This window comes from Trachurus trachurus, assembly GCF_905171665.1.
Source record: "Trachurus trachurus genome assembly, chromosome: 10".
In the NCBI taxonomy this organism is placed as follows: Eukaryota; Metazoa; Chordata; class Actinopteri; order Carangiformes; family Carangidae; genus Trachurus; species Trachurus trachurus.
In genome coordinates this window covers 38,343,600-38,487,778 of record NC_139894.1, presented here as the reverse complement: position 1 = coordinate 38,487,778, position 144,179 = coordinate 38,343,600, and the positions used below count along the sequence as shown (strand labels likewise).

General features: G+C 42.4%; 3 protein-coding genes across 3 annotated transcripts; all 3 read right to left on the bottom strand.

Annotated features, from left to right (window-relative positions):
• Window positions 1-42,554: 42,554 nt before the first annotated feature.
• LOC310992311 (E3 SUMO-protein ligase ZBED1-like) lies at window positions 42,555-44,933 on the bottom strand (the record flags this gene model as incomplete). Its single annotated transcript, XM_083980325.1, has 3 exons — window positions 42,555-42,859; window positions 43,070-43,268; window positions 43,500-44,933. The coding sequence occupies 3 exons, from the start codon at window positions 44,931-44,933 to the stop codon at window positions 42,555-42,557; spliced, it is 1,938 nt and encodes a 645-aa protein (XP_083836451.1).
• Window positions 44,934-48,124: 3,191 nt separating this feature from the next.
• LOC310992310 (NACHT, LRR and PYD domains-containing protein 3-like) lies at window positions 48,125-79,967 on the bottom strand (the record flags this gene model as incomplete). Its single annotated transcript, XM_083980324.1, has 11 exons — window positions 48,125-48,176; window positions 49,263-49,439; window positions 50,103-50,276; window positions 63,597-63,773; window positions 64,285-64,467; window positions 66,097-66,270; window positions 67,250-67,423; window positions 75,261-75,434; window positions 75,773-77,672; window positions 79,609-79,802; window positions 79,918-79,967. The coding sequence occupies 11 exons, from the start codon at window positions 79,965-79,967 to the stop codon at window positions 48,125-48,127; spliced, it is 3,429 nt and encodes a 1,142-aa protein (XP_083836450.1).
• An 11,581-nt stretch (window positions 79,968-91,548) lies between these two features.
• On the bottom strand, window positions 91,549-132,889 carry slc7a11 (solute carrier family 7 member 11). Its single transcript, XM_083980133.1, has 12 exons — window positions 132,202-132,889; window positions 127,927-128,053; window positions 115,535-115,650; window positions 112,303-112,428; window positions 108,460-108,559; window positions 108,280-108,324; window positions 105,770-105,893; window positions 97,273-97,376; window positions 96,220-96,316; window positions 95,690-95,839; window positions 93,900-94,077; window positions 91,549-92,272 (listed from the first exon to the last, which is right to left on the bottom strand). The coding sequence occupies exons 1-12, from the start codon at window positions 132,482-132,484 to the stop codon at window positions 92,217-92,219; spliced, it is 1,506 nt and encodes a 501-aa protein (XP_083836259.1). The 5' UTR covers window positions 132,485-132,889; the 3' UTR covers window positions 91,549-92,216.
• Window positions 132,890-144,179: the final 11,290 nt, after the last annotated feature.

Here is a 144,179-nt window from a genome sequence, read left to right as displayed (position 1 = left end):
TAGGATTTGGGATGATGTGGCGATGTGTTTGCGGAGTTGTGTGGACCTCAAATTTTTAGGGTTCTTCGCACCACACATTCCTGCATATACCCTTATGCAGTCCTGTCCTCTGTAGTAGCTTGTGGGGGGGCACTGTGGCCGTCCAAACAGGAAAGGGTTGTCCTTGTGAACAATACATGTGAATCTCTTCTCTGCAATAAGCATTGCTGCATTGACAACCTCAGGGTTTAATAATATGGCCACCTTCCTCCCTCTTTTCCCCATAATTTCAACCCTGCTGAAATGTCGAGCTAACTTTTACTCAAAGGGCGACAGACTGGCAGCTAGGTCACCGTTTGATCTCTCATCTGGAACGACTCGAGTGTCATTTTGGACACTTCTCCAGCACGGCGTCTATTAAACAGGATGATCTGAGTGAGTGTCACCCGAGCCAGTTCTGTTCTTTTAGGTCTTCGATAGCAGCAACAGATTTCCCCTCCAAGTACTTGTGTAAAAGTTGAACGTCCTCGGTGAATGGTATTGTAGCCGGTTTGTTGAACTTTGACTGGCTCAGAGTAACAAGAGCCGTGTGTGAGACTTGTCTGCTCCACTCTTTTGTGCAGAGATTTATGAAACGCTCCGCTGCCTTGATCGTATTTTCATCTTCTGCTGAGATGGCCCTGCAGAGAATAATGTCTCCAATCTTCTTTAGTGAATGTCCTAATTTCAGTGCAAGACTGGGGGTCGAATACGAGTGCTGGTCCTCGTCATATCCAGCAACTGCTTTTACAGCTTCGACGATTTTGTAAAAATTGTTTGGTTTTATAGCATCTTCGAAGCTATATAAAGAATACTTATCTCTCAAGGTCAAGATAAGTCTGCCCATTTCCCGAGCCTTCGTTCTGATGTACTCGAATTTTGTCAAATCACTCCCATGCTTGTTGTACAGTGACTGGACCAGTTGCAGAATGAGAAAGTCACTCCGTACGACAGAGGCTATGTTATCTTGTCTCATTTTTCCAAGGACTTTCCACACACCTGTGGAAATTACTTGAGAGTTGGTTGACTGAGCAACATCAGCCAAAGCCAAGACTTTACTCTTGATGCTAGCTTCAGATTCTGTGACCATCTCCCTCTTTGCTGGGCATCTTTTTGAGTGTCGCCATAGCTCTTTGCGAAAAAAAAAGTCCTTTGCAATAGGCACAATGCACATACATTTTGGTATTCACAGACCTTTTTGATTTTTTCGGTCTTCTCTTTACTAGTAGGGGGGCCAATGTATTTCTGTAATTTTGGAATGTTAATTTTTGGAGAGTGGTTGGAATGTCTTCTTGGGTGGATAAACTTTGAGAAAAAATATGTCTCCATTTTTTCTAACTATTTTTTTTATATTTTTCTTTCAAATGTGATATTTTGACGCTTATTTGCACCATTAAACATGATTACAATGGTTAAAATTACAATTTTCTTGAACTAAAATTAACACAAAGTCCTCCTTTTAGTTGTGATTATATTTACTATTTGGCACATGTCATTACAAACAAACATTTTAATAAAGAACACAATAGCTATTGATCTTGCTGGAAAAAAAGAAAAAAATTTCAAGTCAATAATTTTTGACCTTTGCAAAATTTCAAAGTTGTTTAAACATACCTATTATCAATCCAGACCTGAAGACCAATTGTCAATATAGAAATATACAAACAAACAAAAAAACATGACACAATACAGTCTTCATGCTGCCAACAAAATCATCCATGACATAACAGATTTCAGTAACTTTGTTTAAATGGAAGGATCACCATTGGCAGACATTTGCACAAACCTCCTCATCTGCTCCTCACAGGCACATCTCGGTGCAGTTGAGATTTTGAGACCTGCAAGAACAATGTGACATGCCAAAGGTTTTCTTGCAGCCACATTTGATGAGATGTATGATGGTGGCTGGGGCTGGGGGATCCTGTGTTGTGACTGGCACCAGTTTACCTCCCTCTGCCTCCCATCCATATTTGTTGCCGATGGTAACTGTGGGTAAGGTGTGAGGTCCTGATTCCATACCATTGTCTGGCAATGGCTTGATGTAAGGCTCCTTGTGTTGGTGGCAGTCTCTCAGCTTCTAATTGTTTCTTCGAGAATAGTCTCCACCTGAGATCACAGACATTTACCAGTGCGGTACCATGCTCATACAGCTGACAGACAAATGCTTCAATACTTCTTTCTATGTCAGGACTCAACTTTTCTGCAGTCTCCATGGCAGCAAATGCCCTCCTCAGGTAGTACCCATGTACTGTTACAAATCGGTGGTACGGGCGAGGGCAGGAGTTGAAGGTCCCATCCATAAAGATCTGAAAGGGAATGTATATATTTATTCATAGGCTTGTTATGCTATCCCATGAAAATACATTTTTCAATTCCAACAGGCTGTCCTCTGTAAGTTTGTACATTTCTTAAGAAATCTAGAACCAATAGACTCTTTTACTATATCTTTTCATGGGACAACACTGAAGATATGACACTTTGATACAATGTAAAGTAGTCAGTGTACAGTTTGTATAACAGTGTACATTTGCTGTCCCCTCAAAATAACTCAACATACAGCCATTAATGTCTGAACCGCTGGCAACAAAAGTGAGTACATCCCTAAGTGAAATGTCCAAATTGTGCCCAAAGTGTCAATTTTTTGTATGGCTACCATTTTTTTCCAGCACTGCCTTAACTGTCTTGGACATGGAGTTCACTAGAGCTTCACAGGTTGCCACTGGAAACCTCTTCCTTTGATGAGACCAAGACAAACTTTTTTGGTTCAGATTATGTCAAGCGTGTGTGGCGGCAACCTGGTGAGGAGAACAGGGACAAGTGTGTCTTGCTTACAGTCAAACATGGTGGTTGGAGGGTCATGGTATGGGGCTGTATGAGTGTACTCACTTTTGACAGATACTGTAAATAAATTCCTATTTATATATTAGTTAAACACATCATTTGATTGATTGAAAGGTATAGGGTTCATGGGGTAGGCCTATGGGTCCTAACCTGTCGGCACTGGCCAAGCCGCCTGAAGTTCTGGGCAGTGGCAAAGACTAGGAAGCCGTGCCGGTCATTCTTTTTGCTGATGAATGCATCCCCATCCCAGCTGACAGCCCACTGCCCCTCCACCTCCACGTCCTGCAGCGTGTGGGGGATCGGGGGCATGTGCCTTCTCCGTGCCCTTTTCAAGCGTGAACATACGGCCTCAAAGGGCGGCACATGCGCAACGTCAGGGGCCTGTAATAATAAGAATACTTACAGTAACATAACATTTTTGTAAGACTTTAATCTAAAACAGATCTAAATGCTGCAGTAAAGTAAGCACAATTAAGGCAGATGACAATTAAAACATAAAAATTGGAAAATACAAAATATAATATAATATATTACTAGTGTATTGCTAAATAACAATTACCATGCCGTAACCATACCATACAGTATACAAATCTAGAGTACAACTATATATCCTAGTAGACTCCTATAGGCCTACTATATTCCGATGAGGTCACAGACCAGTCATGTTGGACAGTGTTGTTTCTAAATATTGATTTAGAAAATAAATTACTATATCTCTCATATTGTTATATTCTTATTCATAGGCCTATTGGAGAGATGGACAAATAAAGCGAGCTTGACTCTCACATAACAAGATATAAATTAATGCAGTTTCATACCATCTCCATCAACATGGGAATCAAACCCACAACCTTAAAGGTACGATATGTAAGAATGTGGCCAAAATTGTTGCTGCAGTCAAATTCAAAACACAGCAGCGCGTTGTCCCCCCTCCCCTACCCACCAGACTCCAGGTTGCCAGACAGCGACGGGCTAACCTCCGCTCTGCTCACTCAGTCAGTCTCAAAGCAGAGTAAAAAGCTAAATATTCATCAACAACCTCACTGTTTTATTGCTCTGACTCACAGTAACTACGAGCGGAGTTCACGTCACTCAGGTGATCTGCAAGTTATTGTTACATTCACCGCTCCGACGCTGTGTCTGCAGCGCTGACACACACACACACACACACACACACACACACACACACACACACACACACACACACACACACACACTGTAACCCCGCATCTACCGGAGCCGTAGTGCGTGTTAATCACGCCGTAGATGAGCCAACATATGAGACGTCTTACCACAGAATAAACGACGCGAGCCGCTCCGGTTCTCCTCCACTTTCTGACGTCGGATCATAAAACATGAGGACTGGAGACAGGCGACCTGACCGGGACAGACTCCTCTCATGAACCGCTCCACACGTTCACAATCACTTCATTTACCATCGGCTCCATTTCGCCACATTTCCTCCCTCTTTTCTAACTTTCACTTTGTAATTCTTCCCTTTAGCTTTAGCGTTAGCAGCAGCTCAAACGACAGAGCGACAAGCCGCTTCTACCGTGTGATATCAAGCAAATATGACCAATAACCGATAATAGAACACAATCTTTTTTGTCATGATCTCGTTTTATCTCCCAGCCGTATTTGCAGCTCAGTGGAAGCTAACTGGCAACCCGGAGGCTGAAATGCCACAGACGCTGTGACAGGGAGAGAGCGCTGGGTGGCGACACAAGCCAACCATAGAAATTCAAAACATAAACATGATTTGCGGTCCGCAAATTTTTTTTTTTAATGCGAATATCTTGGCTGTAGGATTGTTGTTGGTGAGTTCAGTATGTTATATGAACATTATTCCTGAGTCTCTGTTACATATTAGGACGATTTTACAGCCAGTTGCTTTAGATTTCTTACATACTGTACCTTTAACTCTGCCAGCCATTCTCACAGCAGCTTCCTCCAGCTTGCCAGGCATTTTCCAGCTTTTTGACTGATTTCCGTAGACCCACCATATATTATGTACTGTTACTACATACACATTCAACCCATCACAGGAAAGATTAGGATCTCTACTTTCCAGCAAAAAAAACTGTTTGTTTCTATCTTGTTCCAGGCTTGTGAAATTGGTGGTTGAATATAGTTTAGGTTTAGTTTTTTTGGCTTTTAGGTTGCCTTTAACATCTGGCCAGGGACAACGGACGAAAACTAGCCTTGTTGGCTAACTCTGGCCCACTTACAGTTTTCTTTTAACTCTGTTGATTAGTGGTGCACTGTCCCTATGAAATAAACTAAAAAAAAAAAAAAAAAAAGCCCAAAATGCCATTTTGGCACTAAAATATTGAGAAAAAGAGGTTTTTGTGTCGGGTGTCATTTTCAGGTGAACCAGTACAATTGGCTCCTTTATATTTTGCCTTAGTGATGCCTCAACATCTGTACAGTTGTTCTCTTGTAAACAACAACAAAATCAACACTGACAAATGATTTTTGATGACAAAAGACAAAACATTTAGCTACTGACACACACTACTAAAGCCTTTTTTCTTTCTTTTCTTTGAGTTACAACTTTTTCTTTCCTTTTTTTTAGTGTGTGTGCGTACGTGACGTGTGCGTGTGCATGTACAGTGGGTACTAGTTTCATTTGGACGGTTTCACGCGAGATTCACGCGTGAGTCACGGGAGGCTCACGCGGATTTTTTGTGGAGGAGTAATTGTGTTTTCACCAGAAGCTGCAATGTGCCCAAACAACCGCCAGGTGGCATCTGTGAGCAGCAGATCGCCTCTATAAGACAGCAGCACGGAGCAGTGAACAGGAATGGGGAATGCAATATAATAATAATACAGTAGGCTATAGTTTTTCAATGAGAAAAATGTAACGACGGCAGCTATATGTCTCACTCTCTTTTATCGATCCTCTTGTCAGCTCCAAACACACCCATCTGCACCGCGATTATGGACCACAGCGTGGTTTTCTACACAGCAGTTAATTAACTCAGTGGGCGATGCTGCCGGTGTGTTTTTAAAATGAGCCAACTACTGTACAGTAGTGTTCATTCCCCACCTTGTTTGACTGAGAGTGTAGCTGGATGATTTCTCATGAATGAACGGGCAATAGCCTATGTCACTTTCGGGCTGGGCGATAAAACAGGATATCCTGAAATAACTTTCCCTCGATAGAAATAGGCTACAAGATGTGTGGATATAGGTTTCATTCATCCATGTTTTGACAGACAACACAAACAACCAGTGACAGGGACGGACTGGCAAATATGGGCAAATGCCACAGCAGCCGCGACCGAAGATGCAGCCGTGCTGATGTGACCGCAAAAAAAGGTCAGTCGGGGTCAGCTGGTTTACAGCCGGCCGACTCTGAAACACTCGAGACACAATTACAATAGTAACGCAAGAAAGGTATAGTTCACTTAGTAGAGCAGCTCTCACTGTAAGCAAAGATTTTATTTCAGTCTGGGATCGAATCCCAACGTGCAGTTTTAGTGAACAATGCATTTTCTCTTATCATCATTATTATGATCACTGATATAGCCTATATGTGCGGCTATATATACCGTATGTGTGTGTTTGTGTAATGCAGGGGTGCTTTAAAAAAAAACACAGTTGTCTGGACAGTAGGCATTTTTCTCACAACCGACCTCAAAAGCGAGGGCAGGTCCGCCGAAGCATCATTCCGGGTGTTGTCTTTGTTGTCACTTTGTTGGCGCTCCACAGAGCACATGGCTACTTAATTATGCACGTGCTGACCATATATGGTTATTAAAAAAAAAACCATCTCTGATCTCTGCCCGCACATAGACAGACACAGGTTCACATACAGACAGGGGCGCACGGTAAATGCAGCTGCAGCGCTATTAAACTAGAGCAACAGCAACTCTCATATTTAAATTGTGTTTTATATTGATTTCATATATTTCACTGATTGCAATTAGGCTATAGAATGCTAGTGTGTGTTTTATTGAAAGCGAGGCTGGGTGAAAATCGCTACAGTGGGGTTTATATGCAGCGGTCTGTAGGACCGCAGCTTAATAGACACATCAGCGACACATTAGCACCTTCATTTATCTCTGATCAATAGGTGTGTTTGTGGATACTTCACTCAAGTAGGCTACAGCCCTGCCCCCCACAGAACTTCACACAGCTGTTCAGTCAGCTTAGAAAAACCGGTTCTTACAGTAGCTACCTCTCCTCACACTTTTCATAAGCCGGAGGTCAAAACTGTAGGCTTCATTGTTTCGTTTCATTTCGTTAAGTGAAAATCATCTCTGAATTATGGAACTAAAAATAAAATATCTATCTACCTATCTTTAAAAAAAAAGATCCTATGATATTAAGCCTAATTGCATTATTTTTATTCAAATGTGACTGAGACCTTTATCTACCTAAACAGAGGGTAACATGAATAAATATCCTGTTTTGTATTTTTCTGGAAACTGTTACATTATGTAGCCTAACGTGACCGCGGCACTCCCCCCCCCCCTCCCGAATTGGGCATATTATGATAAATATAACTGTAGATGAAAACAATAATTGAAGAAAAAATAAGCTATTGTCGGCCCGAGGTATAAATGCCCAGAAATCGAATGTTTCATTTGTGTGTGTGGACTGACTGTAGTTTTAATGTAAACAAAGTCATTCACGTAAGAAAAACACAAACGTCTGTGTGAGACCATCTGGGTGGTTCTAGTGTTAACATTAGCCTAATGAAGAATGAAGAAAACACGTTAGGCTACAAATGAACTATAACCGAATTGACAGCAGAAACAGTGTGCACTTATCTCAAGGACATTTAAATCGAATGCAACTGTAACTTGTAACCCAAGAGGCTTCAGCCTCTTGGATGAGAGGTGAAACGTCTTCCTAGACAAATAACCAAGTCCAGTTGCATTCGATTTAAATTTCCTTGAGATAACTATGACCGGGAGTCCGGGACAAATGAGAATATTCACAGGCTTAGTGCATGTGCACACGCCGGCCGGAGTCACTCGCAACAATGTAGCTTTCCCTCGATTAAAGTAGTTCTGTCATCTCCCACTTTGTACCGGATAAGAGACAGCACCCGACAGATATGCTAAATGTTTGGATGCAACAAAGTCACTGTTAACAAAATCAGCATCTAATCTGTCCCTTCAAGAGCAGCTGCTGACAGATGTGCATTATTGCTCCGCTCGTGAGTCCAGCAGCATCGGGTCCAGGCTGCTGGCACGGACGTAGCGATCGTGGGCTATGAGTGGATTGTTACATTCACCAGAACTTGCAGAACTCAAACTAGGGGAGCGCCGGGTCGATTGATACACGGGACGATTGATACACAGCGATTTCCTCGAAAACCACACAAGCTTGAGCCGTCAGATTTTGTCACTATGTTCAGCACTCAACACCGACCAATCCTGGGAAAGCTTGTGAAATTACGTCACACAATTCAAAAGTTATTAGCGCGAACTGGTTTTTGACTACGGAAAGTAAAATGTTACGTGCGGTAGTTTTTTTGTGATCAAAAGTTGTATTGTGTGTTTCATGCAATAATAATATGACCTAACAACAGATGAATTCATACATTAACAGGTCCTAAACTATGCAATGTCATAGTTTTGAAGTTTAGAGGCAAAACAGGTTTAAGTGTCAGTAGTCGCTGCAGGGACGATTGATACAGCTGTTTCAAATGTCCCTCACGCCACCGTGCGTAGTGACTGTGGTCACATTGCGCGATCAATATCTGTATATAAATCACCGAATTAATACCCTATTGTTCTGCAATGAACAACAACCGATTTGAATGAACAACATATTTTTAATAAACACCAGATATTTTTAATGAACAAAACGTGTTTATGACATGAATCAACAGATATTCAGCAAAGTGAGGGGAAAATGCCGAGGGTAAAATGACAATATGTTCAACTGTGTCTCCATAAACATGACTTAGGACAGGGAAATAAGTAAATGAAATGAAAATGCAGTCGTCCAACAACTCGTACAAAAGAAGAAAGGCGAGTTTATCAAGGATCCTGACAATTACGCACGGGACAATAATATTTATTTGACCTATTTATATTGTGAGAAATTATGTGACATTTTGGCAATGACGAGTACACTAGTATGTTGTCTGATATGCTGCATAAAAACGAGAGTAATGACAGTAGTTTCTGTTTAAAACATGCTGTTTCAACCGTCCCTCCTCTGTGTCTCAAACGACCCGCACTTGTAACTAAGAGAATACACATGTGAGTTGTTGATCACATGATACAAATGTTTGTGTACATAACGTCATCTTTGAAAAAGACATTTAATGAAAAGTGTATCAATCGACCCGGCGCTCCTCAAACTTGGAGCCACCCAGCCAGGCTACAGGAGAGATCAAAAATATGCAGGGGACCCCCAAAAGGCTGAGAACCACTGATCCTGTTGAATGTAGGCTGCTGTAACCACTGTGAAACAATAAAAAAACAACATTGATCTGATTGACCGGCGTAGCGGTCCCTCTCTCCATCCACTCTCTAGCTCTCTCGACCACAGCTGCAAATGAAGTACCTATGGCATATGAACAGCGCCACTCTCCATTGCAGCTACGTTGTGGTCAAACGTGGAATTACCCCAAAATCTTTTGAGCTGCATCTCAGTACGATGCTTCCACCTAGTGGCTACAGTGTGACCTACAATTTCACGCAACGCGTGAATCACGTGTTACGTGAGGGAAACGTCCAAATGAAACTAGTACCCACTGTATGTGTGTGTGCGTGTGTTCGGATCAGTTCGACAGGTTTTTGTAGCCGAAACACGACACTTTAGATCAGATCAGCTTCCTCTGGTCAGCAGGCAGCGGTCTCACTCACACACACACACATCTACACACACAGCCTACAGCTCTGGCTGACATGCCCCCTGAACTCTCAGCCACAGACAGTCTCTGTACGCTCACAACAGACAGACACCATCTTTAGCTCTCGTCACGTTCGCCGGCGCCGTCCGTTCCTCATCCACACTAGATCGGGGGATTTTCAAGCTGCTATCCGAGTGATTTCTCGCAAAATCTGGCGACTTTCCAAACGCTCTTGATGACTAACGACGAGCGATCAGCGGGGTTGTTGTTACTAACGTTTGTGCTTTGTATCACGGAGCTGCACGGAGCTTCGACGAGCTGCCGAGCCGCCATGAGCCCCGCCGCCGCCCCCTAAGATCTCACCGGCGGCCAGAGTGTCACGGAGCGGCGCCGCTGCAGTAAGACACCCGCACCGCTCCGTGAGGGGGGAAAAACACGCTATATTTTTATATCTCTCAATCCAAATGTGTTTTTCTGCACTTTATTTTGATGATACAAGTCTGATCTTCACAGAGGAGTAGGGCAAGACATTCAACATGGCGTTGCCATTAAAAAAACGCTAAGACGAGTTATCTCGTCTTTGGCAAACTACGCTTGGATTCGCTAAGACGAGATAACTCGTCTTTGGCAGTGAAAGAGTTAAGGTCAAGACAAAGCTGATCAGACAGATCTTTCACTGAGCTCTGATATGGAGGAGCTGTAATCACAGTCAGTCACCTGTGTGTGTGTGTGTGTGTGTGTGTGTGTGTGTGTGTGTGTGTGTGTGTGTGTGTGTGTGTGTGACTATGAGCTGCATCCTGAGTCAGTCTGATTTAGCTGTGTCTGTGTTTATAAACATTTAAACGAGCGCCAGGTGGATTGTTTATGAAGTTAACGAGCTCTGGCCTGAGGATCAAAGAGGTTACCACGGCGATAGGGGCCCCAGCAGGCTGAGACAGACAGAAACGTGGAGAAAAAGAGCCATTTTCTGCCTCTGCACCGGTCTCACATTCAGGCTTAGCATGACAAAACGGTAACTCCTATCAGAACAAAACACAGATCAACGTTGCTCTAAGGACTTACTGAAAATGTTTGTACGATTTGGTGTTTCTACAGTAAATATTTTGGAGACGCTGGCAGTTTTAAAACATCAGGCCGTTCTGCTTCTCTCAGAAAATCTTTGTATTGATAGCTTTCATGTGACGTCACGGCCCGTATGGAACGCCCCCCTGGCGGTCAAAACAATCCACTTCCCCGCTGTCCGCTGGTTTAGGACAAGGCAGAAAAACACACACTGCTCCCTGCTGCTTCAAAAATACCAGTGTTATGGCCCAACTGGTGTCTGATTTAACTGGTTACCGTACCGAACAACAGCTGTGCTGCACTTCCGTCCGCAGATTTGTCACAAATTCACAAATCAAGCCGCAGTTCACATGTTACTGCAGCGTTGTTACTATGCTTCTGTGAGTGAACCTGTTCAGGCAATCTACAGTCAGTCAGCGCCACACTTCTCTCACTCTGCACAATACTGCACACTATGACAAAGCCTGTCATGTTAAAGTTACGAACTAATGGAAAACACTCTGAAAATACAATAACAACATCGTCCTCGTCGCGGTCGGTCCCGACCCCCGTTACCGTGTCGCGGGCGGTGCTGTTGCCGTGTCCGGTGGGTCCCGCTGCTATCGGACCGCCGTCATCGTTACCGTCGGTAGCGGTGCGTAGCAAAGCTCCGGGGGGAGGGGGGGGGCAGCTGGTCACCGTACAGCCCAGCTAAGGGCTCTGGTTTGTGGGTGAGAGGAGCAGGGAGCCTGGGCTCAGTGGGCTGGAGCTCAGACTGTGGAGCTCAGCGGAGCTGCGGTACCAGGACGGTGTTCCCACACAGGAAAGTTACAGGTACATTTCTACCACTTCAATGAGTTCAGAAATATTATTTTAAGATCAAAAAACTACAAAATGGGGCTTTTAATCAGAAACCAGTTGAGCCATAACACCGGAAATATTGGTTGCAAGCGGTGGAGGATGATGGATTCTCCACCAGGTAAATGTAAACATCGCCCAACTCGAGCTTCGGCAGGGAACTGGTCATTTTAAACAGCTCGTATACAGCAGCTGGTGTTGAATATGGGTCACAAGTGCCCAAAACTTCAAAGCTGTTTTTATATCTTTCTTTCTCGGCCGCTGGCAGATGATTTAAGTCATTACTCGGTTGTTTGTCCATAGAAAGTCCATTGCGGGGCCACTTTGGAATGTTGCTTTTGACCGCCAGGGCCCTGGGAAGTGACGTCACTGAAAGCTATCAATTGGAGTCAATGAGGAGCAGAGACAGACGTGGCCGCACTCAGAGGCTTATTCTGTAAATTCTGTAAGTCTCTCTGATATTTTGAGCACATGATGAGACAGAACAAGTTTGTCTTACAAATTCTGAAAAAATTATGTGTGTAGAGTGTAAATTGTGGCCGGGCCGAGTGTGGAAAGAGAAAAAATCTGGAGTTTTTCTGGGATTTCTCGTGCGCAACTCCAGTTTGATTTATCAAAGATAAATTGTGGAGAGTTGTGCACGCACAGTTTGATAGATCTGAAAAAGGTGTAAATATTTTTGGGTGTCTTTTCGCCGTAGGCCTAAGCAAAAAAATTAGTAGCAGCAGTTTTACACTGCTTACTTACAGTTTTGATAAATGAGGCCTCTTTAATACTTTAAGTATTAAGTTCAGTTTTGATCATGGTCACAAAACAAATCCTTAATTTGTTCTTCACACATGGTGCTTTTTTTTTTTTTTTAGATTTCAGGAACTACTTCCATTCCATGGGCCGCAGGAACAGGATAAAGTGAGTGAAGAGTTCCTGGACTACCAACTCATGGACATCCCCATGCCCCAAGATCCCACCACCTTTAATGTTGAGGAGTTTTGGGGGAGTATGTCCTCAACAAAGAGCAAGGTAAGAAATAGTTTGCACCACATGACATATATAATAAATATGAAATAATAAAAGCTAAGCATTAGAGTAATAGACACTCTCGGTTTCTTTTTTCAAAGGTGACCGGTTTGAGGCAGTTTGGGAGGCTGTCAAAGATAGCTGCATTAGTGCTTGTGCTCCCACATTCAAACGCTGACGCTGAGAGGGTGTTTTCTGTATTGTTATTGTGTTCAATAAGAGTCTCACAAGTGACTATCAAGTTTGTGTTGTTTACTGCTAGAATGCGCTCTGTTACACTCACTTACAGCAGCCGTAAATCAACATTGGCTCCGCCTCTCTTTACGACAGTTACCGGTACTGTTATCAGTACATTTTCCCCCTTCATAAACATAAACATATACACAGAGCTTTTCATAAAAAGAACAACAACAATAATAATAGGCATATAGAAACAAGCAGTATAATCTTCACCTTTAAAACATCTGCATGTGACTTATGAACGCTGCTTTTAAAACAACAGCAAGGAAAGGCATATAGAAACAAGCAGCATAAACTGCACCTTTAAAACATCTACATGTGACTTATGAACACTCCTTTTGAAATATAGCAGGTAAATTATGAACACTACCCACGCCCAAGAGTCAATGACTGTTATAGTCTCTGTAGTCACAACTACAGGTCCAGTTTAACCACAGGCTTTCTGGTCCGCTCTGACCTGCGTAGCTGCATATACTGTTGCATCATTTTGGATGTGTCCCTTACCATCTCATCTGCATGGCACGGGACTTCTGTTACATTGTCACTATTGTGTCCTTCATCTATTCCCTGCTCGTTTAGCCTGTTCTCCAGCCTTAGGTCATCCTCTCTGACCACCTGTTGTTGCCATGGCTCTGTGGTTTTCAACAGATGCCTCCTGTTTCTGCGAAAGACATCACCATTCTCTGTCACGACATTGTATGACCTGGGAGCAACCTGTTGCAAAACGACAGCTCGTCTGTCCCATGATCCAGGTCCTTCCATGCGAACCACATCCTTTTCCTGTAGTGGCACTAGAGCAGTGGCCGTGCGATCATGACATGCCTTTTGTTTCTGTTGTAGTCTTCTGGCTTTCTCCGACCACACCTCATCTCTGTGTTCAGGTATGTGTGTGATGTGACTTGGCAGTCTAGTACGGATCTTGCGCCCCAGCAACAGCAGTCAGAAAAAACCTGCCCCCCTTGAGGAGTATCTTCATGATTTTTTATCAGAGTACCAACACCTGAAAGAGAGTGGTATATAGTGCAATGGGAAGTTGCATTCAGTAAACATTGAAGCACTAGTGTGCGATGCTCCCGCAAGAGCATACTTAAAGTCAATAAAAACTCATAACTCATATGAGAGGAGGTGCACAGTAAGAGGCGAGTTCAGGGAGAGAAGAGTTGTTTTCCACACCTCAAACAACGATTGTACACCGCGAACAGACCAGGGTTTCAAAAGGCTGGAGTACACCCACCACCAGACAGGCATTAGTCCATTCATTGACGTCGGATTTCCTTGTGTAACTGGTTTCGCATTACATGCACATGGTGTGCTTGGGAGTCGTCAGGCGTCTTATGACCTATTTGATGTGTGGGCCCAAAGCATGCCGTCACCGCACTGCAAGGAAGCATGCCAAGCGAGTTTGCCCGGCAACCACGAGGTGTTGATGTCCTGGAGCGGTGGAAGGCAACAGAGTTCAGGCAGTTCTTGCTGTACACAGGTCCAGTGGTTCTGAGAAACATACTGACCCCTGAACACTACAAGCATTTCCTCACACTTACAGTAGCCATGTCCATTCTCCTTGAGTCCAGTGACACAATTCGAACCACATACCTACAGTTTGCACATGAGCTTTTGAAGCACTTTGTTACTTCTTGCAAAATTCACTATGGCCCCACTTTTTCAGTGTACAATGTACATTAGAGGCTGGAATCGGGCCGGGTACCCGCCCGGGTCGGGCAGCCCGCCAGGGGCCGAGTTTTTAATGAATTAATTTGGGCTCGGGTCGGGTCGGGCTGCACGGTGCGGACTGTGATGAGAAGCTACTGGAAAATATTGACGTTGTGTTAGGCCGGGAGAGGAGACTCCTCGTCATGAGTGCTCATTAGGCACACTTCATGAAACGGTACCGAATCTGATCACAGCGGTTATAATATTCTCTCTCTCTCTCTCTCTCTCTCTCTCTCTCTCTCACGCTGTCATTCATTCATATTTCAGCACTAGCGGACAGCGCGCTTGGTCATATTCAGCACTACTAAGACAGCAGTTCACTCTTCACCGATAAATCCATGGCACTGTAGTTATGAGGCAGAAAGAGATATAATAATAATACGTGTGCCCCCAGACTCCCAGTGGTTCAGTTTGCAAGTATGGTGTGTGTTTTAGACCCACACCTCTGCCAGACACAGAAGCATGCGTAAAACACAAATTTTGACCACATGCTGTTTACTGTATTTAATTTATTTTTTGTTAATTTTCGTTTCTTCGGAGTGTGTGATTGAAAACCACCACGGTCTGCTTCCCGTTCACGTATCGCCTCCTTTGGATGCTGAGACATTGTGTTTATTAGTTGTCGTTATGTTTTTGCTCCTCATGTTCCTACACTAGACACAATTTGCTGTTGGCTATATATATCATCAGTTAGTCAGGTAGTTCTGTCTCCAGTCTGATGTCGAGCGGACGAGCGCACAGCTGATGTGCTTCCATTCCAACAGACGCGCGGATTCAGTGTGGACAGAGGGCGTCAGATGTGACTGTCGGACGCTCGCTCGCGTCGCATCAGGAGAAGCTGCGCTGCCGCTGTTTGTCGTCATTGAAAATAACGTGAATTTTGCATAGCCTAATAATATTTTGGGTATCAGGCTGGGTCGGGCCTGGTTTTTAATTAATTAATTCGGGCTCGGGTCGGGTCTGAAAGTCTCAGGCTGGGCACGGGCTTAATTTCCAGGCCCGATCCACCCTCTAATGTACATGGATTCCTCCATCTCCATGAGGATGTTGAAAATTTCAACAGATCCCTAAATGACCTGTCATGCTTCCCATTTGAAAATTATCTTCAACAATTGAAGAAACATGTGAGGAGTGGGAGAAGTCCTCTCGAGCAGGTCACCAGGCGCTTGTCTGAGAAAGAGCACGCTGAAGAAATTCCTACTCAGTCAACCATCCACCAAATCATCTCTTCAACGCCAAGATACCGCAGCTTCCTGTTAAAGGATGAAAGATATGCATTTGTGTGTGAGAGGAATGCTGATGGCTCTCTGCTTTGTGACATCTTAGATAGATGCCACACGGTGCCCTACTTCGAACAGCCATGCAGCTCAGCTCTTATAAACATTGTGTACACCACCAACAAACACACAATGAAAAGAAAGGCCCTACAGGAGAATGAGTTGCTGAGGAAAGCGGTGGTCCTCCCACAGGAAACGGGTTTTGTTTTAATGCCTCTTCGACATGGCATCGAGCACCACAGATATTGAAAAGGTCAAATATAGCTTTGCTGCCACTGCTGATTATTGTCAAGTTTTAAGTTGATTTGGTTAAATTAGTGTTTAACTTTAAGTAAAGTGTTATGTTCTTTATTTGTTCTCTTTTTCAGATGTTTGCCAGGGCCGTGTGGGTGGAGCAGGGAAAAGAAATGGAGGGCACGGTCCCACTGAACTGGATAGTAAATGAGACTCTCAGATGGCCATGCCATAAACAAAAGAACGCATTTAAAAGGAAAAGGGAACCAGAGAAAGACTGGTGGTCATTCCAACTCCTCAAAATTAAAATGACTTCAGGTATGTTTTTATTTTATTTAAAACAAAAATGTATTTTGTTAAGTTTTGTCTCCTTAAAAGTACATTGTGTAACTTCTCCTGTTATCCATTCATGAAATCGATTAATTAGTTCAAAATACAATACAATACAATACAATTTTTTCTATACGTGTAAATGGGGCTTCCAACTGACGTGTACCTGGTTACACGCACAATGGGGAGGGGGGGGATGGTGTACACAATGTTTAGAGAGAGATGACCTGCATGGCTGTTCGAAGTAGGGCACCGTGTGGCATCTATCTAAGATGTCAGAAAGCAGAGAGCCATCAGCATATTCCGGCGTAAGTCTAAACCATGATGCAACACACCGTGACCGTGCGTTAGACCCCCCACCGAGAGGTGACGTCTCCAAGTCGTTGATTTCTCTCGTTGTAGCAATTTTAAAAAAGGCCGCACAACAGCAAACACTGCAGACAATGTCTCCACGCAGACCGTCACAAATACTGCTCAGAACAGCACCAAACTTCTTCAACAATATAAACAGAGTCCCAGAACGTAGCCTGAGGCATCAAACATCTACTAGATTTGCCTGTGTTTTTTTTTCATCCTTGAGCTTCAGACACTGCTGCACTCGGTAATCGACTCGTCAGGGCTTCAGCCACAACAGGCGAGTGGCAAGCGTGTTGTGGCTGAAGAGTGAAGAGTCGTGTAGGTCTGTTAAACAAAAAAAACAAAACAGGTAACGCTAGCAGATGTTTAATGCCTCAGGCTACGTTCTGGGACTCTGTTTATATTGTTGAAGAAGTTTGGTGCTGTTCTGAGCAGTATTTGTGGCGGTCTGCGTGGAGACATTAGAGACTTTAAGCAACGGCGGATTTTGCCACGGCTACGGCAGCCGGAAATAAATCTCTCCTGACGCTGGTGCCGTAGCCGTCAAATCCATAGTAGTCATTAAGCAAGATGCTGCGGTAGCTGTCAGATCAAACAGCTGATCGCTCACGTGACAGGGTGAGGGTAAATAAACACAGCTGATGTGAGCGCAGACCTGTCAAAATGCCCTGTCCTGCGTCGGTGTAACTTCATATGAACGCAGCTCAAAGCGCCTCTCACGGTGACCAAGCTCAGATAAATACATTGGATCAGCTGTAGTCTATCGCTTGTCCTCCCGCATAAAGCCGCAATATACCGGAGCTCCTAAAAAATAAAAAAACCGCTACGTGCGGCGGAGCTGAAAACAGCTGAGTTCTCCTCTACTACAGCTGACATGTGGTCAAGACGTACAGTGACCTGTCACACCTAAACTTCAACCTCAGACTGTCTGCTTCCTAGATGATCACACAGGGAGAGCATGAATGTGTGATGAGTTGTGTTACAGAGCAGTGTTACAGAGTCCTGTATCAATGTTTAGGTTTATTCGTCAGTGCTTTATGTTGTCATGATAATTAATAGGCCTATATGCTGAGAAACAATCTTGTCAATCAAACAAATCCTACAGGAAAGACCAATTTATGTTTAACGAATCAAATATTGTTTTGGTCATAGTAACTGATAATATATAGGCTATGTTTAATTTCTCTCATTTTTTTTTGGGGGGGGGGGGGGGCGCACAGCTGTTTATTTTTCATTAAGGGAGGCTCACTCTCTCACACTTTGAAAACCCCTGGGTTAGTGTGAGTGTCACTATCAACCGTAGAACACGTTTCATTTCAGAAATACAACGAAAACTTTTTAATTCACTCGCCTGAGACAGCGTTGTAGCGACAACGTGAGAACGCTTGATTTGCCGTGGTAGATCAGCCAGCGACGGCTGCCGTAGCCGTGGCAAAATCCACCGTTGCTTAAAGTCTGCAGTGTTTGCTGTTTTTTTATTTTTTATTGCTACAACGAGAGAAAGCAACGACTTGGAGACTTCACCTCTCGGTGGGGGGTCTAACGCACGGTCACGGTGTGTTAAATCATGGTTTAGACTTACGCCGGAATATCCCTTTATATTACCAATTTTGCAGCGGCTGGCGGCCAAAGGGGCGAGACTTTCAAGCAGCACGGAAGATGTGTCCACTCAGGCGCTCTCAATTTCTCCTGCTGTGAGACTCCTCGTCTGCAACTGGCTGCCGCCGCCACGGCGACGCTCCTCATTTGCATAAAGTTGAACTTCTCTCAACTTCTAATTTGACGCTCCGACACACGTCGACGCTCCCAACGCTGGTCGACGCCAGTCCCCAAAAGCGCTCCCGTCGCATTTGGTGTGAACACACAGTTAAAGTGCATTTCCTGGGGCGGTGCGTGGAGCAGTGGTTAAAGCGGCCGCCCCATGTAGAGGCTACAGTCCTCAACGCAGGCGTCCCAGGCTCGAATCCCGCGTCGGGCAGACCTTTCCTGCATGTCATTCCCCCTCTCTCTGCCTCCCCCTTTCCTGTCTATCTCACTATGTGCTATCAAATAAAGGCAAAAATGCCAAAAATATACTTTAAAGACCGGGTAAACCAAATTCAGTATTTTTCTTCTTATCATATTAATTAGGCCTTAAATGTGTCCCTCAAAACATGTAAAAAATATTTTTGCCATTCATCATTTCCTTGAGGAGCTAGGCCACAGAGACTGTTCTGTGTGCAGGTTTAGAATGGGCGGGCTTAAATCATGACCGCTTTACGTAAAGCGGTCATACTTACATAAACCCGCCCCCTGCTCTGCTCTACGTATAAATACATTCAGCCAACTGACTTCAGAGGTTTTCCGTCCCACTTGCTCTTCAGTCTAGCTGAAACACGTGCAACAGCCAGCTAACTAAACACAGCTCATGTTCACACACAGGGGAGACCACTACTGTCTTGTTCCTTCATACAACGAGTTTCCAGTGCTAACGTTAACGTATTCACACCGTGATGAACAGCCGTCACCGCGGGGAGAGAGGCTGACTCCCCCGTCACACACCCCTCACAACGTTACACACACAGCAGCAGCAGCAGCAACACCACCGTCTTTTGACCAGAGTCTCCCTCATTAACACACTGTCCGACCAAACAGCCTCCACTCACGCACACAACCAGACACACCGGAGACCAGCCATAGGCTACTGTACAATCACGGACAGAAAACACCGTAAAAAAAAACAAAAAACTCCTCCGTGGTCTCAGTCCACCACACGTCCGAGCGGACACACAGCTGATCAAACCATTCCTTACCTTCACTCTGGTGTCTAAAACAGGCAGCAGCAGCAGCATCCAGCACCAACAGTTTATTAATCCACCGATATTATTCCCGTTTCAATCGTTACTCGCGGTCTGCCCGTTTCCTCCGTTTGCATTGTGTGAAAGAGAAAAAAAAGTTTTTAGCCGCGGTAGCAGCCGTAGCCTCCCGGCTCCACCGTGTTGTTTCCCCCGGTCTCCTCGTGTACATGTGTAGGTTGTGTATCAGAGACGGTCAGTGTAGTCCAGCTCTGCTGCCATGGGGCGTGGTCTCTTTGCCTGCAGCACGACCATTTCGCGACACGCCCCCACCGTCCGGAAGCAGGGAAAACTGCTCATTTATTGACAACTTTGATGCAGAATTTTATATACTTAACAACTTTTTTAGTCCTCCAAATTTGACAGAGTGGTTAATAATATATTTTCCTGTGGTATTATAAACTTAAAACACATATTTATTCTTGGTTTACCCGGTCTTTAAAAAAAAGAGCATTTCCTGGGTTTTCTTGTTGCAGAGGAGTCAACTGGAGATCATCTGTCAACTCTCATCCTAAAACGGTTAGAGGAGCTTAACATTCCTTTTGGAGACTGAGAGGACAGTCCTATGACAATGGGGCCAACATGAAGGGAAAAAATAAAGGTGTTCAGGCAAGTTCGTTTTAGCTGAACTCAAGAGATTGTCCCATGTGGTGCCCACACTTTAAATCTGGTAGTAGCTGATGCTGCAAAAAGCTCATCAGATGCCCTTGGCTACTTTGGGTATTTAACAAAGTTATGTCCTCCTGAAATATGTTAAAACCACTTTGAAATCATGGGCTGAGACCAGATGGGAAAGCAGGATAAAAAGCATTGAGGAAACAACTACAGACCCTATGGTTTTTGCATTTGTTCAGCCATGACATTCTCAGCAAGAAATAGTATGTGAGTAAACTCATGCAGTCGCCCTCCATGCAGCTAGATGTGGCTGTCGACTTGCTGAAGAAAACCAAAGATTCCCTCACCAGCTACAGAAACACTGGATTTCTGATGCCTTGGGACCCCCATCCAACAAACTGCAGCATCTGGTCTTCCAGGTGCCATAGGTCAAGCCAGTGCAGGACTCAGTGAGGTTTATGTGATGCACCAAATGCTCAATCATGTGTTCAATTCAATTTTATTTATTTGAGGTAGGACAGTGCATGTTCATGAACGAAACATAAAATCGTAAACAAGCCGGATTGTAGCCACAGGCTAATTTCCATCCGTTGTCCCATACATATGTTCCCTGGTACAAATACAATAAATAAAAACAAAAGCATGTTATAAAATAGCATAGGTGTAATGTGGATTCCATCTTAAAGAAGTATCCAGCTGCAGCATTTCCTGAAGCTACTTCTTTAGTATACCAGGAAGGTGGCAAAGTGCAGCAGGCAGTGACATCAGAAGGGCAGAGATGTTGAAAATGTCACAAACCGGCAAGAATTACTAGGAGCATTGTTGACTGTTAATGCAGTCACACAACAGTGAAATGAGAATAAAACATGTATTGAATGTAAAAATTTCATCACAGATACAAGTCACAGGCAACACCAACCACCGATGTTCCAGCCAGTATTGTTTTCCCAGTGAGTCATGACAGTGAGCAAATTTAAAATATAAGTCAAGTATTTGTATGTCAGTAAATATAAAGTAAACGTAATCCTCTAAACCTGAAAGGTCCTCCAATTGGGAGACCATGACACATTCAGAGGCAACAAAGTGGCACAGTTGCAGTAATTATGAGAGTATAGTCATGGGTAACCCTTTAATTTCCAGGCCATTAATTACGTCATAATATCAAGAAATTACCAAGAAATAATGATTAATTGCGTAGTAATGTCAAGAAATAGCCTAGAAATAACAGTCAATTTCATAGTAATGTTGAGAAATATAGCCAGGAAATAACTTTTAATTGTGTAGAAATAGCCCAGTAATAATGGTCAATTGTGTAGTAATGTTGAATGAATGAATGAATGAATGAATGAATGAATGAATGAATGAATACTTTATTTCAAACATGTGAATAACATATTACACTTGAAGCACTAGTCGATAAAAAAAAATTGTGTAGTAATGTTGAGAAATATAGCCCAGAAATAACAATTAATTGCATGGTAATGTCACGAAATATAGCAAAGAAATGACAGTCTAGTTGCAGTGAATTACTGCTAAGTATTGGGTAATTACAGAGTAAATAGCCTGTCGTTTCCATGATATAGTCAAGTACTTTCAGTGTGATTAACCTGATGTAATTGTAATTTCCACAGTCTTACCTTATGGTTAGCTGCAATATCTGTTTCCCAAAAGCAAATGGTAGCTGTGGCAACAGCTGGAAATGTCACCGTAGTTAACCCATAATTACCTTTCTGCTGCCTGCAAAGTAGGGATGTCCGATATTGGAAATTTGCCGATATCCAATAACCGATTTTTTCCAAAATTAGAATTTCCGATTCCGATAATAACCGATACCGATATGCAGGCTTTTCCCCCCAAAAAACGAATTAATCCTGTCAGAAATGAACACATTACTGTATGACTACATCTATTGTGATGCCCCACTGGATGCATTCCACAAATTAACATTGTTTATTTGTTTACAGACACTTATTTATTTAAGCAGGCTTTTAGTTCATGTGTTAAATTGTTTTATTCATTATATTTTTATGTTTTTACTGTTGTATTTTATTTTATTGTGAAGCCCTTTGTGATTTTTTTCCGTGAAAAGTGCTAGATAAACCTTACTTATTTACACAGACAGACACGGACGGACGGACGGAGGGACAGGCAGGCAGGCAGGCACGGACGGACGGACGCGCGCACACACACACTCATCACACATCGCTCATTATTAATAATAGCTACTGCACAAACTGAAAATATTGTAGCAACCCCGCAGTAATGTTGTTGTAACGATGTTTAAGTTGTGTGATTTCTGACTGACTGTGAATGTGTACGGGCAGGTAGCGTATGGTTGGATGAGAAACTGCGGGGCCGGGTGAGTGTGAGGAGGACAGAGTCCTGTGTGTGTGTGTGTGTGTGTGTGTGTAGGTGAGTGAGTGAGGAGGAGCAGAGGAAGAAGTGAGAGCTGTAAGTTTGTGTTATGTTGTTGTAGTTACGTCGGGTCGGACGCTACAATATCAATAACAACATGTGCTTAACATAGACGTCGGACGCGAAATAGTCGCGGAGCGAAGCCAGTTTCCTTTCGGTGCCATTAACCGATTGTGCCAGATGCGCCAGAGCGCGCACCTCTGTGCCAGGCTCGCGCTCAGCGATTTGTGTTTATTCATCTTAACAGAGCGCGAGAGAGATTAACACAAACATTCACACAGGCTACACACACATACGGGCTACACATGATACACATACCCACAGACACACAGCTGAGGGGCCGAGGCACGGCACGGAGTGCGCGTCTGGTGGCGTGCCCTCCAGGGTGCTCAACCTGGTCAGTGGAGCACCCACGGAATCGGCGCTGCACGGAAGACCAACAGACACACACACAGACACAAAGCCTCTGACTGCTGGTTCAAACCGCCACTGCATACGTTGTGCGTTGTACCGCAGCGCGCGCTGATTGACTTGAATGGGGCTGCTGCATTGCTACAACATGCATGCATGTTTGTTTACAACAGAACAGCTGTAGTAAGAACACGTGGACTATTATTGTGAGTCTGAATCAGTGACAGCAATTGTTAAGTAGCGAATTAAGTAGCAATGGTCCACCGCTACTTAATTCACTATGAAGGCACGTTATCGGGTTTTCATTATAGGCAGAAAAACCGATAACGGTATGGACAGATATTACATTTTTATGCTAATATCGGCCGATATTATCGGACATCCCTACTGCAAAGTGTAGTGAGCTTTGTTCCTTAGAAACATATGGATAGTTTCAACATAACTAACACGGTAATAAGATCTTACACTGTAATAGTCTTTCCCAGTAACCCATTTGGATCCAATGTGTAAATATTTTCCAACAAAGACAAGCTACGTACCATGAAATGTCACAACATGAACTCTTTTTAGGAATATAGAAGCCATTTCCAAATGATGGAGGAGATAATTACCTTCACATTTTATATCAAGTGTACAATATTCCTGCTATAACCTATCCACCTTTTTCTGAACTTCATAGAAGAAAGGCAAAGTAGATTAGAGTACATGAATGGAATGTTGTCCTGTTAAATCTCAAAACTCATATTCACATGTTCCCATGAAGAAAATACAATAAAGCTGTTTCCAGTTGTTTTTAATAATTTCCCTGCTTATGTCAGCGTATTGGAACATTCCCAGTAGAGTTATTCCGTTTCCAATACCAGTATTGGAAATGCCTCAGATACCACCGAAAATTTTGGCATCGGTATCAGCAGTAGGCTACTGGAGTCCAGGTGTAGCCGGGACGGTCTGCAGGCCTCGACTACTGCGTTGTGTTCTGTGCACAATAACACGGGACGCAGGGCTGGGTTCACACTCAGGTTTATTCCTGTATGATGGCAACATAAAACAAAAAAGATGTGAATGAAATGGTCATCTTCTCCATAAAAGTCCTCTCTCAGTCAGGAACAGTGCAGACTGACAAATGCAGCACTATTTCTCCCAAAAAACTATCACATCTCTTCACATGGTAAAACACACAAGTAAACATCTCTAACATAACAATGGAGGCTGAGCAACCACACACATACCTGTATGATGGCGACATAAAACAAAATGGATGTGAATGAAATGGTCATCTTCTCCAAGTCCTACCACACACAAAAAAAAATACATTTAGCATGTAGGCTAGTACATGGAGGACGCATTGACACATGCACACCACGCACGCACACACACACACACACACACACACACACACACACACACACACACACACACAGGGAGAAATCGCGGCAAAATAACTATATCATTCTTGCTCAAAACAGCTCTTAACTCATTGAGTGCCAACCACGTAATTTCTCATTTTTCGTTCCCATGCGTTGAGTGCCAAAAACGAAATTTTACGTTTTTTGCTTCTTTTTTTAATTATGAAAATAGACACTTTAATACACATGTGTAAATTTGGGGACTCTACGACGAGGAGAAGTGAAATAGATGACGATCAAAGTCACATGACAGCTCATGATCTGGAAGTTTTAATCATCACTCGGCTTTTTCAAACGGAGTTCTGCATGCAGATGCAGCGCAGCTGCTCTGCTCTCACCCGCGAGGCTGCAGCAGCAGCTCCAGCAGCTCGGAGCTGAACCAGGAAGCTCTCAGCCGACTGTCCCACCCGGTCTTCATCTGGAGCAACACCGTGTCCTCCCCAAAGTCCTCCCGCGGTAAAATCTGATGGTCTCTGGGCCAAAGCAGACCGGCATCACCGACCCGTACCACAGAAGGACCGCGACCACCGGCGGGACCGGTCTTCCCGGAGCCGCTGTGGCCGACAGACCATCACGTTCCGCGGCGAGAGGCTGTGACACGGCACGGTGCGTCTGTGTTATTGTTGTTTAGTGGCGCCCCCCCCCCCCGCCCCCAATGGTGGTTTTGTGAATAGAACAACAATTGTTGTATATATTTATCTTATACGAGCCCTTTGATCCAGAAATGAGAGTGTCAGAAGAGCGACAGACACAAACAGAGCACCTTTCATAAAAGACGCTCTATCTCCTTTTCTAGAAAAAAAGGAGGGATTTTGGTGAAACCCAGCCATGTTTAGCTTGACTTTTCTCAGGAACGGAGGCACGTAGAAACAAACAGTTTGTGGTCATTTGAAGCATAAAGTTAAACCTTTCAATTGAGCCACAGTATGTGTTGGTGGCAATAATATAGAATACACTGTGGCTCTACATAAAAAGTCAAAAATGGTCTAAATTGCCGGTACACTTGACTAAAACTTTGGAAAGGAGCGCGGCACTCAATGAGTTAATATCGATACTTTTAGAAATCAGTCATGTATCCAGATGCGCCGTTTTGCATCGATACTTTTGACAACTAAACAAAGCTGTGCTACAGGTTGTTGTCTTCTGGGGGGAACTAGTTGTGGCGCACGTACCATTTCAGTAATGGGCTTATGAAGTGACTCAGAATATCTAATTATCATCTTGGTAATAAATAAATAAATGTTTCTACATACCCCCTGCAATGTGCTCACGTACCCCTAGAGGTACGCGTACCACACTTTGGGAACCACTGAACTAGAGGATTGAAGGTTCGAGTGTTTCCCCGCTGGTTCACCGGACCGGAGCAATCTGCTTCTCCTCCTTGTCTGTGTGACACTGCATGTAGAGGCTTCAGTGTTGATTGACGTGTGCCATGTAGCCAATCAGTGAGGGCTGTGGGCGGGACATTGTCTCACAGCCCAGAGTGGTGACTTCAGGCAGAGAGACGCTGCATTAGTGCCGAAGGAGCGCATCTTAAAATAAATTAATTTTATCGGTTATCGGTGAAAAAAAATGGCTGTAAAAATGCCGATAATTGGTCGATCCCTGGTTACAACTGACCAAGACTTGTTGTTACAACTAACCCAGACCCTTGTAGCCATGAACCAAAATAAATGAAGGGGAGAAAATACTTTCATGCCTCAAAATTATTTTTTTCCTTCTAAAATTGTCTGTGTTGCCACAGGATGCTGATTCTTATATGGAAGAACTGAGCAGAGAGAATCAGATTATTCATAACTTAATTGGAGAAATTGGAAGTGTTACAACTGATGCATGTTACAGCCATCCCCAGTCTCCCCTACATTTGTATTGTCTGCTTGTGGGGAGTGGTACATGTGTTACTGCCTGGCTCAAGGTGAAATGTGTAGGAGGAGAATCAGTAGTGTCTGCAGAGTATGGATGTGTGGAAGTGTGTGTGGTGGATGTTGGATGGGGAGCAGCAAACCAAAAAAAGTTGATGCAGGCTGGGCTGAGAGAGAGAGTGAACAGCCAGACAGGCTGGAGGCCGCACCCTGTTGGCACGGTAACCCTCCTGACTCCACCCTCCAACTCTCCCAGAGACCTAAACAGAGCAGCAGCCGGGAGGGGGCGTCACACATGACATCAGCCTAGCTGTGCTTTCTCATGTGTCTCAGTGTGTTCCTGTGTCGTCCCTCTGTTCCTCCGTCCGTCCACCTCAGCCTCTCTTCCTTCCAGCCTCCAATCAGACTCAGCTGTTTGGACTGTTCTCCCTTCCCTGCTCTTTCTCACCTTTACTACCTTCACAATAAAAACACAAATAATCGATTAACTCTTTGACTGCCAGCCATTCTCACAGCAGCTTCCTCCAGCTTGCCAGGCATTTTCCAGCTTTTTGACTGATTTCCGTAGACCCACCATATGTTATGTACTGTTACTACATACACATTCAACCCATCACAGGAAAGATGAGGGTCTCTACTTTCCAGCAAAAAAACCTGTTTGTTTCTATCTTGTTCCAGTCTTGTGAAATTGGTGGTTGAATATAGGTTAGTTTAGCCCAAAATGCCATTTTGGCACCAAAATCTTGAGAAAAAGAGGTTTTTGTGTCGGCTGTCATTTTCAGGTTAACCAGTACAATTGGCTCCTTTATATTTTGCTTTAGTGACGCCTCAACATCTGTACAGTTGTTCTCTTGTAAACAACAACAAAATCAACACTGACAAATGACTTTTGATGACAAAAAACAAAACATTTAGCTACAGACACACACTACTGCAGCCTCTTTTCTTTCTTTTCTTTGAGTTACAACTTTTTCTTTCCTTTTTTTTAGTGTGTGTGCGTACGTGACGTGTGCGTATGCATGTACGTGTGCGTGTGTGTGTGCGTGCGTGTGTGTCTGTGTGTGTGTGTGTGTGCGCGTGCACGGATCAGTTCGACAGGTTTTTGTAGCTGAAACACGGCACTTTAGATCAGATCCAGCTTCCTCTGGTCAGCAGGCAGCGGTCTCACTCACTCTCTCTGTCTCTCACACACACATCTACACACACACACACACACACACACATCTACACACAGCCTACAGCTCTGGCTGACGCCCCCTGAACTCTCAGCCACAGACAGTCCATGCACGCTCACAACAGACACTCCCACCATCTTTAGCTTTCGTCACGTTCGCCGGCGCCGTCCGCTCCTCATCCACACTAGATCGCGGGATTTTCAAGCTGCTATCTGAGTGATTTCTTGCAAAATCTGGCGACTTTCCAAACGCTCTTGACTACTAACGACGAGCGATCAGCGGGGTTGTTGTTACTAACGTTTGTGCTTTGTATCACGGAGCTTCGACGAGCTGCCGAGCCGCCATGAGCCCCGCCGCCGCCCCCTAAGATCTCACCGGCGGCCAGAGTGTCACGGAGCGGCGCCGCTGCAGTAAGACACCCGCACCGCTCCGTGAGGGGGGAAAAACACGCTATATTTTTATATCTCTCAATCCAAATGTGTTTTTCTGCACTTTATTTTGATGATACAAGTCTGATCTTCACAGAGGACTAGGGCAAGACATTCAACATGGCGTTGCCATTAAAAAAACGCTAAGACGAGTTATCTCGTCTTTGGCAAACTACGCTTGGATTCGCTAAGACGAGATAACTCGTCTTTGGCAGTGAAAGAGTTAAGGACTGACATTGAGCTACAATGTTCAAATAGAGGATCTACTCTTACATGAAGAAAGCTTATTGTAGTCTCATCCATGTTGAGAGTGGTTACATGCTGCTATTCCGACATGCCGCTATTTCGACATTGACTTCTAATTGTTGGAATAGCGGCATTAACATTATTTTTCAAACGTCCCACTATTCCGACATTTTTTTTTTTATTGTCGGAGTAGCGGCACTTTACTATTTTTCAAACATTCCGCTTTTCCGACATTGATTGATTACCTTATAGTCAGACGTGTCCTTCTGATTTTATTTTATTTTTTCATCTGAGACACTGTTTCTCATACACAAATACATAGGCCTATTAGAGAAGAAAAAACAAACCCTCCAAGTTTAAAAACACACAGGCAGCTGAGATTTGGGAGGTTTTTGTTTTTATTGTAGCTTATTAAAATGCAAGATCATTTTTCTGACTGATTTATTGCCCGATGCCGTGTATCTCGTTTTCTTTCCCCCACCCTCCGCCCGTTGTCACTTTGTTGTCACTTTGTAGCCGCTCCAGAGCGCACATGGCTAATTAATATGCACGTGCTGACCATACCGAGGGGTGAGAACCAAAAGGGCGTAAGTGACATTTCACCAACTTTACAGGAGGACCCAAACAAAAAATTACCATATTTTGATCTGACTTAATGTACTGATTTCAATATTTTATAAAATAAATTCATACACCCATGAATGACAGTATACTTAGTGACAATATTTTATCATTTATTTATTCTTTTTTTTTTTTGCTGCATTTTTTATTTTGAAAAAAGTCACATGCGCCTTTTTGGCACTGAGAATTCAGCCAATTTCAAATATGAATCAGGGGCGCATCTGTTGACAACATGAACAAACATTAATAACTATTTATTAAAAAACATTTGATTAAAGATGATTTACTTATTGATAACATGTAACAAATATTACAAACAGAAAGAATGCTTAAAATTCATCTTGGCGTAGTGTGTGTGCGTGTGCGTGTGTGTGTGCGTGTGTCTTTGTTCAGTTAATTCATCAAATCACATCAGGAAAAACTTTGATTTGACCTTTAACAGGAGGAAGCTGCTCCTCTACTGAAAACTAATACACACCTTTAACTACACACACTCTGAACTACACATACACCTTAAACCACACACACCCTAAACTATACACACACCTTTAACCACACACACCCTTTACTTCTCATATTTGTTTCATGTTTTTTTTTTAATCACAGAAACACAGAAACAACAAAACATAGGCTATCTGAACTATGATGAATCAAGTGTCTGAGGTTCGTGTGTGTGTGTGTGTGTGTGCGCGCGTGTGTCTTTGTTCAGTTAATTCATCAAATCACGTCAGGAGAAACTCAGGAAGATTTGACCTTTGACCTTTAACAGGAGGAAGCTGCTCCTCTACTGAAAACTACACACACACCATAAACTATAAACACACCTTTAACCACACACACCCTTTACTTCTCATGGACCACATGGATCCATGGGTGAGATGTAAGCCTTCATCACAGTGTGTGTGTATGGCAATAACAATGTATTTCATAGAAAGCATGAAAGCTTCAGATGAATTTTCATATAGCCTACTCTGACAGTCTGACTTGTAAAGCCTGGTAAAAGTCCATGTAGGACTGAGGGATGCTGCCATTCATGCACAGTGTAAGTAAGTCTTTCTTTTTCACAGCAGTGATCCCAGGTGGATTAGGATGCAACTTTTTGGGTTCCATTCCATGAGAACCTCTGGTCTCCTGTCTTCCAACCTCAAGCCTTCTAAATGTTTGGTCAGACAGTTCATATTTGAACTGAACACCTGGGATCGTCTTTCCTGTATCGCAGCCATTTGATTTTCTGCCAACGAACTGTGTCTCCCTCTGTGTCTATGGTTTTGTTTCGGAGAATGTTTTCGGAAAAGAACTTGAAATCCAGAAAGTCACTGTGATTTAGCTCTATGACTTTGTATGGCATGCCCTTCCTTGCCATCCTAACAAGAGTGTAGTATCCCTCCGGACTGTACACAGGCACATTTTTTCTGGCAGTCTCAATGGCTGCATGGACACTGTCGCATTCCGTGTCCAGATTCCATGAATTTGTGATCAATAACACAAATTGGCAAATTTCTTACTGCATGGAGACATATGGTACTGAAACCAGCATTCCTATTCTGCCCTCCACATGTGTCAGAGCTCTGTGTCTGAGAGAGATGATAGGAATTTAAACATGCATGTGCTGATCTCTGACGAGCCACGGCCCCTTCACCCTCATGCCACATATAGAAAGTTGCCTCTTTACTGCCCAACTCATAGGCTGTCAGGTTGTAAGTGCTTAACTTTCTTGAGTAATAGAGGCTGCTTACATTACTCCATGGGGTAGTCTGCACTTGTTCAAGATCAAAAGAAAGTGCCTTGTAAGATGACTGTTCTTGTGCTCGTCTCTTATCATATTCTTTATGTTCTCTGGCCTGTATCTTCCTGTTTTGGTGGGCATTGTGTTCTTCTCTGTGGATTTCTTTGTCACTGTCATTTAAAGGTTTGTACCACTCACAGGACTTGCATGCATCTTTTGTGGGTTGGTGAAAGCCTAAGTTGAATTCTGTATTAAATATATGCCTGTAAAAACTGAGTTTCTCAGGATGCACTTTCCATTCTTGGTTACATTTCTGTACATAGAGGTCATACATCTTTGATACATTTAGATTCTCCTCAAGGTACTGCCTTGTTGTGTCTTTCCTGCAGTAGTGAGATTCAATTGTGGGAAAAGACTTAATGTGATATCTGATCCGATTTTTGTTGTCTTCTGGGATTTTGTTTCCAGGTGAATGCTTTCCATGCATGCTTGTGGGGGAAATTCCTAAATTATTTGACTGACCAATTCCTGCAGACCTTGCAAATTTCTCTGAAATGTCAAGCGTTTTCAAAAAGAAATCTTTGCATACTCAAATTTGTTTTCCCTGTGTGGTGAGTTGGTACTCAATTGTGTTTTGCCGCTTTGAATCAGTCTGAGTTGTCTGTCTTTTTTTAATTGTTGTCACTGTGTGGTTTATTATGAAGTCCTTCTGTCTTGCCACATCACCCATTGCCCAAAACTGATCAAAAATATTTTCCCTCTCTGACTGAGGGAAATGATGACTGCACTTATATCGACAGGAAGCACAGTCTTTTCCCCTCACTTTTCTGGCTGGAACGTGAGCATTTCTTGAATTTATGTAGCTCTGCCCTGTTTTGCGCAGCCTTTTATTAGCATTTTTTTCCAATTGTTGGGATCCCTCTTCCTTTTTCTTCCTCTCTGCTGGTTCTCGCTGATCTCTTCAGTACTCACTGGCTCTAATACCAGGACAACATATTCTTCCTCATCTTCATCTTCCCTCTGTCTCCCTGTACCTTGATTGTCTGTCTCTTGAACTTGGCTCACTGTGTTTCCTGTGTTGTTTTCCCAGGCCTCTCTATTCTCTGCGGCTGTCTGTTCCTCCTCTGCATCCTCTCTCTGATGGTTAAGCTGTAACTGAGTGCCTACATGATGAAACATACCATTAGAAAAGTTACTGGCTACTACTGCTAGCTAGCTAAAGTGCTTGCTAGCCAGTTAATGTGCTTTAATCATAGCTCACTGTTGCTTGAATTGTGGATGTTTTCATTTTCCCCATCATCATCCACCTGTCCCTCATCTTGAAATAAGCTGGATAACACTGTTAAAAATGATTTTCTTTTGTTGGCTGGTCCATCTGTTGTGCTAGCCATTTTGGCTAAGGTGCTGAGTCACAGGCTTTACCCACAATACATGTCTCAGTGCCAAAAGGGCGTAAGTGCACTTGGCACTGAGAAATGTATTGTCTCAAACCAGTTAGTGCCAAAAGGGCGTAAGTGCACTTACGCCCTTTTGGCACTAAAGTGTCAAAAGTGTCGGACTACCGGCATGTCTAGATAGAGGGATGTCTAAATAGAGACATGTCGGAATAGCGGGATGTCTGAATAGTGGGCGGACCCCGTTGAGAGTGAGTCTGTAGAGATGTCACGGAAACTAAAGGAACACTACTGTAAAAGCACACAGGAAGACAGTACACAAAACTTCAAAATAAAACAGGAACTCAACAGGGACCAAAAGACACGGACCATGACACAGGAAAACAAGACACAGAACTTCAAAATAAAACAGGAAATAACTACACAGAGGACGTGACAGTAAAATGAGACACAGGCCCAATCCCAAACCAGCCCCTATCCCCTAATCCTATCCGCCATATTAAAGGGGACCTATTATGCTTTTCCAGCTTTTCAGACTTTTATATATGTTTAAAATGTTGGATAATGGTTCTAGAGGCCGTGGAAGTGTCATATCCTGAGGTTGATGCATTTGGAGGTAAACCCTGCTAGATGATTGGGATTTATCTTGGATTTCTCTGCACACCTGTTACACTCGATTGTGCTGAGTTTTTTTTTGACATGAGCTCGCGTCTACGTCATGGCGTGCCGGACTCCCCTACATGGTCATGCCGAGGTCTCTGCTTCAGCCGGCCCCGCCTCCCCCCATGCTGCTCTGTTGTGGCTGGTGTCACAGCGGAGAGCGGAGCGGACTACTTCCTGCTTTTTCCCTGCATGTTGTAGCGCTGTAGCGTCACTTTACTAAGTTTTATTTAGAAGTTTACGCCGACGTTTCATGTAAGTGAAGCTGTACCTGTGTGAGAAGCGACGTACCGCCGGGGCAACGTAACGCTGGACTGACGGAGCTCCGGAGCTCCGGAGCTGCAGCGGCTCCTCACACAGGCAGAGCCCGTCTGCAGGCCTCCTTGGCCGTGCAGACGTCCGTGCTCATCGCGGTAGTGAAAACCCTCGCTAATAAATATACCCGCAGGTTTTTTAGACGTTAACCACCGTATGGTTATTCTTTTTAGGAGATAAATGTTGGTCTCATTGATGAAATCTTACAATTGTGGAGCTGTGAGAAGGAGGAGGAGAGGAGGAGCAGTGCTGCTGAGCTCTGTAGTCTATGTGCACAAATCACCACATTTACATCAATAAATAACTGTTTTACAATGAACTGACCAGTCTGCATATATTTTTTATTTAGTTTATTAAGTTACATGTTACATGGTTACAGTAGCCTACATGACAAAGACTACTCTATACCATCTTTGGTTAGGGTAAGACTAGGTCATGGGCACATTTCATTACACAATGTAGACTGGTCAGATGCAGACTGGAGATCTGGCAATTTGCCTACTGCAGATTTAGCTTTTGTTTGCATACTACATTTTGGGCAAATCAGTATAGGTACTAGTAGTAGACATCGTCATGGTAACGCAATGCTGAGGGAGTGGTTCATTTGCATTTAAAGGGAGGGGCCACTGAAACAGACCGTTTTGCACAGCCCTGTTTTTGAAAGTGCTGTGATGTTTGATCTTTGGGGTATTTTGACCGAAGCACGTCACAGACATGTCTTTAAGACACCCAGGAACTATTTTAGTTGGTGCAAAAAGGAGCATAATAGGTCCCCTTTAAGGGCCGTCCCAAACCAATTACCACTGAGTGGAAGTGGCTTGTCAAGCCCTTAAATAGCGAGTCTGCACAGGTGCAGGCTGCGCTACAGCGCAGCGGTCCGACAGCGCAGCGAGGAGAGCAGTACGTGAGGATGAAGATGAACTAATGAACGATGAGGTTGGTCACTAATGTGTAAAGATAAACTGAGGGATTTAGAAATTGAAGGCTGTCGGCCGTAGCGTCACACTGAGCTGTCAGATGCAGGCTGCTGTATAGAGCCAGGCACCAGCAGGCTGCATATCACATCAAAAGCATAGATCTATGCATTAGATGAAATAAATGTTAGTCAGACAAATTGAGTTTAAATTCAGATTCTTTTTCTTTTCTTTTTTTTAAGCGTAATGCTGTGGGTATAGGCAGGCTGATTTTAGGTTTTATTTTATTCTTGAGTTAACCCATTCCAATTCCTATGTAAATATTTTGTCCTTCATATTGCACTGTTTTGCTTCTACCTTCTGTCCTCATGTCTGTTCTTCATTTATATAAAGCACTTTGAATTGTCTTGAGTTTAAACTGGTAAACGGCATGACAGCTGCAGCACAGGCAACGCGTCTCCATGATAACGGTTCCTTCCTGTTTCCGGTAAGGTAGCGAGGGCGTCCCACTTGTTTGGCTTTATGTTTATACCCTCCCCCTTAGTCAGGAGTGCCCTCCGCAGCTGGGAGTGGAACTCCATTTGGAGTGACACTCGGTAGTGAAGTGGTAGTGAGTAGGGACTAGTTTGGGATTGGGCCACAATAACAACACACACAACATGGAACACGAAGGACGTGGATCATGACAAGATGAGGGTTTATAGCCCCTAGCCAACAAAGCTAACTAACCCTTTGCTGAAAACCACTTGGATGCTAATGTCTGCAATTGATTGTCAGGTCTCATTGATTCTGAATACAGCTAAACATGAAATGAGCGACACCTACTGGTCATATGATATTATGACATTACTGTATATAGAAAGGGCTTCAAATTTGAATAACATCTGACAGTAGCCTGCTGTCTAAGCTTGTGTTATGAGCAAAAAGTTTAAATTCACGTGTTTATTAGTAACATATTAAAAATCTATACATATTTTTACTGTCAATATTCTTTTTTAGGTAAGGTAACATGTCATTTGGCCTCTGGTCGATGTCTGCCATTAATATTTCAGCAGTCCAACAGTGTATTTGTTGTGTCTTTTTTCATATTGTGTCTTTTATCTGTCACCATCTTTACTCAGTCCATGTTGTCACCTGCCAGGATCCACTCTCCTAAACATGACATTGATCCTGTTCCCTCTGGATCAGCCCGAATAATCAGCTCAGGAATCCACCAGAACAAAGAGCACAGATTCATCAGAACTTGTTAGCTATTTATTCCAATCTGCTGCCTGTACACTTAGATTGATCTCTAGACTCAAGTTCAAATGTAGATATGACATGTTTTGATTCTTTATTATTGTGAACAAGGATCAACATTTAAAAGGCTGACACAATGTGACCAATCATGAGAATAATAAATAAAATCAGCAGCAGAATCTCGGTGACAGCCACCACCACCCATGGGCTAAGATGGCGCAACCTGTGTAGAAGACAAAACAGAAAACAGTAACAGACATGAATTCCAAAAGTGACCCTCTCCATGTCAAGAACCTGTTATAATGTACAGACAGATGAATGAGTGAAGAGAATATTGATACACAGCCTGAAGACTAAACCCTGTGGATCACCTTTGGGAGCGGTTGGCAGAGCGATCTTAACATTACGATCTCTGGCCAGTTAACTAAATCTTGTCTGGAGATCATGCAGTCTGGTCTGAGAGTCACTTTAAGGCGAGACACCCCAGGTGAATAGGGTAAAAAAAATTAACTAACAGCTATTGCCATGAAACTTTCTATGTTTATTACTTACATTGAGACAATTATTTTTTGTATTACATGTTTTCTTAACTCATTGAGTGCCAACCACGTAATTTCTCGTTTTTCGTTCCCATGCGTTGAGTGCCGAAAACGTAATTTTACGTTTTTTGCTTTTTTTTTAAATTATGAAAATAGACACTTTAATACACATTATTTGTAAATTTGGGGACTCTACGACGAGGAGAACTGAAATAGATGACGATCAAAGTCACATGACAGCTCATGATCTGGAAGTTTTTATCATAACTCGGCTTCTGCAAACGAGTTCTGCATGCAGCTGCTCTGCAGCTGCTCTGCTCTCACCCGCGCTGCTGCTCCAGCTGCTCCAGCAGCTCGGAGCAGAAACAGGAAGCTCTCAGCCGACAGTCCGCCCGGTCTTCATCTGGAGCAACACCGTGTCCTCCCCAAAGTCCTCCCGCGGTAAAATCTGATGGTCTCTGGGCCAAAGCAGACCGGCATCACCGACCCGAACCACAGAAGGACCGCGACCACCGACGGGACCGGTCTTCCCGAGCCGCGGTGGCCGACAGACCCTCACGTTCCGCGGGGAGAAGCTGTGACACGGCACGGTGCGTCTGTGTTATTGTTGTTTAGTGGCGCCCCCCCCGCCCCCGATGGTGGTTTTGTGAATAGAACAACCATTGTTGTGTATATTTATCTTATACGAGCCCTTTGATCCAGAAATGCGAGTGTCAGAAGAGCGACAGACACAAACAGCGCACCTTTCATAAAAGACGCTCTATCTCCTTTTCTAGAAAAAAAGGAGGGATTTTGGTGAAACCCAGCCATGTTTAGCTTGACTTTTCTCAGGAACAGAGGCACGTAGAAACAAACGGTTTGTGGCCACTTGAAGCATTAAGGTAAACCTTTCAATTGAGCCACAGTATGTGTTGGTGGCAATAATATAGAATACACTGTGGCTCTACATAAAAAGTCAAAAATGGTCTAAATTGCCGGTACACTTTTTTTTTTTTTTTTTTTGGCTTTTCATGCCTTTATTCGATAGGACAGTTGAGAGTGTGACAGGAAATGGGAGGCAGAGATGGGGGGAATGACATGCAGGATAGGGCCGTCCGACGCGGGACTCGAACCGGGGCCGCCTGCAGCGAGGACTACTGCCTCAACACATGGGGCGGGTGCTCTACCAACCGAGCTAAACACCGCCCCAAATTGCCGGTACACTTGACTAAAACTTTGGAAAGGAGCGCGGCACTCAATGAGTTAAATATGGAAATGAGACATTATCTAATTAAATATGCGTGAATTTGTGTACATTTCCAGACCCGAAATCTGAAGATTGGATAAAGCCACTTTCAAAATTCTTGTTTTATTTTGTTGACATATTAAAGTCAAAAGTTTTTACAGAGGGGATTTTGGATATCTCTTTTTATCACTCTGTAAATGAGAAAATACTGTCACCAGCCCTAAAAAAAAAAATCAAATTTCGCCTTGTTTTTAGGTATAAATTGTTGTATAAATGAGGCTGTGAATGATATATCAACAATCCCCTCTGTAAAAAACTTCAGAATATAGGCAGGAATACAACTGGAAGGTTTGGTGTCTGTAAATGCTGCTGAACTGGAGATTTCGGGTCCAGAGTATAAGAAAAAGCTCATTTTGAGAAAACGGCCTTTAAAAGAAATTCTATTGCAAAAATTCCACAAATTGGCTCTATGCACAGCTCTACTTCCTGAACTTAAGGCAGCTCCTTTATTTCCTGTCTTACATTATTGGACAAACTGATTAATCCAGGTGTGTCTGACCACTGTGACTACTCAGACACACCTGGATTAATCAGTTTGTCAGTAAATAAAAGAGCTGCCTTGAATTTAGAAAGTAGTGGAGCTGTGCATAGAGCCCATTGTTACTGGAAACAAGGGTGTCTGGTCACTGTGAATTCCAGGTGTGGGCCAGTAGGTCAGAGAAAATAAAATAAAATAAAAACAAACAAATAAAAAAAACACTTTAGGCCTTGTTGGGCTCATCTGTAATATGACAACCAATGTTTTCAGTTTCTCTATGTCTGGCTAATCATCTCTGGCCCATGTCAGTGTCACATCCGTTTCACCTCTGTCACTGAGAAGTAAACTACTACACGTGATTCTGAGGATCGATGTTCATTTTAAGCCCTGTACCAGCGCAATTGGGACATATTAAATCTCCGATCAGTTCATTCAGACGTCTGATGTGTAAAAAAAAAGAAAAAGCCACCGCTGTGTATCGCGCTGGTCTCCGACGGCAAACACTCGTTTTTTACGGATGACAGCTTCCGCGATGACGCACTTTGTAAAGGGATCTTATCGCTCGGTGAGTTTCTGTGCTGTGTCTTTTGTTGTCTAGCAAGTGAGAGTTGCTGTTTTATTTTATGTGAGGATTAAAATCGAGTTCCTTTCCCCATTTTTAAAAGTCCCTCCGCTGTTCAGAGCGCGTCACGTGATGCTTCTAAACGAATCACGCTGTCGGAAAACGACACCAGCCAATGAGACCCTCCCTCGTACTTTCACGATTCGTTGCTGGTACAAAGGAAATGACCATTTTTGGGACCGACAAATTAGTGCAGGAGAGAGAGAGAGAGAGAGAGAGAGAGAGAGAGAGAGAGAGAGAGAGAGAGAGAGCTTCACAGCGATACCTGATATGACAGGAGTCTGAACAGACGCAGCTCAGTACGCCGCCGTCGCCGCGATAGAACGCTCAGTTCTGGTGAATTTAGGAGAAATCTACAGGCGACACCAGTCAAAGTGAAGTAAAATAAACACCCATAATGTGTATTTTAGACCATTTATTTGTGTTAGTCTGAAAGAAGACATGTTATGGAAGCAAAATAGCCCAAAATCTCAAAATTGATAAGTGCATGAAAAAACGATGTTTTTGCCTGCCGTGTCTCGCCTTAATTATAGTGTTTTGTTCGTTCCTTCGTTCCTTCCTTCCTTCATTCATCCATTCATTCATTCATTCATTCATCCATTCATTCATTCATCATAGTTATGTTTTATTTTTATCTTCTTTTTTTAACTTTAACTTTAACTGTTTTTTCTTGGTGGGGTTGTTAAAGGATTAACAGTTCAGCAAGCAGTTCTATAAATATTTTTATATATGAATTTGTCTATTTTTTTTTTTACTCTTGTCTGATTTTGAAATAAAAGGATAAACCTGAACCAGAGACTGTCTTGGCTTTTGCAATCTGGTTGTATTTAATACAAATAACATGAAAAGAAAATCAGGCTGCTGCTACTCCAAGGAGAAGCAGATGTAGGCACAATGTGAAAGAGTTAATACCTTACATCAAGGGTTTTCAAAGTGTGAGGCGTGCCTCCCTTGGGGGGCGCCAGAGAGTTTGAGGGGAGGCGCGACATGAGAAAAAGAAAAAACTGAAAACATTCAAACAAAAGATGAGTTACATGTCACTTGCACATAGGGCTAAATGATTAATGTTTTTGCAGTAGCCTGTAATTTGCAATTATATATATTATTATACTGCGATATGATAAAACACGATCTTGTAACACACAGACTGCGATTATGCTCGACTGATGTGTCAGGGAGCAGTCTCACCCCCGACGCGTCATAAACTGACGCTTGGTCAGGGCCCTTTCGCGTTGTGCACTGACGCCCAAGGTGCCCCGATGCAATCATCTCCGCGGCGATGTGTGACGCTCAGAGCAAGTTGTGTTGTCTCTCAGAGAGACTGTGTTGCAGGGAGAGCGGAGCTCAGCTGGCCTCGGCTGAATGTAGCACTAGTACGTCGGCTGTGGAACTATTCTGGTTAGAAAAAGAAGAGCGTCAGGTGCTGCGCAGCGTCAGGTATAACTTCATAACAGCTCAAAGCCACCCGGTGCCTCTCAGTGACCAAGCTCAGATAAATACATTGGATCAGCAGTAGCACCGCGTGTCCTCCCGCATAAAGCTGCAATATAGGCCTACCGCTCCTGAAAAAAAAGCTGCACGTGGCGGCGGAGCTGACCAGCTGAACAGCTGATATGTGGTCAAGACGTACAGTGAAGACCTGTCACAGTGTCACCTGTGCATTGATATAAACTTCAACCTCAGACTGTCTGCTTCCCAGATGATCACACAGGGAGAGCATGAAGTTGCCTGTGTGATGAGTGTGTTACAGTTCTATATCAATGTTTAGGTTTATTCGTCAGTGCTTTATGTTGTCATGATAATTAATATATGCTGAGAAACAAGCTTGTAAATCAAAGAAATCCTACAGGAAAGACCAATTTATGTTTAACGAATCAAATATTGTTTTGGTCATAAATAGGCTATGTTTAATTCTCTTCTCTTTTTTTGGGGGGGGGGGGGGGGGGGGGGCACAGCTGTTTATTTTTCATTAAGGGGGGCTCACTCTCTCACACTTTTAAAACCCCTGCCTTACATGGCAAAAGTTCTGTCATCTCTGCATTTCCTAGCGTCTGGGTCATTCCAGGGATCGGTCGCAGTTTTCATAAGGTCTTTTAAGCGCCATTACGCACGCAGTGCGTCTCCCCCAATCTCCTCCCTCTCTAGTACCTGGCTGCTCAGCTCTCGGACAGGGACTGAGACCTCACCACTGTCTTCACCCCGTCTCTGATCAATCTTGCCAGGACTTTATCCGACCGTGGCCCAAGTGTCCCGCCTGAGCGCTGCCCCATAGCTCTCACCTCCGGTCCAATGGGGGACAGCTCTCCATTTCGACACCCCGCTGTTCCGAAATACCCCCACTTTGAAACACCGCTACTCCGACACCCCCCCCTCCCCCCCGCAGCTGTCCAAGGTGCTGAACCGCGTGACGTTGTTTACATTCTGCTATGTGGCTTGTCTGTGAAACGTGCGCTGCTCAGGGACTGGGCAGATCTGTCCCACTTGCTTTCTCCCCGACTCCGTTGTTGGAGATCTCCCACACAGTAAAAGAAATACACTTTTTTTCTTTTTCTCCCCCCCTGCTCCGCTCGAGCGCGGCTGAACCCAGCTTGAGCTCACGGGCGCGAGGCTGCTGCAGCCGCCGCTCGTGCTGACAGCTGACTGAGGGAGATGCTTTGGTTGGGCTTAGGCAATGAAGAAAGGAGTTGGTTAAGTTTAGTAAAAAGACCAGGTAGAGGCTAGACAGGCTAGAAGCATAATGAACATTATATGTCATTAATATGAAGTATTTGCTTGTTTTGCAGTTAATTATGCACATGATCCGTTTGACCCCAAAAAGGAAAAAAGGATCAATGCGCACTGCGCACTGGAGGTTTCCTCCAATAGCCTTTTCGGAGTAGCGGGGTCTTTAGAAAAAATAGAAAATCCCGCTATTACGATGAATGGAAGTCTATTGTCGGAAAGGCGGGGCTTCGGAAAGGCGGGGTGTAACCGGTCCAATGAAGCAGGTTGTGGTGATAGAATGCACGCTATCCAGACTTTCTCAGCAGCAAGCTGCCTGCACAAAATAGTGGCCACCCATGGACGAGACATGGGAATGAGCAGAATTCTAAAAAACTAGTTGGCGCAAATGAAAGCGATATATTATTATTATTGTTATTGTTATTATATTTTTTGCGCTCGTGCGCCCCTACAATTTACACGGAGACTTCCATTTATATGACGGTCGATACAGTATTGATTCAGTAACATTGTTTTAATGTGAAATCAACTAAAAATACAGCAGCAGAATGCCTTTAGATGAACATTGAATCCAGAGGTGGGTAGTAACGCGCTACATTTACTCTGTTACATTTACTTGAGTAACTTTTTGGATAAATTGTACTTCTAAGAGTAGTTTCAATGCAGCATACTTGTTACTTTTACTTGAGTATATTTCTTCAGAAGAAGCGGTACTTTTACTCCGTTACATTGAGCTTCATTCCGGTCGCTACTCGCTACTTTTTCTTATTGATCCAATGTGCGATCCGTTTGTTTATGTTTTAATGGAGATACTGCTGAGCCTCTGTTACATGACTGCGTTTCACCCATCAGATGTAGCCACTCGCGACGTTTGCCTCCGTTTAACCAATCAGACAGAGCCAGGCAGTCACATGATTGCACACAAATGTCCGTGAAGGTTCTCAGTCATCCAGGTCGTCTTATTCTTCTTCCTCCCTAGGAAGTTTAAACCCCATACACACCTGGAGACATGTGACTTTGGTTTCACTAGAAACCAAAGTCCCCCAACCCCCCCCCCCCCCCCCCCCCCACACACACACACACACACACACACACAGTCACAGTCACAGACACCACACCCACACAAACAGCTTATGGACAGTAGGGGTGGGTATTGCCAAGGACCTCACGATACGATACGATATTGCGATATTCAAATTTTCTACGATACGCTACGATATTGCGATATTCAAATTTTTTGCGATACATTGCGATATATTGCGATATTCTACATAGTTCACTGAAAAATGTAAATTGCATTATGCATCTTAAAATCTGAGTTGTATGTACATCAGATGATAGTGATAATTCACGGAACAAACTGAGGCAAATGTAATTCAAGTTACCCATGCCATTTTATTGTAACTATACAAGCACAAGTTACAACATATTTGCATGAACAACACACTGTCTGAAACACATTGAAAAGTGCAGTGTGCATTATTCTTAGTCTCCCTGAGCACAATGACACAAAGTGCAGTGTGGGTCAGTGTCCACACACTGAAACTGAAATGAAACCTCAGTGCATCATGTTTCTTCTGAACTTAGATTAAATAAAATGCAGTGTGTCACACACACTGAAATTGAAAATGCAAAATAAAGTGCAGCTTCTTCCCTTTGACCTTAAATGACAAAATTAAGTTCACACACTTGTCTCCCTGGACAAGAACTGTGTGTCACTGTTTGAACACTTCACTGAATGTATGTAAAAATAAAATATGTCTATGTATACATATTGCAGAAGCACTATAATGTTACTGAACACACTGAGCTGAAATGTATGAGAAAAATAAAAAAAAAGTGTGCATAATATTTGTATTTAAACAAAACAAAATTTGTAACCAAGATACTCATACATGAATGGGTCTACTTGTACTTGACTTCTTTTGTTTTCAGATTTTTGTGAAGAAAGATAATCTGATCCACATGTTCTGGGCTGAGTGCACTCCTCTGGGCAGTTATAATGTCACCTGCGGTTGAGAAGATTCTCTCAGCAGAGACACTCGTGCCTGGGATGCACAGATACCTCTTTGCAAGGGTTGACAGGAAAGGATATTCAGTCTCATGCTCCTTCCACCAGTTCAGTGGATTGGCACCCTTTTTGATTGGCATTGGAGCAACCTCCTTGAACCTCTCCTGGTCCTCCAGAGTCTTCAACTTCTTTGTAGTACCTGAAGCAGTGTAAGAAAAAATAGTAGGGGAAAAAGAGCAACAGATTAATGGCTGAGCACTGTGTAGAATACTAAATGTACAGTTATTAACACTAAAATGCTTCCTTGGATTTATTTAGATGTGCTGAAGTTGTTAGTTTCACTATACTCCTATTTTTTTGACTGAAGAGGTTCTTCAAATTTCCTATACTGCCCCGAGGCATATGATACCAAGTAGGTCTGCAAGGCTGCAAGAATCCCTTGATCTCTTTTTGGATGTGGACAGCGGGTTAACCGTCTCCTCTTCCACAGGATCCTCACTGCACTCGTTGCCGTCTATGTCCTCGTCTGGCATCAGCAGCACTGCATCCTCCTCATCATTCTCAGTCACAATCACCACTTCCTCCATCTCCTCATTTCCAGCCAGTCTCTGCTGAAAAACATAATATGAAATTAACATTAAGAATTTTAAGCCCATACAACAAAGTGACAAGAGAATGCCAACAAAATCATGTCAATTTAATTTAAATATTAACCAACATATCATCCTGCATTTATGCATTTTAAGCTTCAGGTATTATACTTTTTAATTTGTCTTAGAGCATAATATTTGTATAGTTGTATAGTAGAGTAAATTTTTATAAGTATTTGTCTAGCTCACCTGAAATGGCTCCTGGCACCTTGCAGCCTCTGTGATGACCCTGGCATAGGTGACCTGGCGTTCATCCTCGGACAGGAAGGGCAGTGTCTTGAATCTGGGATCAAGAGCTGCACAAACATGAAGACTCTCCCTCTCTTCGTTCAAGTACCTCTTCTTAAGATCCTGGCATATGGCAGATTTAATTTCCTTTATCAAGTTAGAATCACTTGGGCTTACTTGGAGATCTTTGAGCAGGTGGTCATGGACCGGTGCAACTGCTGATAGTGTTGGAGTTTTCTCCTCTTCCATAGCAACAGTTGCAGTCTTCAATGGCTTCATAACTGTCACGATTTCTTCAGCAGCTGTGACGTCTGTTTCAGTCAGGGTACACACGTCCTTCTCACACTTTCTTACTTCACCTGACAGCAGGGCAGCAGCGATGGCCGGCTGTTGCTCAAGAAAGCGCTGGAGCATGTCGTGTGCACTGTTCCCCCTGGTCACAGTGTCAGTCATCAGTTTGTGTTTGTCCAGGTTGAGAAGTTTTTGCTTTTCCTTTAAGACATGGCTCGCTGTGGTGCTGCGTCTAAAAAAACTGATGATGCGCCTCACTTTTCCCAACAAGCGGGCGACTGCTGGTAACTTAAGTGCGCGCTGGGAAGCCAGATTGAGGATGTGAGCGAAGCATCCAAAATGCAGCATGCCCGCTAACCCTGCTGCGAGGGTCATGTTCGCCGCATTGTCCGTGACCACAGCTGGGTCCTTATCTAGTAAGCCCCATTCCTCCACTGCGCTTCTCAGTAGAGCAGCGATGTTGCTGCCAGTATGGCTCTCGTACATCGCCCTCGTCTGCAACACGTGTGTCACCAGCTCCCATTCCTCATTAATGTGGTGCGCCGTTATTGTAATGTAGGACTCTGTGGCTCGTGATGTCCAGCCGTCACATGACAGCGCGACTCTCGGCGCAGAGCTTAGATCTGCTTTTACTGTCTCCCTCACCTCGTCATATATTTTCGGCACGGCTACATTAGCCATGTACTTACGCTGCGGCACCATGTAGCGCGGCTCCAATGTATGAATCACCCACCGAAAGCCGGCGTTCTCCACAACGTTGTAGGGGCGCAAATCTTTACAAATGAAATGCACCATTGCCTCCGTGATCCCCCGGGCTCGAACTGAAGTGGACGGGAGGACTTTGGCACGGTCCAATGTGGTCTGCTTCGGGTTGGCAGGTTTCGGCGGCTGCGGCTCTACAAATATGCCGGGGTGGTGTCTTGCTAAATGAGTTTGCAAGTTTGTTGTGTTGCCCGAATATCTAATGGGAGCGAAACAGCGTTTGCAAAGCGCGTAGTCTTTGTCCAGCTCACTTGTGTGCTCTCCTTTCCTTTGGAATCCAAAGTACTTCCAAACATCTGCCTTAAAGTTCGAGGGCGTCTCTAGTTTAATGTTACCTGCCATGCTTGCTTGGTTTTTTTGTTTTTTTCAGCTCCACTGCCTCACCGCAAACGCCTTGCAGTGAGCTAGCGGCACAGCGACACCTCGCGGAGCGGAGGTCGCACTGGATTTACAGTCCGTGTAAAAAACATGATTTATTATTTGAAAAAAAAATCGATATTCAAACTTTGACTATCGATATTGAATCGGAAGAGAACGTATCGCAATATATTGCTATATCGATATTTTTGCCCACCCCTAATGGACAGTTCATAGATCTTTCATAGATAGGCCTATGTAAGTTATTGTGGATGAATTTGTCTTAATTTATGTTACTTTGTAAAAAAAAATGTCATTTAGGCTTTTGTCTTAGTTGTTAAATGTTGTTCTTTGGCAATATCTGGATTTTTTCATTGCTATTATATTTTTGTGTATTTTATTAGGCCTACATTTACGAGCTGATCATTAAACGAACAAATCAGAGGTTACTCAGCAGTTACTCAGTACTTGAGTAGCTTTTTCACCAAGTACTTTCTACTCTTACTCAAGTAAATGTTTGAATGGCTACTTTTTACTTTTACTTGAGTAACATTATTCTAAAGTAACTATACTCTTACTTGAGTACAATTTTGGCTACTCTACCCACCTCTGATTGAATCAGTGTTGATTCAGTATCAGTTAATGGTTGAAAACCTGACGTTGATTCAACACCGATCATAACGAGCGCTTTCAATGTTGATTAAATGTCGGGAATCAATGTTGATTCAACGGAGCAGCCTGACCATAATTCAACGTTGATTCAATGTCATTTTGCTATCTGGGCAGTAAATAAAATACAGGACATTTCATAAACAAAGACAATTCAAAGGTCTTTACAGAGAATAAAAAGGAGTAAACTCTTCATTGAACTTGTCATAGTTGTGTGGGTGTTACCTTTGTTACATTTGGTCTTTTTTTTTAAAACTTATTTGACATTTTTGTGACATGAGTTTAATTTCACGTTTGAAAATATTGATACGTTTCTTCAACAATCTGGAGGAGCAACTGAACTTTATTAGCTTTAAGTCCAGAGACACTGATGATGCTCTGTCAGGTCAGGACACACAGACGATGGTGGACTGGACTCTGTTCACTTCCTCTTGTTCCTACCACCTACACACAAACACACACAAACACACAGAGTTGTTAGTCTGTTGTTCAGTTCAGTGACTGGACATTGGTCTGTAGAGAGAGAGCTGCTGTTTCCTATAACATTGTGTAGAGAGGGGAGGTGGAAGCCGCTGGAGCTTCACCTTCACACCTTTTTACACTTTGTTGCTGTGTTTGATTGCAGTGCAGCAGCAACTGTGTAGAAATATGAACAAAGACTGAAACAAAATTGAACTGAAGTGAAATGTGCAGCATTTATTGCAGTATCACTGCTCCAACACTTCAGTGAGGGATTTCCTCCTGTTACCTGTCAGCTCATGTTACAGATACAAGTTATTAAGTATCTGTGGGACCACAGCATCTGATTGGCTGTTGAGATTTCATAGAGAAACTGTTCTGTTGATCATTTCCACTGAAGTTTATCCACTGCATCTGCTGGAACGTAGTTTGGCCATTGAAACAAAAAGACATTCACTACACACTTCTCTATATTTATTGCAGACTAACATTTTTCTAAAGCAAAGATCAAAAACATTAGTGAATCTGATATGAGTGATAGATGCAACAGGACGTCTGGCTCATACTTCCTGGTTTTGGCCTGACACCACAACACCTTTACCTGATACTGGAGCATTCTGTTTGGCCTCCACACTCTGTTGGTTTTGGTTCTTGTCTTGTTGTTTCCTCATTAAAGGGACAACAAGGAGTTTCGAAAAGGAGGAGAATGAACTTCTGACTTATCCAAGATGGCGGCGCACATACGTGCAGCGGCTCGGCACTCCAGTGATCGGTACTCTTTATGACCCCCGTCGTGCCTGGCAAGGTCTGAGGCAAATCACCAGACAAAACCATAACAATAACCCAAGCAGCAGCAGCGACTCCCTGGCTGAGCAGCTCAACCACTTCTTCAGTCGGTTAGAAGCGGAGGCAGCAGCAGCAACTGACCCTCCAGCTCCAGACACTGACAGCCAGCCACTCACCTTGCAAACCGCTGAGGTGAGACGCGCCCTCCAGAGCATCAAAATCCGGAAAGCAGCCGGCCCAGATGGGGTACCCGGACGTGTTCTCAAAGACTGCGCCGCAGAGCTAGCTGAGGTATTTACAAATATCTTCAACTCATCTCTATTGCAGTGCTCCGTCCCCAGGTGCCTGAAAACATCTACCATCGTGCCAGTCCCCAGCAGTGACTGAGCTGAATGATTACAGGCCTGTGGCACTGACGCCTGTAATCATGAAGTGCCTGGAGAGACTGGTGCTTAATCACATCAAGTCGTGCCTTCCACCCACTCTGGACCCTCATCAGTATGCCTATAGGAGCAACAGGTCAACTGATGATGCCATCTGCACTGCACTTCACACTGTACTGCACCACCTGGAACATCCGGGGACCTATGCACGGCTGCTGTTTGTGGATTACAGCTCCGCCTTTACCATCACCATCACCATCTTACCCAGCAGGCTGTTCTCCAAAATGCACAATCTGGGCATAGAGCATAACATCTGCCTGTGGATCATGGACTTTTTAACCAACAGGCCTCAGTCAGTCAGGATGGGCACTTACCACTCCTCCACCCTGACACTGAGCACAGGTGCCCCACAAGGTTGCGTGCTCAGCCCCTTCCTCTACTCCGTGTACACACATGACTGCACCCCAATACATAACACCAATGCCATCATCAAATTTGCTGATGACACAACAGTGGCGGGGTTGATCAGCAAAACAACGAGTCTGCCTACAGAGAGGAAGTGCTGGGGCTGACAATGTGGTGCAAAGAAAATAACCTCACACTGAACATCAAAAAAACCAAAGAACTGATAATAGACTTTCGGAAAAAGAAAGATGCACACACACCACTGTACATTGATGGCAAGGAGGTGGAGAGGGTGACAAGTTTCAAATTCTTGGGCACCCATATCACAGAATACCTCAAATGGACTGTTAACACCAACATGCTGGTTAAAAAGGCACGACAAAGGCTGTACTTCCTGAGAACACTCAGGAAGATCAACCTGGCTCAACACCTGCTTGTGTCTTACTACCGCAGCACCATTGAAAGCATTGTGACTCATGGCATCTTGACTTGGTACGGGAGCTGCTCTGCAGCAGACAAAAAAGCTCTGCAGAGAATTATCAAATCAGCACAATACATCACCAACTCCCAGTTACCTGCCCTGAATACCATATTTACTTCCCGCTGTCTGCAGAAGTCACATAACATTATCAATGACCCCTCCCACCCTGCCCAACACCTCTTTGAACTTCTGCCATCCGGCAGAAGATACAGGTCCATCAGTACACGCACCACACGTTTTAAGAACAGTTACCCCACAGCCATAACCACACTGAACAATGCACTACAGCCATAATGTGAAGTATTACCCTAATGTGTTAGTACTGTACTGTAGTACTGTTTACTGTATCATGCAATGTCTGTACATTGGTACTGTTGAGAGTGCGTGATGCTTCAGAATGTGTGTGGATCAGTGAGTGAATGATGTTGTGTGAGTGATGTATACTGTTTTAGTATTTATTTATTTTATTCTCCTGTCTTTTTTTTTTTTAACGAGTCCGTATCTGACTGTGCACTTTGAATTTCGTTGTACACACAAGTACAATGACAATAAAGTATCTTGAAATCTTGAAATCTTGAAAAATTCCGCGGCAATAAAAAAGTCTCATATTAATGTGGATGAATCTACGCTACCCACACTTGTTAATGGCTCCATTTTCGATAAATATATCGTTTTGTCTCTATCGTTATTGGTGGTTGTGGAAATGCTGGGCGAGCCGACCAGCGTTTCCTTACTTTCGGTTTCGCTGACGTTGCCCGACGGGTCATGAGAATAACGCAGCCGAATCGCCGTTTATGGTCGGAACTACGACGGTATCTGATCGTCTTCCAACCTCTGACTTTCATTCTTGATGAATGAAAAGATTCTTGGCAAGACATCCGTCTTGCGCCGGTCCAAGAATTTCATCGTGCAGAGGCTCATGGTAAATGTAGTGTGAGAACACTTCGCTTTCCAAAACTCCTCGTTGTCCCTTTAAATAATTAGTTTAACCGAACCTCTATGTGTCTTTATGTTTAAATGTCTTGTTATGGATCTAAGTTACATGATGAAAAGAAACCAGTTAAACTGCTCAACCATTTTTCCTTCATGAGTTGATTGATCTGGAGGGAAACAACTACAGATTTAACTGACCTCAGAGTCTCCAGTCTACAGTCTGGTCTCTTCTGGAGATCAATCAGATCCTTCAGGTCTGGATCCTGCAGGTCCCAGTTGGATCCCAGGTCCAGTTCTCTCAGGTGGGAGGGGTTGGACTTCAGAGCTGAGCCCAGAGAAGAACAGCTGATCTCTGACAAACTGCAGTGCTCCAATCTGAATAAAGAATGAAATCAATAAAACATTCATCCACTTCTTTATGTCAAAACTGATTGATCATTGCTGCTGACCTCAGGACAGTCTGTCAATATAGAATCAATATCTGATCAGACATGTTGGACTAAACACTGACTCCAACACTTTTATTCAGGACTGAACTGGATCAGAGGTTAAAGGTCCAGTCCTGGTCCAGGACTAAGGTCTTTCTTGGTCCTGGTCTCAGGAAACTAAAACTATACACATTCAACTGAACACAAACCTGTTGACAAACCCCACCCACCCACATCTTATGTGATGGCTTCAGACCAGTCAGTCTTTATCAGAGTCAAACATTCTGACTTTAAGATCAGATTCAGATCATCTCTGTGAACAAAATGAAGACTGGCCTAACACTACAGAGCAGTCTAACATGTGTTTGTGACAGCGCCCCTGAAGGTTGAAGTGAAGTGAACAGACATTATTGATGAGGACTGAGTGAAATGAGCTGAGTGAGAGCTCAGTGAGAGAGAAGAACAACTGGAAACATGAGACAACAACTATTTCAAACCTCCTTCATTCATGACATCAAAGTCAATGATTCAAGTTCTGAGTGAAGATCAATCAGGTTCAGTTGTGGATCAAAGAGCTAAGATCTACAACAGTAACAGTCAGTGAACTGACCTCAGAGTCTCCAGTCTACAGTCTGGACTCTCCAGAAAACCACTCAGATCCTTCACTCCTGAATCCTGCAGGTTGTTGTGGCTCAGGTCCAGGTGTCTCAGGTGGGAGGGGTTGGACTTTAGAGCTGAGACCAGAGAAGAACAGCTGATCTCGGACAAACTGCACCTCTCCAATCTGAATAAATGAAAAAAGCCGTGAGTTGAGGACAAAGCTCCTTGTTGACAGCGTTCAATTTCTCATCATCTGTTCAGAACTGAAGAAGCTTCAGAGAGAACAAGTTTAGAAAATGAAAATCCAAGAGCTGAAGCAACAGGAAGCAGGTTAAACAGTCACATAAAGAGAAAACAGCTCATTAATATTCATGAGAAGCTGCTGCTGCTTCAACTCAGACTCTTCACCTCTTCACCTGTCCACCTGTGGCTCCATCTATAGATGCTTATCAGTCACATGACGTTCTTGTTGTGAGCGCCATCTTGGGTACCAACTGGGGACCTAGGCATAGCTATGATCATTAGATTGTATGATCTTTGATGAAGGATGTCTTTATTTCTCCATAACCACCGACTCATTACTTATTACTTATTACACATCTTATGAGTGAAATTATTAATTTTAGATGTAATGTTGAACAAAATACAACTTTTGTCGATTTATAAATTGCATAATATGGCGAATCTGCAAGTCCAGTCCAGTGGCGGCCTTTGGACATCTGGGGGCCAGTTTCAATGCTGCATATGATGCCCTATAAAACATTTAATTACCGATATGTTTGCGACCATGCGTCTCTGATGTATTGAAACCTGAAATGATACAGTAGCCTAAACTCATCATGCCTCCCAGGGACGCGCATGATCTTAAAACGATACATTGTGACCAAGTGTTAATATCTTTTGAGGGCAAGAAACCAGGAATTAGCAGGAAGAAAAAACGAGTATTGAAGTTGGTTTTCAACAAAATGCGAATACATTTTTCATATTTATTTGCATTTTAAGACACAAACAGGTATTTTATCACAATCCAAAAGCAAAACTATAACACCTATAACAATCATCTGAACTTGAAAATAGGTAACAAAAGTAGCCTCGTAAGCGCAACGTGCTCCGCATTATTTTAGCACCACGGACAGCGTGCAGGAAAAGAACAGACAGACTCGCCCTTTACAGAAATCCGCCCTTTCTGTTTTTCAGTGCAGAGAATGCTCTAATTATGTCATCTCTGTCGAGTGATCTTGTGACGTTGTGCTCAATTGACATTTGAGCCAGGGCTGACAGCCGCTCCTGCAGTATCGTTGACCTCAGGTGTGTTTTTAATACCATTCAAGCGAGAGAAACTCCTCTCTCTGCTTGCTACAGTCACGGGAACTGTCAACATCAGTCGGTGGGCAATGCTGAGGTTTGGGTACAGGTCCAGCAGGTTGTTGGTGTAGATGTAGCTCAACATCTGCAGGCCAGTATTTTCCTCTACCGGCACAGTGGTGACAGCAGCCACAACCTCGCGCACAAGCTCCTCAGCATCCACGTCGCCAAGTGTTTCCTCCATTTTCTTGCAGCTTTTCTCAAGTGTTCCAGCTTCCATTGCCTTCTTCATTTCTTTCCTCCCGTAAATGAACCCGAACAGACTGTAGAATGACTCTGTCAGCTTGAAACGCACACTAGTGCCCATGATGGCAGAGTCCACCAGTGGAAGGAAAGAGAGAGAGACACGCACATCGTAGGCCCAATTGGGATGGGTGCTGGATCAACGAGGAGTAAATGCAAAAAGAGAAAAAATCCGCACACCATGAGCTCCCTTCAGAAAAATTTAATAGCGTGACGTTTCGAGCAAAACAATGCTCTTTTTCAAACTGCTGTATACTGGTACAGACAGGAAACTGCTTATATATACACATACAAAACAACCCTGCCAGGTGAACAATCAACCCAATTGGGGTAAACCATTTTGAAAAAAGAGGGGGGGTTTGTGACTTCTATAAACTATCCAAAACAAAAGAAAAATATAAATATATAATATAGGCAACAATACATGTTCATGAAGTACAAAGAGAAACATTTTTTTTGTAATGAATCTATAGAGTACAAAAAGGTTCATGATTTTGTAGAAAATAAATAGATAGGCAGAGTCGTAATATTACGTAGTAGGGACACAGCAACCTAACTACAATAAAGAGGCGCCTCTGTCTATGAATTTAAAAAGCACACAAGTGACCACCACAGGTGGATATACCGGTTATCAGAAAAAATATACATACATATATATATATCAACACACATACCAGTAGAAAAAGAGTAGATCAATGTTACATATTATAAATACATTTACACATACTGGTAGTAAAAGAAAACCCACAATGATGACCATAGTCAAATAGCAGAGAACAGGATAATCTATATGTTAATACCTACAGTCAATCAGAAAATAGGAGATACCCATAAGAGCCAGAGAATTACAGGCAGGGTCTAATATCAAAATCTTCGTTGAGCCCCCTGGGAGCTAAAGTGTCCAGAGTATGAATAATTCTGATGTTTCAGAACCATATCTCCGAAAAACTTGACACCCTATGCACACAAGGCGACATTACTAAATCTGAACTGGAGTTTATGGCAGTTAAATTCCCCATTATGCCAGTGTTCTACATCTTACCAAAAATCCACAAACAATTTGTTGATATACCTCCTGGCAGACCTATCATCTCGGCCATTGGTTCACTCACTGAAAAAATATCTGCCTTTGTGGACTTTCATCTACAACCCCTTGTCACTGCACTACCCTCGTATACTAGGGATTCCATTGACTTTATCAAAACTATTAAAAACCTCAATCACATTGAGGAATCTCACATACTAGTCACAATGGACATTGAATCCCTGTACACAAATGTTCCCTTTGAGGGTGGTCTACAGGCTACTGAATTTTATCTCAACAAAAGAAATGAACACCATCCAAGCACCATATGCTTACTTGAACTCATTAAAGAAGTACTTACCTCCAACTCCTTTCTTTTTGGTGATGAATTCTTTCTCCAGATCTCGGGTGTTGCAATGGGCTCCAGGATGTCTCCAAGTTTTGCATCATTATATGTCGGCTACTTTGAACAACACGCCATCTTCAATGAGGACAACCCCTACCTCCAACACATCTCCTTTTGGAAAAGGTATCTTGACGACGTCTTTTTTCTGTGGACAGGCCCAGAGACCCTCCTTCTCGAGTTTCACGAACTGATTAACTCTAAGAACAGTCATCTAAAATTCACCATGTCTTCAGACTATAACGAAATGAACTTCCTTGACATCATGATAAAAAAAGAAAACAACTATCTTAAGACTGACCTGTATCGTAAACCTACGGACAGAAACTCATTACTACATGGTGAATCCTACCACCCCACACCTTTGAAGAAAAATCTTCCTATTTCTCAGTATAATCGCATCAGAAGAATCTGCAGCTCAGACGAAGACTTCAGTGTCCGCAGCAAAGAGCTAGAACAACGTTTTAAATCTAGGGGTTATAAAGACTCCTGGATCCAGACTGCTGCGGCTCGTTTTTCTAATGTGTCACAGGATGAATGCCTCTCTACCACAAGAGAAAAAGACAATACACCCAGGGTTGTTTGTGCCATCAAGTATTCACCTGTAACCAACAGCATTGAAAAGACTATTAAAAAACATTGGCACATTATTGAGACTGATCCCATTTTAAAAGAGTGTCTCCCCAACCCCCCTCGTGTGGTACACAAAAGACCTCCTAACTTACGAAATAAACTGGTGAGAGCTGACCTCCCTCCCCTCTCAGCCCCCCCACATTTTCTCAGTATTTCTCCAGGTTATTATCCCTGCGGTTGTTGTCAACAATGCAACTTTTCTCAGAAAACCAAACATTTTTACCATCCTCGATCTGGTAAAAAATTTGACATCAAGGGTGTTATCTCGTGTCACACTTCTAATGTTATCTATATGCTTAAGTGCCCATGTGGCCTAGCATATATAGGCAAAACCACCCGACCTCTGAAGACACGAATATCTGAGCATCGGAGCAACATTAGAAATCACGTTGCCACAAACCCAGTTGCTGTTCATTTTGCAGAGGCTAAACACAACATATCCACCTTAAGATATGTGGGTATTGAGACAATCAAAAAACCGCATAGAGGGGGGGATATCAACACTCTTTTACTAAAACAAGAACTGTATTGGATTCATACTCTGGACACTTTAGCTCCCAGGGGCTCAACGAAGATTTTGATATTAGACCCTGCCTGTAATTCTCTGGCTCTTATGGGTATCTCCTATTTTCTGATTGACTGTAGGTATTAACATATAGATTATCCTGTTCTCTGCTATTTGACTATGGTCATCATTGTGGGTTTTCTTTTACTACCAGTATGTGTAAATGTATTTATAATATGTAACATTGATCTACTCTTTTTCTACTGGTATGTGTGTTGATATATATATATGTATGTATATTTTTTCTGATAACCGGTATATCCACCTGTGGTGGTCACTTGTGTGCTTTTTAAATTCATAGACAGAGGCGCCTCTTTATTGTAGTTAGGTTGCTGTGTCCCTACTACGTAATATTACGACTCTGCCTATCTATTTATTTTCTACAAAATCATGAACCTTTTTGTACTCTATAGATTCATTACAAAAAAAATGTTTCTCTTTGTACTTCATGAACATGTATTGTTGCCTATATTATATATTTATATTTTTCTTTTGTTTTGGATAGTTTATAGAAGTCACAAACCCCCCCTCTTTTTTCAAAATGGTTTACCCCAATTGGGTTGATTGTTCACCTGGCAGGGTTGTTTTGTATGTGTATATATAAGCAGTTTCCTGTCTGTACCAGTATACAGCAGTTTGAAAAAGAGCATTGTTTTGCTCGAAACGTCACGCTATTAAATTTTTCTGAAGGGAGCTCATGGTGCGGATTTTTTCTCTTTTTGCACCAGTGGAAGGAAAACATCCCTCTTGAATCGTTCTTCGGGTGTCATCGTCAGGGAAGAATCTTCATTTTGGGACTCATATGGAAACTGGCGTTTTAGTTTTCGGCCTCGTGGAGTGGGAAAGACCATGTCACGTCGTGTGTTCCCCTATTTAGTTAAGTTTAGTCCCTGTTTTATTTTGAAGTTCTGTGTTTTTCTATTTGTCATGGTCTGTGTCTTTGTCCTAGTGTAGTTCCTGTTTTAGTTTGAAGTCCTTGTCCTGTCCTCCTGTGTGCTCCCTGCTTGTGATTACCTGATGTGTCTCACCTGTGTTAATTGCACCACCTGTGTCTCGTTCCCTCATGTGCTCCTCTGTTTCCTGTGGATTCGTGACAAATAAACCCCTTTTGTGTAACTGCAACTGGTATCCTGGCTGTCTGCATTTGGGTCCTGTTCTCCCCAACCCTGACAGTATGATCGGACCAAGAAATGGACCCAGCAGATTCCCTGTTCAAACAGGACAGGTATGAACTGTGTTGCAGCCTTAGGTGCATAGTTGCTGAATGCAAGCAGGACTATGGCAACAATTACAGGGAAGCAGCTGATCTACGCCAGGGTCATGGAGACACCATGGCTTCTCAAGTTTCTGCCTCCAGAGTACCAAGACTTGGTGGGGGATGTAATTCCCCAACCCTCCAATACTCTGCAGGCAAGTCCACAGCCTTCATGTCCCCCTGTGGCTGGGCCACAGCCTTCATGCCCCCCTGTGGCTGGGCCGCAGCCTTCATGTTCTCCAGTGGCTGGGCCGCAGCCTTCATGTTCTCCAGTGGCTGGGCCTTCATGTTCTCCAGTGGCTGGGCCGCAGCCTTCATGTTCTCCAGTGGCTGGGCCGCAGCCTTCAAGTTCTCCAGTGGCTGGGCCGCAGCCTTCATGTTCTCCAGTGGTTGGGCCGCAGCCTTCAAGTTCTCCAGTGGCTGGGCAGCAGCCTCCACACCACTACCTGCGGTGAGGCAGTCGGCGGCCCGGCCGACTCCTGCTGTTCCCTGTGCCTCATCGGCAGTCCGGCTGACACCTGTTCCCCGTGCCTCATTGGTGGTCCGGCCAACACCTGTTCCCTGTGCCTCGTTGGCAGTTCGGCCAACTCCAGAGGTGCAGCGTCCTCCGGCGCCACCTCCAGAGCTGCAGTGCCCCCCAGCGCCCTTCTCAGAGCTGCAAGTTCCTCTGGTGCCGCTCCCCGGACTGCAGCTTCCTCCGGCTCCCCCTCCACAGCTGCAGCGTCCTTCGGCGCCACCTCCAGAGCTGCAGCTTCCCCCGGCGCCCTTCTCAGAGCTGCAACATCCTTCGGCGCCACCTCCAGAGCTGCAGCTTCCCCCGGCGCCCTTCTCAGAGCGGCAACATCCTCCGGTGCCACCTCCAGAGCTGCAGTGTCCTCCAGTGTCAGGGGTCCCGGCTGACGCCACCCCTGATTCCTGTGTCCAGCAGGAGGCCCGTCCGGCTCCTGATTCCAGTGTCCAGCAGGAGGCCCGTCCGGCTCCTGATTCCAGTGTCCAGCAGGAAGCCCGTCCGGCTCCTGAGGCCCGTCCGGCTCCTGATTCCAGTGTCCAGCAGGAGGCCCGTCCGGCTCCTGATTCCAGTGTCCAGCAGGAAGCCCGTCCGGCTCCTGAGGCCCGTCCGGCTCCTGATTCCAGTGTCCAGCAGGAGGCCCGTCCGGCTCCTGATTCCAGTGTCCAGCAGGAGGCCCGTCCTGCTCCTGTTTCCAGTGTCCAGCCGGTGGTCAGTCCGGCCCCCACCTCCAGCATCCAACTGGAGATCTGTCAGGTTCCTGCTGCCAGTGGCCAGGTGGTAACCCAGCCAATCCCCGTCCTGGGTCGTCAGTGGGCGGTCGGCCTCCCTTCTGGTCTCCAGTCCTCCAGTTATTGTCTGACACATTACATGTGTTTCTGTAGTGGAGGTGAAATGTGAGAGGGAAACAGCGACTGGACTAAAACCAGAGAAGGAGAAAACAGACGTCACCATGACGACCCTCGGTGTGGATCAGTCTAATATCAGCCTCATGTCTGCAGCTCAGTGTCAACACAACTTTCCCATCACATTCATCTGAGCACAGAAATAAAACAGAGTCTGACCTCAGAGTCTCCAGTCTACAGTCTGGACTCTCCAAAAAAACACTCCTTCAGGTCTGAATCCTGCAGGTTGTTGTCACTCAGGTCCAGGTGTCTCAGGTGGGAGGGGTTGGACTTCAGAGCTGAGCCCAGACAAGAACAGCTGATCTCTGACAACCTGCAGCTCCTCAATCTGAATAAAGTATAAAAGCAGTACAACATTAATTATTTTTACTTTTGCTTGAGTATAATTGTAAAAGAAGAAGCGGTCCTTTTACTCCGTTACATTGAGCTACATTTAGCTTGCTACTCGCTACCTTTTATCGATCCAATGCGCGATCTGTTTGTTTAGGGTAACACACACACACAAAGAGTTTATGGCAGTTCATAGACCTCTGTATGCATACTGTATGTAAGTTGTTGTGGCTGACTTTGCTTTACTTTGTTACTTTGTAAAGATTAAATGTATTGTCTTAGTTGTTAAGTGTTGTTATTTGATAATATCTGAATTTGTTCATTGCTGTTTTATATTTTTGTGTATTTGATTACGTTAATGCGCTGATTATTTAACAAATAAAAGGTTTAGGGCTGACCTCCAGAAGTCGACTATTCAACAATTCGATTCGGAGAGGTCTGATTCGACTATGAACCTCGTAGTTGAATCTAACCAAGACCGTACCATTCTGACTATAGGGGGTGCCCACGGCTGCTGAGCATAAATTGTTCCATATGTCTTTTTTCGTTATAAAAAGCCTATTTTGATCAGTGTAGGGTAGTAACGCGTTATTAGTAACGCCGTTACTTTTTTCAGTAACTAATAACGCAACGCGTTTTTTTAAAATCAGTAACTCCGTTTCCATTACCAAACGCTGCGTTACTCCGTTCCTTTTGGTGAGGTTTTACAGCGGCACACACTTCAGCGATCAATAAAGTTTCATTGAATTGAAAGAAAAACAGAGCACAGACACTAAGCACTTGGTGGCTGCCCTCTAGCGTCCCACGCGTAATCAAACACGCTACATGAAGAGGACTGGACCGGGGGGCGCCCCCCATTCCGAAGGACCGCCATTCTGACGGTCTGCCAGTCCGAAAATTCCTTCTGAGGGGCCGCTGTTCCGAATGTGTTTTATTTTGAAAACTGACCGGATTCTCTCGTGGTTTGACTTCCTGCACGGCTTGACACGATCGCGCTGCGGGGACAGCAAAAAATACAAAACAAAAATACCGCTGGAGTGAATTTACTTCCGTCACTGAAAACAGGTTCTGAACGTAACTCGAGATTTGTTTGCAGTTCTGTTAGGTCAAGCTGCTGTAGCCTACATGCTGACATCATGCAGCATGATGATGATGATGATGGTAAAATTTTACAGATAAAAACATGTGTTTTTTCATCAGCATCAGTACAGAACTGAAATGAGGGTTAGAGGGAATTTCAATCAACCTTTATTTAATGGGAGCATTGGAAAAAAAACGTTTTAAAGTAACGAAAAGGTTACTTTCTCAGTAACGCATTATTTTTTGGTTTAAGTAACTGAGTTACTAACTGAGTTACTTTTTTAATGAAGTAACTAGTAACTGTAACTAGTTACTATTTTTCAGTAACTAGCACAACACTGATTGTGATACAAAATCTTAGTCTTAGTCTTAGCTTCTTACTACTTATTAATAAATCACCCACTGCAGTTGCACAATCAAATGAGCGGAGGTTTTTTTTTTTTTTTTTTTTTCAAATGAGCGGAAGTGAGCAGCACACTACAGGACCGGTACTCAGAAGTTACTGCAGAACGCTCACTGAGTGGCAGAAAGAGGAGAGTTTAAAATCAAGTCTAATATGTCTAACTTTGTCAGCATGTAGCCTACATCATGCATGACCTAACAGAACTGCAAAACATTGTGAGGATACGTCTGACTTTGACCGAGTTACATTCAAGAACCTGCTTTCAACCACGGAAAATAAATTAACTCAAGCGGAATTTTTTTTCCGATCGATCAGCTGTGTTTACCGTTTCATGTGTCATAGTTCTGATGGTTAGAGAGATTAATTAGTCCTCGTAAGAGTTTTTCAGAAGAGGAGCTCGTTTTTTTCCGACTTTCGAGTTTCGAGAACAGCTGTAATCTCGTCCCTCTGCACCTGTCTGTCACTCTGCCGGTGCCGCGGTCACACTGTGTGTCACAGGATTTATTAAAACACACAACGTATTGTAGCTACGGATTGTCGAGTCCTTCTGACCTCAGTTTGTTTTGATACTACATGTTTTACCCGGTTTATCTGTGTCCACCGCTGTCCTTCACCACGTTGAGTGTCTTAGCTCTTTTGTTTGAAACGGGAAAAAGTCGCTGTAGGAGCCAATATTATGTTAAAGAAAGTTGAGTGTTTTACTGTAGATTACAGCGTGTTATATTAGTTGTGGTTGTGTTATACATTATTGTCTTTTATTGCATAGAGGTCAAATTTACCACAGCACCTGAAGTAGGCGCTGCTCATGCATACTGCGTGAGGCGCTGCACATGCGCATTGTTTTGTTTTGAAGAACTTGTAAAAAGTACAAGACGTGGATTAGCAGAGTGGTAATAGGTACAGGAAAAAAAAGTTTTTTTGACCGTCAATTTCAGATGTTACTGTTGTGGACCGTTGTGAAAGCCAAGAGAAGCTTGGAATGGTGTGTATTAATGGATACTGGATTCTGCAACGAGAAATAAAACAACGAAACTACGACCTGACTCTTCGGTGGTTTGTGAGTAGGCTAGTTAAGGAACACAAGACAGTAACATACGAGTCGAGCCAACTGTACCTGCCTACTGCTAATAAATCGAGTGGCTTTGGAATTAAAATCTACGTTTGCCACTACAGTCGCAAAAAAGATCTTGCTGCTATCTAAAAAAAAAAAAAAGGGTTCGAAGATCAGTCGACTACGGCAAAATCTGCCGAATCAGATTCGACTATGAAAATCCTTAGTCGAAAACAGCCCTAAAAATGTTACTCAGCAGCAGTTACTCAGCACTGGAGTAGTTTTTTCACCAAGTACTTTCTTACTCTTACTCAAGTAAATATTTGGATGGCTACTTTTTACTTTTACTTGAGTGATATTATTATAAAGTAACAATACTCTTATTTGAGTAAAACTTTTGGCTACTCCACCTCTGGTCCTGGTCTCAGGAAACTAAAACTACACACATTCAACTGAAGTCTTTATCTGAGTCAAACGCTCTGACTTTAAGATCAGATTCAGATCATCTCTGTGAACAAAATGAAGACTGCTCTAACATGTGTTTGTGACAGCGCCCCCTGAAGGTTGAAGTGAAGTGAACAGACATTATTGATGAGGACTGCGTGAAATGAGCTGAAAGTGAAGAATCATTGTCAGTGAGAGAGAAGAACAACTGGAAACATGAGACAACAACTATTTCAAACGTCCTTCATTCATGACATCAACGTCAATGATTAAAGTTCTGAGTGAAGATCAATCAGGTTCAGTTGTGGATCAAAGATCCAAGATCTACAACAGTAACAGTCAGTGAACTGACCTCAGAGTCTCCAGTCTACAGTCTGGACTCTCCAGAAAACCACTCAGATCCTTCACTCCTGAATCCTGCGGGTTGTTGTCACTCAGGTCCAGGTGTCTCAGGTGGGAGGGGTTGGACTTCAGAGCTGAGACCAGAGAAGAACAGCTGATCTCTGCCAACCTGCAGCTCTCCAATCTGAATAAATGAAAAAAGCAGTTGAGGACAAAGCTCCTTGTTGACAGCGTTCAGTGTCTCATCTGTTCAGAGCTGAAGAAGCTTCAGAAAGAACAAGTTTAGATTATAGCTGCTGCGCAGCAATGGGTCGGGTCCGGGCTAATTTTGGAGCAACAAACAGGAGAATAGGAAGACAGGACAGTTGACCTTATAATGTTCAATTTGCACCAGTTGAAGATTGAACCCACAATATCTGGAACCAAAGACCTTTGTCTATCACACTGAGCTAATTGACAAGTGGCAGTTCAACAGTGGCTTCACAAATTGAGTAAGCCAGTCGTGCAGGCAGATTTGAAACCACAGTAAAAAGAAAAATCAGTTTTTGAGGTAAAATTCTGATATGTATTTGTCAAACATCTACTATGAGTCTAAGATGTTAGGAGCCTTCGTACATGGTCCAGTCCAAGCTATTTGGATTTTTCAATTTAGAGGCTTGCTGTACTGCCACCATCAGTACAACTGTCTTGTGTTTCATGTTGAGGACATCTGACATTTTGATCTGTCATCATCATCATCATCATCATCATCATCATCATCATCATCACCCTTGCTGGGTCTCGAACTCACAATCTCTGACACCAAGAACCAGCTCCTAACTCACTGAGCTAATTAGCTGTTAGTGAGACTTGCTGTGTAGCTTCATTTATCGACTCAGGGAGTCAATGCCCGGGCAGCTGTTGTGATGAAATGGTCAAAATGTCAGAAATTCAGTTATCTAAACAAAAATCTGATAATACATAAATTGCATCTTGACAGCATGGAAATGTTGGTGATTTGTTTTTAATGATACATGTTTTGCTTCATAAGAGAAAATATGATGTTTAAAAATTCCAACCTCACATTGACTGCAGTTGTTCCCATGAGAGCAGAATTCAAAATGTTCTAGAAAATTCAGTTTTTGAGATAAAATTCTGACATTTGCCAAACTTCATCAACCATGACTCCAGAATATTCTCTTTTTTTTCAGGAAGATTGAAAATGTATTTATCAAAAATTTGATGGTATATGTTTACAGTACTGTTTACAGTCAAACGTTTTCATGCACTGTAGGCTCAATTTTTGATTAATCAGAAATCCGAGAAACAAGTTTTGTGGAGGACAGTCTGGAGATGCTTTGTAGCAAGTTTGGTGTCAATTGAGCAAAAATTGTGGGAGGAGATACATTTAAAAAGTTTTACAGTTATCGAAAAAAACAGAGTGATGGACTTCATAATTTGTAATGAGTTTAAGTGGACAAAAGTTTCAGCAGTATTGAGGCTACATTGTGGTGAAGTTTCAAAACTTTAGCATCTACCGTTGGTTTGGTAGGAATTTTTAAAGTTTTTAAATTTAAACGCTTATTGTGCCCCCCCTAGGAGGGGGGGGGGGGGGGGGGGGGGGGGGCACATGTCCTTGGAGTTGAGTAAATCTGGCATGGGGTTGGATGTTTCTGTAAATTTTGGTGAGTTTTCGCCCATGGGAAGTATGACTTCCTTGGAGGAAGAAGAAGAAGAAGAAGAAGAAGAAGAAGAAGAAGAAGAAGAAGAAGAAGAAGAAGAAGAAGAAGAAGAATTCCTAGGAATACAATAGGTTCCCGGCAGCTTAGCTGCCCGGACCCTAAAAATCAAAGTCCAACAGCTGAAGCAACAGAAAGCAGGTTAAACAGTCACACAGAGAGAAAATAGCTCATTAATATTCATGAGAAGCTGCTGCTGCTTCAACACAGACACAGTGACTCCACCTCTTCACCTGTCAGCTCCACCTGTGGCTCCATCTATACAAACTCATGTTGTGCAGCCACACTGATCAGAGATTTACTAACAATGCTCAAGTTTTCAAAGACAAGAAACACGTGAGGCTGATCTCTGTTTTCATGACAACAAACATGTGATAGAAACACATGTTGAATGAAGCAGCTGATGAAGCTCAGAGACAGAAAAACCTGCTGACTGACTTTACACATTGAACCTGCTCCAACTTCTTCAAAGAGCTGAAACCAGCACACACACAGATTCTTATTATGGGATGTTGGGCTGGAAGGAAAACAATCTGTTCTCCCATTAAAATCACTTTTCACTTGAATAATCCAGTATGGACTCATAAAAGCTGAGGTTGATGTTTAACACTCCTGTTGTGGACACAACCAGATGTGTTCAGGTGAGTTCAGGTGTAGAGCTGCTGGTGTCACCTGAACAAAGAGCCAACTGGTTTTTATTCTACACATGATGAAATAAAATAAAATAAAATAAATGCATGGTGAACATTAATGTTTTTAATAATGCAGGAGGTCAGAGGAACAATTTACAGCTTCAGTTCTCTGAGAATCTCATTCATATCCAAACAAATAGAAACTGTAAGTGAAATATCTCTGACTGAATCAAATCCAATGGAGTCTGGACTCTGTGAATCCAAACTGAATCCATCCAGCAGATCCATGGCAACGCAAGCTCTAATGCCATATTGGCTTTGAATATTTCACTACAAACATCACAGAGCCTCAGGAAAGAGGAGGAGCCACCAGCTATTGATTATAGATCAGTGATTGTCTGACACATTACATGTGTTTCTGTAGTGGAATTGGAATGTGAAGAGAAACAGAGACTGGGCTAAAACCAGATAAGAAGAAAACGGACGTCACCATGACGACCCTCAGTGTGGATCAGTATAATATCAGCCTCATGTCTGCAGCTCAATGTCAACACAACTTTCCCATCACATTCATCTGAGCACAGAAATAAAACAGAGTCTGACCTCAGAGTCTCCAGTCTACAATCTGGACTCTCCAGAAAACCACTCAAATCCTTCAGGTCTGAATCCTTCAGGTTGTTGTTGGAGCTCATGTCCAGGTGTCTCAGGTGGGAGGGGTTGGACTTCAGAGTTGAGCCCAGAGAAGAACAGCTGATCTCTGACAACCAGCAGTTCTCCAATCTGAACAAAGAATAAAAGAAGTACACCATTCATTCACCTCTTCATGTAAAACTGATCACTGCTGCTGACTTCAGGACAGTCTGTCAATATAGAATCAATATCTGATCAGACATGTTGGACTAAACACTGACTCCAACACTTTTATTCAGGACTGAACTGGATCAGAGTTTAAGGGTCCAGTCCTGATCCAAGACTAAGGTATTTCTTGGTCCTGGTCTCAGGAAACTAAAACTACACACATTCATCTGAAGACAAACCTGTTGACAAACCCCCTGACGGTTGAAGTGAAGTGATCAGACATTATTGATGAGGACTGAGTGAAATGAGCTGAAAGTGAAGAATCATTGTCAGTGAGAGAGAAGAACAACTGGAAACATGAGACAACAACTATTTCAAACATCCTTCATTCATCACATCAAAGTTAATGATTAAAGTTCTGAGTGAAGATCAATCAGGTTCAGTTGTGGATCAAAGAGCTAAGATCTACAACAGTAACAGTCAGTGAACTGACCTCAGAGTCTCCAGTCTACAGTCGGGACTTTCCAGAAAACCACTCAGATCCTTCACTCCTGAATCCTGCAGGTTGTTGTAGCTCAGGTCCAGGTGTCTTAGGTGTCTCAGGTGGGAGGGGTTGGACTTCAGAGCTGAGACCAGAGAAGAACAGCTGATCTCTGACAAACTGCACCACTCCAATCTGAATAAAGAATAAAAGCAGTTTTCCTCCAGTTTTCTTCTTCTTTTTTTTATAGCCGAAGTTTGAAATAAATGGAGAGCGTAGGCTCTTCAAGGGCCACAAAGATGTTTTTCAATGGCTCAAAAGTTTTATTTCATTTATTGAGGTTGGTCAGACCACATGTGATATACTTGTGGTGGCAATTTGCTGACATTAGTATTCTCCTTGTAATAAGTAGTAATGTAGTCTTTGTAGGGGTTGTAGTCAAACCTTGTAGCAATCCTGTTAACTCCTTCAGTGGAGACATTTGTGTACTGACTACAATAAACCTGGGAGCAGAGGAAGGACACTAGGATGACCCACATACAACCTTGTTTACTAACTGATCTAGGCTGTAAATTCCTATAGGTAAAACAACAACTGGGGTAGACATTTGTTAAGTAATACATCTGTTGAATTGTTTTATGGCTTGGAAAGGCCAGTGCTTGTAGTAATGGAGTAACCAGAGTCATAAAGTGGGGTATAAGATGGGACTGCCATCTCTGTTCTGGGGGCACTACTCTGAACTGCTATCTGCTGTGTGGTTCTGTGTTCTGTCCCATTATCTTGGCTGCATGCTACCTCTCCAGTCTTGTTCTTTGACTCTCCACTGGCAGAACCAAAATTTACACTACATACTGTACTGTAATATCCAAAAGATCTCCTTTTTATTCAAAACAACAACAAAAATATGCACTTGAATAAAATAAATATATACACTCCTTACAGGTGAAGCATAAGCACACAGACGTTCCGCTTTTCAGGGTTCTTATGTGATTCAGAATGAATACAATCCCATCTTTAATATAGGCTAGTTTCAAATGATAAGCTAGTTTAACGTTAGGTCGGAGGGTTTTCCCCCCTACCTGTTTATTGACAGGGTTGATACTGACAGAGGGAGATAGCCTGATTAAAAGAAAAAAATCCTGTGACATTTTATCTAAAACTCCCGTCAGCTATAAAAAAAATTATGAAGAAATCTGGATTGATTTCTCACATTTATCAGTCTAAATCATAGACTGTATATTGTCTAAATAGGCAAGAATATAAAGGTTTATTAATCCAATTCAGACGGCACAGAGAGAGAGAGAGAGAGAGAACTGAAAATGACAAAGCTGCTTTGTGGGTACGTCGGGGGGGGGGGGGGGGGGGGGCTCTCTGTGATCATGGAGCAGAGAGTCAGCAGCTGGATTTCGCACCCACGGTCAGTAGGCTATTAGTAGGTATAAACAACAACCAACACAACGACCATATTCACTGCATCATTACATTTGTGGGAAGTTATTACAACATTGAAAGTTGAAGATTTTCACTTCCCCAAACGTAATAAATCTCTACAAACGTAATAGTGAAATTGCGTGTTACATTTGTAGTAGGCAGCGGCTATTACGTTTGTGGAAAATGTATTACATTTGCATGATTATTACATTAAAAGCTGCATATTTTTATAACTTTTTTGGTTTATTACGTTTGTGGACATTATTATATTGGCGGGCGTTACAAATCCATGACGACCCTCAGTGTGGATCAGTATAATATCAGCCTCATATCAGTGTCAACACAACTTTCACATCACATTCATCTGAGCACAGAAATAAAACAGAGTCTGACCTCAGAGTCTCCAGTCTACAGTCTGGACTCTCCAGAAAACCACTCAGATCCTTCACTCCTGAATCCTGCAGGTCATTGTGGGTCAGGTCCAGGTGTCTCAGGTGGGAGGGGTTGGACTTTAGAGCTGAGAGCAGAGAGGAACAGCTGATCTCTGACAAACTGCACCACCTCAACCTGAAAAAGCAGTACAACATTAATTCTTGGTCCTGGTCAGAGGTGGGTAGAAACACGCTACATTTACTCCATTACATTTACTTGAGTAACTTTTTGGATAAACTGTACTTGTAAGAGTAGTTTAATGCAGCATACTTTTTACTTTTACTTGAGTATAATTGTGAAGAAGAATTGGTACTTTTACTGCGTTACACTGAGCTACATTCTGCTTGCTACTCGCTGCTTTTTATCGATCCAATGCGTGATCTGTTTGTTTAGGGTAACACACACACACACACACACACACACACACACACACACACACACACACACACACACACACACACACACACACACACACACACACACACACACACACACACACACACACACACACACACACACACACACACACACACACACACACACACACACCCACACACACACACAAAGAGTTTGACAGTTCATAGTCCTCAGTATGCATACGTAGGTTATTGTGGCTGACTTTGCCTTACTTTGTCACTTTGTAAAGATTAAATTTATTGTCTTAGTTGTTCAGTGTTGTTCTTTGACAATATCGTAATTTGTTCATTGCCGTATTATATTTTTGTGTATTTGATTACGTTCATGCACTGATTATTTAACAAATAAAAGGTTACTCAGCAGCAGTTAGTTACTCAGTACTGGAGTAGTTTTTTCACCAAGTACTTTCTTACTCTTACTCAAGTAAATATTTGGATGGCTACTTTTTACTTTTACTTGAGTAATATTATTATAAAGTAACAATACTCTTAAGTAAATGTTTTGGCTACTCCACCTCTGGTACTGGTTTCAGGAAACTAAAGAAGAAGAACAACTGGAAACATGAGACAACAACTATTTCAAACCTCCTTCATTCATCACATCAACGTCAATAATTCAAGTTCTGAGTGAAGATCAATCAGGTTCAGTTGTGGATCAAAGAGCTAAGATCTACAACAGTAACAGTCAGTGAACTGACCTCAGAGTCTCCAGTCTACAGTCTGGACTCTCCAGAAAACCACTCAGATCCTTCAGGTCTGAATCCTTCAGGTTGTTTTCACTCAGGTCCAGGTGTTTCAGGTGGGAGGGGTTGGACTTCAGAGCTGAGACCAGAGAAGAACAGCTAATCTCTGACAACCAGCAGCCCTGCAATCTGAATGAATGAAAAAAGCAGTGAGTTGAGGACAAAGCTCCTTGTTGACAGCGTTCAGTGACTCATCATCTGTTTAGAGCTGAAGATGCTTCAAAAAGAACAAGTTTAGAAAATGAAAATCCAACAGCTGAAGCAACAGGAAGCAGGTTAAACAGTCACATTAAGAGAAAACAGCTCATTAATATTCATGAGAAGCTGCTGCTGCTTCAACACAGATGTAGTGACACTGTGGCTCAATCTATACAAACTCATGTTGTGCAGCCACATTGATCAGAGGGGTATTCCAGAAAACTCAGAGTAAAGGTGCGTTCACACCGGACCAAGGTTATAATAGTTTTTGATTTTTAATTATAGTTTAGTTTTAGTTAGTTTTGACTTCTTTTTCTCTAATTCAGTTAGTTTTAATTAGTTTTTAGAGCGGGTTTGCTAGTTTTAGTTAGTTTTTATTTTTTTCTAAACGCTTAGTTTTAGTTTAGTTTTTATTAGTTTTAGTATTAGTTTTAGTTTTTTCATACTTTGGGTTATTTGTTAGTTGAATGATTCAAAAAGATCAGAGCAAGTATTGTGTAATAAAACTCAAAAGATACCTTTTTTTTTTTCTTTTTTTTTTACATACCAGTACAGTAAAGTAACAATAGGCTTACAGTAGCCTACCTCACATGTTGTATTGTATTTAACATAAAGTAGCATAAAGTGAACACAGCAAACACACACACCTGAACCGGGCCCTACAAACACTGCTGCGCATATCACAGCTGATAATATTGTCGGGACCCCGCAGTAATGTTCTTGTTATGATGTTTAAGTTGTGTGATTTCTGACTGACTGTCAATGTGTACGGTACGGGCCGGGCAGGTTGGATGAGAAGCTGAGGGGCCGGGGTGAGTGAGGAAAACAGCTGTGTGTGTGTGTCTGTGTGTGTCTGTGTGTGTGTGTGTGTGTGTGTGTGTGTGTAGGTGTGTGTAGGTGAGTGAGTGAGGAACAGCAGAGGAAGAAGTGAGAGCTGTCAGATAAGTTTGTGTTATGTTGTTGTAGTTACGTCGGGTCGGACGCTACAATATCAATAACAACGTGTGCTTAACATCGAGGTCGGACGTGAAATAGCCGCGGAGCGGAGCCAGTTTCCTTTCGGTGCTGTTAACCGACTGTGCCAGATGCGCCAGAGCGCGTACCTCTGTTCGTGTGTTTATTCATGAGCGCGAGAGAGAGTACCACACACATTCACGCAGGCTACACACACATACGGGCTACACAGGATACACATACCCACAGACACACAGCTGAGGGGCCGAGGCGCCGCACGGAGAAATGCGCATCTGGCTCAACCTGGTCAGTGGGTGCACCGGAGCAGCCACGGAATCGGCGCCTATATGCCTGAATCGATTTCATATCAATCCGAAATTGACAAAGACGAAAACTAAGGGAATTTTATCTATAATTTCAGTACGTTTTAGTTAGTTTTGTAAACACACAATACAGTTTCAGTTAGTTATCGTTTTTTCATTTGATTATAGTTTTTATTTATTTCAGTTAACGAAAATGTTTTTTCAATTCTAGTTTTCGTCATTTCGTTCATTTTCGTTAACGATAATAACCTTGCACCGGACCTTTTGTTTTTCTCGCTGGCGACGAGTTTACATATTAGTTTACATAGCGAAAAATCGCTGGGAAATCGCTCTGTCGCACGAGATGAGAAATCCCAACTCTCTGGCCGTCAGTCGCTTAGCGCTGATTGGCTGCCGTAATCTATGTGTAACTATGACAACTACTGAAATCATGGAAACTTAATACAACTCCACCGGTCCGGCAGAGCAAAGCCGGCTTGACGTTGTACGCCGCTTGTGGGACTTCCACAACAGGTAAACGGCGGCAGCAGGTACAATGTCAGTCGTGCTGGACCAATACAAACCAGCCCCCAGCAGGCACGCCGATTTTTCCCAGTGGCCACCCGTGGTACTGCAACAAAAAACCCCATGGGGCCCAAAAATGATTTTTCCCATAGACCGCAATAGTAAAAGAGAAGCCTGTAAAACTGTTCACAGGACACCTCCAGCTGTAACCTCCATTAATTACTAATCTTTGTATTCTATATTTTTAAGTCATGGACTTTTTATCCGTCAAAATGTTTTCCAACGGTCAGAAAAGCCACAGAAAAGTCTCATTTCTGGCCGTGACGTCACGGCTGTGTCCGTGCACTCGCAGTGCGCGGTCGTGTGTGTCTCGGGACCGAGGATGCCTGAAGCTAATGAGACGGTGTCCGGCGCTAAAGTCACTCAGAAAAGTGGAAAACACGGCTCAAAGGTGAGTTTTCGTTTGGTCACATCGAGTTAATTTAAAGCAGATATCAGTGGAATGTTTTTGTTAATATAAGTCCTAAATAGTCCTATTTTCCGTCAGCAATCACTTACATGAAGTATTTCAGCCTAAACACGAGTCTCTCCGTCACTCTGCTCTGCTGTAACCCGAGGAGAAAATTTTCCTTGTGGGATACAAGTGTTATCCAATGAGGAGAGAGAACGGCATGAAGGGCTGTGTGTGCAGCCAAGGGATGCGCGTGAATGTGGTGACGTAGCACGAGGACCAATTGATGCCTGACAAGGGCGGGGGCTGCTAACTCATGGTGCGTTCAAAGAAACTCGTACTTTGTGTTTTTCCTTCCTGTGAAGTCATACCAGTTCGATCTGGTACGAGTTCACGGGTCGGAAGTTACGAGTGGCCGTTATAGGGAACTTTCACAGACAACAGGATGGTAAAAACACGAGCTACGGGTTACCTGGAACGCTACCAAGTCGTAGTTGTGACTTGAAGCTGTAACTTACGGTTTCAAAAGCCTGCCTTGAACGCAGCATTAGCCGAAACGGCCGTGAAGCTGATATCTGCTTTAACTTGATGATATTTAATGTCTGTTATTAGTCTCTTGTCAACTCGTATTCTTAAACATAACGTTTTAATTGATGAGATCGCCTCGTAGTGACTGCATTTACTGACGTGAAACCGGACTGTTTTACATTACTTTCCCTGTAAAACCCATATTTTTCAGTAATTCTAGCTTGATAAGTCATTTATGCTGTATGTGTGTGTGTGTGTGTGTGTCTGTCAACAGTGTCTCATCGCGGCTGATGTCCAACACCTGTTGCTCTGTTCACAACGTCCACATTAATTTATTTTTACGGCTTAATTAATGCCACGGTGGTAAAATGTAAACCGAGACTTCTCCAGACTCCTCCATGGTCGGTGTGTGTCGTGTGTGTGGCCTGAAGGTGCAGCTGCTCCCCGTCTTCCACCGGGGCCGGAGGAAGAACCGTGGACGTCCTCCTCCTCCTCCTCTCTCCTCCTCACCGTCGTCAGTGTGTGTTTGTTCAGTGTCAGTATGCTAAATGATCACTTAAACTCATAATATTATTAAATTGTTCAGAAAAAAACAAACATGCTTGTGCCTTTTTTCTTCTTCTACCAAATCCAACATCTGCAGCTGTGTCTGGGGCATTCGTGTTTAATTAAAATGTCTGGTTCTGTAACAGCTGTATTTAGTGGACACTGATATTCTGCGTGTTGTGGAAATATTGTAAGGTTAAACTGTTGAATTACAAAGAGTCTCATCCACCTGAAGGCTTAATGATGATGATGAAACTATGAACACAGCCAGTACAGACAATTATTAAAAGGAAGATGCATTTGCCAAAGAGCTCTAACTTTCTTTAATCACAGTGTGGTTGATAAAAACAAAACACGTGTGACTAAGTTTATAATACCTCCACCAACATCCTGTAAATACAACTGGTGACTGTGCAGCAAGTTAAATATACTATTCAATATAAAAAAGGTAAGAGTAAAGCCCTCATTACATTATTTGAGGTGTTCTGGGGTCATCTCTGTCATGTTTAACAAAAATACAGTTCTGTCAGGACCACTATGTCAAAATAATATTTATTTACTTGCACAGTTTAATTTGGCGGTATGGTACTGTTCTGGGACCCCCTGCTCTTCCACGCGCTTGCGTGGAAAGCCTGAGGCAGGAAGAGCACCTCCCTGCCCTTCACGAGCCATCATGAACGGCATAAGCAGGGAGCGCAGCAGCAAAGAAAACCCAGACAGAGCAGAGCAACCACAAGATACAATGACAGGAGGAGCTGGGGTGGAGGTGGGTTGCAAAAAAGCCGGCAGCAGCAGCAGCAGCAAGGGAGGTGACGTCGGACTAGAGCAGTTTAAATAGCGCGCTCTGAATGCAATTCCCCAATAGGAAGCAGCCACGGGGAGTCAGCTGAGCCATCAGCTGAGCTGCACAGGTGAAGACAGTTACGCTTTGCTGATTAAGAGCTTGACGTCATGGCCTGCCAGAACTAACGCTATACGCTTAATTTCTGTCAGGACCACTATGTCAAAATAATATTTATTTACTTGCACAGTTTAATTTGGCGGTATGGTACTGTTCTGGGACCCCCTGCTCTTCCACGCGCTTGCGTGGAAAGCCTGAGGCAGGAAGAGCACCTCCCTGCCCTTCACGAGCCATCATGAACGGCATAAGCAGGGAGCGCAGCAGCAAAGAAAACCCCCCAAAACAACCACACCGGCAAATCCTGGAACCTCTGCTAAGAGATGCCAGGAGGCTATCTAGGATGGAATTAATTTTTGCCTATAAAATTTAATAGGAAATAAGCCACACGCTACCTCTTAACAATAATAATTATTAACAATAATAATTATTAATAATAACAATAATAATATTAAATCAATTATTTACAATGAGAGGCTCATGGCTTTTTGTGCATCTAGAATGGCTCTATTGCCAGGCGCAGTAGCAAAGAAAATCCCCCAAAACGACCACACCGGCAAATCCTGGAACCTCTGTTACAAGAGAAGCCAGGAAGCTATCTAGGATGGAATAAATGTTCTTATATGATTTAATAGGGAATAAGCCACACGCTGCCTCTTAATAATATCGATGATAATATAATATAGTAATAACAATATGATAATATAATAATATAGACCTAACCAATCATGCCTGAATGAATATTAAATCAATTTACAATGAGAGGCTCATGGCTTTGAGCATCTAGGATGGCTCTATTGCCAGGCGCAGTAGCAAAGAAAATCCCCCAAAACGACCACGCCGGCAAATCCCTGACCCTCTAGCAATACTAAGAGATGTCAGGAGGCTATTTAAGTTGGAAATAAATGTAGCCCCTTAAAAAGGAAATGGACAAAGAACCCCCCCAAAACCAACGAAAGGAGCTGCATAGGTGAATAATTCAATGCAAAATATGATCCTGTATGATCGCTATGGAGGTCGAAACCCAGCGCAAATTAGGCAAGGCAATTTTAGTCTCAAAGGGCTTTACATCCCATCATAACAACATCCTCTGTCCTTAGACCCTCACATCGACTAAGGAAAAACTCCATGGAAAACCCTTTTAACAGGGAAAACCAGGAGAAACCTCAGGGTGAGCAACAGAGGAGGGATCCCTCACCCAGGACGGACAGACGTGCAATAGATGTTGTTACAGACAACAGACAAATTAAGAATAAAGCAAACCGTTCCTTGTGTGACGCTCCGACCGCGTGGCAGCAACGCTGCAAACAGAAACTCCACAGCCCCGGAATCAGCCGTCGCCGGTCAATGAACAGCTGTGTGTGACGCCGCCCCCGCCTGCCAGGTGAGCCCCCCTCCCCCGTCGTCGCAGACGGCGTCCTCCGTTCCAGAGCTTCGCTGAAGCCCCATGACACGTCACCGCGCCAGCCGCCGCGGGTCCGCATCGTGGACGGGGGCGACGACATCGGGAGCAGCAGGGCGAGCACGAACACGAGCGGCGATCCTTATCCCTCATGCGGGAGCCCGTCTTGCAAAAAAGCCGGCAGCAGCAGCAGCAGCAAGGGAGGTGACGTCGGACTAGAGCAGTTTAAATAGCGCGCTCTGAATGCAATTCCCCAATAGGAAGCAGCCACGGGGAGTCAGCTGAGCCATCAGCTGAGCTGCACAGGTGAAGACAGTTACGCTTTGCTGATTAAGAACTTGACGTCATGGCCTGCCAGAACTAACGCTATACGCTTAATTTAATTATGATTTATTTTCCATTGTGATTTAAGCTTACAGGTTCGGACTAACTTGTTTTCTGTGTAACATATAAATTAACTGTCAAAACGATTTAACGATCATATAAACGATCGTAGTAAACCTACGACCGGCCGTCTTACTTTTTAAATCATTATCTTTGTTTTAAAGTCCGTGTGAGTCCTGTAAAAGTCTTAATACTCATTCCTTAAATCCACAAGTAACACATGAACGCGCAGCGCCAAAACTAGAACGGTGGTTGCTCGTTCTCATTGCCCCAGGGCATGATGGGAGGCCGCAGAGCATCATGGGGGGTGACTCAACTGCGCATGCTCTATGGGCCGCATAACGCGGAAGTAAACCCGGAAGTCAGAAACTTTTTCGGTGTATGCGCCAGGCGAGCAACTTCCATTGAAATGAACGGCGGCCATTTTCCGGTCCGGTATCCAGTTAAAGCAGAACTATGCAAGTCGGCCGGAAATAGCTCGCTCCTTCGTTGGTTTCTCTTTTTTTTCCCCTCTCCGGAGCTCCCCCACAGTTCTGGGAGGCACATGTCACTGTGGTAAAAAAAAAAAAACTCGCCGCCACCACCACCACCTCCACCCCCTCCACCCCCTCCACGTGCTTGTGTTTACATTGGAAGCTGCTGAAGGTAGAGAGCGGTGTTTGCTAAGCCCTGCTAACACGGAGCTAATGCTAACACGGAGCTAACGCTAACACGGCCACACACAGACACAAAGACACAGACACACACACACAGGAATAAAGGTTCCAAAACGCGAAGGTGTGTGTGTGTGTCATGATGTATTACATTATCTTATAAAAGATCCATGGTGTGTGTGTACGTCTGTGTTAGCATTAGCTCCGTGTAGCCACAAGTCGAACTTCATGAGTACAGTAGGCTACCAACATTCTGTGTTTCCATGGTTTCCTCCGACTTTCCCAACTCAAACCAATCACGATTCGTGACATGCATGACGTCATCTGCGTTCTTATCTCGTACCTACATAATAGGTCACTCAACCATCACAGTGTCTCTGAGCCACAATAATTACAGCCCAAATCCTGCATAGTTCTGCTTTAATATAATACATCCATGATACAAACAGGAAGAAAAGAGCGACTCCGAGCGAGGTGAAATTCATTGCAATTGCTTGAATGACGTCATCATAGCAATCTGTTGAATTGTTCCAAAGTGACGAGCGACTGCAGCTGAGTGACAGAACGATTTTTTTGGAGCGACACAAGTGACAGCGACAAAAATAAAAGGTCCGGTGTGAACGGACCTTCAGTGAACCCTGAGATGAGGGAAACTTTTGCTCCCGAATGAGAGGTAGCCTAACTGAAACTCTGTCTCAGTCACCACGGTAACTGACTCTGTGAACCTAACCTGCTCTCTGGCAGGTTTACTTGAAAAAACCCGAGTCGCACATCGAATATCAGGCTACACGTCACCGCTAACGTTCTCTCAGATCTGAACTATCCTCTTCGCTTTTATCTCTTTGTAGGTTAATCAATCACCTTCCAGCATCCAGAAAAAGAGAAATAACTCACATTTTATTTGGCTTTCTTTCTTTCCTACAGATAGCTAAGTAAGACATGTAAGAGATATTTTTTCCAGCAAAGCAAATTCAAAGTTTGTGAAATTTGCCACTGCATTGAGGATAACATTAAATTACTTCTTGTTCAATCTGTAGACGGTGGCCCTGTTTCAGAAAGCAGGTTTAGTGAAAAGTGAAAAGTTGACTCAGAGTTAGAGGAAAATCTGGGTTTTCGGTTTCAGACCTCAGAGTCTCCAGTCTACAGTTTGGACTCTCCAGTCCAGCACACAGATCCTTCACTCCTGACTCCTGCAGGTCGGTCTCAGTCAGGTCCAGTTCTGTCAGTTGGGAGGGTTTGGACTTCAGAGCTGAGGCCACAATTTTACAGTGAGTCTCTGAGAGTTCACAGTCATGCAATCTGTGATAAGAGGAAAAATAAAATCTGTTCAAATAAAAATCTGATTTAAATAGTGATGAAAATACAGTTGGTGCATATGATGGTGCTACATGGTGATGTGATGGTTCATCTTCTCTGGGATGATCCTCATGACTCGGTCCTGCAGACCAGATTTGTTCGGCCCTTTTTAAAATAGAGTCTATTTCCTCATGAAGGAGTTCCGAGTCTTCCTCCTCTTCAATTATATTCAACAACAACAACCAATGATATCGCTATCGCTAAAAACTGTTTATCTGAACTTGACTAAACTACTGATCTGATCCACTGAACAATAATAGATAAATCATGTCTGGACTCACCGAGCCTTCCTGCAGTTCCTCACAGCTGGGATCAGTCTCTGTCGTCCCTCCTTTGATGTGTTGTATTTCTCCAGGTCCAACTCATCCAGAACCTGTTCTGACATCTGCAGCATGTAGGCCAGAGCTGAACACTGGATCTCAGAGAGTTCCTCTTCTGATCTGTTCTCTGACTTCAGGAACTGTTGGATCTGCTGATGAACTGACTGGTCCTTCATCTCTGTCAGACAGTGGAAGATGTTGATGCTTCTGTCAGGAGAGATTTCATCATTGTCCATTTCCTTCAGGTTGTTGATGATTCTCTGGATGGTTCCTGGACTGTTGTCTGTCTGACCCAGCAGACCTTCTAACAGCCTCTGGTTGGACTCCAGAGAGAGGCCATGAAGGAAGCGAACAAACAGGTCTAGGTGACCATTTCTACTTCTGAGGGATTTCACCATGGCTCTCTTCAGGAAGTCATCCAGGGTTAAATCAACATCTTGTTTTCCCAGGAAGTTCTGGAGGACCTGTGTGTTCCTGTTGGTGAAACAGTGGAACATGTAGACTGCAGCCAGAAACTCCTGAACACTCAGATGAACAAAGCAGTAGACTGTTCTCTGGAAGATCACACTCTCTCTTTTGAAGATCTCAGTACAGAGTCCTGAGTTCACCAAGGCCTCTGTGACATCCAGACCACACTGCTCCAGGTCTTCTTGGTAGAACATGATGTTTCCTTCCTCCAGCTGGTCAAACGCCAGCCTCCCCAGCTTCAGAAGAACTTCCCTGTCAGCCTCTGTCAGCTCCTGAGGACTCGTCTCATGTCCTTCACCGTACTTATTCCTCTTTCTCTTTGTCTGGACCAGCAGGAAGTGTGAGAACAGGTCAGTCGTGGTCTTGGGCAGCTCTCCTCTCTGGTCTGTGGTCAACATGTGCTCCAGAACTGTAGCACTGATCCAGCAGAAGACTGGGACTTGACACATGATGTGGAGGGTCCTGGACGTCTTGATGTGTGAGATGATTCTTCTGGACAGATCTTCATCACTGGACCTCCTCCTGAAGTACTCCTCCATCTGGGCGTCAGTGAAGCCTCGGACCTCTGTTACCCTGTCGACACATGTAGGAGGGATCTGATTGGCTGCTGCAGGTCTGGAGGTGATCCAGACCAGAGCCGAGGGAAGCAGATTCCCCTGGATGAGGTTTGTCAGCAGCACGTTGACTGATGACGTCTGTGTGACATCAGACACAACCTCCCTGTTGTTGAAGTCCAGTGACAGTCTGCTTTCATCCAGGCCGTCAAAGATGAAGAGGAGTTTACAGACAGCCAGCTGCTCTGCTGTGACCTTCTGTAATGTTGGATGGAAAACATGGAGCAGCCTGAGAAGACTCAACTGCTGATCTCTGATCAGGTTCAGCTCCCTGAAGGAAAGCAGAACCAGCAGACTGACATCTTGGTTCTCCAAGCCCTCGGCCCAGTCCAGAGTGAACTTCTGCACCGAGAAGGTTTTTCCAACGCCAGCGACGCCGTTGGTCAGAACCACTCTGATGGGTCTCTGTTGGACAGGTGAGACCTCGTCTCTCCATTGGACAGGTAAGTATTTAGATAACGTGTATCTCGGTTTGACAAAGAAGTAGTAAAAGATGTTGTCTCTCTGTTGGATACGTAAGTCCTTAAAGATGTCTTGGCATTTGATTGGAGTATCATGGAGGGTCTTCTTCTTGGACGTTGTCTCCAGCTGTCTCACCTCATGTTGGGTATTAACCTCTTCACTCTGTCCCTCTGGGATGTAAAACTCAATGTAGATGCTGTTGAGGAGGGTTTCACGTCCTGTTCCACTTCCTGTTCCCTCAGTTCCTTCAGTCACTCGTTCACATCTGCTCCTCAGACTGATCTTATGTTGATCTAAAACCTCCTGCAGACCACGATCTGCTGAGAGAGAAGAGACAGAGTCATCACCTTAAAGTGATAGTTCAACATTTGGCAAATTGGCCTGTTTGCCATAATCTCTATAGTCATAGCAGAAGGTTCGTTACCTTTATTTGTCGGTGTAAGCTGCTTTTAGAATGGCTGAGCTGAGCCGCGAGCTGCTCAGAGCTACGCTACAGAGGCTAATGGGATTTCATTGTTTCCCTCATCAAACTCATCAAATACACAATCCAACAACTTGTGACCTGCACATTCACCACACCATGAGATAATAACAGAACGTTACCAGACAGAGTTGTTTGAGAGGGAAATACAGAGACTGCTTGCTGAAAAACTGTCCCTGAAGGCAACGCACATCAGCGGTTTTGCATGAATTTCCCTCTAAAACAACTCTGTCTGGTAACGTTCTGTTATTATCTCATAGCGTGGTGAATGTGCAGGTCACAACTTGTCCACAGATCGTTTTGGAGTTGTTGGATTGTGTATTTGATAGGCAGGGTTGGGAGGGTTACTTTAAAAATGTATTCCAGTACAATTACAAGTTACCTGTTGGAAAATGTAATTAGTAACTTACTCTAAGTACTACAAAATTAAAGTAATGTAACAGATTACATTTAGTTACTTTTGGATAACTTTAATACCAAACATGCAAATTCAGTCACGCATCAATCCACGCAGAGGAAACAGGAAATGAAACGCACCGAGCATCCGCTAAATTTCAAAATAAAACACAATGGATAAACTCTCGATTGTAAATCATCACTTTATCAACATTAGTGACAGCCGCGGCACAAACCGAGTTAATACACACTCAAACCGAAGCAACAATAATGTTAACTGTACTCAACAAGCTAGTATTACAAGGTTTACAACAGATATGACAGACAACCTGGGCTGTGTGTGTGTGTAAAGAAGAGAGGGAGAGAGAGAAATAACCTGCTAGCTGTTAGCTACCGTAGCTCAGGCGTCGGTCTCCGTCAGGTAAAAGCTGCTGTTTATTCCTCAAATGAAGCTCATTAAGTTGTTTAGCCTCTCCGGTACAGTTATCCATCACTGCTGTTGAATTAGCCGCTAAACTGCTGGACGCTAAAACCGAGGGGCCGTGTGTTTACAATTCACGAAAGCAACGTGAACTTACGTGCCGCTCACACTCAGTAGAGTTACGTTAAGAGGCAGCGTAGCCTCAGCCACACACGGTGTGTGTATGGGCAGAAGAGGCAGAGCAGCTGTCTGTGCCTCACCTCTGAAACTACAACGAGACGGCGAGTGGCTTCTACGGCCGCTCTATAGCCTGTGGTTGATTTTTAAAATGTGAAGTAATCAGCTAAGTAATCTCTGTTTTTATCAAATGTACCGGTAATCTGATTACGGGGTTTTTTTCTGTACTTGTAACGGACTACAGTTACCCTTTTTTGTATCCTGATTACGTAACGCCGTTACATGTAGTCCGTTACTCCCCAAGCCTGTTGATAGGGCTGACCCAAAAAAATCGAAGCTTCAAAACTTTGTTCGTTGCCATGGTAATCGATCATGAAGTCTGTGATCGATTGTTTTTTTTTTCTTACCTTTTTTCCTTTTTGACACGGTCCTCATCTGCAATTATTACATTAAAATGAGTAGGCTGCTAGGCACCTGCCTGATTTTGGAGATATGCATTGTTTGTTTGCCATTACTTTAATTATTTCCGCTACAATAAAAATAGCTTGCACCGACAATTACAGATAACGAACCTACTGCTATGACTATAGGGATTATGGCAATGGGCCAATTTGCCAAAATGTTGAACTATCCCTTTAAATGTCAATGCTGTGTGATGGAACAATGACTCTGGAGAAAACAACAGGTCCTGGTTTCAGAAATGACCACATCAGCTGTTCAGCATGTTCAGTCTCATTTTGTACACAGCTGCTGCTCTGATTGGCTGTCTGCAGCTCACCAATGGTTCTGGGTCTTTGTCCACACTGGGGACAGGAGGGGGGTCCTGAAGAACCAGACTGGTCCCAGTCTGAGGTGAAGCACTGTCTGCAGAACCAGTGTCCACAGCTGCTGGAGACTGGATCCTTCAGGACGTCCTGACAGAGACCACAGCAGGACAGCTGCTGGTCCACAGAGACACCACTCCTCTTCCTCCTGTCAAGACATTTCTGGATCAACAACATGTCACATTCTCAGCTCCACATCTACTGCTCTGATTGGTTGTCCACCTCAAGAGGGTGGGGCATCAGTAACCGGAGGGTGATCCTACCCGTGCAGGGAAGTTACATGACCCGGCTCAGGTTGCAGCGGCAGCACCATTCATCCTATTAACCATTTTTCTACCATTGCAATGAGTCTGGAAACATTATTTTAAGGCCGATAAACTCTGCAATGTTGCTTTAAGGCGTTTACATGCTGAAGAAAATCGATTTCCAATTGCATTATCTGGGTGTCTTAATCGGAATTGGAGAACTCAGATATTAGTCAGACTAACACGTTTACATGCACTTCAGTTGTCCAGTTATAGTCGGATTGAGGCAAAAATTTGTTTTCTATAAGTCTCATGTTAACGTACTGACAGTTAGATCCCAAGTCATCAGGGATCTCATTTATAAAACTGTACGTAGGATTAGGGGTGGGACGATATGGGTAACTCACGATTCGATACTGTGGCGATATTTGGCCCACGATAATGATAATATCACGATACACGATATCTGCGATATTCGATATATTGCAAGAAATTTCATCAACGATATATCACGATATATGTGACTGAAAAAAAAACATAAAAAGGAAAAAGTCCCATGCACTTATTCCAAAACTTTGTACAATGTACAAATTAATAAACACTGTACAGCTGGAGACATTAAAGTGCATGAACATTAATAACATGTCTTATGTAAACCAGGACAGTGCTTTATGATACTGAAAAGTCAGTAGCAACTTGTTTTATGTAGTTTCTTATGCTTTCCATTCATGGTATTTAAAAAATCAGCTGTCAGAGAGAGAGAGCGAGCAGCCTCTTTGGTGATAAGAAGAACAAGTTCTCTAGTGTAGGACATGAGGAGAAAAAACATGCAGGTTTGGACGGAGTGGGGGGGGGGCAGGGTCATGCCCCCCCCCCCACTCCGTCCTCCCTCACCGGGCGAATGAACGGGCGATTGGGGGGAAAAAAGAAAAAACTCACTAGTCGAAGCGGCAGCTCTACGTCGCGCACAACCGCAACAGCGGCAACAACAGCAACAACAGCAACTACAACTTCCTCCTACAAATGTACGACCGTCGGTGTGACGTGCAGACGCAGTGGGACGACTCCTCAGTCCATGAGTTTCATGTCTCAGACCGGATCATGTAAATCAAGCTGCAGAAATATCCGGGGGACGGGAGCGTCGCGGTAACCGTAGTAACTCACACACACACAGAGACCATAGACTGTAGAGAGAGACACATACGCCTGTCTGTGTGGTTGCTGTATATTTTACCTTCGCAAAACAGTTCTTGCAGATTATATTCTTTATCCAGTGTTCTCCTGTCATCTGTTTCGTAAAAGCCAAAGTGGGTTCACACTTTAGAGTGAAAACTTGCGGGTGGGTCTTCTTCTTCTGCCGCTACTCACGCCTACTTTACCCTCATTTACGGGATTAGCGCCCCCACAAAAAGGACAGGAGAGATTAAGTACTGACGGTGAAAAAAAAAAAGTACTGACTGTGACAACGGGGTAAATGTGTGTTGTAACAAAAATATCGATATTTGCCGTCAGTGTATCGATTATTTATTGCGACAGAGAGCACAACAATATATTGCAATATCGATTTTTTTTCCCACCCCTACGTAGGATCGTTACTAAAAGTGTACGTACGTCCAAAAGCCAAGTTTTGCGTGCGCCAAAAAATATTAAGACTTATAAAACCCTGCGTACGCACACTTGTAAGCAAACTTCCCTTTATAAATCACAGAGTTCCTACAAGTGTGCGCAGCTGAATCCGCTTCACGTTCCGCCCTGTACACGCCCTGTTTTAACCCTAGATGGTCAATGCAAACCACCACATGAATGTGATCTGCATGTCAATGAGCCTGACGTGCTCTTGTTCTGTCGGTGTTGTGAATTATCTGCAGGTGTGAAAGTGGCGACGTGACGTGTTGCTGCAGCTGTTAACGGCGTCAGCGGCTCAGAGCGCACGCGGTGTTGTTTTGGTGCGCTGCCCTCTCTAATGCTGGACCCGGTTCGGCACATAGTTACAACAATGACAACAGTTCTAGTGAATCTGAAACAAGTTATTAACCATTCATCATGGTCTCACTCTCCCTCCTTTCTCCTCCAGCGGTGCCGTGGTGCAGCATTATGCACGGGGCTCACCGATGTATATAGGCTAGGCCTATTTACAGTAATTAGACTGATCGATAAAATTTGTTGAGTCAGTTGTGTCCTCCATCCTGAAATATATTCTGAAGAATTAACGAACATGACGATTTTATTTATGCATATATCGGTTTCTGTGATGAACAGCATTAAGTAGGACTGATAACAAGAAAACAGAGTGTAACGATTGTGATTACTGGCTTTTTCCCAGTCCTTGATATTTAATTGACTCTGATAGGACCGGATACTTTATCCCATGCAGCCGCGCCGTCCTCTCCTCCTCCTGCGCTCTGGGAGTGGACAATATGACGGAGAGATGGTGGTGATTAAGGAATTTTGATTTTGAATTTTAAATTAGATTCTAAGAAGATGTTTCTGAAACACCAGTCCAATGCAAAATAACGCTGTTGAATTAAATCACCATGGCAACATGGATCTAAGGCATACGGGTTGAAATTAAATGTGTGACGGCCGATAATAAAAACATAATCGTTCTTCTCAATCATCATTTCCTGAGTCTGACTTCAGTTCACCACCACACCGTCTGTGTCGCCAATTCCCCTTTTCCTCCAAACCATGCGTACGCATGGCTCAGAGTTTGCTTAGAGCTGCGCACATTCTCCTGTCAAGTTGTTTTTTATAGATCACAACCTTGGCGTGGAAAGTCACGTACGCCACTTTCAGCCCCGTTTTGTGCGTACGCAACGGTTATAAATGAGACCCCACTTAGTTAATCTGTAACCACTATCAGCTGCAGGAATAATACGACCTTTGATCACATCATATCATAAGAAATGAGTCAGTATAAACAAAGTAATAATACAGAAGAACCCGGGAGAAGTTACTTCCTGTTCCAGAGACTGCAGCAGCTCAACACACTAAATTAAGATCTGTTACAGTTTGGAGGTTCACAGGTTTGTAGCAGGTCTCTTACTGTGACTCTGCTCCGTCCTCGTCTTCATCCACACAAACACTCATCTTCAGGACTTCAGTCAGTCTGAGAGGGAAACCAGAAACACTGACTGTCAGACAACACACACACTCACACTAACAGAGTATACAGTATACAGTTTTAATGTGAATTATTCCGCTCATCAGCTCTTGTTGATGACTTTTCACACAGGGACAAACTGACTCACACACTCTCACACTTCAATAATAACTATATTAATAATAAATTATAATAATGTTGTGTTAACACTCACCTGCCTCAGACTTCAGTTTCTCTCCTTCTGCTCCGTTCATCTTTAAAATGGCGTCTGAACAGAGGCGTAGCTACCTGGCTGCAGCCTGAAGAACGGGGCAAAGTTCAAGGAAGGACAATAAACTCCACCTACTTCTGATTCCAGTTGTTTAATTGGAGGATTTGAACAGTCAGCCTTTACAATCACAGCAACGCCAACCTGTCAGAAAAGAAATCTCTTTTCTTTTGTGATAACCAGATTTGTTACTTGATAAACACAAAGACACTGTGTGAACAGTGCTGTACATATTGAAATATGAATTGGTGTTGTGGTGGAAGGTGGTTTGTGCATACAGTACTGAGTATGTGTGGGTCTGTGAGCATCTATGTGTTGGAAATAGTGGGGATGAGCTGGAATGGACAACTGACCATTGATCTACTGGTAATATTTATTATTAACTATCATTATCATCATTAATGAGCTGCTGGGAACTTTCACAAGAGGACTATATATTTATCCAATATTTTTTTAATATTTTACATTTCAAAAGTAAGCTTATACTGTCCGTCCCATAGAGGAACATGACAGCGGCAGCCTGTCAGTCAGCAACAGGAGGACTCTCCTTTGTATTAGAATTTGAAAAATATAAATAATCGATTTTTTTTCACCACCCCTAATATCAGATCAATATCGGTATCGGCCGATATTGAAGGCTGCAATATCGGTATCGTATCGGAAGTGAAAAAGTGGTATCGGGACATCCCTAAAAAAATATACAATAACTAGACTAAAACTAGACTAAAACAGAGCATTAAATATGAGTTTGCAGCATGAAATATTGAATTATTATTACAACAATTATTATGTATTACAACAATTAAGATGACTTGCAGTGCAAATCCAAGATTAAGATTTAAAGTTCTTTAAAAGAGCTCAGCCATAATGCACCTGAAAAGAGAAATGTTCTTAGCCTGGAATTAAAAGTGCTCACAGTTGGGCCTATCTCAGTTCTGCTGGTAGTTGGTTCCAGTTGTGTGCAGCATAACAGCTAAATGCTGCTTCACCATGTCTAGTTTGAACTCTGTGCTCCATAGTCCTTGGGCCAAGACCCCAAATTTCACATATCGGTATCACCTGGGAGGGCAAATTCTAGTTGTGATTTTTTTATTCCTACACACCCCTAGATTAAGTTTTGATATGATAGACCTTGCTGACTGGCAGCTTTATAGTATTTATCACCTCTTAAAGTAATAGACTGTTGCTGTTCAAAAACAAAAAAAGTGCTTTCCCTGGAACTCATCTTTCTTTCATCATATCCTCTCCTTTGGGTGTGTTTGAACTATTGGCCAGCCATAGAGACTTGTAATAGACCCTTAAGTAGTGTTTCAAGTAATTTATCTACAGTAATATAGGTGTAAATAAGCTTCAATTAGCCGATGGTCAGGTCTAAATCATTGCAATGTATTTTCTAATTAAGGATACTTTTTGACAAATTATATTTCTTCCCAATACCTTATTCCAATTAGATAGATAGATAGATAGATAGATAGATAGATAGATAGATAGATAGATAGATAGATAGATAGATAGATAGATAGATAGATAGATAGATAGATAGATAGATAGATAGATACCTTTATTGACAATAAAAAAAACTATGCTGGGTGGGGTGGTGGTGGTGCCGGCTCACTGAACAACCATGTGGTGTGCACATTAAAATATTGGATCAGTTCTTTATTTTGGTAACTGAACAATGATGAACGCAGTGAACAAAAGGTGGTGGATGTGAAAGCCTGTCAATTAAGCTTGAGGCAGCGGATAATCTAAGGTTCTTCCTTCAAGTTTCTCGGTCTGTTGCCTCATTGTACGAAGCTCAAGTTGCTCAGGCTCTCCCTCCAAGCCCAGATATTCTGCTGTACCAGGTAACAACATTGTGCACTCAGATCCATCATCTAAGATGGCATAGGTATCAAAGGTTTGTCCTTGCTAGAGAGTCTCACTTTAACAATGTTAAATTCTCAATACCAAGAATGCAAAGAACAATGAATTTGGGAGATCACAGGTACACAGAATGCTGAGACGATGCGTTCTCTTGATCATAGTGATTGTAACATTCCCACCAATGATCTCACTCTGACTGCAACATTCTGAAAGCCTCCAGAAATTACTCTAGGAAGATTTAAAATGGTCTGCATCTCTCTCAGGGCCAGGTCACTCTAAGGCTGCTAATGCCATAGTGAATGGTTGTGGATCATGTGCATAGGAAAGGGCAATATGGCGAGCAGAGAGGAGCTGTAACTGATCTAATAGGATATGAAATTTTTACAGTTCAGTTTCCTCTGTTGGCAACAAGTTAGTCAGAGCCATCTTCAACAGTATAAACCCATGAGGGTCATCATGGTTGAATTATGGGAATGAAGATCCCTCTACTCATGTGGAAAACCTGGAACCCATAGTTTGCTGCACAGGAGCCACAGGTAAAGAGAAGCTGGGATGAGCAGGGGGGAAAGCTCCAGTAAAGGGTGGGGCATATGAAACTGGAGCTGGCTGAGACACAGAACCTTGAGCTTGAGGTTGCTGTGCAGGCTGAGGGGGCATGTAATGGAACTGATATGGGACAACACTGCTTGAGTGATAAGCAAATGGTTTGGAAGACAGGGAAACCTTTCTGGGGTTCGGAGCAGGTACAGGTGCTGATTCAGATAGGTTAGGTTCAGACTGGGCTTTCTCACATTGGGGGGGCAGTAGGGGTCGTTAGATGCAAATGGTGTCTGTTGGGGCTCTATATTACAATCCTCTTCTGTATCTCCCTCCGAGTAACCCTGCTCATACTGCTCAACTCTGTCCATCAAGACTGGAACCATACCAACCATTATAGTTGTGCCACTCCAGCCTCAGATTCAGGAGGCTGTGATACAGGTGCTGCTCTGGCCTGTGGTTGTTGGGGAGGCCTGCCATAAAGTTAAGTCTGTAGATATCTTGGAGGCATTCTCTCCCACTGTGGCCTTTCTCCTTGCTCTCTCCCATCATGTTGCTGAACGGGTCATGGGTCCAATTTCCAGCATGGGTGTTCGCTCCGGCTCGAAGGACCATGAAAAAACTATGATGTGTGATGTTTATGGATGGATATTCTCATTCATCCAGGTTCATCGTTCTTTTCTGGGCAAACTGAATCATAGGCAACTGGTCTTATATTTATCTGGGAAGACGTTTCGCCTCTTATCCAAGGGGCTTCATCAGTTATACGCAACAAGTCTCACTGCACCTGCTAGACAAAGACAGTGGAGTAAGACCCAGGTATTTAACCTCTGTGGGAGTGGTCACCAGAGTACCTGTGGGTGTGTTTACAAAGGTAGCCTACTGGTTTCACACATTTTCGTAATTAAAAATAAACATCAACAAATCCACACAACTGATATTGTTCATCGTTGAGCCATCAAGGATGAGATTACTGATGATAGATAGATGATTGATAATTAATTCAGTGGCACTGCTATTTGTAGTGGACAAATGAGGGTCATATTTTGAGCCTTAAACACTGCAAGTTATAGCTGCTGAGACAAAAAAAAAAAGAAAAAGAAACAATGAAGGCTGATTGGTCTGTAAACAACAGGTAGAACAGCAGCATGAGGTCTCTCAAAGTGTGTTTATTTGAAAACGGAGTGTATGTATTGTTTCTGTGCTCTTTGTTGTTTCTTCAATGTCTTTTAAACAGCCAGACCCCATCTGGTCGGGCTGTTAACATAAATTGAAAAAAGCAAATATACAGTACACTAGTGAAATTGTGAATATTTCCCCGTGTGGTTCAAATTACAAAATTCAAACTTCAAATTTCATTAAATTCAGTTTGGGGAAAAGTAGTTGGGGAAAAGTTTTTCAGTTGTAGAATATTCAAAAGTTAACATTATTTACTAATCACTGTTGTGGTTTAAAATTAGGTGCAAAATATAAATCAATAAATGTATATGAATATTGTTTATTTGACCAGTTTGAATTTAATTTAAATCACATTTTGTTCCTGAATCCACCCTACTGCTGGGATCAGAATAATCCTGATTTTTTGGATCAAAGTTATCCCAATCCTACTGAAAAGTTTTGAACAACACAAACTGAGGGTTTTATCCAGATCAAAACCAAGATTGGATTACGTGATCTGATCTGATCTCAGAATCCGTTTTTGGTTTTGAACAACCCATTTTCAAGATTTGAGCCAATCCATTATCCAAAATCCAATCGGATTACCTTTGAACAACTGGGCCCTCAACAGACAGATTTTCAGGAATCTCCTCCAGATTCAGTGGAAGTGGAGCAGGGAATGGAGTTGACTTCACTCTGAGCATCAGTGGAGTCCAGGCTGAAGATGCAGCAGTTTACTACTGTCAGAGTCTTCACTGGGTGAACAGTCAGATTGTGTTCACACAGTGAAAAAGCGTCGTACAAAAACCTCCCTCAGTCAACGTGAACAGAAACTGAACTGACTGCTGCAGCTGGAAGAGACTGATACAGACACACAGCCAAGGTAACAGGGGGAACTGACTGCTCCTGTGTGAAGTAAACATGCAACATTTTTCAATTTTCTGTGAAGAACCCCCACCCCCATTTTTCCATCCCTCATTGAAAATGATGCAGTTTAATGTCTCATTGAACTCTGAATAAAATAGAGGAAATAAACATTTAAAGTAGAAAACAAAAAAAAACATCATGGAATCTATTTATAAACCAAAATGTATTCTAAACTTTTGACTCATCAATATAGCCACGTTTGGCAGAGAACAGCTGAACACACTCGAAGCATTCTACAATGGAAATCAAAAAGTTCTTCCCATCTCTGTTGCAGATGTTGCCCTAAATGTTGTGGGTTTCTTTGCTTTCACTCTTCTGTCCAGTTCCTCCCAAAACAACTGGATGGGGTTTATGCCTGGAGACTGTGCTGGCCCCTCCATGTTGTGGTAGTTCTGGCATAGCTTGAACTTATGTTTTGGGTCATTATCTTGCTGTAGGATGAAGCCCTACCAACTAGGCTCATACTTGAGGAACCTGAATGGAGCAGCAGAATGCTGTGGTAGCTGTTTTGGTCCAGGGTGCCTTTCACTCTGTACAAGTCATCAACACTCAACAACTCAGACCCCCAGACCATCCTCCATGTTGGACAGTTGATGAACCATCCTACTGGACGGCATACAAAAATCCTCTGTGATAAACAGATCAGTCCGTAACACTTTTTTTCTAGTCTTAAGTGTCTATTGGTGGTGGCCCAGACAAGCCTCTTTTTGTCTTTTTGTTACACATTATTTTTCAATTATAGCCTCGCCCACTTGTTGTTACAGGAGTGACCACGCCCGCAATCCCTTATAGCTGGTTTTCAGTCACGTGGTTATGATGACGCGAAGGGGGCGGGGCGATGTCAGATGGAGGGCAGAAAGTGGAGAGCGGTGCCTGAAAATGATGGAAAGCGAGTACTCCGAAGCTTTTGGTCGAGCCTGCACGTAGCAGGTATCACCAAAAATTAGAGAAATATATCGGATACGATCCATACAACCTTAAGTCGGGAGAAAGGAAGCAGTGAAACACACCGCCTCGACCAGAGCGATTGATATAACAGAGTGGCGACACTCCCATAGAACTCCCATAGAAATACCGAGTCATTTTAAGTCATAAAGTGGTAATAATCTTTGCCATGTACAGTAACCAGAGACTTAGACCTTAGACTGATCGGTTCATTGTAAAACATTTATTTATTTACATAAATGTGGTGATTTCAGTACGTAGCCCAGAGGCAGCCCTGCTCACTTTTCATTCAAACAAACTAATGCCACTGCCACAGTTGTTCATTTTCATCAATAAGACCCTGGTCCCCGGTCGGGGCTTCCACAGACTCTGCACTTCTCCCAGAACAAACATCGGAGCAAATTCCCAAGCGTTATAAACTGACCACAGACTCTGGATTAAACGGTGACATGTTAACAGCGCTAAAGCCAGAATTAAAACAGTTTTTAGCAGCTTTACTGGCTGTAAACTGCATGCTAATTTCTGTTAGCCCGTCTATGGTGTTTTACATTATACATTAGCATTAAGCTAGCGGACTTTATATGCTTAGTTGTGACACTGGCTGTGTGTGTTTTGAACGTTGTTTCAAACTATGTGGGTTTGGTTGAACATCTTAGATGCTTAAAAATATATTGCCGCTTAATATATTGCTTTACTCCTCTTTCTATGTGCCATTTTTACTGTAGGACAGGCTAGAGCACCGTTTGTTTACTATGGTCACTTCCGTCCCTCCCACACACCGTTTTTCGGTCAGTTGTTGAAATTTGAGTCCTTTATGTGTTACTACCTTAGGAACTCTCAAGTAACTTTTTTGATTTTCCCGGTTTGAACAGCCGTAGACAGCGCAGACCGTAGGCATTTTCCTATTCTTTTCCTGCTGGTGTAACGGATGTGCACTCACTCCACCCATAAAAGACGTGCTAACCAACCTGCCAAGTGGTTGTCAACCTCTTAGCGAAGAGGTTAGCATCGTCGCCTCTGGTGCGGGAGGTCGTGGGATCGGACCCCACCTAGGGCAGGCCGTGAGAAACACAACGCAGAGGGCCAGATATGACATCGGCTACACTGGCAAAACACTTCCTGCCCTCCATCTGCAGTCGTGACGTTCCGCGTGACGTCACCTGAAAACCACCTATAGTCCCGCCCATCTCAGTTATGGCTCCGCCCATTTCCTGTTACAGCCCACTTTCCGACAGATTAGAAAAATGAAATAAATGTATAGGTTAGTAAATAATCCATAATCAATATTATTGGCAGTAATAGAGGGCACCAAAATAAAGATTTTGCTTAGGGCCCCATGAAGGCTTGGGCCGGCCCTGGATAAGACTACACAAATATACACATCGTAACGTGTATGATAATCCGCTGCGCGGATTGATTACCCAAACAGCGCAAAAATCACTGGATTTATACAATGGCCAGATTTATACGCTAAATGACGCAATTTATAAATTGATAAAAGTTGTCTTTTGATCAACATTGTGTCTCAAATGATGTATTTCACTCGTAAGCCGTGTAATAAGCGGATTTCTCGTTATGGAGAAATAAACCCTAGGATGATGAATGGAACCCCGATGCAAATGACCGGCTGTCACCTTAGGTGTCACCTTATTTGTTGATGGAGAACTTCACCGTGGGCGAGATAGAGCGGTGACTCACAGGAAAACAGTTGATGAAGTGTCAAGCACAAGTGAAAATCAAAAACTTTCTGGAGTTGTGAAACGGGTCAAAGACACCACTGGTTACAGCTGTCCACTGCAGTATCCCAACGATGCCATGTCTTGCTATTTTATATGGTTGCTTCCACCCACACGCTAAAGTTCTGGGGCCTCATTTATCATTGTGGATACACCTTTTTTTACACCCTTTTTCCCCCGTTTTGTGCGTACGCACTTTTCTCTGCCAAATTTGGGATCTATCAAGCCAAAACCTGACAGGAAAAAGTGCGGACATTTACACCCATTTTGACCCTGGCGTACCGTGATTTACACCTTTTTTGAGGAACAGGAGGAATTGGCGACACCGTTGCTGAGTCAGAGAACTGCAGTGTGAGAGGGAGAGAGGAGCGCGGAGTAGAAGAGCAGAGTGTTTCCCCTAGGATTTTTGGCTAGTGGTAGTGGTGGACCGTTGATGCTGGCAATCCAACATAATACATAACAACATAATAATAACACTAGGCTATATGTTAATTAATAAACAGAGCGGATTGAGGATTTTGCTTTTTTGCTTATACACACTCTAGTGTTACGTCCGACAAGGATCAAACTCGCCAAGTTTAAAAACACATCGGCAGCAGCGCACACTGATCTGCAGCCTAGACTGTTATTATTCTGTCACCTGAGTTAACGAAGTGCACGTGTGTTTGGAGCTGACGAGAGGAGAGAATAAAGAGGAGACAACGTAAACCCAGTCCAGTAGAGCTGTAACTGTGTAGTGGAAAGCCATGCAAAGTAATGGTAACTATCCTGGAAATCCTGCTTTAAATTGTTTAAAAAAAAAAGATTTTCTGGGATAAAGGGGCAGATTACATAAGATTATTATTCATTCTGCTCCCTTTTGTTGAGATGTGGGAGGTTTTTGTTTTTATTGTAGCTTATTAAAATGCAAGATAATTTGTCTGACTGATTTATTGCCCCATGTCACCGTGTATCTCGCTATCGGAGAAGTTCCGCTTCTTTCTTCTTTGTTTTCTTCTTCTACCCCTTTCCTTGGTTCTGTCTCCTCAGCTCTCACCTTCTTTCCCTGTTTTTGTTGGCAACCACCTCAGAACAAACTTTGATGTTAAAATCAAAGGACAGACACGATGGACAGAAAGATTAATCCATTTATAGTTTACAGATTATTTACATTCTTTGCGTAGAAAAACTAAACAGACTGATTTTTTTTTTTACAGTTATTCTAAAAACAAATGTATCTTATTGCTATAAACTTGTAATAACATACATCAACACTACAATCTGACCATAAAGAGTTGTGCAACATGATGAATTAAGCATTAGCACCATTGTGTAAGTACTGTCTGATGTCTCCAGACTGCTGTAGCGTCATTCACATTGTCGGTAGATTATAAAAATGGTCAGATATACTATCTACACAATGAGACACATTTTGTTTATCACACAGTTTGTCACATGACCCAACCATATGATACTATCTGTTAAAACTATAGAAACAGTCCAGTCTGTGCCATGTGCAATGACCTGCTGTGTATGGACACAGTTAGTAGTACAGGTTAATAAAATAAAAATGATCAGATGGCTCCAATATAAATCACCACAGTGGCATGTGCAATGACATCACTGACATTAGAACATGTTTAACAGCTGCAGCAGCATTGTTTGTATTGTTTTCACCTTATGAGTCTGTGTGCTTGTGTATCCTTGTACCAAATAAAAGAGTTTGACTCGTATTACGTTGCGTATATAGACTTTTGAATTGAGGGGAGTCGACTGCAGAGTGCATGTGGTGTTCCAGTTATTGCTCAGTGGGGACGACCTCCAGGAGGATCTGTAGAGTTCTGTTGAATGAAACTGAGACAGAGAGAAGAACAAAATGTATGATTGTGTGCACCTCCATGTGGTGATAACGAATACTGCATTTTTCTCCGTTACAGTAATATATAACTAACAATAAGGTATAGAAAAAATATCTCAGATTTTATGTCATGTTCAGTTTTCTCTCTGATTGATTGATTTTTACAGGCATAACCAAAGAAGTTAAATCAGCTATAACTCTTAAATGCACCCAAATTTAGGCCACTTGTCCACCGCATCTGATCACTTGGACTTTGGAGTTTTACAAACATTTGTCCACTTTCAAAATTTAAACATACCAAGGAAATTTTACTTTAACCTTAAAGGGATAGTATATATTTTTTAAAGTGGGGTTGTATGATCTACAAATAGCCCCTAAGTACTTTAATTGCAGTAGAAGACTCTCTGCACTCTAGGCTTGGGCGGTATTACGGTAATACCGTATACTGCAGGTATTTAAAAATAGCAACGGTATCAGTTTCAATACCGTCATGAAAAAATGCAATGCACTTATACAGGAGATAAGGATTAAATATTAAATAAAAGTAATTTAATGTCTAAAATTAATTATATGTCCAGTAGCACTTATGTGTGGTTGAATTTTAAGTTAGTTTAATATGTTTTAGCCTACTTTTAAACAACACTTACGTCATCATTTTTAATTAGTCACGGTAATACCGTATACCGTGGTAAAATGTGGAGGAAGCTTGACGGTATCAAAATGTGGATACCGCCCAAGCCTACTGCACTCCTCCCGTTAGCAACGCCAGCCCATAGCCCTGCCCAGAGATTTACAACATACAGTGTTGTGAACAGACCCAAAGAAACGGCCTATTTTCACGGCCTAAAAGAGGTTAATGGGAGGAGTGCAGAGAGTCTTCTACTGCAAGTACTTAGGGGCTATTTGTAGATCATACAATCCCACTTTTAAAAAAATGATACTATCCTTTTAAACTCTTTGGCCCTGTCCACAAGTAGATGCAAACGGTCTAAAACGGATACTTTTCTATGCGTTTGGACATAAATGGCGTTTTTGGTTGTTAAAAATAGATGTTTTCAAAAACTCTTTCAAAGCAGTACAACAAAGTATGATGGTAGTCATGGATGTAGTAAAGAAAGATGTGATTGAAAGTGCCCTTTGGTACTGCTATGACTGGTCAGTTAAAACTATATCGCCACCTGCTGGTGTGGCAGCAATGCACAGTGTTTTTGCGTTTACATGTGGACAGAGATTTCTTTTTAAACATGCTGATGTGGATGGACATTTTTGGGAAACAGAGGAGGAAAAAACTGTTTGCAAAAATACCTGGGTATGTGTGGAGTAGGCCTTAGAATGGGGGAGTTTAATTATGATGCCATATCACAAATTGTGATTCTAATTCACCTCATATCGTGCGCAAAAAGGCCTTTTGGACTATGAAGTGACAATAAAAGGATAAATTGTTTTGCCATGTTGAGTTACAGTAAGATGTTTTTCACATCTCCTAAACTGTAGGTCTGATTGTCTCCATTGCTCTTTTTTGGACCAAGCAAGATCCAATAAATCAAACAGCTCCTTCACACATCAGTCAACATTCACAAATATCTGCTTCTATCTGCTTCTATGTACAGATAAATGAGTTACCTAGAGCTTTCTGGAGCCACTTTGGTTTTTGATCAAAGTAGAGGAAGACGTAGTATGCTGGGATGCCAGTGAGGGAAATAGCAAATCCAATCCCCGTGTTCACTGGGTCCGAGTACAGAGACAGGAAGACCATGAAGAAACACGTGAGGCAGAATATCACTGGGATGAAGAGCGGGACCTGCAGAGAAGTCAGGAGAGTTGATATTCATAAACTGTATGTAGTGGTTTCATAAAGTATTGAGACCCAATTAAGTTTTTGCACTTAACTGTGTTAACATTCAATTTTAAACGGATTTGGACATCATCCAACAAAAAGAGCTCACACCTGTGTATACAAAGTACCTCTCTGTAGACCTCCACAATAAAACTCTAGGAGGCAGAGATCAGGGCAGCATTTGTTATTCTATCAGCCTCCAGGAATTACTAAAGCTTTGGATATTCCCAGGAGTAGGATAGCCTTAAAGGGATAGTTCACCCAAAATTCAAATTTCACTCATTATCTACTCACCCTCATGTCGACTAAGAGCTGTGAGAAGTTTCAGAGTCCTCCGTTCCTTCTCTGAGTTACAGGGGGGTCCGCACAGCAGTATTTGTCCATATAATGGTTGTCAATGGATACCAACTTTCTTCGTCCAAAAAGACACACCAAAAAACATTCAAATACCTCCATAGTGCTCGTCTGTAATGTCCCTCTTGTATTGAAGCCCCGACATGAGAAACTGTTCCGTCGGAAGAGCAGTGAACTGAGACACTGGGAGCTTCCGCTACAAACAAGCTTAAAATATAGACTTTTTTTTTTTTTTTTCGGAACAATTTCTCATGTCGGGGCTTCAATACAAGAGGGACATTACAGACGAGCACTATGGAGGTATTTGGATGTTTTTTGGTGTGTCTTTTTGGACGAAGAAAGTTGGTATCCATTAACAACCATTATATGGACAAATACTGCTGCACGGACCCCCCCGTAACTCAGAGAAGGAACGGAGGACTCTGAAAATTCTCACAGCTCTTAGTCGACATGAGGGTGAGTAGATAATGAGAGAAATTTTAATTTTGGGTGAACTATCCCTTTAATAACTGTTTAATGGAAGATGAGCTAGGACCTTCCCTTAGAGTTCACTGCCTGAACAAATCCTGTGCTGTGATCCCAGACCTTTAGAAAACGGACTGTGCCATTTCTTAACCATGGCCTTAGCTTAATGGCTCATCTAACAGCTTCACTCAGTGTTGTATGTATCTACCAAAAGTCTTTGTTCCCATGTGTTGAGCAGGCACAGTGACCAAAGTAGCTAACCATCTAATTTGTTTAATACACTTGACGTTCTTACCTTCAGAGGTAAGAATGTCAAGTCCAAGTATCTGTGGGTGGATGCTAATATTAGCTTTTTCTTAAGTTGCAGTTTTGCTAACTAGCAAGTTGATAGCTTTCATTTCCAGTGTTGGCTTATTGGGTTATTTCATTTCTAATACAAAATACCTTACAATATGTCAAGTTTCCAAACACTAATTTCCACCGTTGGTCATCCAAATGCCGCGTTGGAATTAATATTGTATTTTCTATTCTGCAACGTTTATTTGAAAGCTTTAGTTTTACAAGCAAATTACCATGAATACTGCCGAAAATGACAGATTTTCACAATTCAGGTTAAAATCAAAAGTGCAAAGGGGTTGAATACTTAATGTGTAGTGTATAGAAGTGTATATATATATATATATATATATATATATATATATATATATATATACAATACAGAAGTAGGCTACTGTGAAATGCAGTGATTGTGTCTGACCTTAAATGGGCGGGGCAGGTCAGGCTTTTTGTAACGGAGGTAGATTAAACCCAGCACCACCAAACCAATGAACAGCCAGCGCAGGAAACTCATGAAGTTCAGCAGGCCGTAGATGTCTCCCACAAACAGCTGGAGCATGGTCATGGGGTACTGCACAAAGAGATACACACAACACACACACACACACATGCAAAAAGCTTAGTAAACTGTATGATGCGGTGTACTGCGGTGTATAGGCTCAGAAAATGAACTATTAAAGGGATAGTTCACCCAAAATTCAAATTTCACTCATTATCTACTCACAGCTCTTAGTTGACATGAGGGTGAGTAGAAAATGGGTGAAATTTGAATTTTGGGTGAACTATCACTTTAAATAGAGACAATCCATCCATTATCAGAACAGCAGGTAACCACAGAATTATTATCAGTGCTTCGTTACCAATGAAACAACAATTTTGAAGATATGTATTCAGTGTATGGTGAATATGTGTATGTTGTTTTCATTCTCAGTGTTACTGCAGTAATCTGACCAGGATGAGAACAGCAGGCAGTGGAGTGTTCCTGCGGACATGGATCATGGACAAAACCTCAGGGAGCTGTCCTTCACGTGAAGCCACGTAGAACATTCTTTTCAACACACACACAAAGAGAGAATAAACATTTAGTTAACTGAATGACTGTATGACCAAACAAGTTCATTTTATATATAAACAGGTGTCAGGATGTGTGATCTTTTACATACAATAGCGAACATAAATGGAGTAAAAAGCTCTGAATGAATGTTTGTGTGAACGGGTGAATGTGGCTTGTAATGCAAAGAGTTCAGTGTTCAATAAGTCTTGGGAAGAGTGATATGTAATCAATAACTAAAAGTATAAAATAATAATAATTAAAAAAAAAAAAAAACCTTAACCCTTTAACAACCCACCAAGAAGAAACCAGTGAAAAAATGATTTCTTTGCATTTCTTTTACCCTTAGGTGAATCATAAGCACAATCATTGATTTTTTTTTCAACAGACCCTGTGGTTTCTAAAATATTGATCTCTACCAAACGGTTGAGATGTCACTTCATGGTTTAAGTACAGAACTTCATACAAATACCAGAGACAGTAGATTAATTCACATAAAATGCTAATTTATGAAGAAATAAACAACAAAAAATGTCTGGGGCATTGAATACACTCTATTTCTTTCAGTATGCCACAAAACGCCTCTGGTTTTTATTACAACCACGAAAAATATTTCGTCAAACAAGAAAATATTGCATTTCTAATTTTCCCATCTAACAGCACAGAATTATTACAATCAATACACTTCTGATTACTGCAAAACATTCATTTTTGCATTCAAAAAGGAAAAGAAAATCCTGCAAAACAATAGAAAAAAATTTAATTTCTCGTTTTAATATCTGAACACTGTCTGTACTGTGTTGGTGCACCAACAGTCATGTTTTTTGGGACACAACAGTCACATTTCTGGTAGATTTTATAGCAAAACAGTCAATTTTACTTTACATTAGTTCAAACAAAAAGTGATTTAGTCCTGGTTACTTAACTGGGGATAGAAAAAAGGAAGCGTGTACCTGGACAGGGCGAAGAGGCAGCCGTTCATGGAGCCGTAGCAGGACAGGGCCACGAACACTGGAACAGCAAATGAGAAGTTCCCCATCAACTTCTCAGCAAAAGTCTGAGACAGACAAACACAGCACAGTAAGTCAGGTTGATGTGGGCTTCAAAGATGCAGTATACTGTATAGCCATATGTCAACAATGAGTGTGTTATTTAGTGATTTAATGGATCAAATCAAATCAAATCAAATCAAATAAACTTTATTTGTCCCGGAAGGGAAATTTGTCTTGGGCAAGTGGCGTTGTATCAGCTGCTTTGTACTTGTAATACATACATACACAATAGTAACAATGGCACACATATCCAAGAAAGAAAAGAGAAAAAGACAAAGTGTGGAGAGTGCAATAAATAGTTTAAGATACTTATAATACAAGTTCAAATAAAAACATACTAAAAAACTAAAAAAGAACAAGGGATGTTGATTAAAGCCAGCAGGTGAACAGGCAAACCGGATGTAATAGATATGATTGGCTGATTGATGGGTTGATGGGCAGGGGATCCACATAGGGGAAGGGTTACCAGGGTTACCAGAATGGTAGTGCCAGGAACCATCCCCTCCACCTGACCGAGGTCAGATGGTGGGGTGGGAGGGGGCTAGGGTAGTGGATCTGCAGCAGTAGGCCTCCCCACTACCCTAGTGGGGGAAGGGAGGTGCCTCTACCACGAGAGGTGTTGGTTTGTTTATTTAGTAATGAGATGGAGGTGGGAATGAAGGAGTGTTTAAAACGGTTGGTCCTACGCCTGCTGGCCAGGGCCGTTGTATAGGGGAGAAAGGTGATGATAATTCTAGGGGCCCAGCGCCCAGTAGGGCCCACAAAAAATCCCAGTAGTCTAATCTTTGTATGACTGAATTATTCTGCCTAAGACCCTGACTAATACTCATAGTAATGCTACATTAGCATCAAAACAAAGTAGGCTAAATAAAAAATTATAATACATACGTAGTCTATGAAAAAAAGGGGAAAAGACAGGGGGCAGGGGCCCACTTTAGTATTCTTTCAGGGGCCCCAGAATTCCTAGCAACGGCCCTGCTGCTGGCTCTATAACGCCTCCCTGATGGCAGCAGCTGGTACTCTTGAAAGAGGATGTGTGAAGGGTCACTCAGGATCCTATTTGCTCCCTTCACAACTGTTCCCTGCCTGGAGGGACTGAAAGTGGTCGTGATCCTGTTTCCCCACTATCCTCAGTGCTGTGGTCACCATTCTTTGGAGTCTGGCCTTACACTGGACTGTGAGGGAGCCGAACCACTTGAAATATTGTCTCTACATATTACTATTCTAGTGACATGTGTTTTTAATGTAGTATAATTTTAGAGATGTACCATGTAATATTGTTTTTTTTGTTTACACATCCCAGGAACTATAGCTGAAATAGCTACTTAGCTAACACTTATTTAATGTTTGTTTTGTAAAAGTGTTTAGGGAGTTCAACTCGTGATGAAATCAACTTCATCTTTTCATTTCAGTCTTGAAAGGAAAATGATTTGTATTCCCCAGAAAGATGAATGACAGTGGTGTTCTATTGAGTGTGAATCAGTTTACTAAATTCTAGTGTGTCTTGTTTCATTATCTGCAGTTAGATTTAATTAAAGCCTTGGACTTTAATGGCTCACGCAGAAGTGGTAATAAAAGCAGCTTATTATTCATGAGGCCATTCAGTGTTGATCAGTCGTGGTCCAGACTTGTATTGACAAGCAAAGACTGTGTAGACAGAAGTGGGGATTTGTAAATGTTTGACCAGAGTTTTCTCCAAAAGATGTTGTGACTTCAGATAGTTCTATAGGTAACCCCCCTGAAAATGGAATGCAACATCTGTCATTAAAGGGATAGTAGCATTTTTTTTTAAAGTGGGGTTGTATAATCTACAAATAGCCCCTAAGTACTTTAATTGCAGTAGAAGACTCTCTGCACTCCTCCCGTTAGCAACGCCAGCCCATAGCCCTGCCCAGAGATTTACAACATACAGTGTTGTGAACAGACCCAAAGAAACGGCCTATTTTCACAGACTAAAAGAGGTTTTACCTGAAAAAAAATACACAGTTCCATTGTTCGCTATAATATAATTTTTTCCAGCCCCTCAAAGTGCAGGAAAAACACAGTTTTTATTTGGACCTAACCAACTGCTGATCGGCAGGCGCTAACCCTGGGCGGAGGGATACCTGAGTTGGTTAGGTCCAAATAAAAACTGCGTTTTTCCTGCACTTTGAAGGGCTGGAAAAAGTTATATTATAGCGAACAATGGAACTGTGTATTTTTTTCCAGGTAAAACCTATTTTAGGCTGTGAAAATAGGCCGTTTCTTTGGGTCTGTTCCCAACACTGTATGTTGTAAATCTCTGGGCAGGGCTATGGGCTGGCGTTACTAACGGGAGGAGTGCAGAGAGTCTTCTACTGCAATAAAAGTACTTAGGGGTTATTTGTAGATCATACAACCCCACTTTTAAAAAAATGCTACTATCCCTTTAACCAAACCGGCCTGAATCAAGTGGATGTTTGTAATACATGTAAGCTAGGTTTTGTCTCATTTTTTTCTTATTTTAATAAATATATGGCAACCCACTGTCCTGTCTATAGTTAGGTTAGGTTTAGAAACACTTTGATGGAGAAGAGAGGAAGATGGTGGTTTTGGTTAAATATGGATTGATATGTCTGAGGTCACTGTGGATCTTATCAGTGACAAACCAAACTACACTCTTTCCTGAACTTCACCAAGTGCTGCAAGAGTCTAAACCATACAAATCCTATAACCACACAAAACGCAAAGAGTTCTGGAGTCACTGTATTTGTCCTAGATTTTATAATGTTAGACCTGATATTTTGGCTTTAAAAACTCCAAAATTCAAAATATTAAATTAAATATTCTACTTGTCATGACAATATTCTGCCATTAAAAGGTACCAAATACTGTTCATATATTTTGGACATGTCCATCCCTGCATACATTCTAATATTCTCCAGTCTTTCAGAGGCATTGCAAAAAACACTGGAGCCGTGTCCACTCATAGCCCTGATTGGTGTCTTGTCAGATTCCATTAAATTAAAGAAAAAGGAAGAGCGCGCACACTCAAAAGAAAAAAAGAAACAGACTGGAGGTGCTCGGCTAACAAACAATTTTAAAAGAACAAGAAGCCAGCAACACTCAGTCCTTCTGATGTCTTTAATGCCTCACTGGTACAGGAAACTACCACAAACCGGTTTCGACGGTCAGTCAGTGCCTGCCTTAGGCCAGGGAATTAGCATAATCATTGCTCATCCTTTTGTTTGCACTTAATGGGCTATCGGTCTACCACTGTTTCACAAATCACATACAGAGCCAAAATGCAGCTGTGGCCTGACTTTCTCCTGAGTTATCTTCTGTTACCATTTCATCCACAACAGCAGTGTTGGGCAAATTACTCTAGAAAAGTAATTACAGTAAATGACCAGTAGTAATCACATTACTGTTCTTTGCTGCGCTTCATTCCTTCTCTTACTCTACAGTATGTCGCTCTCCAGCTGTCCTTTCAAAATAAATGCATAAAGAGCCCAAAAATAAATAAACAAACAAACTGACCTGTGAGCTGGTGGTGGTAAGAAATAAATTAGTCGGTGGCCGCCAAATTCTCTATGCAGAAGAATCCCTGCTTGCACACACCTTTTCTTTTTTTTATGGTGAGGGATTATTATGGGCCGCGGGTTGATCTCACATCACTAGGTTATAGTTAATGTGTATGAGGTGAACACATTTACTGAACTGAATCTGTGTATCATTCGTTCTTTCTATTTTCAATTAGCAATCAAAAATCAAAAAATCAAAAAGACAGAGTGATCGGTCAGTCTCTTTTGTTTTGTTTTAACTTTGTAGTATGATTTTGCCCCCCAAATAAATGATCTCACAATATCTGAGAATACCAGAAACAACAGTAATAATACCTCCTGTTGAATATTTGACCATTTCAGTTAATCCATGCCAAAAAAACAAGTGACTGAGCTGACTTGATGTAAAGCCCCTCGTTGCACAGCTGTTTTTTTCCCCTTTGAAATAAATAGCAAAAGCTCATAGCTGAGACTATGTGCATGGTTATGCTGTATTATTCTACTTGATAAAAACATATTGCAGCGAGATAAAGCGCGCAGTAGAACCAGAATAGCTGCGTCCGTGTGACTGTTATCCATGTCAAAGACCATTTCAAGTTTGCACAGGGCCTTGCACCCCACCCCTGCCCCCCAAATAAAAGCATAATGATCTCACAAACAACAGTAATAATACCTCCTGTTGAATATTTGATCACAGTTTGATGGTTGTGAATCTCCATTTAAAGAGAAAGAATTACAGGTGACTAACAGCCTTTTGGAAGATGTTTGCAGGTATTCAGTGCATACTTCAGGCCAGGTAAGCCCGTACAAACACCTCATTAGCATTCTCATTGCTCAACCTTTTGTTCGCACTTAATGGGCTTTTTTGTCTCCCAGTGTCACACAAATCACAGACCTGGAAATGCAGCTGGTTTGACTTCTGTATAGCCTCGTGATTTGATTGTGTTCATGAACAGGAGGATGCCTTCACTGTATTTTCATTGTTGTTCATCCCATAGGTTAAATCCTGCATAAATAAATTGAAGCATCAATGAAACTCCATGAAGCAAAATCTTTTTTTTCTTTTTTTCCTGACGTGTGTGAGCTCATAAGCTTGACTCATTTAGCTACTGTATATATATATATATATATATATATATATATATATATATATATATATATATATATATATATATATATATTTTTTTTTTTTTTTTTTTTTTTTGTAATTTTTGTTTCCCCCCAATTTTTTAATTCCCCATTCCCCAAATCTGTAGCTTCAACGGATGTTTTGGCTGAGGTTTGGCAACAAAGTGGTCCTTCTTGTGGAAACTCTGTCTAGCGTAGTGCTCCAATGCAACTGTTGTTTCATCTGTAAAAAGAACATTATGCAGAGTTGTTCCACAGAGACGCCTGTTGCAGCCTTGCCTCTTTTATCATGTCATCAATGGCAACCAGAATAGAAGGAAGGAAAAATCGGACAAATCCAAAACCATTAAAAATGCTTTCAGAATATATAAGTGAATTGTTTTTTTTTGTTTTTTTTTAATCGATTTTGGTTTGTTTATCCATTGATGTGAAATTTGTGTGTGCATTTTTCTCGGACATGAGCGGCGGGGTTGTGGCTCCTTGTAGTGCTTTCTGATCTCTTAGTGAAACTCTGATGCCTCTGTCTGCTATTTTTCTGAATCTCCCTCGTAGATATTAGCTTGCATTTGACGCACTTCCTGGGAACTCTCTTTGTTGATGGGCGTCATCTCAGCTGTAGTTCACAGTGTAGGCTCTGAGTCTGACGATGTGGGCGGTGGTGCATACTCTAACACATGTAAATGATGTGCTGCAAATAAACGTGTCTGATTGGCCGATGCATTCCTAGGTGTGACCAAGCGACCAATGAAATTTCACTACACCAAAGATAATCCTTCAGGTACAATATAAATGCCCATGACTTTCACTTTTTCCCTGCACTTTGGTGACATCCTTGCGCAAAAAATGGAAACCAGAAGCAGTTTTTACAATCCAGTGGCCAAGAGACCAAAACGTGTCTTATCAAAGGTAAGTTATTATGAGACTGTTGCTTCTCTTTAGCTTAAACAGAGCTAAAATTAATCAGAGTTAAATACCTTGTTGTTTGGTAAACATAGCAAATTAATCTGATTCTTTCCCACTAGACAAAGCAGCCCTCACCGCACACAAGGCCACCGACATCCAAAAAAACGGTGGTGAGAGCAAACGTGCAGCTTGTGGGAAAAAAAACGGTAAGTTATATTTATTGAATTAACCCTGATTTAAACAGTGAGAGTGACCGACCGGAGGAGTGTAATATACTGTATAGTGTATATAGTAATATCCTCTCTTTTTTTCTTGAACAGGCCACCACTGTCAGCTCCACTGGAGGGAGTTATGCAAGCTCAATCCCGGGGTTATTTGACGCCGAGATCTGGAGCCTCAAAAGCCGGGTAGCCGCTATTGAGTCTACCAGGAACAGTCACAGTGACACTCAAGTGAGAGAAACATTGGACAGCATCACTGAGAGACTTGTCCGGATGGAAGCGGCGGTAAAGGATTTTGAATATCGTCTGCAACGTTTGGAGAACCCCCCACCGCCAACAGCAGGCAGTCCGGGTGCCCGACGTCGGCTGGCGTTTGGAGAGACACAGACGGACCCCACCTTCCCGGCTCCAGAACCAAAACCAGAACCCGTGGCTGAAGCAATCCAGACCCCACACGCTGTGGAAGTCACGCCGGACACCGTAGTCAGATCCCTGTCTGACGAACGCGAGGAGCACCTTTTTAGACTGTGCCACCATGGAGGGAAACCTCGGCCAGACACATATGCTGCCAGCGTGTTTATGGCGCTCACTCCATTCGATGCTTACAAGAGCTGGGGGAAGACCGTCAACTGGAGCGGCTCCAATGGTAAAAACCCACTGCCCGAATGTTTAAAAGAGCGTGTCCACCGACAGGTTTCCCAGCGCTTCCCCAACCTGTCTGGGGACCAGTGGCAGAAGATCAGAAGCAAGATCAACGAAAGACTTCGAAGTCCCCGCAAGGTTGACCCTGAGTCACAGCGCCTTGGCTACTGTTGATAAACAGTGCCCCCCCCCCCTCAAAAAAAATCAAGCACTCCTCTTTTTCCTATTTTTGGTTTGATTTGCTTGCCTTTGCTGCATGTTTATCGGTTTGAATAAAAAAACAGAAAAAGGTTTTGCTTCATGGAGTTTCATTGACACTTCAATTTATTTATGCAGGATTTAACCTATGGGATGAACAAAAATGAAAATACAGTAAAGTCATCCTCCTGTTCATGAACACAATCAAATCACAAGGCTATACAGAAGTCAAACCAGCTGCATTTTCAGGTCTGTGATTTGTGTGGCACTGGGAGACAAAAAAGCCCATTAAGTGCAAACAAAAGGTTGAGCAATGAAAATGCTAATGAGGTCAATCATCCAAACATGCATGGAGTGCTGCTTGGGTATCAGTTGTCTTTGGCTCTTGTCTCTACCTCTGGGGCTCTTCAGTGTGAGGATCCAAATACTAGATGGTAGCGGGAACTGAGGCACTCAGAGTAGGAAGGTGATTTTAAAAAGCCTTTATTGCAGCATGGCCAAACAAATTAAAACCAAGCCAACGCGTTGCGGCCACAGGTCTTCATCAGGGCTGAACACAATCAAATCACAAGGCTATACAGAAGTCAAACCAGCTGCATTTTCAGGTGTGTGATTTGTGTGACACTGGGAGACAAAAAAGCCCATTAAGTGCAAAAAAAAAGGTTGAGCAATGAGAATGCTAATGAGGTGTTTGTACGGGCTTACCTGGCCTAAAGTATGCATTGAATACATGCAAAAAATCTTCCAAAAGGCTGTTAGTCACCTGTAATTCTTCCTCTTTAAATGGAGATTCATAGCCATCAAACTGTGATCAAATATTCAACAGAGATGTTGTTTGTGAAATCATTAAACCCTTTAACTGCCTGATTTTTGGATGAGAGGAGTGCCTAACTTGGTTCAACCTGGTTAAGCCATCTCTACCACTCGGTTGAGGTACGCTGTGCTAAAGAAATCCACTTTGTTCTTAAATAGTATTCTTCTTCACACCCCCTACAACCAGGAAATCAAAAACACAAAAATCATCTGCGACATGTTGACTGTTTTCAGTAAAAATTTGAAAGGTACAGATAGTTTTCTGTCATATATGTGTTTGAGTCCTTACTAAACAGAATTAAATTAAATTAATTAAACTTTATTTATCCCAAATAGGGCAATCCAGTTTGCAGTCTCCAGTCAGACAGCACACAAAACAAAATAATAAAATCCTAAAAACCTAAATTAAATGTCTAAACATGCTCAACCAAATGGTTGATTTGTCGCTTGATGGTAAATGTAGCAAATTAAACTAATGTGAGTAAAATTTACTTTTTTGCTATAAAATCTACCAGAAATGTGACTGTTGTGTCTAAAAAAACATGACTGCTGGTGCACCAACACAGACAAGGTGTGTTCAGATAGTAAAACGAGAAACTACTTTTTTTTCTATTGTTTTGCAGGATTTTCTTTTCCTATTTGAATGCAAAAATGAATGTTTTGCACTGTTACATATAATCAGAAGTGTACTGAATGTGAGAATTATGTGCTGTTGCACTTTAACACAGATACAGTACAGATGGGAAAATTAGAAATGCAATATTTCCTTGTGCAAAGCAATATTTAAGGAGCCGTCTATTTTAACATGGACATCTATGGCTGCTGGTTCTACCATTGGTTAATTCACCTTCCACTTTTTGACGCCGGAAGTAGTAGAAAATGAGTGAGTACGCAAAAATGAATAAATCTGGACAAGTATTGTTTTATTTCCTTTTGTATCTGTGTAGAAAAATAAAATGAAATGTTACTCACCACAGCAACAGCGTCTGAGGCCAAGAGCTCCTCTGGTGACATCACAGTGTAATACGCCACGTTGGTCAGTACATAACAGGAAGTCACAATCCCCATGGAGATGCAGATAGCTAATGGCACAGTCCTGAGGATGGGAGGGATGAGAACAGAGGCAGCACACTGTCACTCACTCATATCACTCCTATGATGGGCATACATGCACATTCTGTAATTACAGCAGCTATGTTAAGAAAACAAGTGTGTGGAATAGCCACGCTGATGATGTCATCACCCACACCTCATTGTATTTGACAGATATCTACTTAGTACCACTGTACTTCCAGTTGATTTGATTTGATTTGATTTATTTATTTAGCACAATTTTAAAACAGTGCAAGGAGGGAACGAAGCCTAGAAGGCTTGTACAAAATTCCACTCCATCATAGAATTAAAAAAAACAGTTTACCTGTAGTACCACTGTATGACACTAGAGGTCATGTTAATAAAGGTAGTGTTTAGTCTGCCTTAGTCCTACAGGAGAAGAGTGTTTTCATTTATCCTCATTTGTCCTATTGTAATATAGTTTGGGCAAGTACATTTCCTTCCACTCTTCACAAAACTTTGATCCTGCAGAAACGCTTTGTTAGGATCGCTACTCGATCAGAGTCGCACATCTGCTCCTTTATCTCAGAGACTTCAGATTCAAAGTATTTATGACATTAATATTTTTCAAATATGTGTTTTTCTTTATAAGATATTCTCAAATGAAGGAAATATTCCAGAACAATTCAAGACTTATTTCAATGAAAATTCAAAGGTTCATTCTTACTCAACATGCCAATCTGCAAATCTTCATCTCCCTAAACTCCTCACTACCAGTCCCAGAGGTCAATTAAAATTAGATTTAGAGGTACTAAGTTATGGAACAGTTTCTCCCATTTAGCAAGGAAGTGTTCTTCTGTGAAATGTTGTAAAAAATGTTTAAAAGTTCATTTAATTGCTGTTTTGTAATGTATTGTCTATGTTGGTATTTTGATATTGATTATTATTCTCATTATCATTGTTGTTGTTGCTCATGAGTTACTAATGGACACATGTACACACATCCACACACACACACACACACACACACACACACACACACACACACACACACACACACACACACACACACACACACACACACACACACACACACACACACACACACACACACTTAAATTTTCTGTTGTTTTTTTTAAATATTTATTATTGTTGTCAGTCATTATTATTCAATTTTTTTTAAATTAATTTTTTCATGTTATTTTGTGTTTTTTCACATTAAATTGTAATATAAGGTGGAGGCTTAAAAATAAGCCCCTTGTGGCTTTTTGCCTCTCCCTGCAATGTCCTATTGTTACCTACCATGTTTTATGTTGCATTCTTTTGACTTTGTGCAAAAATAAACAATTCAAAAAGCAGCTTCCTCCAGTACAGATCCTAACCAGCATCACCCACGGTATCTTTATCTCCATCCTAAAGGATCACATCAAGGTATCGCCATTTTTACTGTATCAAAAAAGTGACTCTTCCACCGAAGGGTGGCAAGTTTGGCAACCATGATGAACTGTTAAAACAAAGGGAGGCCTATTGGTTTTACACAGTCCAACAGCTGGCACCTAAGGGACTCAATGATGAATTCTCTTTAAGTGCTTTTCTTGTTTCATGCGTCTTTGTGTCCTCGGATACAACTATTTTTATCTACATTCATTATACCCATGGTTAGTTAGATCCACCATTTTAAACATTAGTTGACCTACTTCTATTTATATGTATAACAATTAACGTACTATATTTAACAGTATTATATGATGACATGTAAATGATTATTTGTTATGTATTTTGGTTGATCTCACGATTGAAACTCTGATGTCATGCTGAATATGGACTACACATGTGTAACCACTTAATTACAGTGAGACACCCTGTCATTGTTAAAGGGACAACGAGGAGTTTTGGAAAAGCGAAGTGTTTTCACACTACATTTATGAGCCTCCGCGCACCGTGAAATTCTTTGACCGGCGCAAGACAGACTCATGTTTTCATTCATCAAGAATTAAAGTCAGAGGTTGGAAGACGATCACATACCGTCGTAGTTTCCACCATAAACAACGATTCGGCGGCGTTATTCTCATGACTCGCCACGAAACCGAAAGTAAAGAAACGCTGGTCGGCTCGACCTGCATTTCCACCACCACTAATAATAACAAAATAACCATAGAGACAAAACCATAGATTTATCGAAAATGGGCCCATTAACAAGTGTGGGTAGATTCATCCACATTAACGTGAGACTTTTTTTATAACCAAATAGAAACTCCTCGTTCTCCCTTTAACAGTTTATTGTTTGTTTGTTGTTGTTTTTTTTTACATTTTGTAGTGACTTTCTATCTGTTTTACATTGAACAACCACGGGGCAGGAATGACATCAGTGTTATACACACAGGACACAAAAAGATTTTTGTATTTGAGTACATGGATTGAAAACTTACCTCTCAGGGTTTTCCACCTCCTCCGTAACAAAGTTCAGATAAAACCTGGAAGAGGAAACAGCTGCTGTGAAACCTCCATCCAGGTTCGAGAATGACAAATTGGCAAGATAAAAGACACAGACGACTGGTGTGTGTGTGTGCATGTGTGTGTGCGCGTGTGTGTGTGAGGATCATACCTACCACCCAGCGTATGCATACATCCCAGAGTAGAATGCCAGTGGCATACCAGACAGCTCCACGTTGTTCAGTTCAAAGGCATTCTCAAAGTTTTTGGTCTCCCCTGCAGACAAACACACACACAAACGCACACACATGTATACACACACACACACACACACACACACACACACACACACACACACACACACACACACACACACACACACACACACACACACACACACACACACGTAACATTTAACACTGTGGTGGTTTGCAGCACCATAGGAGTTCCACAACTACAGATTCTTGCAGGAATAAATATGAAAAACTAAATTCACAGGGCAGTATTCTGCCTTATGATCTTAGGGAGACACATTATTCTCTTCACACATTAAATCACACTCATGTGTAATCAGCTGAGATAACATGCATCAATAGAATAATATTGTTCTGCATTACCGAGAGCCATGAACAGGGCAGTGATCACTCTTCCAAGGCGTACTGCTGCCCTCTGCTGTCCCCTTGTCTCTTCTTCTAGTACTTCATCATATAGGACGAATCTCTTTGTTGTTTACAACTACTTCCGGGTAGAAAACCAGCATGAGAACAATAGCGACAGATGAGAGTTTAACTAGAATTTTTCATGTTACTATATCACCGTTTAGACTAATCTGATTGTGGCAAGGTGAAGAGGGGCGGGGATTGAACCCACACCTCCCGGGTAAGAGTCATGTGCGCTTGCCAGTCACCCAAAGCGACATCCCCTTGGCCAAGTAGCCAGGGCACATGATCAATTGGAGGCATAGTGACAGGAACCTCAACTGTCACATGATGTTTGTAAAGTCTATAAAACCAATGATTGGACAAACATTACTATTTATGTGTGCACATTTTTGTAATTAGTCATGGTTATCATAGATTAGCCGGGCTAACGGTTAGCTACCTGTTTAACTTTAATAACTCAGTGACTCAATAAACGCTCCATGAAAAAATATTTTCTCCAGCGGATATCTGAGTTCCAACATGACTGAGCTAACTGGAGTAGTTTCATGTCGTGTCCCACAACGGGAGGGTTTTAACAGCTGACGTCCTGGTGTTAGCTTAGCTACCGCCGTTAGCTTAGCTACCGTTAGCTGTCCCTGTCAGCTGAGCCACTGATGCTTTCTAGACACCGTGATTCCCCCAAACTGAATAAATACCACACATAGCAACACAAAACACACACACAGAAATAGCAATGTTTCTTCAATCATTTCAGATTTGTCTAAACGGTGATAGGGCGTGAAAAATATGATATATAGCTAAACTCTCGTTCGTTACTATTGATCTCATTCAAATTACGTGCTGGTTTTCTACCCGGAAGTAGAATGTAAACAACAAGGAGATTCGGTCTATTCTATTACAGTTTTTCTCAATTGCTAAAACACTAAAGCCTATTGTCTGGACCACATGCTCAGTGGCCTGAACCCATTTATTGAATTGGTGATGCACTTGTGTTGCATAATAGTAAGCATAGGTAGTGAAAGTGAAACTCAATTAAAGCACAGGAGTCTAAACTTAAACACAGCAACTCAAAACTGATCACACTGTAGCTAATGATGTGAAGAAACCAGTATAAACCAGTTCAGGAGTCCTGGTTGTTGAAGTTTCACTATGGACAGAAACAATCAGAGAGGTGACGTCCACATGATGCTGTAGATGAAGAATTGTATAGTAGATATTGTTTTTGTAGTTGTAATGTGATTCCTGTTTATATATTTTATTTTTTACTAGACGTACTAAACAGATTTTTTTTTTTTTGCAAAATGCATTTTCCTATTGTGAATGTAAAGTTAAATTATTTCTACATCTTTATGATCTGATCATTGTGTTTTCCTTTTCTCTATGTGGTGTGTTATGACTGTTCAGTGTTTTTCATTTTGAAGAAATGTGTCTTGGCAATTGAGAAAAACAGTATAGGGGTCCGATGGTATGCAGATATTGCAGCAGCTTCTTCATTTTTATTCCAGTCTTTCAGATTAAGCAAAGTACACATATTAAAAAAAAGTTTCTCCAGCTGCTCCCAGATCTGTAAAGAGCTTCCTCCTTTGAGATGAGTATCTCTTGCGTCGTACAGGACACCGTGCATCACAGCTTCTGCTTCTCCACACTCACGTCGTCCATCGAGGCGTTGCCCAATCAGAGCCAGCCCACGCTGTCTAGTGATAACTACTGAGTCTTTCCTGCTGCAACCGATGCAACCATCACTTCCCCCTATGTTCTTCTGGATATTACAGAATAACCTGGCTTTGCATGAGCTCTGTCACCTTTCTCTTACTGCCTGGCTTATTTATTACATCTAAGTACATGGAACAGTTTGCAGTCAGAGCTCAAACTCCAAAGTCTGGTTTCTCTGAATGTGTTCAAGTCCATGATAAATTCCATCACATCCAGGCTTCAGGAGTGCAAATGTTTTACTTGAGTGCAAATGTTTGACTAATCTTGTAAATTATTTTAACTAATTTTGAAAATTGAATTGTTTTTTGTTTTGTTTGTTTGTTCATTTGTTTTGTGTTTTTAAATTAATGTGACTATGTGTTGAAACTATGTGCTGCCATTCTTGGCCAGGTCTCTCTTGCAAAAGAGATCTTGGATCTCAATGGGACAAACCTGGTTAAATAAAAGTTATAATAATAATAATAATAATAATTTATTATTCTGGAGGCCCAAATTCCAATTCCAATCCTACTTTTTCCCATTTAATTGCATTTTTAGCCATATCGTCTGCGTTCACTCTACACCCAACTTGTGCTGCTATTGTGATGCTTTATGCAACTTGCGATGACATTTTTTCAAGTGAAGCCAGTAGCTGAGGGACGGACAGCAGACCTGTGTGCTAAAGCGCTTCACATCCCTCTGAGTACTTGCTGTGAGGACATTGTGAAACTGTTGCTTTGCCGTGAACAGCTGTGCATCAGGGTCACGTTCAGGGTCGTAGCGATCACACGGTGTGTTTGTGTGAGACCGTTGTTGTTGCAGCTGTTCTGTGTGAAGCCTGGAAATGTTCCTGAAGAGCAAGGAAACACTTGATGTGTATTCCTTCTCCGGTATTGTTAGAGGTTATTGGGGGACTACGGTGGCCTGGGAGGTACAAACCAAGATTACAACATGTAAAACACTTTTACAAAGCTTGAGACAAATTTACATTTTAGAAAACATTTTTACATAAAACAAAATGACATTAACATAACACATTTACAAGTCCCAAAACAAATTTACATTTCAGAAAACAAATGAACAAGAAACCAAACACTTTTACAAACACCGAAACAAATTTACAAGTGTTGAAACACTTTTACAAGTCCCAAAACAAATTTACAAGTAACATATCAACCGGAAAGGGAATGTACCAACTACCGGAAGTGATAACGGGAGCAGCCAATACTACGAGTTGTTCATGGTGACCCAAAATGGACAGCGATCGGTGCCAAGCATAGAGGTGCCAAGTGAATTTGCCACCGTGGGGAATTCACATGCTACTGCCGGCTTCATTGCTGCCCGCTGTATTGATATGTTACTTGTAAATTTGTTTTGGGACTTGTAAAAGTGTTTCAACACTTGTAAATTTGTCGCGGTGTTTGTAAAAGTGTTTTGTTTCTTGTTAATTTGTTTTCTGAAATGTAAATTTGTTTCGGGACTTGTAAATGTGTTATGGTAGCCTAATGTAATTTTGTTTTATGATATGTAAAAATCTTTTCTAAAATGTAAATTTGTCTCAAGCTTTGTAAAAGTGTTTCGGAATTTGTAATGTTGTTTTGCACCTCCAGGCCACCGTAGGGGACAAAGATGATGATGATGGTGGTCGCGGTCGTGGTGACTTACCTTTAAAGAGTTGGTACAGTCCGGGAACGATGATGCAGCCGATGGCCAGCAGCTTACTGAAGGTGAGGAAGATCTGAATCCTGGCCGTCCACGTCACACTCATACTGTTCAGGTACATGACGGACGCTGGAAACACAAATCCACTTTGTATCATGCTGTCAGCCAATCAGAGCTTTTATTTCAGATTCTACTTCTATTATTATTTTATTTCTAATGACAGTTTTCCCTTTTATGCGGCCACTCTTCTATTGATTTATTTTTTTTGACTTTTTTTTTTCCTTTTCTCTTTTTTTGATTGTTGTCTTTTTAATGTAAAAAATAAAATCAAAAAATTCCATCCATTAACACTTGATATACATATAAAGGTGTAGGAAGAAATGTGTACTTACTTAATCCTAATAAATTATTATCATATATTATCTATAATAACTAATAGTAATTACAGATATACTCCAAACATACGTATTTACAGCATAATATATCTTTATTAATTACATCTGATATCAGATGTAGTTAATATAAAAATATTATTATATTATTATCACATGATTTATTCTTGATAGTGTACATCTTCTCAAAACTCTATTGATTAATCTCTTCCAAACATATCACCGTGAAAGTTAAACCAGAATTAACTTTTATAATAGGAATTTAAAAAAAGGAATGTGTCTGAAAACAACAACAAAAAAATACTCCAACTTTATGGGCAACAGTGTAAATATATTTATGTGGATACTTATATGGGTTTGTGAGTATATGAAAAGATATACTTATCTTTTCATGTCTTTAGGATCCGTCCAAAAAAAGTCTCTAGATATGTTGTTATATTATTAATTACATAATTTAATATTTTGTAGCTAGAGCACCAGCCACTACAGAACTATAGCACTTAAAGGCAGCATAAGTGGCACATTATCTCTGATACGCATTCTCACTAATAGCCAAGTCAGGGTTGACTGTATTATTTTTATTTACACTGTGAAGCTTATTTATATTTATTTTATCTTCAGGTCTGTTATGAAAAACGTTTTCCTGAGTCTTATTGTCATGTGGTATCATCCCCTCCTTCCACCTCTGCCTCTAATTACACACTTTGGCCCTGTCCCATTTCTCCCCCTTAAAACTTCCACTTGGTTTGGAGTGCCCTCAACCGTAAATTCCCCTCGTTGAGGGAAAGTGGCTGAAAATCTTTCCCTATGGAAATGGGACACCACTAGTGTAGTGAACGTAGCGAACGTGATAACATACGTCACATGTTTACAATTCTACCGGTGGAGCGTGCTACTATTTTCATTCAGGAAAAATGCCGGCAGTTCCAGCTGTTGTGTTGCCTGTTGCGTTGGCTGTGTTCAACTCAACTCAACTCAAAGTTTATTTCTGTAGCACATTTAAAAACAACCTTAGTTGCCCAAAGTGCTGCACAACGTACAAGTGCTAGCAGTATAAATAAAACAACAAAATCATCAGACATAGATTAACAGTAAAATAGGGCAGTAAAAACAGTTACTAAGATAAGATAAAAACAATTAAAAGCTATACTGAAAGATAAACATAAAAAGGTCAGGGTGTCAGGGTGTCAAGGTGAGTTGAAAGCCAGAGAAAAGAGGTGAGTAATTTAAAAAGCTCCAGAGTTTCAGCTGCTCTGATGTGGAGGGGTAAGGTGTTCCACAATTTTGGGGCCACAACAGAAAAAGCTCTGTCGCCCTTTCTCTTTAATTTAGATCTGGGGCAAACCAGCAGTAACTGGTTGCTTGACCTCAAGGCTCTAGCTGGAGCATGATGCTTGAGGTCAGATAAATAGAAAGGGGCTAGACCATTTAGGCTTTTAAAAACAAACAATACCACTGTAGGCGGTTCAAAGACTGCTGGTCTAGTCCAGCATAAAGAGAATTACAATAGTCAAGATGACAGGTAAAGGTAAAGGTACTTTATTGGTCACATATACAGCTAGTACAGTGAAATTCTTTCTCTGCATTTAACCCATCCCTGAGGAGCAGTGGGCAGCCACAGTGCAGCGCCCGGGGACCAACTCCAGATTATGAGCCAGTGCCTTTGGTCAGTGGCGCTGACTGGACATGTGATAAATGCATGAATCGCCCTTTCAAAGTCAGGTAAGGGGAGATAGGGCTTCACCTTACTTAGTAGCCTTAACTGGAAAAAGCTAGATTTAATGACTGAACTTATCTGTCTGTCAAATTTAAAGGCAGAATCAAAGATAACTCCTAGGCTCCTAGCAGTAGGGCGACAGTAGGAGGCTAGTGGACCAAGAACACTATTACAGCCATCAAGACGGTTGGAATTGCCGAATAGAATTATTTCTGATTTTGATTTGTTAATATTCAGGAAATTTAAGGCCATCCACGTTTGAACATCATTTAGACAGTTCAACAAAGCTTGAGTGGAGGCAGAGTTATTGGTTTGGATAGGCAGGTAAATCTGCAGGTTATCAGCAAAACAATGAAACGATAGGTTATGTTTTTTAAATAGGCTATGGACCCCAGGGGGAGCATATAAATTGATTGTTTGTTTATCTCAGTCTAAACAATTTTTGTAATTAGTCATGGTTATCGTAGATTAGCCGGGCTAACGGTTAGCTACCTGTTTAACTTTAATAACTCAGTGACTCAATAAACGCTCCATGAACAAATATTTTCTCCAGTGGATATCTGAGTTCCAACATGACTGAGCTAACTGGAGTAGTTTCATGTCGTGTCCCACAACGGGAGGGTTTTAACAGCTGACGTCCTGATGCTACCACCGTTAGCTTTGCTGCCGCCGTTAGCTTAGCTACTGCGTTAGCTTTGCTACTGCCGTTAGCTTTGCTGCTGCCGTTAGCTGTCCCGGTCAGCTGGAGCCACTGATGCGACACCGTGATCCCCCCAATAAATACCACACATAGCGACACAAAACACACAGAGAGAGAAACAGTAATGTTTCTTCAAGCATTTCAGATTTGTCTAAACGGCGATCGAGCGTGACAACGAGTAATTTCATCTTCCACTTCGTTTTAAGCCCACATCGGACCTCACTACATTTTGAGGGCTGATTTTAAGGGCAAAATGGCACTTCCCCCTGGGCTAGGGGGAGAATTGGGGACAGGCCCTTTCACTTCTGTTACCAAGTGTGCTAACATCTCCTGTCAGTCATTAATACAGCAGGTTACAACAGGTCAACGACAATGTTCCCATCCTAACAGCTGTTGTGTTGACTGAAGTGCACTCGGTATACGTACTGATGCCGATGGCCGTGGCCAGCTTGACCGCCACAGGGGGGATGTGACAGGGCATGAACAGAGGCTCCAGGATGTATCGACCAAAGGCCAGAGAGATGACGGCCATCCCTGCAGGCCTGCAGAACAAACACACAAAACAGAAGATGACTTTACATAGATGTAGAACAGTTCCAAGAATGGGACGTTTTGTTGAAACATCAAGTACTTCACTTTGCATATAAATGAGAGGTGTGTCTCAGCCATCGCTACACATAGAATAGAATGATTGGTAGATGTAGAAGCTCTGCATGTCTTTCATCTCATTGTGTTACTAATATAGCCCCATGCAGCTTCAGTGGAAGAGCTTTGGAACAGCACCACCTGGTCAGCAGACAGACACAGTTAGAGAGCAAAGACTAAGTCAAGTGAAGAGGACAGGAATGTGTTGAGCCCAGTTTTCAGCCACCAGCCCAACATACTATAATCCTGCTGTGATCCCACATTTTCATGCCATTTATCTTCAGGAAAAAGGAAAATCAGTCCGTTTATGTTCATGGAACATGTTTAAAGGGATAGTTCACCCAAAATTCAAATTTCCTCCGTCCCTTCTCTGAGTTACGGGGGGGGGGGGGGGGGGGGGGGGGGGGGGTCCGTGTAGCAGTATTTGTCCATATAATGGTTGTCAATGGATACCAACTTTCTTCGTCCAAAAAGACACACCAAAAAACATCCAAATACCTCCATAGTGCTCGTGTGTAATGTCCCTCTTGTATTGAAGCCCGGACATGAGAAATTGTTCCGCCGGTCAGTGCAAATCACGAGAGATTTGCACGGACACAGGAAGAGCAGTGAACTGAGACACTGGGAGCTTCCTCTACAAACAAGCTTAAAATATAGACTTATTTAATTTTTTTCGGAACAATTTCTCATGTCGGGGCTTCAATACAAGAGGGACATTACAGACGAGCTGTGTGGAGGTATTTGGATGTTTTTTGGTGTGTCTTTTTGGATGAATAAAGTTGGTATCCATTGACAACCATTATATGGACTAATACTGCTGCGCGGACCCCCCTGTAACTCAGAGAAGGCACGGAGGACTCTGAAAATTCTCACAGCTCTTAGTTGACATGAGGGTGAGTAGATAATGAGTGAATTTGAATTTTGGGTGAACTATCCCTTTAATGTACCATTAACATAAACTGGCTGATTTTCCTGATTTTGTTTAAAACAAAAAAAAAAAAGAAACAAACACAACCCCCCCAACCCCCATGCCCAAGGCAGGCAAGGGAAAAACACATAGGTTTAGAGCATTAGATTTCACTTGGATATCTTAGAGACAAGTTTGTGGATACAAAAAGTTATTGGTTTTTTTTTCTATTGAGGAAGTCCAAGAGGTAATAGTAGCTTGCTTGGCATTGTGCATTCTTGCTACTGGCAGTTCCATGTGTACTATATCTATATAGTAGTATATATATACTATATCTATATTGAAATGAAGCAATGAGTCTGAGAGAGAGAGTGAGGGGGTTTAGCAGCTTTCAGACTAGCCCAATAAAACAGGATAGTGACAGTTAGAGTTAAAGCAGAAATTTCATTCAATAAAAGCAGTTTAGAACAGTAAGGAATTACAATATCAAAATATTTTGTCAATGTAGACAATCCATTTCTTAAAAAATTGCACCTGGACAATGCCAATACATATGCATAAAAGTGCAGCTTGGGGAAGACACAAGTTTCATTTAATGAAGCTTTCTAGGTATAAGATACATCAGATGGAGACATTTAAAGCGGATCAGTTAATGATTGGGGTTTTTAGAAGCCAGTTCATGTTTATGTTAATTAGTTATTTGAAGGGTTAATGTGCATCATTAGACCTTGGGATCCTCCCACGTTTTTACACCACCTAATCTCTCAGATTAGGTTCATTTACAGGCCCCTGCACACGACTAGACTGGTTAGACTCAAGTGCTGTGAAAACCTAAAACCCATCCAGACCAGTTCACAAGTGGATCAGGACGGCTCAAACAGGACATATAGTTGTTTGTATGAAGCAAACATTCTCACAACCCATAAGATCTATTCTAGGCAATCACATCTGTTCTATGATGTCAAATCTATGGGTGCTGGAGTCTTCAAATTGACCAAACTCCGACTCAGAGACAACATTCAGCAGCAGCCTGGGTTTTATGGAGAAACACAACCAAATTTGACCAACGACAAAGGCCAAAGCCCAACCCAAAAGACTGGACATTTGAGTCTAGTTTCTTATAACTTGATCAAAACAGGATACAGATCATCATATAGCAAAGCTTTGGGATGTGTTGCGACAATTGTGATTACCAAACTGGTCATGTTGCTCCAAAGGGTGCGGTTCCATCTCAACTCCTCTGTTTCCTCAGAACCTTATGACAGTTGCTCAAGTGGACCTTTTTTTTTCTATTTTCCCTAAGTTACCACACACACACACACACACACACACACACACACACACACACACACACACACACACACAGAGAGAGAGAGAGAGAGAGAGAGAGAGAGAGAGAGAGAGAGAGAGAGAGAGAGAGAGAGAGAGAGAGAGAGAGAGAGACAGAGCGAGCCAGCCCATAGCCCTGCCCAGAGATTAACAACATACAGTGTTGTGAACAGACCCAAAGAAACGGCCTATTTTCGCGGCCTAAAAGAGGTTTTACCTGAAAAATAATACACAGTTCCATTGTTCGCTATAATATAATTTTTTCCAGCCCCTCAAAGTGCAGGAAAAACACCGTTTTTATTTGGACCTAACCAACTGCTGATCAGCGGGCGCTAACCCTGGGCGGAGGGATACGTGAGTTGGTTAGGTACAAATAAAAACTGAGTTTTTCCTGCACTTTGAGGGGCTGGAAAAAATTATATTATAGCGAACAATGGAACTATTTATTTCTTTTCAGGTAAAACCTCTTTTAGGCCGTGAAAATAGGCCGTTTCTTTGGGTCCATTCACAACACTGTATGTTGTAAATCTCTGGGCAGGGCTATGGGCTGGCGTTGCTAACGGGAGGAGTGCAGAGAGTCTTCTACTGCAATTAAAGTAGGTAGGGGCTATTTGTAGATCAACCCCACTTTAAAAAAAAATGCTACTATCCCTTTAAAATTTCATCTACATGATGCCAGGCCCAGAGCTACTGTAATGCAGTCAAAGTGTGCTCTGATGTTCACACAAATGACAGTGTGCACAGGGAATCTTGTTTAACATGTACTAAGTACAGCATATGTCTTCATAGTGTGGCTCAGAGCACACATTTGAAAATTGAGGGTGTGAATGAATGTGTACAGACTCATACTGAATGAAACAGGCGGCAGAGGCACAGAGCATCACTGTAACCATAGTAACTCTCACACACCTCTTTGCATGGAATGAGAGGAGAGAAGCTGATTCCTCTGTCTTGTCATGGTGTTTATGATGGAAAGCCTGACCTGGTTAGGCCACAAGCCTACCAAGTGGCTCACACACATACACATACACATACACACACACATACACATACACATACACATACACATACACATACACATACACACACACATACACATACACATACACATACACATACACATACACGTTTGTATGACTATCTTTGTGAGGACACTCATTGACATAATGTTTTCCCTAGCCCCTTACCCTAACCTTAACCATTAACTTAAACCTAATTATAATAACCTCGTTATTATAAAGTCTTAATCATCAAACAGCCCTTGGAAGGGGTCTGAGAAAGTGAGGACGGGCCAGAATGTCCTCACTCTGATGGTTTAAAACTCAAACCGGTCCTCACATGTATAGCTGTCAAAGTACACACACACAAAAAAAAGGCTCATGTCTAGTGAGGCTCCTTGTTGGTTAAAGGGATAGTTCACCCAAAATTCAAATTTCACTCATTATCTACTCACCCTCATGTCAACTAAGAGCTGTGAGAATTTTCAGAGTCCTCCGTTCCTTCTCTGAGTTACGGGGGTGGGGGGGGGGGGGGTCCGCGCAGCAGTATTTGTCCGGTTTGTCAAATTTGGACGAACTGGGAAGAGGAGCTTTGAGAAGCTTCCGCTACAAAACAAGCTTGAAATATAGACTTATTTAAATTTTTTTGGGACAATTTTGCATTTCGGGGCTTCAATACAAGACAGACATTACATACGAGCAGCATGGAGGTATTTGGATGTTTTTTGTCGTGTCTTTAAGACAGTTGGTATCCATTTGCAACCGTTATTAGGGCCACGGGCAATTGCACCGGGCACTGGTCCCAACAGCTATGAAATAGCTGCAGGGCGAAGCCCTGGCACTACTGTTATTGTGTGGATTTTTTCCTAGTTATTCTATTTTCTCCTTCATCTTCCGGCCAGATTTCGGTCCGCTACTTAAATTATATATCAAAACGTGCGTCCTGATTGGGATCAGTGTGCTATTACTTTTCTCAACAGTGTACGAATTTTTCGCGACGTAAGTCAATGGGACGGGCGGGAAAAAAAGAGCAAAAAAGACCAATCATTGGAGTTTAACAAACGTCTACTGCTCAGGCATACTTTCACTTATACCCCTTTCCCACTGGCCAAAAAACCCGTTTAAACCCGCTAACAATCGGCTTTTGGTGGCAGTGGGAAAGGCGCACCGAGCCGCGTTGACCCGCGTCGACGCGGGTCAAACGACTCGGCAAGCGACGCGGGTTAAAATCGCCTTTAATCGGCTCGGCTCTGCTCGGCTTGCAGTGGGAACGCCAGACCCGCGTCAACCCGCTAATTTACGTGATGACACTGAACGTTACGTGACGCTACGTCATCGCGCCGGTCGCGTCTCATATCACGTACCAAAACAAAGCTCTGCTCCGCTCTGCTCTCATCCGAGACTGGGATCAAAACATCAGAGAACACTGACCAAAAACGATAGAAAAAAAGAAAAGAAAAGAAGGACAGTCTGTTTAACTGACGTGTTGTGCCGCGGACGTCCGTCATCCGGCCGCAGCAGACTCTCTGTCCTCCGCGGTCCTGGTGCTCCAGGTCAGCCAGCCAGAGAGTCTGCCTCGGCGGACGGACACTCCGCGGCGGGCGGCTGTGGCATGACTGTGTGTGTCTCTTGCACCGCGGATGAGAGCGGGGCGACTGGTTTATGCTCTGTCTGATCCCTCAGCGGGGGGGCAGACTCGGCTCATTTTGGTCAATGGGAAAGGGGCCAAATGCCGATTGCTAGCGGGTCGACCCGCGTTTAAAAAACCCGCGTCGACCCGCTAATTTTAGTGGGAAAACGGCTCTAGAGACTCCATTTAAACTTTAAACAGTAGACACAAGTCTTGTGTATTGTCGTATTACTCCACGTTTTGATAGGTCATATAGTTTTTGATCAATCCCTGTTCAATGACCATGATCATTTTTGGAGAAATTATGAGATTATAATGGTTGTGTATTGCACGGAATGTTCGTGTGCCAGAAAAACTCACTCATCATCTGCTCAAAATATCAGAGAGACTTACAGAATTTAAACTTGGAGCCTCTAAGTCTGAGAGAAGCAGAACGGCCTGATGTTTTAAAACTGCCATCCTCTCCAAAATATTTACTGTAGAAACACCAAATCGTACCAAAATTTTCAGTAAGTCCTTAGAGCAATGTGATCTGTGTTTTGTTCTGATAGGAGTTACCGTTTTGTCATGCTAAGCCTAAATGTGAGACCGGTGCAGAGGCAGAAAATGGCTCTTTTTCTCCACGTTTCTGTCTGTCTCAGCCTGCGGGGGCCCCTATCGCCGTGGTAACCTCTGTGATTCTCAGGCCAGAGCTCGTTAACTTCATAAACAATCCACCTGGCGCTCGTTTAAATGTTTATAAACACCGACACAGCTAAATCAGACTGACACAGGATGCAGCTCATAGTCACACACACACACACACACACACACACACACACACACACACACACACACACACACACACACACACACACACACACACACAGGTAACCTAATGTGGTTACAGCTCCTCCATATCAGTGCTTATAGAAAGATGATCATGTGTCTGTCTGATCAGCTCTGTCTTGACCTTAAGATCGTGGGTTTGACTCCCATGTTGACAGAGATGGCAAAACCGGCAGTAGCCCCGTGGGCCTTTCAAAATTTCCCGAGAGGAAATTTTCTAGTATGGACATGCACTGCTACGCCGAGACCCCCTGTAACTCAGAGAAGCCACGGAGGACTCTGAAACTTCTCCCAGCCCTTAGTCCACATGAGGGTGAGTAGATAATGAGTGAAATTTCAATTTTGAGTGAACTATCCCTTTAATGTCTAAAAAATGTGTTCTACAAGGATGGAATTATAACTAATATATTTAAGCCCCCCTTTCCCTTGAGACCCCTAGAAAAAAGACATCCAGACCGATGTGCTTTACAGTTAGTGTGTGTCATGATGATACAATATTTGTAGCTCAGCTCTGGCAGGGTGTGACCGGGATCTGTTACCTATGCTTTGCTGTTGTCAAAGTTCACCAAATGTATGAAAATGCTCTTTTAGGGTGACCACGCTCAAGTCTGTGTGTGTATTTAAGATGTTATGGGCCTTGTGGTCGCCTGCATGCGTCTGTGATTCTTTTTGAAGCCGCAGCACTTCAGTAAGAATCAGATAAGGTTGACTGGTCCCACAGGCTCATCTTATAGCTCATCAGTATCTCTCTCTTCATTTCCCACGGCAGCCGCTCGGCTGAAATTTCTCTTTGTCTCTTTGGCTCTTTGTTTTCATTCTGTGCCTCTGCCTCTGTTCATTTCCCATGGTTTCCATTTGGGCTCTGTAGCCTGAGGGCCAGCTCAGGATAGCCACTAGACTGTTTATACTGCTTGGCCCCGGCTGTGTACACACGCAGCTGCACACGGAGCCTTTTCTCCCCTCGCCGCACCGAACTAAACGCTCAATCCCAGGATCCAAGATCACGGACAGAAAGTTCCTGCATTTGCCTGGTGTGCTATCACTGACAGACCATACCATTTTTTTTATAGGGTGCCATTTGGACATCATAACTTGTGGGAAAAATAACATTTGATCCACCCAGATTTGAATGTTCCCTTTAAAAAAGGACACATTTATTTATGAGATTATATTTTTAAAGAAAGTGTATGTCCCTCACTTTAGTCAGATAGTCTAAGTCAGTGATTCTCAAACTGTGGTACGCGTACCACTAGTGGTACGTGGGCTCCCTCTAGGTGGTACGCAAAAGACTCACCGAATTAAACATAAATAAAATGAAATACATTTCAGATGCATCAAAAAATCAGGCAACCGCATATTTTCGGCCGAAAATGACCAAAAATGCATTTGCAGGATGTTGTGATGATACCATAGAATTGAGACTGTATAAATACAAGCAAAAACCTGCCGAAAATGCCGACATCATTATCAGCAAACAAGTCCAGGCACCGCTCCGACCACACGTGTATCTGTTTACCTGTTAGCTCCGTTAGCTCCGTAGCTCCGTTAGCTCCGCTAGCTCCGTTAGCTCGGCTACAGTCCAACTGGAGCGGCTCGTTGAGCAGCGCTTCAAATAACCTGCGTACTTGTGTACTGCGTACGTGTGTCTCTGATGTTAAAGTTTAGTGTTACTTCTCAGAGTTTTATTTTTACGATCGGGGGTCATATAAACATGAGGTACTGCTAATCTTTTCCGGTCAGTCGTCATGGAAACATGACGCTCTGTCAGTGCTGTGGCTTTTGGACCCGACTGAAAACAAACGTGTATGAGCTGAAAAATGAAACGACGTATCATTGTATACCGCCATTATAATTAGTAATTAGTAGGCTAATTATTATTATTATTAGGGAAGACTGGGGATGGTTGTAACAGCATCACTTTCAACAATAAGGGATAACAGTGTGTAAATGTGCTCAATACCCACTCCCTCCCTGACATTGCATGTGAATTTACATGGCTGTGTCAGTGTGTAGGTTTTACAGCTCAAAAACATTGAAAAACATTTTTAGGTCAGAAACTAATATATTTTTTTCAAGCCTAAATTTTGACTAGTATTGATACCGTTTAAGTTTAAATTAAGTAACTTGTATAAGATGAAAGAGCAGGTTTTTGGGTGAAATATGGGTCATTTCTTACATATGAGGTAAGGTAAGGTATGGTAAAGGTACTTTATTGGTCACATATACAGCTAGTACAGTGAAATTCTTTCTCTGCATTTAACCCATCCCTGAGGAGCAGTGGGCAGCCACGGTGCAGCGCCCGGGGACCAACTCCAGATTATGAGCCAGTGCCTTTGGTCAGTGGCGCTGACTGGAGGATTAACCTAGCTGACATGTTTTTAGTGGTGGGGGAAACCGGAGCACCCAGAGGAAACCCACGCAGACACGGGGAGAACATGCAAACTCCACACAGAAAGGACCTGGGCGGCCCGGGATTCGAACCCAGGACCTTCTTGCTGTGAGGCAACAGTGCTAACCACTGTGCCACCGTGCCGGTGCATGAGTATATGAATATGATCTTTAAGACAGCTTTCTAATGTTAGGATACACACCACTGCCCCCCCACCCCACCCCCCCCACCCCCTTGGAGAGGCAAGTATTTTCTGGGGTGGTACTCGGTGTAAAAAGTTTGAGAACCACTGGTCTAAGTTATTTTAAATAAGCTTCTATTTAGAAAAACAAGTGTGTATTATGATCATAGAACATATTCCTCCAGTCAATTTCCTTAAAAAAGTGAAATGATGCAAATTACTAACATAACACCTTAATTTTTTAATTTAAGAAATATATTTTGATTAAAAAACAGCACATGATTAAAGATAGTTTATCCAGGACAATAAAATCACAAAAAAAATTTAAATTATTTTTTCTACTTTTATTAGCTATTTTCTAGATTGAATTTTAATGAACTGCACTGGGGACATAGCAAAATTCCATAACATCCTTTTAACAAAAGTAAAAAAAAATAAAAATAAAAAAAATGAATTTTGGAGCCTGTACCCTTGAATTTATAATAGATGGCAATTGATAATACACAAAAAAGCAAATTTGTCCAACTTTAGTGAAAATACAGCTTAATTTATACTGGGGACACAAATGGCACCCTATATAAAAAAAAAGACCCATTACATGTAGGCTACACTGTTTTATATAAAAGCAATTCATTCTTTATTTGGAGCATCAAACTTTGGAGCACAGAACATACAGGAATGTTAGATACACAGCTGCCGTCGTCATCACCATATCAACGTGCAACAATAAAACCAATGCAAAAGCTTGCCTTCAATGCAATGAGCCAGTTTATCAACAGGTGCCATGCTCACTTCACTGCACTGAGCCACACCAACAACGGCAAGAGAGGTGCCTTCTGTTTAATTAACTGGTTGTTCATGTGCAATTTGTTCAAAAAAAGTGTGCTAAAGAGATTTTTTGAAGTTGATATTTTGCCAATAATCCACTTCCTATCTGTTTAAGGAAGTGAACATGCAACACAGCCAAGTCATGTTGAAACTACAGCTCAGAATTTACCGTAGCTGCTGTGAATTCAGACTTTCTTGTGAATCTACAACCTTTCGTTGTAGCTTTTTTTTCTGTGGAAATAATGACCTTTTACTTGGAAATGTTCTGGTAGTCTGATAGTGTCATCAGAACTAACTCCTCCACTGTTAGAACCTGTTAGTGTCCTCACAGCACTGTTACATTATAATAAAGATGAGGCAGAAGGTTCTTCACCAGAGGTTTCAAATAAAGAAAGATTGGGTTTGATCTTCAACCAAGTTTTACTCTCCATTTGGACTGATTCACCTCCCCTGTTTACAGTAACTCTACTGAAATCAATACTGTAGGAGCCGTCTGAAAGCTCATTGTGTGGGTCCTGAGAGTCTGAAGGAGCTGAGTCTTCTCTGTTGATGAATAGGCCTCCTGCTGGGAGCAGGTGGTGCTGATAAGACCTCCAGCACTGGCTGTGTTTACAACACAATAGCTTATAATATGAAGTCATCTGAATAACACTATATGTCTGAGACAGACTGGAGACTACAGCCAGTCTCTAACAAAAAGCAAGTTCAGAACCAGAGCCTGACTCAGCATCAGTCCTTTGCTTTTCAACCGCCTAAGCACCAGCTCCTGGCTCTCAAAACTGGTTCCAGACAAGCACCAAGTCTTTACCGGTCTAGAGCCAGTACCAGCGCAAAGAAAAACATAGATGTTATCAATATCTTATTAATACCTTTGTTTAAAGGGATAGTTCACCCAAAATTCAAATTTCACTCATTATCTACTCACCCTCATGTCGACTGAGGCCTTGTCCACACGAGCCCGGGTATTTTTGAAACCGGAGTTTTGCTCCGCGTCCACACGAGTGGTGTAATAAAAACACTCCGTACACACGCAACCGTGGAATCCGCTACCGAGTGACGCAATGCACGTGTGGAAGGCTGTTTTAACCAATCAAAATACAGTGGAAACCGCTTGGATCAAAAGGCTTGGGACGGAATCATTTCTATACAAATGCTGTTTAAATAATTCGTTATCAAGAAATCCGCTTATAGTGTTCATTTTTGGTCATTTTATGGATGAAAACATGCGCAAAAACAATCTCAAAACTACGTGTAGCCTATTTATTTTATTTTCGGCGGTGTCCCTTTGACGTGCACTGCTGCAGCAGCCTGCACATGTTGCTGCGCTGTGTCTTGACTCTTGTGCTGTGTGCATCACCTGGCTGCTGAGCCACATGACTGTCGGTGCAGCGCAACTCTTTATCACTGGCTGTTGTGTTGTGTGTCAAAACATGGATGAATGAAACATATTCACTTTATATCGACCACGGACGTCAGGAATAAATGTTCGGCTTTTGGCTCGTTCCGTTCATCTCCGCATAGGCTCTTTTTATCACTGCATGACAGCAGTCCGACCCCCCCTCCCGTCGTACCCGGTCTGACAGTGACATAGGCTATTGCCTGTTCATTCATGAAAATCATCCCGAAAAACTCTCAATCAAACAAGGTGAGGAATAAGAAACTGCGGCGCTACTGTAGTAGTTCTGTCATTTAAAAACACACCGGCAGCGGCCCCCGCTGATCTGTAGCGTCACTTGTTACTGTAAATGATGCTGTGTGGAAAACCAGCTGTGGTCTGTGATTGAGGGTGAGTTTGGAGCTGAGAGGATCGCCCTGACGACCGTTTCCTTATATTTTTGCTGCTATAATTGATGCTACAGTTTAAGCTAAATGCCCGAGCTATAGGCTGTGGCTAACGACAACAGCTAACATTCATCTGAATCAAAATGTCTCTCTCTGATCATGATGAAGATAGCTGCCTTTTTTGGGGGGGGGCAAGTTCAGGACGAGAATTAATGGTAGTGAGACGGGACGCATGGGTGGGAGCGTACCTATGTTCCTCTTCTTGAAAAAGGGTCCTTTTTTCCCCGTTTTCCCCAAAAAGGGTCCTATGTTCCCCAGTCGCAATACATACTGGGGAACATGTTCCCCACTGTTACCGGGGAATATAGGACCTTTTTTCAAAAAAAGAGTCCTATGTTTCCCACTGTTGCTGGTCGATGGACTCTCTCTATCTATCTGGCCTGTCTAGCCTCTACCTGGTCTTTTTACTAAACTTAACCAACTCCTTTCTTCATTGCCTAAACCCAACCAATGGGACAATTCCACTTCTCACTCAAAGTCACAACTCAACTTCTCACTCAAAAATAGGCAAAAATCTGCAAAGTCACAACTCCACTTATGGAGGTGGGTACAAACATTGCATGTTCTCCTGGTCCTTTTGGGGAAAAGCGGGGAACATAGAACCCTTTTTCTAAAATACGGTTCTATGTTCCCCGGTCTGGACACAGAGGGGAACATAGGATCCTTTTGGGGAAAAGCAGTCCTATGTTCCCTGGTCCCATACAAAGTGGGGAACATAGGACCCGGGGAACATAGGGATGACCCCCATCGGGTCCAGCTGCAGGTCGGACCGGGTTTTCATTGAGAACTCTATCGTAGGCTTGCAAAGTAAGGAGCAGCTCCTGCGTGGGGAGCGTGGCTCTGACTTGGTTCCTTTGCAGTGGAAAAGGAAACTGGTTCTTTGAGGCACGGGAGCTGAACAAGCCAAGCACCAGCACCAGCACCGAACTAGCAGCAGGTAAGTTTTGGTGTCTGTGATAACCAGCTGCTTTCTAACTGTGTCTCTCTGTTGTTTTCTGCAGAGTGGCTTTAGCAGTTGTTTGGGGGGTTTTTCCACTGAAAACAGCTGCTGGAAACCAGGTTGATGAAGCTGAACCAAAGAGTTCTGTTTCAGGCCATAAAAAACCAAACAATGAAAGAATGCACCATGGAAGAAGAGGGAACTTCATGCATGGTGTTGATGCTTTATGGGTTGATAACTATAATAATAATAATAATAATATACAAAACAACAGTGATGAGTAGCTTGAACAAGTCATTACCTTATAGCAATAAGATCAGCCCACAGCCTTATGAAAGCCATCTGAGGTCCAAAGGCTTCCATTATGTACGTGTAGTGTCCACCAGACTTCTTTATACAAGTCCCCAGCTCCGCGTAGGACAGGGCTCCTGCAGAGACAGAGGGGACACGTTAGCTTTGGCTGGAGGACAAGAAGCATGGCACAGAGCCGTCCCTCCCTGGGCCCCACCATCGCCAAAATATATTACTGTGGCCTTTCAGCATCTAAACCCAGAACTTAAAGGGATAGTTCACCCAAAATTGAAATTTCACTCATCATCTACTCCCCCTCATGTGGACTCAGAGATGTTCACAAGTCTTTTTTTGCAAGTCCAAGTCAAGTCTCAAGTCTTTGGTCACGAGTCCAAGTCAAGTCTCAAGTCTCTAAAAAATAAAAGTCTCCTGTCTCTTCTGGTTGTAATGACCCTTCTATCATCTGCTGCTATCTGGTCTACTAAGGATACTGCAGAGCTATATCTAAGAGATTCAAAGCATTTACTGTAGGTTATTATCACTCCTTTATCTATACAGTATTGATTAGTTGTTTATTTTATGATCACTTTAAACAGGATATTGCAACGCAATATGAAGAAAACACACAATGAAAGCTTTCCTTCAAAGGAAACTGTATTCTGAGTCAAGAAAGAATCAAGGCTGCTCTGCCCCTCTGCACTGGCCTTTTCTCTTTTCTTTTTTTTTGCTTTGTTGAATTCAGAAAACCCAGATGAACAACATGGAAAATAATTTAGGCTGTTAATTATAGGTCATAAGATCTGGATGGTACCTATAGTTCACATCTTTATGTGCAGCAAAACCTTTCTGGAACCGCATATTTCTGAGAGAAGAACTGGTTGTTATTATTTTTTTAATTAGCTCCGTCAACTCATGGGGGCGTGTCGACACGTACAGACTTCCATACGGGCCTTCAGTCATATTTCGCAGCAAAAACATAAATAAACAGGAGGATTTAGCCTACAGTAGCCTGATATGTGCCAGTTATGCAGCAGCTAGTCCCCGTGAAGGAAGGTCTGACAACAAACGGACGTTGTGTCTCACATGTAGGCTACGGACGGTGCCGCTATTAAAAAAAGAAGAAAAGGCCAGTTCACAGTCACCTGTCACTCACCCGCAGCAGCTGACTGCGCTGTCAGAGGAGCTCTGCTGTTCCTTTCTCTTTAGTCACTGGTGTTTGGCTGCTCTCTGTAGGAGTTCAATATGAAGGTCTAACCTCCATCTGAATAACGTTACCGCCATGTGGCGCTGCTCCGCTAGTGGTGCGTTAACGGCAAAAAAAAAAAAAAAAGATTGTCGGTCGTCCTGTCAGGAGGGAGGCACGAGCCAAAAAAATAATGATTGTTCACGAGTCTCAAAACACGAGTCCGAGTCGAGTCTGAAGTCTTTAGGGCACGAGTCCAAGTCAAGTCTGAAGTCTCTGTGGGTGCGACTTAAGTGCGACTCGAGTTCGAGTCGCAAACTCGAGTCCCCATCTCTGTGTGGACTAAGGGCTGGGAGAAGTTTCAGAGTCCTCCGTGGCTTCTCTGAGTTACAGGGGGTCTCGGTGTAGCAGTGCATGTCCATATAACGGTTGCAAATGGATACCAACTGTCTTCGTAACAAAAAGACACACCAAAAAACATCCAAATACCTCCATGCTGCTCGTATGTAATGTCCGTCTTGTATTGAAGCCCCGAAATGCGAAATTGTCCCGAAAAAAATTAAATAAGTCTATATTTCAAGCTTGTTTTGTAGCGGAAGCTCCTCTTCCCAGTTCGTCCAAATTTGACGAACCGGGAAGAGGAGCTTCGAGAAGCTTCTGCTACAAACAAGCTTGAAATATAGACTTATTTAATTTTTTGGGGGACAATTTCGCATTTCGGGGCTTCAATACAAGACGGACATTACATACATGGAGGTATTTGGATGTTTTTTGGTGTGTCTTTTTGTTACGAAGACAGTTGGTATCCATTTGCAACCGTTATATGGACATGCACTGCTACGCCGAGACCCCCTGTAACTCAGAGAAGCCACGGAGGACTCTGAAACTTCTCCCAGCCCTTAGTCCACATGAGGGTGAGTAGATGAGTGAAATTTCAATTTTGGGTGAACTATCCCTTTAAGACAGGAAGATTTAGGCAGACTGGTTTTAATTTCAATGTTAGGGAACAGGAATTATGGGAAGCAGGAAAGGAGTTAAGGAAGACTATTCACGGATAATGTGCTTGTGTCTTTCATTAGAGTCTAACCTGAAGGATTTAGGTTTACTGCAATATATGCAACAATACACAGCTCGGCCTTCTGGGATATCTGCCCTGACTGCCAAGAATCACAATATGTAGTGTGTGTGTGTGTGTGTGTGTGTGTTTCACATCCTGACCCCCACCTGTGGTTTTATTAAAGCTGGTGAAAGGTAGTTTTGGTGAAATGTAAATAAATGACTAAATGACTACTATTTTTATTATTATTATTATTATTATATCAAAAATGTCTCATTAAGAACAATCATCTTAATGGGGTCCGCGCAGCAGTATTTGTCCATATAATGGTTGTCAATGGATACCAACTTTCTTCGTCCAAAAAGACACACCAAAAAACATCCAAATACCTCCACAGCTCGTCTGTAATGTCACTCTTGTCTTGAAGCCCCGACATGAGAAATTGTTCCGAAAAAAAAATTAAATAAGTCTATATTTTAAGCTTGTTTGTAGCGGACGCTCCCAGTGTCTTCACTGCTCTTCCTGTGTCAGTGCAAATTTCGCGTGATTTGCACTGACCAGCAGAACAGTTTCTCATGTTGGGGCTTCAATACAAGAGGGACATTACAGACGAGCAGTATGGAGGTATTTGGATGTTTTTTGGTGTGTCTTTTTGGACGAAGAAAAGTGAGCACCATTCACAACCATTATATGGACAAATACTGCTGCGCGGACCCCCCCGTAACTCAGAGAAGCCACGGAGGATTCTGAAAATTCTCAAAGCTCTTAGTCGACATGAGGGTGAGTAGATAATGAGTGAAATTTGAATTTTTGGTGAACTATCCCTTTAAACCAAATCACAATGTCATAACTTTATATGATTTTATGTTGTTGATATTCTGTTTGTCCTTTTTTTAATGATGCTGCTCCTCATGCCTTTTAAATTGCCCCTCAGGGACACAAAGTGTTTTGAATTGAATAAATTGAATAAATAAATTGAATTGAATTGAATTGAATTGAATAAAGCTGCCCCCCAATTTTCCCTAAGTAGACTTTGTCCCAGTGGACACAGGTGGCACATAACACACCATGAGGGCAGAACACCAGTTACACTTACCAGAGTGCAGCGAGTTGTTTGATATATTATTCATTTGTAGGTAATAATGGTAAAATGATGAGCATGGTCTTCATGATTGCTCAGTTCAATTCAATACAACTTTATTTGTATATTTGCTCACATCATAATACACGTCATCAAGAGCATAAGACTCCTGCTTGGATTAAAGTCCTCCCTGTGTTTCTTGGATTCCCCTCAGTGCTCTGTTCTTGCCTGCCCAAGCCAAACCACAATCATGCATCCATTTGAATGCTGGCGTGAGCAAAGAATTATGGGATGGCCATTTCTCCTTTGCTCTCCTGAAGGCAGCTCCAGTGTTTCCTCTGCAGGATAAACCTGTTGCCATACACAAGTCTTTATTTCTCTGTCTGTTCTGTTTATCCCTGGTTACCTACACTCTTAGAAATAAGGGTTCCGAAAGGGTTCTCCTATTAGATAGATAGATAGATAGATAGATAGATAGATAGATAGATAGATAGATAGATAGATAGATAGATAGATAGATAGATAGATAGATAGATAGATAGATAGATAGATAGATAGATAGAACTTTATTCATCCCGAAGGAAATTATTCGGCCAAGCCGCTCCAGAGGAAAATAACTTAGTTAAAGAAAATAAATAGGATACAAAGAGGAAAATATGATAAAATACATCCTGCAATGTCTAGATAATGAATATACATGACAAAGGAGCAACCTAGATATAAGTTAAAAGTTAAAATACAGTGCAACATTAATTTAAAAAGTGATGTAATACGAGGACAAGCTGAAGAACCTTATATGGTTCTATTTAGCACTTTTATTTCTAAGAGTGTACACAAAGCTACTGACCTAGAGACACAAAATGCATTTAGTCATTTCTCCCTCCAGCCTGTCTCTCCTTCTCTCAGGAGAAAAAGAAAAAAAGGACAACATCTCCATCCGACCGACGCACGTGAACTAACTCACCAAAGAGTGACAGGACGCCGCAGGAGATCCAGACTATCAGAGACATTCCGACGCTTCCCGAGTGTTTCAGGATGCCCTTGGGGGAGATGAAGATCCCGGCTCCGATGATGGTGCCGATGATGATGGCGATCCCTCGCAGCAGAGTCACCTTCTTCCCCAGTCCCACCTTGGGCTCATCCTCCTGATCGTCCTGCAGCTTCTCACCGGGATCCGACTGAGTTCCATTCTGGGAAAATGTGTGTCCATTTCCATCCGCGTGAGCCTTTGTGGACCGTTTGGTCATCTTTTAACACACTGCCTAACACACATGCACTCACTGTACTGGCTGTGATGGACTGTAGAGGTCTGATGTAGAAAGTTACAAAAGCAGCAGCAGCAGAGGAAAGTCCTCACTCATTCACCCTCTGCTCTCCGCTCTCTCTCTCTCTCTTCTCTTCCCACTACACCAAACTTTTTTTCTTTCTCTCTTTTTTTTTGTTGGTCTCCTGTTGCTCTACCTCTTTCACTCTGGTAGCTACGTGTTGCTGCCTCATCCAGTGTGCTTCTCTTTAGCCCCTCCCTCCATCTGCTCCAGTCAAGCCCTTTTATCTCGAGCTCTGCCTCCACTCTAAAAAAAAAACAGCTGAGGTGTCACCATGTCACCATGACACAGCAATAATCAGTATACACAGTTTTGATACCTACATATTAACTTCAGCTGTATGATTAACAATTGTTTCATACATTGTAAGAATGTGCAATAGGATTTCTCTCAGGTTGCTCACCTCGCTGTCAGGGAGTGGTACAGTGTGTGTGTGTGTGTGTGTGAGAGGAACAGAAACTGTGTTGGCCAAGCCTCTGGGGTTGAGTTGGCACAAATCCACTACACACACACACACACACACCCCATGCTTGTCAAGATGATGACATACTGACACAGTGGCAGAAGGCTACAGCTGTGATTGGAGGATTGTAGAATGTAGAGGATAAAACAGGTTCCTTGTGAAGGACAAGGCTGCTGCTGTTGTGTTTTTTATTTGGTTTTCTATTCTACAAAACAGCAGCGTGTTAGACTGAGACTTAACTCCTTCAGAGCTCCTCTGTTCATTCTAACAACTTCAATCTTTAAACACATGGTTCCACTATTTAAACGGACATCTTGCCAAGAATGTTTTCATTCATCAAGAATGAAAGTCAGAGGTTGGAAGACGATCAGATACCGTCGTAGTCCCGACCATAAACGGCGATTCGGCGGCGTTATTCTCATGACTCGCCGGACAGCGCCCGCAAAACCGAAAGTAAGGAAACGCTGGTCGGCTCGCCCAGCATTTCCACCACTAATAATAATAACAAAATAACGATAGAGACAAAATTATATATTTATCTAAAATGGGCCCATTAGTGTGGGTAGCGTAGATTCATCCACATTAATATGAGACTTTTTTATTGTCGCGGAATTTTTGGTTCTGCCAATGGAGAAACTCCTCGTTGTCCCTTTAAAAGGCTCAGGAAACTCCTTAAAGAGCCGGATACTCGTTATTCCTAAAATATTACTCAGACATTTATCTGCTGCAGGCAACAAGTAATCTGCAGATTTTCTACATTTGAATCACACGTACATGTGATTTTTGAATGTGTCAAATTTAACATGGGAAAAACATGTTGATAACACATTTGAAATGTGTGGAATATACTGTGTTTTTATATCATCAAAAAAACATTTTTTTTCCTTTTTCAATACAAGACGGACATTACAGACGAGCAGTATGGAGGTATTTGGATGTTTTTTGGTGTGTCTTTTTGGACGAAGAAAGTTGGTATCCATTGACAACCATTATATGGACAAACACTGCTGCGCGGACCCCCCCGTAACTCAGAGAAGGCACAGAGGACTCTGAAAATTCTCACAGCTCTTAGTCGACATGAGGGTGAGTAGATAATGAGTGAAATTTGAATTTTGGGTGAACTATCCCTTTAATGAGTCGTGAGTTGATAGACACTTCGGGCCCTAATTTCTTGGCGCAACTCACGGGGGCGCAGCGAAGCGAGCCCTGACGCAGCTGGCGCAGTGGCATTTTCCTCCAGTGCAACAAGGTGCGCAGCGGATTCGGTAAATTGGCAGACTGCTGTGCGCTGAGATGGGAGTGGTGGCGCAGCAGGGGGAGGTGTCGACAGATTCGCCGTGGCGCAGTGACAATTTGTTGCCGATAGACCACGCGGAGAGTGCGCCGAAAGCTCGCCAGCTCCAACCTGGTCTAGTCTCAGCGCAAGGCGAAGCGCAGCCAGCGGACTGGTATTTTGACTGCCCAGCTCGCAGTGCGCACACGTCACCAAGACCTCACAGGCAGATTTCCACACTTCCAGGCACATTTAAATGCAATTAACAACAATAATAATAATCATCATCATCACAATAACCCCTATTTATTGTATCTGAATCAGCACATACACCTATATCTATATAGATTGTCCCGTCACACTGATGGCAGACCAAAGGCTTGCGTAATGGAAACTCAGCCTGACTGAATTAACACAGATGAAACCAGGGAGGGACTGAGACAGCCGTGGATGTCCCAAGAGCAGGTGTTGACACTACACACTGTGCCGTTGCAGATGATCAGCTATTTATTTATTTATTTATTTACTTATTGATTTATTAGGGGCCAGCGCCGCATCGTCACGCGACCATAACAAATAAAACTGAAATGCCTCCGTTACGCACAGCTGTTTGTTTATGCTGTGATCTGTGCACACGTGTTTAAATATAGGTTAGATAGATAGATAGACCTGCTCCCTCCTCCTCCCTCCTCCCTCCCAGACTACTTTTGCATCATCAGCCCGTGAGGTCTGTTCGCGCGACCGGACACTGCCAGCTTGGACCAGACCAGAACATCAGTTTCCTCCCGTCTCACTTGCTCTGACAGATTGAGAGCTGTTGCCCAGTAAAAAAAAAACAAAAACAAAACACACACACCCCTTTTCCATTAATAAAGACACTCATATTTAGTAACCTATATTTAAACACGTGTGCACAAACAGCTGTGCGTAATGGATGCATCGCGGAGCGTCTCTCTTTTTCTTTTTTCTTTAGAATTTACCTGAGATGGAGTTGTGAATATCTGCTCACTATGATGCCAGGCTGCTTGTGGTTTATTTGTTTTCAGTTTTATTTGTTATGGTCGCGTGACGATGCGGCTCAATAAATCAATAAGTAAATACATAAATATAGCAGATAATCGTGTAGTGTCAACACAGCAGTAATCCATCCTCATCTTTCATCTGTGCAGCCTTTGATGTGTCATAAGTGTGACGGGACAATCGATAATAGATGTACTGTCTATGCTGTAATCTGTAGGTGCTGATTCAAATCTTCTCTTCCACGGTGAAATCAAACGTCCGCCTTGCGCGCGCGGCGGATTTAAAGGCGAGGAGAGGAGCTCATTTGATTGGTGAAGATCTGACTCGGCTGTGTCAAACCCACTCCACGCCTTCTCTCCTCCCTCTATGCCATTTGCGCCGGTGGGAGGGAAGTAGGCGGGATGCGCTCCGCTGCGTCTCGAAGCAAAATCGCAATCTGCTCCTGGCCACTCCCCGTTGGCGAAGCGAAGGCGAGGCGCAGGGCAGATGCGCCTCGCCTGCACCTAGTCTACCAAAGTAGAGCCCTTCATGTTCACTTCCTGGATGGATTCCAGTCATTCCAGGTTGATTGTGGGTTTTCACAAGTGGATTGTAAAAACCACAGCACAGCCACGTTGTGGGTCTACATCTGATATTACCATGAACAGACACACTTTTGTTGTTTTGTGAGTCAGCCTCCCAAACACTGTGCCGCTGCCCCAAATACTCACTAATTACCACCAATTAATCCACTTCTAAAGTAGTCTCTTACGAAATAAATGAGCTTAATCCTTTAAACATGTTTCTTTCTCTCCTGCTCCTGTCCCCATGTCTGCTGTTGGGTTTAGGGGCAGAAGCCAGACCGCAGTGCAAACAGTGAAACTGAGAAAAATGGCTTTAAAGTTTTTTGATTTGCCTTCCAAATGTGTTGTAGGTAGATTAGTGAAAATACACAGATTTGACAGGTTTTCATGAAGTAATATTCATGCAATTAAATATATGACCACATATTTTACATTTTACCCCTAAAAAGCAGATACTGCGCTCTGCTGCCAGGTTTCCTTGAGTAATGCTGAGGCAAAGTGCAGTAACTACAATGTTGTTGTTTTCTTCCAGCTTTCATTACTTAATTACTAACTTTGGCCACCTCAAAAGTTATTAATAATTTGACAGTACACAGGACATTTAATGTCCAGTGTTTAGCTAAAGTGTTGTGTGCTTGTGCTAACCTGCCGAAGCTAACGTTAGCTAGCTACTGTAACTGGCTAGCAGTGTGTAATAGAACGCAGTAACTGCAGCTGGAGTACAGGGAAACAGATACAGAGTGCAGTAACTGTAGTTACTGTGGTTTGGCTCAGTTTCAAGAGTGATTTTGTAGTTACTGCAATTTTTCATACCTCATATCTCTAAAACTGAGCAACATTGACCGCTGAAAATTTTACACAAGATAAAACATTTATTGACAAGTTCAATTTCACAAAAAACTCAATTTGGAATTTTCACGTAGTTACTGCGGTCTGGCTTAGCAGGGCAGAGAAGCCTGTTGAACAAGTTTTAAGTCATTTGATCTCAAGTGATGCATTCCTTCACAAAGTGCTGCTTTCAACAGCAAAGTCTTTTAAACCTTTAAGTTTTTAACTGTAATTTTTTTTTTTTTACATTTAAATGATAACATCCAGACATGTGTTCTATGTGTTGGGTTAGGGTCATAAGATGAAAGTCAATGTCAAGAGGTAGAACCATTCATTCCTGTCTGCTCCAGTCAGCCGCTCTCCTTGGGACAGATACAGTCAATTTTCATTTCTATATTTAAAGGGACAATGAGGAGTTTTGGAAAAGCGACGCATTTTCACACTACATTTATGAGCCTCCGCACCGTGAAATTCTTTGACCGGCGCAAGACAGACTCATGTTTTCATTCATCAAGAATTAAAGTCAGAGGTTGGAAGACGATCACATACCGTCTTAGTTCCCACCATAAACTGCGATTCAGCGGCGTTATTCTCATGACTCGCCACGAAACTGAAAGTAAAGAAACGCTGGTCGGCTCGACCAGCATTTCCACCACCACTAATAATAACAAAATAACCATAGAGACAAAACATAACGTAGATTCATCCACATTAATGTAGACTTTTTTATAACCAAATAGAAACTCCTCGTTGTCCCTTTAAATTTTGGTGATTGTCAACAAAATACTTTCGTCATTGGATGTCTGGATCTGAAATTATCAGAGAAACATCATCCGCTAATTGTATCTGTGAATACAATATTCAATGCCCGCAGTCTATGTGTGGTGTGTTAAAGTCTGCTGATATGCAGTCCAGATCAGCAGCAACATGAAAGCCAACCATGCTCCAGGAGTTTGTAGTCTACCTACCTGAACTGTATGAGCAATAACAGAACATGACATTCTTTTTTTTTTTTTTTTTTTTTACAATTGTTTGGACCATTTGAGATTGGCCTTTGTGAACATAAATTGGACCAGTTGAAAAAATGCATCATCCTCATGTTGTTTTGAATGAGATAGCAGGTGTGAATCTGTCCTTCATGAAGCCTTTGATGGAAACGTCCACTGAAACTTGTAATGACACATAGAGCTTATCTTTGTAATAGCCTCACACACATTTTTAAATGTTGTTGCGCTGATGAATAATCCAAATTCCCCTGAGACTCCAGACTGTCTCTGTATCGGTTTCATTCTCTGCCTATAACCACAGCATTTCCTGTTTATCACCCACAATTTATAAAGAATTAAAGCTGTTTCGCTGCAGTGGTCGGAGCCGGACAATTTTTCGACAAATTAGGCAATTCTAAGCAACAAGATACAGAAAAGGAATACAACAAGAACATCAGCATCACAATGTTTATTTTACAATAGCTGAGGAACTTACCTAGAACCATGTCCTAACTCAGAGGTCGGCAATCTGCGGCTCTTTGGTCCCTCTGCTGGTTTAGAGAGGGCAAGCTCGTTTTGGGGGAAAAAAAAGATTGAGGTGCTGATGTGACATTAAAATAAAACTTGTTTCAATATATTGTAGATCAAAATATGGGTCATATGCATTTTCTTCCTCCATGAACTACAGAAAAAGTAGGCTAAACATCACTCGCGTCTCACAGATGAGAGCTTGCAATCGTGAAAATCAAAGTGACTCCGTGTGGGTTTTGATATGGTGGGAAAGGGCCCAAACGGCTCTTTTAGTGCTAAAGGTTAACGACCCCTTCCCTAACTCCTGGAGCCAACTGGCAGAATGTCAAATATTCTGTTATCAAGACAAAAATCTGAAAAGACATATATTGCATCTAGACAGCATAAATGTTGGTGACTTGTTTTTAACGATAAATGTTTTGCTCCACAAGTGAAAAATGTGATGTTTAAAAATGTCACTCTTACATTGACTGCAGTTGTTCCCATGAGAGCAGAATTCAAAATGTTCTCAAAAATTGAGATAAAATCCTGATATTCGCCAAACAGTCAAACGTTTTCATGCACTGTAGGCTCAATTTTTCAAATATCAAAAAGCTGTGTGGTATTTTTGTGGAGGACGGTCTGAAGATGCAGTGTAGCAAATTTAGTATCAATTGAGCAAATATTGTTGTCGGAGATAGGTCTAATAAGTTTGACAGTTTTTGAAAGAAAAACATAATGATGGACTTCATAATTTGCACTGAATTTAATCGTACAAAAGTTTTGGGGCCACATTTTGATGAAAGTTGCAAAACTGTAGCACGTACGGTTAATTTGTTAGGAATTATCAAGGTTTTTCAACCACCCCCACCCCCCATGATGAGGGATACTGACATATCTGGACCTTGGGACTGGACCTTTGTGCAAAGTTTGGTGGTTTTTCATGCATGGGAAGTAGGATTTCCTCGAAAGAAGAAGAAGAACAAGAAGTTATTCACACTTCCCAACAGTCTATTCAGATGTTTTATTACTCATATTCTCATAAAGCTCAATTGCACAATTATGGGAAGTACAGTTGTTCAGAGTTGCAGCCATAGAAATCACCTTTTTATTTTATTTTTTCGCTCCAATAAGTTTAGCTGAATTTCAGTTCATGAACAAACATGTCTGCACCTGTTGGACCTGTCACAGTTACTGTGATATGTTCAGTCTGATCAGACGAGTGACTAGAATTACACTCCACAGTCGCTTTAGATTGTTGTACCTGCATGTTTCATATTCATAACTGTATTCTACCAAATGACTTCATCCTAACTGAGCCAGCAGCATAGCTGCAGTGACTTGCAGTCGAAGACAACAGCAGAGTAGTGGGAGGGGCAGGGGTGCAACAGGGGCCCATGGCTCATTTTTTGCCCTGGGGCAACATGGCAGGTTTAATCCTGCCCCTGGACCACACAAAAGGATGAGAGCGGAGATTACAACCTTATCACAACATGTAGCACTTATATCCCCAAGCTATTCCTATTCCCATATCTTTCCCTGAATGTCGTGGTTTGCAATTAGTTGCTCCTAATACTGCTCTTTTGCAGTCAGAGCTCAAACTCAAAAATCTGGTATCTGTGAATGTATTTCAGTCCATGATAAACCCCATTATATCCAGGCTTCATGAGTGTAAATGTTTTATTTTTAACTGATTTTGTAAATGCAGTTGTTATTTGTATATTTTATGTCTAGGTTTAATGCGACCATGTGTTGGACTGACTCGAGTTTGTATGAGTCACTCACTAAAGTGAAACAGGTTTTCGAGTCACTTGAGTGTGCGCCACAGACAAACGAGTTTCAAACCACTCCCGTCCCCAAATCATTGAGAAAAAGACTAAAAATCAAGAAGTCTCCAAGGCAGAACATTTATTTTTCTTTCTTGCTCTCTAAGTAAATGCAAAAAACAGTGCAAAATTATCATAAAAAGCATGAAACTGTGCACAAAACTACGTTTAAATAACCTAAACAATAATGCAAAAATAATATTCTTACATTCAACAGTGCATCATTAGAATAAAATAACTATGTACAGAATGAATGGACTCCCACTTCCTTCAAACCTCTTCACATATCGACATTCAGGAAAACCAACTCACACACCTGTTTCTCCTGTCAGTTATAATTTGCCCAATCTTTGAAAAGATCAGGGGTCTCATTTATAAAACTGTGCGTATAGTAGGGGGGCCAACGTAGCCAGTATCATATAGCCGTCATTTTTTCTTGTTAATTTTTGGAGATTGTTATATCTTGATTCTTGGGGTTCCTAGCAAGACAAATACAAGTGTCTCCATTTTTTTCCCTTTGGATTTAGTGGTAATAATTGTAGGTCAAATACAGATGTATTTTGGCCGAAAATCCTACCTTTCCTTATGGACATCTAAGGATATAATCCTGAAAACCACATAAATACTACAAAGTAATGCACAAAATAGATTCAATTTCATAAAATAATACTACTTATACCTATAACAATACCTCTGGGCTGATGACCGCTTCCTTTTCGCAAAATTATACGAATTGTGACATACTGATTTTATAAACCTAAAATGCTCATATTTGTACAAGGAAAATAATACTGGTTCATTATTATTCATCACTCAGATGTTAGAATACCAATTTCTCATCTCATAGACTACACAGGTAAGTTACATAGGCCCTGTACATTTTTTTCACTACTAGTAGGGGGGCCAATGTATTTCTGTAATTTTGCAATGTTAATTTTTGGAGAGTGAATGACTTCTTGGGTGAAAATATGTCTCCATTTTTTCTGACTTTTTTTTTTTTTTTTTTTTTTTTTTTTTTTTAACTTTTCTCTCAAATTTGATATTTTTAACCTTATTTGCACCATTAAATATGATTACAATGGTTAAAATTACTATTTCCATTAACTAAAATTAACTATTTAATAGTATTTGACAGATGCCATTACAAACAAACATTTTAATAAAGAACACAATAGTTATTGATCTTGCTGAAAAAAGAACAAAATTTCAAGTCATATCATTTTTGACTTTTGCAAAATTTCAAAGTTGTTTAAACATGCCTATTAATATATCAATCCAGACCTGAAGACCATGGGCCCTAGTTTCTTAGACCAGGTGAAGTCTAACCTCGGCGCAGCTTCGCCACGTCAACGGGGTGTGGCCCAGGTCCATTTCGCAAGTCTGGTGGGCCGCGCAGTCAGACTTAGACCAGCGCAAGCCCTCCCCTCTTCCCTCCTACCGGCGCAAACGGTGAAGAGGGAGGAGAGAGGGCGGGAGGGAGACAGGAGGAGGAGAGAAAGGCGTGGAGTGGGTTTGACACAGCCGAGTCAGATCTTCACCAATCAAAGGAGCTCCTCTCCTCACCTTTAACTGCGCGGAGGGCGATGCGCGCTGCAAGTTTGTCATTTTATACTTGGACATGGACGGAGGAGACAGCGACGCCAGAGGCCGAACCTCTCCCCGGAGGAAACAGCTGTTTTGGTCCGGAGGTCCGAGCTCAGAGTGACCAATAATGAGTTTACTAATAATAATACAAATATCCTTAATCAGGTTTGATCTGATACACTGAGAACCCCTGCCCAATGTAAGAAACAACAACTAATAAACTAATAAAGAAACTCACATTTATTCAAACCCTGTGTAAGCAAGATGAGAGGTGTAATCACAACATAAACAAACACCATGCGTAACGGATGAAATCAGCGTAAAGGACGCTCTCTCTCTCTCTCTCTCTCTCTGTCCGTCTCTTTTTTTTCTGTGATAGAGATGGTATACTGTAGTAGGCTATATACTGACTATCTGATACCGAGGCTGTGGTGGACTAAGAGAGATGAAGATTTGTGTTTTGTTTTTCATTACGGCTGCCTGATGCGGTCGCTCGCCTAATGAATTAATAAGTAAATAAATAAATAAAGCGATCATCACAAGGGCAGAGTGGTATCTCAACACGGCAGCGACATGCAGTCATCCACCCTCAGTCCTGCTTTTGGGACATCCACAGCTGCTTTTCAGAGCCAGTTCGTCCCTGCTGTGTTAATTCAGGTGGAGTTTCCTTTACGCGCCGACAGCCTTTGATCTCTGCTTTGATCTGACGTCAGATGTGACGGGACAATCTATATAGATATAAATTCACGTGTTGATTCCATTAGTTGCATTAAATAGTGGTTATTGTGGATATTTATTGCATTGAAATGTGTCTGGAACTGTGGAGATCTGCCTGTGAGGTCTTGGTGACGTGTGTGCACTGCAGGTCAGTCAGCCAAACTTCCACTGCACCTGCTGCGCTTCGCCCTGCGCTGAGAGTAGACCTGGTTGGAGGTGGCGAGCTTTCAGCGCAACCTCGGCGAGACATTTTCGCACAAAACTTCCACTGCACCAAGCTGAATCTGTGACGCCTCCCCCTGCTGCGCGGCCACGCCTATCTCAGCGCAGCGCGATCTACAAATCTCCCAATCTGACTTTGCGCTAGGCTGCGCTGGTCGAAACTTGCATTAGACCGGCTGCACTACCTTGCGCCACCTGCGCTGCGCCAGCAAACTAGGGCCCCAATTGTCAATATAGAAATAAACAAAAAAAAAAAAAAAAACATGACACAATACAGTCTTCATGCTGCCAACAAAATCCATTCAATAACTTTTGTGTTCTTTATTAAAATGTTTGTTTGTAATGGCATCTGTCAAATACTATTAAATATAATCACAACTAAAAAGAGGACATTTTAGTTCATGGAAATAGTAATTTTAACCATTGTAGTCATATTTAATGGGGCAAATAAGGTTCAAAATATCAAATTTGAGAGAAAAGACATTCCAACCACTCTCCAAAAATTAACATCCCAAAATTACGTAAATACATTGGCCCCCCTACTAGTAGGATCGTTACTAAAAGTGTACGTACGCCCAAAAGCCAAGTTTTGCGTGCGCCAAAAAATATTCAGACTTATAAAACCCTGCGTACGCACACTTGTAAGCAAACTTCCCTTTATAAATCACAGAGTTCCTACAAGTGTGCGCAGCTGAATCAGCTTCACGTTCCGCCCTGTACACGGCATGTTTTAACCCTAGATGGTCAATGCAAACCACCTCATGAATGTGATCTGCATGTCAATGAGCCTGACGTGCTCTTGTTCTGTCGGTGTTGTGAATTAGCTGCAGGTGTGAAAGTGACAACGTGACGTGTTGCTGCAGCTGTTAACGGCGTCAGCAGCTCAGAGCGCACGCTGTGTTGTTTTGGTGTGCTGCCCTCTCTAATGCTGGACCCGGTTCGACACATAGTTACAACAATGACAACAGTTCTAGTGAATCTGAAACAAGTTATTAACCAGTCACCCTCATGGGCCAGGAAGTCGTTGAAGACCCTCTCCCTCCTTATTCTCCTCCAGCGGTGCCGTGGTGCAGCATTACGCACGGGGCTCACCGCTGTATATGGCCTATTTACAGTAATTAAGACTGATCGATAAAATTTATTGAGAGTCAGTTGTGTCCTCCATCCTGAAATATATTCTGAAGAATTAACGAACATGACGCTTTTCTTCATGCCAGTTTTCTCTCGGTTTTTGTGATGAACAGCATTGGGACTGATAACAAGAAAACAGAGTGTAACGATTGTGATAGTGGCTTTTTCCCAGTCTTTGATATTTAAATAACTCTCGATAGGACCGGATACTTTATCCCATGCAGCCGCGCCTCCTCTCCTCCTCCTGCGCTCTGGGAGTGGACAATATGACGGAGAGATGGTGGTGATTAAATATAGAGAAGGAATATTGATTTTGAATTTTCAGTTACATTTTGTTCAGATGTTTCTGAAACACCAGTCCGATGCAAAATAAGGGCGCTGTTGAATTAAATCACCGTGGCAACATGGATCTAACGCATACGGGTTGAAATTAAATGTGTGACGGCCGATAATAAAAACATAATCGTTCTTCTCAATCATCATTTCCTGAGTCT

Excerpts from the sequence above, each read along its gene's own strand:
- slc7a11 (XM_083980133.1), bottom strand. The coding sequence starts at position 132,484 with ATGACCAAACGGTCCACAAAGGCTCACGCGGATGGAAATGGACACACA. Across the intron at positions 97,377-105,769 it reads CCTCAGACGCTGTTGCTGTG|ACTTTTGCTGAGAAGTTGAT; the intron begins GTGAGTAACATT and ends TGTCTGTCTCAG. Across the intron at positions 95,840-96,219 it reads TGCCTGCTGTTCTCATCCTG|TACCCCATGACCATGCTCCA; the intron begins GTCAGATTACTG and ends CTCTTTGTGCAG.